At 44.7% G+C, this 144,179-nt stretch overlaps 1 protein-coding gene across 4 annotated transcripts; it reads left to right on the forward strand.

Annotated features, from left to right (window-relative positions):
- The first annotated feature begins 278 nt into the window (after window positions 1-278).
- Window positions 279-72,279, forward strand: Slc1a3 (solute carrier family 1 member 3). Of its 4 annotated transcripts, XM_038323042.1 has the most exons (9): window positions 279-459; window positions 23,456-23,593; window positions 56,499-56,703; window positions 59,467-59,509; window positions 62,683-62,975; window positions 65,621-65,854; window positions 66,783-66,977; window positions 69,636-69,770; window positions 72,072-72,279. In XM_038323042.1, exons 1-9 carry the CDS (start codon window positions 279-281, stop codon window positions 72,277-72,279), a joined length of 1,632 nt encoding a protein of 543 aa, XP_038178970.1. The 4 variants fall into 4 exon arrangements, with proteins under 4 accessions (XP_038178970.1, XP_038178972.1, XP_038178971.1 ...); XM_038323044.1 differs by lacking the exon at window positions 69,636-69,770; XM_038323043.1 differs by lacking the exon at window positions 23,456-23,593.
- Window positions 72,280-144,179: the final 71,900 nt, after the last annotated feature.

Here is a 144,179-nt window from a genome sequence, read left to right on the forward strand (position 1 = left end):
ACTCTAATTGTATGTCCATCTTGTATACATAGTCCAATAAAATAAACACAATCTAGCCTGATAGTGTAGCTCTCCAGCCTCCAATTTCTGGTTCAATTTACCCAGTGCCCATCTCGGCATGAGCCAACACTGATTTCTCAGCCCAGGAGGCTGTAACTCTTGTCTCCTTCTGTTCTGTTCTAGTTGTGTTCTCTAACACCGAAGAGGAGATTTCACTTTCTGGGGACAATTTCAAGACACTGCAATACAAGGCCACAGTATTCCTAGAAAGATAAAACATGACCAAAAACAACGGAGAAGAGCCCAGGATGGGGGGCAGGATGGAGAGATTCCAGCAAGGAGTCCGCAAGCGCACACTTTTGGCCAAGAAGAAAGTGCAGAACATCACGAAGGAGGATGTGAAAAGTTACCTCTTCAGGAACGCTTTTGTGCTGCTCACTGTCACCGCTGTCATTGTGGGTGAGTCATCCAACCAAAACCAAAATTACAAAAGCCTGTATCCTGTTTCTGCGGGACCTCTGAATGCCCAGGAGTGTTATCAGATAGACTGATTGTAGGTATTCAAATCGATAGTTCAGGATCTCCTCTGCATTTGAAGAGGTTTCCTGCCCTCCCTTCCCCCACCCCCACAAGAAAACACAGCAGCTGGTTGAGAGTCATATATGCTAATCAGAAAAAATTGTTGATAAGCGTTAAGTTCATCTATTGATTGTGTAGATAAGATAAATAAATGCTTTCCCAAGTTATGTGAGGACAGAGGCGTGATTATTGGATCATTAGGCACAAGTAGTTACATACTAACAAAACCAAATCTAAGCAGGTTAGATGTGGCCGAAGAAATATAATTCTTATACAATGTCACTTTTTATACAATTTATACAATTATATAATTTATACAATTAGTGTACCCAAGATGAATCGTGAACCTCTGGTATATCCTAGCTAGTGCCGACGTGAAGCTGAGTATCAGTGCTTAAAATTGGAAGTCAGGTCTGCCCTGTGTTTGCATGCTCTCGCTCAGTGACTTGGGAAGGTAAATTGGGAAAGTGTTAACACACGTCTCATTCATCCATTGCCTCATAGAGCCTGCCATAGCTGGCTACATCATTTTTTAAATATTCCAGTCCCTTACTAATTTAGCATTGGTTGACGGCAATCTGTATTAATAAAACTTCGGTTTATTTGGCTTAAAGCTATTTGAAGTTTTAGTTTATTACTTATAGACAACACAGTTCTTACCTTAAAATACAGACGAAAATAATAACTATCCGAAATTTTTTATGAAACCAGTTTAGGCATCCTTAGTCTGGAAACATAAAGCAATATACTAAGTCCTCAAATAAATTTCTACCAACTTGCCACCAAAAGGCATTCATGTAGAATTTTAATTGTTGCTTTGTAATTAGCCAAGAAATCCATAAATTTTAAAGAATGAATGACTTCATAAAAATAAGAAACTTGTATAACATATGGTTATAACCTTGTCAAGAGAGTTGACTTTATGAGAAATACTGCCAGAGAGAAAAGTTGGTCATAAACTTTAGATTTAGCCCAGTTTAGCACCTTTGTCTCTTTTCAGGGATTGCTAATTAGTGAGTTTCCGGTTCATTATAGAAATCCTCCAGGTGGCATGAACTGGTTGAGCCAGAGAAATACAGGCTTTCCTCAGTAGGTTCCTGGCTTTGATTCCGGTCCAGGAAGAAGAGTTTTAACACACACTGTGCCCTGGTCCCAGGAGTCAAGGCAAACTGCAATGTTCTTGTCTCCCTCATTTTATGCTCTGAATCACAGCTGTTGTCCAGCCAAGAGACAGTCTAATTCCCAGAGTGTTTACGTGAACTAGTCCAGCTACCTTCTGGGAAGGGGCCCTGTGCTCTCGGCTCTCGCTTGTGATGGCGGGTATGATACTACAGACATTCCTGGTTTAAGGATGCAAACTTGTCAGAGACCAGGCAGTTGTCCAAAGTCACTATGCTAGAGAAGAGAAATGAAGTCAGCCTAGTGCCAGACACCGTCCTCAGAAGTAAAGACTCATCTTACCTTTGCTCTGCTGACTACAGACTTGTATGAGAAATGCTGAGGTAAATGTCACGTGATGTGGAGGCCCGTGAGGGATACTGTTGCTAATGCTAATGCTGCATTAGCACTCTACCATTTGATTGGTTCAGTTAAACTCAAGGGAAAAATGATCATTCTACAATTAAGTCTCACCCCTCACACCCAATTAATAGATAACTACTTACGTCGCATGCTGTGATATGTATGGAGCTCGGTGTGTTTGGAAGAAAGACAAAATGAGCTATTCAAAATGGCGTTCTCAACAACAAGAGTTCAGTCAGTGTGACGAAAACATTTCCATTAAAGAGCAGAGGAATGGAAAGGAGTAGAACGTGAGCCTGGAAGTCGAATAATAGAGAAGGAAGTTGCTAAACACAGAGAAATAGCCTCGCTCCTAACAAGAAAATGCCAGGAATTAGGGTCTATTCTCTCTAGGGCTCTCACTTCCTAGCCCAGTGGGGCCTTTCCTCAGATTTGTGAGAACTGCAGTCCGACTTGGCGGAGCTGGAGTAGATGAGTTGGCTGGATGCCCTCATGGTTGGCTTTACTAGTGGAAACTGAGGGGTTAGAAGCAGTAAGGAGCACTAACAAAGAAACACAAAAAGAGCTCATTGATAGTCAGAGGGACCACCAAGTTCACACCAAAGGTCCTGAATAGCAAACAGACAACTTATAAGCAAACAGATTTAGGAAAAAAGGAAGAAGCCGTTGGTTATTTTTTTGGTAGGTCTTCCTCGGAGGGCCCAGTTGAAACAAGGCCTCCACTTGTCATTGGAGCCCGTGTCTATATTAGCTTTAAACAAGATAATGGGGAAGGAATATGTCTGGACATCAGTTCTTGTGGCGGAAGGAGTCAAGACAGATGCTAGCGAGTGAAAAGGAAGAAGTCTGACTGAGAACCATAGGGTTTAGTTTCCAAATTCTTAGGCATTGTCAGCTTTCAGGAAAAGATGTTTAGAAGTTTATCCATTTTGTTTTATCTTTTTTTTCTAATAAGTTGAATATGCATTTAATCTGAAATGAAAATTAGACAAAAATATTGTGAACTATGGATAGAGTCGTGTGAATTCATGACTTCGGGTTAAAGCAGAGAATTGTAGATATTTTATAAGTATGCAAGTATGAGCATGTGTAGTTGGGTGCCATTTCTAGGCAGGGGCCAGGTGTGACCCTGTTGTGCCATGACAAAGCCTCATAAAACCGGGGGAAATTGGCAGTGTGGCAGAAGACTGCAGCAAGCGCTGAGTCCCTTTGGAAGGGTTTGTGTGCAAAGCCTTAGACAACATTTATTTTTCTGGGCCACTGCAGACGTTTGACAAAAAGAACACACTAAGAAGGGTGGCTGTTTCCCTTCTTCTAGAAAGCACTTTGTCATTCCCCACTGTGGTTAATTATGTTAGAGAGACCTCGCATCTTGCTAGAAGAAAGGGAAAGTCCTTTGTCTTATGGAAGACACCGAATGTGACCATGTCAAGGGAATGTGCTTTCACAATAAAAATAACCATGAGATCCACTCACTGCTGGTCTTGCTGTGGACACGCACACACACACAGAGTAAGCTGGCACCAGCGCAGCCTTTACCTGAGTTTGAAAGAAAAGAAAATATATTGACTACATTTTTATAAATCATTTCCTCTCATTCTCTAACTTCTTTTGGCAATAAACCTAAGTAGACAAAAATTCAGTGTAATCCAATAACATCTCAAAACAGTGGCCATTGTGGATGCCTCTTGGGACAGGTGCCTCTTGGAATGGGTGTCTGGAGAGTTAGATGAAAGGTATATTATTTTTCTCTGATTAAGTGTATTGTTTGAATTTTGTATCTCACATATATATGTATGCTATAGAAATATATATACTACCGACTATTGCCTTCTCTCTATTAAAGTAATAAATTAAATTACTTAAATAAAAATTCATTGTTATTCACCAATTCAACAGTCACTGAAGGTTGCATATTTGGTCCTGTGCCTTGCAGTGGGTTTTCCAGATCTTGGGTTATTTACAGAGAGAGATGGATGAAAAGCAAGATGAAAAACAAAATACACGAGAGCCAAAGGTTGCAATAGAGAAGTTTGTACTCTGAACCTTTAAAACAAGATAGCATGCACATTTTGTTACAATAGATGGCCTCTTTGCTGGCGCCCTGGAGGTTCCGTTTTCTCACCACACCGCCCCTGGGAACCCTAAAGGCACCCACCATATTAATAGTAACAGAGTTTGAGCTTTTGATAAGAAATGTATCTGGCTGGGCGGTGGTGGCGCACGCCTTTAATCCCAGCACTCGGGAGGCAGAGGCAGGCGGATCTCTGTGAGTTCGAGACCAGCCTGGTCTACAAGAGCTAGTTCCAGGACAGGCTCCAAAGCCACAGAGAAACCCTGTCTCGAAAAACCAAAAAAAAAAAAAGAAATGTATCTGGACTCCTACAGTAGCTGTATTAGTCTATACCTGTGTGACCCTAAACAAAGTATTTACTCTCTCCAAGGCTTGGTGTCCCCAGCTTTCTTCACAGTCAGAGTCAGCTCACAATGTCAGCCACTTCGCATGCTGGTTGCCACACTCTCCTCTCAATTAATTTTGCTTAAACATCACACCAGGGAGGGAAGTACATTTACCCTTTCGTTTTATAGATGAAGAAACTAAAGCACAGACATTCAGTGTGGATGCATACTGAAGATTCTAGGCAGACATAGTGACACGCACCTGTGGTCACAGCATTGAAGATGCTGGGGCCAAAGGATCACTTGAATCCAATAATCGGAGAGCCCATCACACGCATGTGCGTACACACACCCTCTCTCTCTCTCTCTCTCTCTCTCTCTCTCTCTGTGTGTGTGTGTGTGTGTGTGTCCCCACTCTGGCTCCAGTTTCATCCTGGTACTCACACTGTTTTGTGTGTCTGTGTGCCGGTCCCAGCTCTCAGGGATGGTTCATCCTTGTTTTGTTGTTAGTTAACTAAAGACCTGTGCTAAGTTCTCCTCCATGTGAGAAATGAGAAGGAGAAGCTGAGATCTCTAGAAAGGTCGTTCATGAGACTCGATGACTAAATGAAAGAGGATGGTGGTGGCCTTATTCTTCTACGACCAAGTGATAGAATACGAGGGTTAGAAAACAGGAGAAAGGGCCAAGAACCAGAGTGTGTTTCAATAACAAGCTGGGCTTCCGTTGAGTTGAAGGCAGAACGCACCTACTGGGACTAGGCCGTGGAAGGGGTTCACTTTTGGAGGACATTCCTATCACATTGTGGAGGATAGAGATGGCTTTGGAGGACAAACTAGTAATGAGTAGTGAGTGCCTCAGGCCATCATCCCGCATAAGCGCGGTCCTTCGTGCCTGGAAAGCAGTCACCTTACAGAAAGGCTGCTATGTACTCTGCTCCTCAGACACCTGCACTGTTCAAGTTGGCTGGGTGAGCCAAGTAGATGAAGCTACATGAATACAAGATGGTTTACTACCAGCTAGAGGGCTGGGGAGACTGCTAGTGAGACCACACTGGTGACCTGCTTGAGTCATGGAATGGGCACAGCTGATGTCACTCTGCTTCTTGAAGCCCCTGACAGTAGGCATCTCCACACAGGTCGAACAACAAGAATCCAAAGAATAGTGAGCAGGTTTTAGGCTCCATGGTTTCTTCAACACTTCTGGAGAAAGCCGGGAAGAATGATTGTAGTGTGAAGCGGCGGGGCTGTGTTCTGTAGTGTGAGCTGTGGGCAGGGCTGCTTTTCGTCCTGCCCCGCTCCCGGCCACCGGCTAGCTTATGCCCCGAAATAACAACACACAAACTGTATTCTTTTAAATACTGCCTGGCCCATAGTTTCAGCCTCTTATTGGCTAATTCTCACATCTTCCTTTAACCCATATTTAGTAATCTGGGTAGCACCACGAGGTGTGGCTTACCAGGAGAGATCTTAACCTGCGTCCATCTCGGAGAGGAGCAGCATGGAGACTCACTATGGTCACTGCCTGAAGCGTCTCTCCAACTCTACTTCCTTGTTCCCACAATTCTGTTCTGTCTACGCCACCTACCTAATTTTCTGTTCTTAAAGGGCCAAGGCAGTTTTCTTTATTAATTAACCAATGAAAGAAACATAGACAGATAACTCTCCTCCATCAAATGATAGCCCTGGGAAGCCCTCCCATGGAATTACCATAGGCACCTATGCTGCTGTTTATCAGGGGCTGTTGGGGCTGAGGATTGGGGGAAAGGAAGCCATAGATTTACAATCCTTTCTCTAGAGAAGTAACACAGGGATTGGGAGGAAGAACTGAGTCTACACACACACACAGACACACACACACACACACACACACACACACACACACACACACACACATACACTCAGAAGCAGAACTCCAGAAAGATTATCGGGGTTGACAAGGCAACTATCTAACACACATGCCAACTGCACCCAGGACCTGTCGCTGTCTCCCACATTCTCCCAAAGCATTCTAGGACACCAGCTTTGCACTGATGGATGGTCCTGTGCAGAATAATGGAGATCAGAGCTCCGGCTTCTGGTGTCACACAACCTAGGTCTGTAGCCCAGTTTCTGGATCTGAGCCTCCATTTCTTCACATATCCAAATTCTCTGCCTGGTTCTATATCCATGATCATGTAAGCCATGAAACCATAGATAATTTTGCTATGTGCTTGACCTAAGTGAATCCATAGGAAACACAAAGCTTGTGTTCTGCTTGCTTGTTGCCATGGCAAGGATCCATTTTATCCACTGTGGGCTAGCAAAGCCAGACCCAAGGATTTAGAACGAACGTGGGGATGAGAGAAGACACTTAACCTGGTTTAGGGTGAAGGGATGTGGTTCAGACTTCCTGGCTAGAGAAGAGAGACCAGAGAGCAGAAAGAGACTTGATATCTGTAAAGGGCTTTGAGAGGCAGAAATGAAAGCCAGTGAGTGATACAGTCATGATCCGACCCTTTCCACCACGGCCTCTAGAGGAGAACCAAGGAGAATCCCCATGTAGTCATTATCAGAGCACAGATTGCCCAATGGCGGGAGTACCTGGCTAGAGGTGACTCTCTCAGGAGAGGAGGTCCTTGCTGGGTTTTTAATTTAGCAGTGTTTTTAATAAATGTGTCATACACAAGAGTTTTATTCATGCCATCTGAGGCCTACAGGAGGACGAGCTCACACACTCCCCACTCTTTTCTTTTCTCCAGTATTTTTGTCTCTTACTGCTCATCAGAGTTGGGGCTGGCAGGAGGAGCAGAGCTGGCAAGAGAAATGTTGCTGCTTCCCAAGAGAGTTGGTCAGGTTATTTTGAAGTGGAGGACGAAGACTTGATGTTCTTAGATTATCTCGGGGTTTTACTTTGCTATGTTTTTCTTGTTGTTAATTCAGATGTAGAGAAAACGGAGCAAGCAATTTCTAATTTTCCTTCTGAGTGGGAGATGATCTGATTGTTTAAGACAATTGCCTACAATAATAATGCCCTCCGTTTTCAGCTGGTTACAGTTTGTAAAGTGTGATTCTCTGTAGTAGTGTAAGCCACAGCCAGCCCACCCACCATCTGGTTCCTTTCGGCAGATCTCTAGGAGACAGCTGAGAAGCCCCGAGAACCTTGAGGCCCTGGTTACAATCTGTGCTCTCCACACACTTGCCTGATGATTGAATACCAAATCTCTTGGCCTCTTTTCTCCTCAACACTTAAGTCTGAACCAACGCCTGCTTCCAACACTTACGTTACAATATTTGAAGCATGCTTTTCCTTTCTCTAAATTATTAGGATGTATGGAAAAGTACGTATTTTCATGCCAGCATTGACCATAGCAAAACCCTTTTCCAAGGCCTGATGATCTTCTATTCCTTTGAGCTAGTTTCGCCAATGAAATGAGCCTAATCTCCTCTTGACTCCTGGACAGCCATCATGTGTCTGGCCACATGTCTGACGATAGATGCTTCCTATCCAGGGTTTAAGGATGCAGGGGAAGCATATTGCAAAAGCCACTTGTGCTCATCCATCAGGGATCAGCGATGGAACACAAGGAGTCTTTGTTTTGGGACTCATGTAAACAAGATTGTAAAGAGGTCACGTTGTGTAGGGGAGGCAACTAGAGTTTAAGCACCATCTTTTCCAAGTTGTGCATTCCAGGTGTGAGAGCACACTGTATTTATAGAGCTCGGGGATGCTATCATCCATCAGGTATTTGGTCTGGCAACTGCGATGCTGTATTATTGCCAGGAGATGAGGAAACACACGAAGCATTTCAGGGCACCAAGTTTAGCCATTATACTCATTAAGTATAAGAATTATGAGTTTTATGTCCAGGTTTAGGGCTATCAAAATTGTTCTCTAGGCCAGGAGTAGTTTTATGTCTATGACCAATCAAAAGGCATGCTCTTCAAACTGAATTGCTCAGGTCAAGGAAGTATATGGAGTCACTCGGTAGATTTACACAGCAAAACTGCCTTCCTGTCCTATATGTAAACCATTTCAGACCAGAAAGCCACATATGGTAAAAACTGAATTTAGTTCTTGCAGTTCTGAAAAAGTTAAATATCCTAAAGAACTATTCGCGTACCAAGGAATAAAAGAGAGATACTCAAGAAGTTCTGAAATAAAAAATAAAAAGCAGATAAAAGCACCAAATAGGGAGGCTTAGATGAGAAAGAAAAACCAGAGATAGGTTGGGCAGAGAGGGGAAGGCACTCCCTCTTTCCATTGTTTATCAAAGACCCAAAAAGAAAATTAGAAGCTGCAGACTGAGTGAGAAGCACAATCAAGTTTTGAATTTCAAGGCTGAGTTCTTGTCTCCAGAGAAGCCATTTCTTTCTTTCTCTCCCCAAGAGACTTCTTGGGTTCTCCTTCTAAGGCCTCTAGGACAGGGAGGGTCCAACTAAGGACAGGGCTTTGTTAGCAAGAGAACCTTGCAAGAGGAGGCACAATTACCCCTAATGAGAGTAGAGATGGGCAGCTCTCACCCTTCTCACTCTGAAAGGGTGGGCCATTCTGTTCACATTTTGCATCCCTTAAACCCACCATTACAGCAAGAAGAACAAACTTCAGGGATCCTGGGTTTGACAAGCTTGCTTGTGTTTCCAGCTTATTGATGAATGTGAATGGAAAAGCATCAAGACTGTCTGTTTGGAGACCAACGCTGCCTTTGTTCTTGTTAATGAATGGGAAACTAAAGGCATCAAGACAGAACATAAGTCTTTGAAGAGAGGCCTGTGGTCAAAGTTGCCATTTTTGTTTTGGTTTGTTTGTTTGTTTGTTTGTTTGTTTGTTTATTGTTGATTCATCTTTGCTTTCTTAGATTTTCCTTTTAAGTTGAAGGAAAATGAGACAATACTGCCAGAAAACTATGACTACCTTATTCAGTAAAACTCCTACTGTCTTGTCAGTTCCACCCTGTAGTGCTTTTCAAAAGTCCCTGGGTGGTGGTGGAGCATCCATTATGGCTGGCTGGGGTATTGTCATCTACGTGGGTGTGTGCGGTGCCTCTATCAGCAGGGCTAAGTGATTGAAGTAGTTCTTGAGCCAACAGCAACTAAGCTCAGAGTTGTTCTGGATTCAGTTCCTGATCTCTAGAAAAACAGAACTTGTTGGTCAGAGTGGCCCATTAACCAAGCACCAACTAGAGGCTTCTCTCTGCTGTTCAAAGTAAGGAAAGTCTTCACTGGCAATTTAAAGCAGAACTCAGGAGAAACCAACTCAGGATGAAAGAGCAGCTTCTTAGGAGAAGTAAAGAGGTAATGTAGAAACAGATTCAATAAGTGTTTTGATTTTTGTTTTTTTCATTGTTTGTTTTGTTTTTCTGTTTTGAGACAAGGTTTCTCTGTGCAACAGTCCCAGCTGTACTAAAACTAGCTCTTGTAGACCAGGCTGGCCTTGAACTCACAGAGATCTGCCTGCCTCTGCCTCCCAGAGGCTGGGATTAAAGGCATGCACCACCACTGCCCAACTTCAGTAAGTGTTTTTAAAGTTGAGAGTTTATGTAGTTAAGCCATTTCTCAGATGTCTTTAGAGTAATTTAGTGAATATAAAAATAAGAATATACGTAATCTTTTGTATAATTCTGGTGTGTTTTTTTCCCTCTTGTACACAAACAATAGCATGGTATAAAATTTTGCTTTCTGCCTTTTCATTTTCCCCTGTATCTTGGATGTTATTTCTTCCTGACACATAGAAGTTCCTCATTCTCTCTGAGCTACAGCTAAAGTGAGTACCATAAGTTCTTTAAGCATCCCTAGTTGATGGGACACTTGGATTGTTTTAACCTTTATATATATCATTATAAAAGCAATGTGGTAGATAATATTGTATTGGATAAATATTGTATTATTATTTCATGATGGTGAAATAGATCTGTGGACTGTATCCTTAGAAATAAACTTGCTGAGTCTGAAGGAGTTCTGTTGTTGCATGAGGAGGGAGCGGCCCCTTGTTTGTCCTGGCCGCCTGGTTAGCTTACACCCAAAATAACCACACAGAAACTGTATTCATTAAAACACTGCTTGGCCCATTAGCTCTAATTTCTTATTGGCTAATTCTTACATCTTAATTTAACCTATTTCTATTTCTATTAATTTGTGTATCGCTATGTGAATGTGGCTTAATGGCAAGAGTCTAACCCCAGCATCCATCCCAGGAAGAAGATCCCTGGCATCTCTCACTCTGCCCTCCTTCCCAGCATTCAGTTCTGTCTTCTCCGCCTACCTAAGTTCTGCCCTATCAGGCCCAAAGCAGTTTTTTTTTTAATTCATTTAACCAATGAAAGCAACACACGAACAGAAGAACCTCCTACACCAGTCTGTATAATTTCTGTCCCATAAAGCTTATAGCAATCTGCTTCTCTGAACTGCAGGTTTGTTTTTTATTTTGTCTTTAAGTTCCTTGCTGCTATCACTGAAAGATTTAAGAAAGGGTGAGCTTTAGGATATGGGCCTGCTGGCCAGACAAATTAAGAAAACTAAAGAAACCTGTATAAAGACAATTTGGGTGCTACAATTAAGCAAATTTGGGTCTTCTCTTTCCTTTCAAACCTTGGGTTTACCTCAAATGAAATGCCCAAAGCTTTTATTTGTATGAGTCATTCAACTTTTAAAGCACATTCTTATCCCAAACCATCTACAACCCACACATCAAACCAAAACACTTGAATCAAGGCTACAATTTTTAATCTCTCTGCCTCAAACCTCTTCATCAGTTTAGCAGAGGTCCAGCGGGTGACTTGTTTACTAATAAGGGCTTGAGAAGAGGCAGCTGGGATTCAGATTCTTTTTTTTTTTTTTTTTTTTTTTTTTGGTTTTTCGAGACAGGGTTTCTCTGTGGCTTTGGTGCCTGTCCTGGAACTAGCTCTTGTAGACCAGGCTGGCCTCGAACTCACAGAGATCCGCCTGCCTCTGCCTCCCGAGTGCTGGGATTAAAGGCGTGCGCCACCACCGCCCGGCGTTGGGATTCAGATTCTAAACAAACAAGAGCCTGGCTCTTAGAGGGGGCATCGGGCACGTGAACAAACTCCCAGAACCCTTGGGCCAATAGCCTGAGGATCAAGTATCAGAGGGTCTCAGTGGATGTCAAAGAAGATAAAATCCAGAAACAGTAGTATGCTATAATTTTTGTTTTGCACAGAGATGTGTACATGAGTGGGTAAGGGCTCTGAAGGGAGAGAAGTGGGCAGAAAAGCTTCACTGACTATACCAGCCTAGGGCATGGGTGCAAAAGGTCCAATGGGGAGCTGGAAATTTTGCCTGTATCTCATTTTGAGCTTCCTCTCACTCATAGTAATATCTTCTTCAAGGAAGGAAATCAACAGACTCTGATGATGCCGGCCGTGCTTTATAGAGAAAAAATTAGTTTTTGGTTTTTTTAAGACAAGGCATGTAAAACACCCTTCTGATTATTAGTGAATTAATTCTTTATTTCACACTGGATTTATCTGGGATGGGACAGGGGTGATGCTGGGACTTGAACCCAAGTATATGCTTCCATTCACAGACTGCTGCACCCCTAACATTCTCACATAGTGACGTTAGTACGCTTTTAGGAAGAGAGCTCCTGACTTTCCTCAGAACTGAAAGGTTTTGTGACTGCTCTCATTATGCCCAGATCCGTGAAGTCCCCCTAAAACAACAAGGAGACCAAGTCTCATATGTGAAAACAAAGCCTTTATTTTATGCAAGTTGGCAAACTCGGTCTCTCTGCATGTCCAACGTATTGGAATAGTCGGAGAGCCCCAAGCTCAGTTAGAGTTCGGTTTTTATGGTAGTGAAGGTGGGGGTGAGGGGTCTAAGGTTCAGAACCCCGACTGGCTGACATTTGTCTAGGGGTGTCCTGATGAGTGTGTGCTGGCAGGTGATCCTATCTATAACAGTTGGAACATTAGGCATTTCCTTTGGAAGGTCTGTTCTTGGGTGGTGCTCAGGTAATCTCACTTTGTGGTTCTTCCTGCAACCAGGTATTGCCTCAGGCTAAACTACTGAGACTCAGGCCTCCAAGAAACTCATCAATGGCTGAGTCCTACTCTGGCAGGTGATAATGGTTGGAAGTAAAGAACTTCCTTTGGTGCTCTGTTTCTATTTAGCTTATCATGGTTGGCTCCTACATTTCCTCCTTCCCAAGCACCCACAGGACCCAATCTTGGGTCCTGCTTGTCCATGGTTTTAAGGAGGTATTATTGGGACCTAAGAACAACTTAACAAATCTATTTATTGACAACTCTGGCCTATTTTCCTGGTATATCAACGAGCACTGTAGGTAGTTATCTTGTCCCTCATGCTAGGGAGTTCCCTCTTGTTTCACCCTGTTTTGGGCAGGCAGGGAGCATGGGATGACATATTCCTTTCCGCTACTTCAAGCAGACATTGGTGCATTGTTATCAGGGCCCAGACAGATTGGAAGGAATTTAGGCAATGGCACGCATTGGACTCCATTGAAGGGACAGGGAGCATTCATATCGGCTGGACTAGTCCACATCATCTTTCAGGAAGTTCAGGGCTCGCCGCCATTTAGAGCAGGTTATAGTCAGCAACTGATGCTTAGATGTGTCTGCCAGCCAAGTGGAAGCCTATTGAGATAAGTTTAAACTAGGAACAGAAGTTAAAATTTATGTACTTAAAGAAAAAAATACATTATTGAAATCCATATTGTAGAAAAAGAGCAGATAACAGGTATCTATAAACAGAAGGAATAGACTCATACCTTTTAGTCCTAGCAAAAACTACAGATTTTGCTTAGTATATTTTTCTGCTGTCCAGAGAACCATATATGGTTTGGGCCTGATGAGAAACACCTTTCAGTTCATATTTAAATGGCAACTAAAATAAATATAAAATCTTGAGCTTGTGACCCAAACAGTAAGTAGTCATTGCTCTATCAGCTTATTAGAACCATACTATAGAGGGTGGAAGAAATCATCTGTGCTTGTGAAGGAGGAAATGTAGGAGCCAGCCAATTGTAGGCACCAGCCATGATAAGCTAAATAGAAACAGACCACCAAAGGAAGTTCTTTACTTTCAACCATTATCACCTGCCAGAGTAGGACTCAGGCATCTATAAGTTTAATGGAGGCCTGAGTCTCTGTAGTTTACCCTGAGGCAATACCTGGTTGCAGGAAGAACCACAAAGTGAGATTACCTGAGCACCACCCAAGAACAGACCTTCCAAAGGAAATGCCTAATGTTCCAACTGTTATAGATAGGATCACCTGCCAGCACACACTCATCAGGACACCCCTAGACAAATGTCAGCCAATCAGGGTTCCTGAACCTTAGAAACCTCTCACCCTCACCTTTATTACTATAAAAACCCAACTCTAACTGTGCTTGGGGCTCTCCGACTATTCCAATACTCTGGACATGCAGAGAGACCGAGTTTGCCAATTTGCATAAAATAAAGGCTCTTTGCTTTTACATATGTGTCTTGGTCTCCTTGTTAGTTTCTGGGAGACTTCGCAGATCTGGACATAACAGGTTCAGTTCCCAGCACTCACAAGGCAGTTCATAACTATCTGTACCCCCAGTTCCAGAAGATCTGAGGTTCTCTTTTGCCCTCCATGAGCACCCGACAGTCAAGTGGGAAATAAATACAGGCAGGCAGAATACCTGTACATGTCAGATTAAAAAATAAAATACAGTGTGGTAGTAAAATTGATGAAACATGCATGTACTATAAAAGAGCTTAGAATTCACTAGAAAAAAAAATAAGCTGGGTTCAAGTAAAATATCTAACATTTATGTTTGGGTTTGCATGGTTCTTTTAAACTCAGAACATTTAGCTGAGACTCTTAAAGAACAAAAGGGTCTTATGTACTACCTGTTCTAATAATCTACCCACCCCTCTCCCATTTTGCAGGGTTAAAAAAAAACCCTCTGGTGAGATTGCATGATTTGAAGATTTCCAAAGAAACAGTTTGGAAACATACTTTGCAACTTTGCTTACTATAACACAAATGGACTATTCTTCCACATCCAATCTCCTCATCAAGGCAAAATGACAAACCCTGTAGATTTCATGGGGAGATTATCCTTAAAGGAAATACAGCCCTTAACTATCTGGGAACAATGTATTAGGAAATAGAGGGTCACAAAGACTGTCAACAGCAGAAGGCGCAATCTCCTCACTGTCACCTGTTGGAGCCCGTAGAGCTCACCTAATTTTGGAGCACATCAACTCAGGTTAAACCAAAGATTCAGCCTTCAATGATATTTTTGTACACTGTGAAGATGTATCTTTGCCAAAGCACCTTCTGATTGGTTTAATAAAAGAGCTGACTGGCCAATAGCTGGGCAGGATAAGGTTGGGTGGGAATATCAGACTAAGGACGAAGAGAAGAAAGGCAGAGCTGGGGAGATGCCAACAAGACACAGAGAGAAAGATTCTAGTGAGAGAGCTAGAAGACTGTAGGTTTATAACCTAGGAAAGGGGAGAGCCTTAAGTAAGAAAATACTATTTAAAATGTAAGAGTTAGCTAGTAACAAGCCTGAGCAATTGGTAAAGCATTTATAATTAATATTGAGTCTCTATGTTGGTTATTTGGAAACTGGTGGATGGGAAAGAGAAGTCTGCCTACAAGTCAGCCTGAAGCAGAGGTGGAGTTCATTTAAAATAGAAAGGAAGTTGCCAGGGAAAGAACACAGCACACTATATCATGGGGCTAGTTTCTCAAAGAAGAGTTGCCACTTATTAAAGATATTTTTGTAGTGATGGGAGCGGCGGGCTGCTTCCTGCCACCCTGCTAGCTTTACCTGAAATAATTACACGGAAACTGTATTCTTTTAAACACTGCCTGGCCCATTAGTTTCAGCCTCTTATTGGCTAATTCTCATATCTTGCTTTAACCCATATTTAGTAATCTGTGTAGCACCATAAGGTGTGGCTTACCAGGAAGGATCTTAGCCTGCATCCATCTTGGAGAGGAGAGCTATGGCGTCTACCTGAGGCGTCTGCCTGACTCTGCTTTCTCCCACAATTTTGTTCTGTCTACTCCACCTACCTAATTTTCTGTCCTATCAAAGGGCCAAGGCAGTTTCTTTATTAACCAATGAAAGTAACACATAGACAGATGACCCTCCTCCATCATATTTTAACATAGATTTGTAAACATATGTGAAAATGAGCTTCTTAAGGGAGAGTCACCATTGCACATGTTAATCCCAAAGATGGGAGGAAAAAGACCACTGACCCAAATCATCATAGATTAATTAAAGCAAGCAATTAATTGAAGCAAGCTTCATTTTTGTACTCAGGCTGCTTCCCCTAAGATGGGGTTCAAGAGATCATCACTGGATATGAGGAAGACAAGGCATTTTTTTATAGATCAGAGTTAGGATGTATCCAGATGGGGTATTTGGTGTGCAAAATAGGCCGGGTTACAGGAGCAGAACATAGGCATACCAATGAAACAAAGACAAAGGTTGCAAGGTGAGCAAAACAAGGCAGTCATAGGTGGTCACATAACCTTTTAAAACAAAGACAGGGTTGCAGGATGATTATAAACAACTTTTTGAAACAACGACAGGATTGCCGTTCCTGGAACAGGCAGTACAGAACCATTTGAAGTTAAGGTTAACCTTAAGTAAGGTTGCAGGTGGGACATAACCCAATCCTTGAGAAACAGAGGTTAATCATAAAGCGGAATGAACCTAGTTTATCTTTACTAGAAGATGACTTTTAAGCCTAAAATGGAGACAGGCTGCTTCGTTGCATGTTTTAGCATTAGCCATACATTCTGCTTTTGTGACTTTCAAGTTATACCTCAAAGGGTTACTAAGAACCTCTTCCTTTTCTCTGTTTGATGGGTGGGATCGTAGGGTGGCTCCAGTGGTATCTTGGGTGGGATTATAATCTGAGAAAGCTAGGAGCCACTAGATTTGTGCAAGGGGTTTAGGATATGTCTTTGCGAATGAAGTTTCTAGTGAGATAGCTAGAAGACTGTAGGTTTATGACCTAGGAAAGTGTAGGGCCTTAAGTAAGAAAATACAAATTATGCTGAAATTCTTGATTCTTAGCTTGATTCTTGGAAGCTTCAGCCAAACTCCAGGGTAAGGGAATCTTCACCCTTCCCATATTCCCATAATTTTCCTTCTTTCTAAGCTTCTTCACAAAGTGCATACGGTGGGATTAATCCAAAGTGATGGGAGGGCCATGAAGGGTCAAAGGTAGGAGCAGAATCAAGGGAAGGTGGAGTAGAAGGAAGCTTCCTGGTTCTACAGAGCCACCAACCAACAGGATCTGAGCCATCAGAGGGAGGTATCCATGACAACCTACTTTAGATGTTAAAGGGGTCCCTTTGGACATCAAGTAGGCTAAGTAGAAGCAGGAAAACCAGTTGGGAGGCTGCTTATTACTGAAATCCAGGCAAAGAGGAGTGTTCATAGCTGAAGGCTTCGGATAGATAGATAGATAGATAGATAGATAGATAGATAGATAGATAGATAGATAGGATACATAGATGGATGATTGGATGGATATAGATATGCGTATATGTTTATATGTATGTATGCATGCATGTTTGTGAGTGTTCACACATGTACACACACACACACATATTGTAATCAAAGCATAGGAGACTAAGGCATGACCAGGGTCATGGAGGAAGGTAAAGCCAGGGCTGGGCCTCATCCCAGGATCACCACTCACCATCAGTAGAGCATCATCATCTGTGAAGCATCCTCAGTGAGTACTCCTACACACTCGAAGCAGCGCAGCAAGGAGCCTCATAGACTTCTGCAGGTTTGAGAGACCCTGACTTCCGGGGCTGTAGACTTGTTTCTAAGCAACAGAACACAGCAAAGCAGAGTTCCTTTGTGCCTTTGAGCTCCACCTGTTCTCTCTAGCTCCTCGCCTTGGAGCATATTGCATTGTGAGGAATGAGTGACACGAGAAGGCTTTAGTCTACCAGTTCATTCGATGCAAGAGTTTATGGGTAAAAAAAAAGAACTTTAGCGAATGTTTCTATTCCAAACACCGACGTTCACCAAAAGCTACACACAGTGATTTGACCCAAATCTCACTTCAACTGTGTCTCGTCCTCTCACTCTCATTTTTTTGTCATTTTCAAGTTTTCCATGATTTGGACAGTTGACCTATTAGCAAGTTCTTACCGCTTTTAACGTGTTGTGCCTACTGAGCCTTAGAACACAAGCCCACCTCGTCTTGGTTTAGATCAGTGAGAGGGTGTCAGTCTTCTGAGGAAATGCTATGTGCCCTCTGCAGGGAGACACCAAATGCCTGCTGGAGTCTCTCCTTGAGCATTTCCTCAGCGAGAGCCCTCTTTAGACAGAAACGCACCAGTCTTCCCAGGATCCAACCACACAGAATTTTCACTACCTTGAACATCTCAGTTAGGGCGCTCCCTAGATTCTAGGCTTCTTTTTAAATTACTTAGGCCAAGAATCCTGGAAGATTGTGGACTGAGCGTAAGCAGCGTGACATCCCTGTTTATATGTCATCAAGGTACAAATTTGGCTAAGTGTGTTTTGGCTCTAACAGAATTATTCTGATTTTTGGGGTCATTTGTGCAACACAGATCTGTCTTTTTGCGCTGACATTCTGGTGACCACCATAGGCTTTGTGTTGGCTCTGGGCTCATCAGGCAGTGTCTAAAGTGTCCACTGATGGAGATCAGCTTCTCAGGGACCAAAGGGAAGCCAGCTTATTAGAGCTCGTCCGAAGACCTCACCTTGCTGCCCTCCACTGCTTGAAAGGGCAGAGCAATGAGGGCTCTCAGAAGTCTGCAGCACACTGGGTTTCAGAGAAGTTTTTTTGTGGGGTTGGTTTTTAGTTAGTTAGTTTGTTTTCATTGCTGGGGTAAAAGTAATGAGAAAACAGAAAACCTTAACTGCTCAAAAAAAAAAAAAAAAAGCAGTTTTCCCATTCAGAGCATTTTCTGTTAATTTGGTGCTGATTGCTAGCCAGCCTGCCACTGGCTTAGGGCAGAAAACTGAAGAAAGATGTCTTCTGTTTACTCAGCATCTAAGTGTAGCGTGAAAGCTTCATTGGGTAAATCTGACAGCACTTTCCTTCCGCGTAAGCACCAGAATTAGTTAACCTAAACAGCCTGTTTACTTGTAAGTTTTCTGCTTTGTAAGAGAACCCAAAAGGCAGGTCAAATATGATGTGATACCTTTGACTCCTTAAATCAGCACTGTGACTTTGAGAGGCCAAGGGCGGTACAGACTGTGAGAGGGTGAAGTTGTGCAGTGGACAGCCTGTGCCAAGGCCCCTTCAGCTGGTCCCTGAGGGCCCTAGGCAGACTGCTCCACCCTCCCTAATCCCACTGAAGCAGCACAGTTTACCAGCTGTGTGGTGCTGGGACTTGATCTGCCTTCTCAGTGGCTCTTGTCCCTTGAGATATGTAGAATAATAGTTCTGCCTCAACAAGATTTGGGAAGTAATTTGTTTGTGAGGCCTCATCACCCACCATCACCCAGAGGTGATTTGCTTTTGTTAAGACTGTGAATTCTAAAGGATGTCAGAGCCAGAGCAACTGAGCCAGGCTCACAGGAGCTCACAGAGACTGAAGCAGCAGGCAGCAGGGCCTCTGTGCATTTACTATAGCTTTCAGCTTAGTGTTTTTATGGGGCTCCTGAGAGTCTAAATGAATGGGTCTTTGTTCTTTTGGGGGATCTTTTCCTTTTGGGTTGCCTTGTTTTATCTCATTATATTGTAGTGTTATTTTGGTTGTCTCTTAGAGACCTGTTCCTTCCTTCCTTTCTTCCTTCCTTTTTGGTTTTTGTTATTTTGCGACAGGGTTTCTCTGTGTAGCCCTGGCTGTCCTGGAACTCACTCTGTAAACCAGGCTGGCCTGGAACTCAGAGATCTGCCTGCCTCTGCCTCCCAACTGCTGGGACTAAAAGTGTGCACCACCACCGCCTGTCTCCAGGGCTCCCGTGGCCTGTTCTTTTCTAATGAGAGACAAAAAGGAAATGTATCTGGAGAGGAGGGGAGGGGAGGTGGGGAGGAACTGGGAGTAGTGGAAAGAAGAGAAAATGTAACCAGGATATATGTATGAGAAAAGAACCTGTTTTCAACACAAGGGGGGGGGGGGAATTGGAAAGAAAGAAACAACGAAAAACACTGTAAACTCTGAAACATTTTATTCATTTAATGTCCCTCCCACCTTTGATGCTTCCCAGTGATTAAAAAGAGTACAATGGAGAGGGGAAAAAATAAAGACAGGCTACTGTATTTAATAAAATCATTTAGTTAATTAAACTATTTCTTAAGAGTCGATTTGATAAGGTCAGCATGGTGGCACATGCCTGACAGAGGAGGATTACAACTTCAGGCCAGCCTGGGCTACATTGTTAGTTCCAGACCAGCCTGAGCTACACAGCAATATTGGTCTTTTAAAAAAAAATGACAATAAAGCAGATGAAAAGATCTGCAGGGATTCCACAAAGGGACCGGGTGCCCCTGTGGCAGCTCTGGGCAATCCAACATTACCAAAGACTGTAAGCAACATGACACTTAAAGATGCTGAGAGCCCAGGAGCTGAGCTCACCCAGAAACCACCCTCTGGCCAAGGTGACAAAGTCCTGGCTTTCATTTGGAGCCTTTCCATTCAGCTACTTACCAGCTTTTAAAAAATTGTTATTATTATTGGTTTTCAAGACAGGGTTTCTCATCAGTAGCTATGGAGCCTGTCCTAGAACTCAGTCCATACACCAGGCTGGCCTTGAACTCACAGAGATCCACCTGCCTCGGCCTCCCCAAGTGCTGAGACTAAAGGCGTGCACCACTACCGCCCAGCCTCTTATCAGGCTTTTAAGCTTGAGCAAGCTATCTGTCTTCTTAGCATCAGTGTATCAATTTTTAAAACAGACATGATAATATCACCCTAATAAAGTAATGATGAGAGCTAAACACTGCCATTAGCACATAATAAGGGCTCAATAAATATTCCCCTTCCCAACATAAGCTTCTCTTTCCCAAGAGTACAAATGACTCACTTGGCAAAGACGAGAAAGTAAACACACCAAGACATAATGCAGGACAAAACTGATTCGCGGTGTACCGGCCATCTGCTTCAATCCTACACACCCTCGCTCTCCAAAGTGCTGGTCCCGAGCTAGCTACACCTAACGAATGAGCGCTGCTTCGTCTCTGCTGTTCCCGCCACAAAGGAGCTTGTAGACACAGGGTGCAGGGCTAGGGTTGCAGCCCACGGTGCACGCCTGAAGCCCTAGTTCAGTCCTCAGCACTAGAAGAGGAGGGTTTTTTAAATGAGATTTTAGAAAGACCTCATGTCATAGAGAAGATAGTACATCTACACTTACTGCTGAACCAGTCACAATAGCCAGGAATGGGATCCAGCCTAGTCTCCAGCAACAACAGACAAATAAAGAAAATACAGTACAGGAACGGGATTATATTCATCGGCAAAGAGAAATAAAACCGTATTTTAAGAAGAAATGGAATGAGACGAAATTAAATTAAGTGCAATAAGCCAGATTCAGAAAGACAAATTTAATGGAAACTTCATATTTCATGTGAAACTAAGGTGTGTGTGTGTGTGTGTGTGTGTGTGTGTGTGTTTACAATGTGGCTCTATAGGTCATGAAACTAGAAAAATGATCCAAAGAGGGAAGGAAGAGATCGATTTCTTTGTTTGTTTTTGTTTTCAAGACAGGGTTTCACTGTTTAGATCTGGCTGTCCTAGAACTCGCTCTTGTAGGCCAGGATGGCCTCAAACTCACAGAAAATCCGCCTGCCTCTCCCTCCCTAGTGCTGAGATTAAAGGGGTGCACTATCATCACCCGACAAAGAGATAGCTCTTAAGAGAGGGGAGGGAAGAAGAGAGGACAATGGAATACATGTATAAGAAAGCAGGAGGTCGGGACACCTCTGGGGACCGGGAAACGGGCCAGAGCAGGGTGAGTGGCGCAGAGCAGGTAGTGAGGGAGATAGTACCGTGAGAGTGCCAAACTGAACCAGTTGCTTTGTATGCTAACCCACAGAGAAACTGAGGCGCACGCTAGAGGAGCAGGTGCCCAGCAGGACCAGTTGACTGAAAAACTCACAGAATATTAGCACCTCCTGAGACGTTGCCTCCCTGATTGCCCTTCTTGTACACCGTTCAGTATCAATTTGATAGAACGAAGGGATTTTGACAGTTGCACACTGATGAAATTATGTGCTGGAACATTCTAGACATAACTAACTCTTTGCAGGAGAGGCGGGAAGGGTTAGAGATGGGGGCGGGGAAGGGAACCTGAGGTCTGAGTAGAAACGGCATGGGCCTAAATCCTAGCTCTGCCACCAGAGCATATTTGACTTTGGACACATTTTACATTCATTGTGATCAGGTTTCTCCACCACTAAGTTGCTGAAATAACATCTTCAGGGTTGTTGTGAGGATTAAATTGCTAACAGGAGTAAAAGTTCTGACAATGCCTGGCTTGTAGTAAGAACTCAGGGAGCGTCAATGAGTTTCTTTTTATTTAAGTTGTAGTAAGAACTCAGGGAGCGTCAATGAGTTTCTTTTTATTTAAGCTGTAGTAAGAACTCAGGGAGCGCCAATGACTTCCTTTTTATTTAAGTTGTAAAGCCAATGCAAGAGCTTTTGCTCCCAGCTCTCTGCATTTCTAAATCGGTTTTTCTCGCTTGTCTATTACTCCTACATTTCAGTAAACTGCTAAGTATTTTCCTGAAGTCCTGTGACCTGGGCCAACTGGATTTTCTAGTCGCATACGTGGAGATGCTTTTTATTACAAGGTCACAGTCTCCAGTTGGAGAATGGGTAGTTGGGCTTGCTGAGACCCAAGAACTGAAATTGGAGCAGCAGTGGAGGTTGGAGTGAACTTTGTGTTCCCTTTCATAAGGCAGAGAAGCCATTTCATAAGAAAGTGGGAAAGTTTAGTTTCTGTAAGAACTTCTTGCATTCCTAGGAAAACCTTGGGTTCACCCTTCCCCATAGACCCTGGCTTCCAGTTACCTCAATATTGGGTATTTTCTTTTCTTTATAATGTACTTGATCTTTTTAAAATGTGAAATTGCAACACAAGGCAGGTATTTGAAAAGTGTTTACGATATTGGAATGACTAAATTTTCTCAGGCAAGGAAAGTCAGTTGGAGAAAGAGAAGACGGAGTAAATGTGTTTGATAGTTGTATTAGCTTCTGAATGTCGGCAGGTGTCATGCATCATCTAGCTTATATATGCTTTTATTATTCTAAAAGAATATTTTACAATTTCAAGACCAGAAGGAAAGCTAAGGAGGAAGCTACTGTCTTTTCTTTGTACCCACCTCTCACTGGGTTTTCAACAGGAAATCTTAGGGAAAGTTTTGTTGTTGTTGTTAGTTTTGAAAGTCTTCTCGTGCCAGCAAATAGCAACTCAGTTGCCAAGGCAATGTCAAGATCGTGTAGCGAGAGAGAGAAAATGTGGTGTGTGCAGACAGAGAGATGGTGAGACAGATTAACAATGAGAGCGCCAGGGTTTTCTGCAATTGGGAAGTTTAATTGTTTTGTCTGAGTGGTTATGCTCGCAGCTGTACCATCTGCCCTGGTGGAACTTTCTCGTGAAGCCTTTTCTTCCCATAACACCTTGCTGGGGACTGTTTGACTTGTCCTCCAATTATACCCCAGTCTTCATCCCTACACCAAGCCCTGTCAAAACGGGTCCCACCGCATTTGAGTTAGATAACCATATTTTTCACTTGCTTGTTTTTTCTGCGAAAGCTACTTCAAGGCCTGGACTCAGCAAACCCTTCCACATAATGACTATGAAGACTGATACATCCCTTGCTCCCAACACTGTATAAATATTTGCTACTTAAATAAAATACTCTTGTCAGACTTGAGTAGCTGCCAGCTAGATATTTGCTCATTTTTTTTAGAGACTATTGCCTTAGTTTTAAAAGACTCAATTTTCCTCTATCTCTCTCTCTCTCTCTCTCTCTCTCTCTCTCTCTCTCTCTCTCTTTCTCTAGGTACAATCCTTGGATTTGCCCTCCGGCCTTATAAAATGAGCTACAGGGAAGTCAAATACTTCTCGTTTCCTGGGGAGCTTCTGATGCGGATGTTACAGATGTTGGTCTTACCCCTCATCATCTCCAGTCTTGTCACAGGTACTTGGCATCTACACTTTTTGCTGTGTGGCTTTTTGTTTCATTTTGTTTTGTTTCTTTTAAGTGTGTTTATTGCAAAAGAACGCTTAGAAAAGCCAACGCTTTAGGTTTCTGCTGGATGCATGCTCTGTTCTAGAGAAAAATAAAACAAGTCCCTTCGAAATGATGGAAAGGAGGACTTTAGTAATGCATGAATGATTATGACTCTCGTATTTTTACCAATCACAAAAGGAGATGGATTTAAACAGCCATGTAATCTGGTCTGCCTCCCCGTGAACGAGGTACCATGCTAAACACGACACAACCCGCCTTCTCTGACCACAGTGATGTAGTTGACGAAAGCATACAACAGGTCTGTTTTCTCACCCTCTTATCCCACCCAGAGAACATCTGGTTGGACAGCCTATTAGCTATTGATGCAAGAATGCTTGTTCTCAGAGCCACCAGGACATGAGCGGGAGCCTTCTTGGAAGCCTCATCAAGAGGTAATGCCCACAACACTCACCAACTCTGCTGCCACCAACACTTATCTCTTCCTGGTGTGCCTGCATGATTTCATTTCCTTCTCCCGTTTCCCCACCCACCCACCCCCATTACCTTTTATGCTGGTGGGAGAATGGGAGGGGGTGGGAGATGTCCCCGTTGGCTACGCCGTCCATGACACTTTGATTTTCAACCAGAGGAAGGTTGGCAGGATAGGATCTCTTTACTGTGACAGTTGAGGGTACGGCTTTCTCCTGCATGGGTAGAGTTTGAAGAGTCATTAGCTATGTGGTTGACAAATATTGATGGGGCAAGAAGTTGCAGAAAGAAGAAACAATTACTGTACATTCCTTCCTGCCCACTCTTCTCTTTCCCTACAGCCCATCTCTGACTTGGAGAAAGAATTTCCATAAACACTGCCCCAGCAGGATGGTGTCTGGGTTTGTAGATAAAGCCCCAGACCTCAGGTACTATTGACCCTGGCCTCTTTTTCCACTTGGGGTCACTGTCCTTCTTGGGCAGGCCAGTTTACCTCCATGTGAGCTGTGTCTTTCCCCCTCTTCCCATGAGTTTTCAAAGAGAATTATACTCTTCCAAGCTGTCTGTGTAACAAGAACTTTATAGAGCAACTCAAAGGTCACGGGGCAGCATTCTGACTACTACGTGCCTTAGAGGGCTGGCCATTACATGCACAGAAACTATGTCAGATTACTCCTCCGTGCCTTGCAGATCTGTGCTGGCTACCACTTGTCCAGGGCCTTAAACAAGTAATTGCATGTGCATGAGCTCAGAGTGGAGGATAATCTGGCCACAAACCAGTCCTGTCACCCTTTAGGGCACCTGTTTGTGAAAATGGACTGGTCAGTTGTTGACCAGGGGTAATTATAGATATAGAAGCTACAATTCCTATGACAGAAGCCGTATTAAATGTCGGCCTGGGGCACATTTTCATTTTGTTAGCTATTTTTCTCAAAAAAAAAAAATCTTTGTAGAAATCACTTATAGGTCAGAGCCCATCCAACATTTTATTGAGTGTGGCAGTGAATCCCCCTGCGTCATCTCTAGCAGCTAATTTCTAGGCTGAGAACCTGTAAGTCCTCTGGACACACTCTGATGTCTCCTGGATTCCTCTTATTGTCTCTTCTAGAGTGGAACCCATGGTTCTGCTTTCTCGCAATTAATTATGCAATTTTTATTTTGAGACACAGAAACCCCTTGTACAACACAGTTAGAAAAAGCATTGCTTCCTCTTAGAAGCAGTCCTCTCCCCTGAAGTGGAATTTCCTGGTGTTTGAAATACTAAATAATCAAGTTTATTATAGGCACAAGAGCTTTCGTTGAGTAACTTTTCAGGAAAAAAAAAAAAAGATTTACTCTGATCTAAAACCTTTCAGTGCTTCGAAAGAAAAATTTGGTTAAACATTAGGTAAATTAACAACCCATAATATGGCTGTTAAAAAAAAAACAGAACAGCAAATTGCAAACAACAAATATAAAATAAACTCATAATCTAGGTGCAAGTTGAGAATGCTGTCACATAAAATCATTAAGAGTCTTATCTCTTATCCAGGGTTAGGCCAAGGAAAGGGGTCTGTGGCAGAGTTTAGCCAAAGATGTTTTTACAGTGTTCTCCCCCAGGAGTAATCCCGAGCTCCACAGTAATCTAGATACTTGCCATCAATTAAAATGAATGATCGATTCAATGGAACTTTCCTTTGTGGTTTTAAACACAAAACATTCTAAAAGTGGGGATATAGAGAAGGAAATGTTTGCAAATTACCGGGACTCCCTAGAGGATCCCCTGGGCTTTACTGGACGATGTTACTGGCGAAATATGTTGCCCTGGGAGGTAACAAAGCCAGGCTCCATTATTCAAGAATGAAAAAGCAATCTCGAAAGCTCGCAGCCGTCAAGTGGGTGACGTGTACATATGAAGATGCCCTTTCAGGCTACTTCTTGTTTTCCTGCTTTGATAGTCATGGATACAGAGAAATATTTTCTTCAGCAGGAGAAAGAGCAAGGCTAAGTGTGGAGTGACCACACTGCAGAATAACGTGGACAAAAGCGGGGCAAGGAGGCTGCTGAGACCCCAGAAACATAAGATTAATTGGCTTCCACCAGCTGCTACTATATGTTCACAAGAGCAAAATGTGACTTTTTCTTTCCAAGAGAATTTAGTTGCACAAGGGTTTAAGAGCTCCTCCCAAGTTTTCGGGCTTGACACAGTTCACAAGACAGGACAGTACGGCCAAGCAAAGCATATCAGCTGGGTCAGTCAACCTTACTGATATCAAAACCCGTGTTTGCGTGTCGGTGCTACTGCTTGAGAAACATCCCACTATTTCAGGTCCTCTATCTGGCTTTTACTGGCTTCAGTGTTACCTGACTCACCCGAGGGCAATCCTAAAGTAAACAAAGCTTACCTCGTGTGGAATGAGCTGCAAAATGCCGTGCTCTTTGCTGTGAGGAAACGACCGACCTGGAAGGCTCTCCTCTCTGTCTTCCAGAGTAGGGACGCATTGCGTCATAGCTGCTCTGCTTTGTGTCAGACAGGAGCATCCTAGAAAGAAAGCAGAGCTCGCACTGCCTTACAAGAATTCTTCCTGTGAGAAAATACTTCACAGCTTTTGTGCTCTCTCATTCAAAAGCCTTGGGTCTGTGCGGACAGAAACGAACCTGAATAGATCATTATTGCATTAAGTTTCAGAAGGTTCTAAAGAATATACTCTATCAGTTAAAGCCACTATAGCCACATTTTTATTTCTTAAAATCTTATTGTTTGTTTGTTTATTGTGGTGCCAGGAAACAAAGCTCATGCCGTGGCCTTGCTAGGCAAGCCCTCTGCCACTCTGTTTACCACTAAGCTGCATTCCCAGACCAACCTAAAGAGCTCGGCAACAGAGTTGAAACACTACTGTTTGCGGGCTAAGGCATTAAAGCTCCGTAGGCCACATTCTTGTCCTGGAGTTGAAATCCATTCTTCCCAAACATCCCTGGTGTGGATTCACATTCCAGAAGCTGCAGGGAGAAACTGGGAGGAAGCCCAATGGCTGCATCGTACTCAAGTACCTTTTTCTTCTTTTCTTGAACAAGAAGACTATGCCTGTGCCAACACATCACACAATAAAACAAGGATTTGGCGCCAGTTTCTATTGATTTGGTCAGGATAAGCAGCCAAACTAGCTCTTTCATGCCAGAAATATGAGTTGGTTTGGCTGGCTCAGCCTGATTTAACGCACAGGATAATAATTAAACTCCATGTCTAGTTGTACCGAGTGGACATAGCCAGCCTTACCTCTGCATTTTTCTCAAACACTGGGGCTCACTTGTGTTTCCATTCTCGGTGTGCACTTTCCTGCACTCACTCACCACACGGGAAAACTTCACTGTCAACCCCAAGTTTCTGGAAGGGAAAAGCATTTGGCAGACGATCTCTTTGGAGTGGAGCATTTTGTAAGAGAAAGAGGTGAGAGAGGCGCATTAGGCACCATAATGAAAAGCAACAGTTTGAAGCCTATGTTGGGGCATACTGGATCTTAGATCACAGAACAGACAAAGTTCAACCATTCATTCATTCACTTGCTGTTCTATGTCAGATATCAGGCTAGGCACTGCAGTTACCTAGATACAAAGTCAAAGTCCCTCAGTAGTGCATTGGGTAGGAAGAGAGCGGCTCTCCAAATTCCTCAAGTCACAATATTGGTGAGCAAATTCCTGCTCCGATTTTACAGCTTCTCTATATGCCCAAAAAGAAAGAGGCAGTTTAGTTGATTTTTTAAAAAATGTTTTTTTGGTAATTTCATGTATGGATACAACATAATTAGATCATATCCACCCTCACCTTCCTCTTGGTTCACTTTTTAGAACTTGATTCCAAACCTGATTTTCTACTGTTGTTGCATCTCCTACCTGACGTCAGCTACCCTGAAGTTTACCAGCCTAGACGTCATCCACATTCCCCCATAAATATTTCTTCAAGTGAACACAGTTTTTACACAGCTTCAAATCACTCCTAACCATGGGCACCTCCCGTCCTTTGTCTTGTGACGGATGTAATGAGTCATGGTGTTACGGCATTCTGAACGGACACCATGGCCTGACTTAGACTCCAAGGGACCAAGTGTAGTGGATTAAATAAAAATGCTGTGGATCCCCAGCAGCTGCAGTGGCAGAAACGCTGCAGGTCCCCAAGCAGAGGCAGTGGGCAGCGGGTCCGAGAGCAGCCAGTCCTAGATAGGGACTGGCGCAGTTCCCCTTCTCCAAGTGGCTGCAGAAGGCCACAAGGAGAGACAGACAGATGGGCATGCCATGCAGAGTGAAGTTGGATATTTATTTAGTGGGTTATGGAAGGGAAGGGGGAGAAGGAGAAGAAGAGAGGGAGAAACAGAAGGGGGAAGGGAAGAAGGGGGAGAGGTAGAAAAGGAAGGAATTCACCTCAGGCTGGAAGCTGAAGATAAGCTTGCCTCAGTGGAGGGGAGTGGGGGAGTGGGCATGGCGTGTCTCTTAAAGAGTCAGGACAACCATTACACCAAGACCCTCACTGTCATATCTTAAGAAGAAAAAGAGAATGCCAGGCGGTGGTGGTGCACACCTTTAATCCCAGCACTTGGGAGGCAGAGGCAGGCAAATCTCTGTGAGTTCGAGGGCAACCTGGTCTACAAGAGCAGGACAGCCAGAGATACACAGAGAAATCCTGTCTCAAAAAAATAAATAAATAAAGGAAAAGAGAAACAATTAGCCAACATCTACAAGATGTTACATATACCTTATCTCTGAGGGTTTTTTCTTTTCTCTAACCCACAGAACAGAAAGGTAATAAAAAAAAAAAAAGCAGGTTTCTCATTTTCTGAGTGATTTCATATAAATGAAGAAATTGTTTCTCTCCCTCCAGAACTCTATATTTACCCCTGGTTGGGAAATACTGATGTTGTTCATCAGTGCCTACAGTTTCCTTTCCAAGTGACTGTCCAGCTTCTGCCCAGACATTTCCAGGAACAGGCGATCCTTGGAACTCACATATTCTTGTAAAATGAAGGGTGCTTTTTCTACCCAAAACAAAACAAGCCAAAAAATTTAAAGAAACAGGAGAAAAAAAATACCTGCTTGCCTGTAATTCCCTGTCCATGTGACAAGCTCTCTCATGGCCAAATGTCACTTAGACATTTTCCTTTCAAATACATAGGCCAGCGAATCCTTTGGGAGGTGAGACTTGGCGATACATAAAGCCAACACACTAGGACTACCAGCAAAGGATTCTTCTATCTGAGAAAATAATGAAAATAAAAGCAGTAAATGTGTCTCAGAGTGTGGCCCTTTGGCTGCAGAAAAATGGCAGTTACAACAACAGCAAACTAAAATTTTGTCATTTAACCCAAGCGACCAAAACCAAAAACCTGAGATAGACAATTTATAGTTCTTGGGCTTTTGAAGCGTATGTTAAGTGCTTGCAAAAATGAGAGCCGGGGTCAGCTGAGGGAAATTTAATATTCTGGACTACTAGTTGCCAAGTGTCTAATGTGTAGCTAAGGCCAATTTGAATACTCTGGGCACTTATGGGCAAGATCTCGAGGCAGGCGTCTCATTCCTATTAGAATAAAAGGCAGCTCTCCAAAGAGACGAGCGTCTTTAGGCTTCCCTCGCATTTTCAGTGACATGGTGGGGCATCTGCTCTATGCTTGGTGTCAGGGTTCAGTATCACCCCTAGAATGTCCTCAACTGGTGGTAGCCATTGACAGTAAGCACAGCAAGAGCTGTCCTCTCTCTGCACACATAAAAACTTAATAGCAAGAACAGAGAACTTGAGTTTGTAGGCTTGCCGTTAAGGCTGCTGCCTCTACAAGTCTCCTTTGTCTCTGAGCCTTGTGACCATTTTCCTATTAAAGTAAATTAAAGAACCCATAAAGTTAATCCAGAAACAGCGTGAAGCCAAAGAGAATTCCTCCCTCACCACTAGAGGTGATTGGTTTCTGCCCTGCAGCATGAGATTTGATTTCTTTGGTTGCAACTGCCTAATTTTAAATTTTATCATTGGTTATACAACTTCCCAGACTTCCCTGAGAAACTCAGCCTGTATAGGGCACCCTGGATTTCACTGGGAAGTGAACACCACCTCTAGGAGGAGTGTTGGGTCACCAGTCTTTGGGCAAACTCTGCATCTACCATAACATCCAAACCCAACTCATGGAGACCTGGAATAACTGTTCCTATGTTGACTACTGGTCACAGATGTGGGAAAGAAGGCTGAGCAATGCCTACCTGGAAAAGGAAGACCTAGGATATAGTAAGAAAAGTCCATCCAAGGGGCAAGTCAAACTCCTGACTTCTTGCATCATGTATAAAAGAAATAAGGGCAATGTTTATGCCCGTGAGTTTGGGTAGAGGTAAAGTATAGACAAAATCATTGAAATCTGGCCATCACAGAAATGGCATTTTTTCCAGTATGACAACTTCACTCAACAAGTAGTTACTGAGGCTTCATATATGCCTAGCATTGTAGTACCAGGGCCTAAGGATTCTTAAATGAAGAAGACAAGGTCCCTGTCATTCAAAAAATTAGAAGTCTGGTTTGTGGAGCTTAATCCACAGCTGGGAACGGAGGGTGATGGTGACAGTAGAATAACTCTGGTGGGGACATTGTGAGGAGGCGTAGTGCTGCCTTCTCACTTTCCTCTCCAGCATTCGGACTTCCACATGAGCCAGTGATTCTGAGCAGGGGAAAGGTCTTGTTTGGGTGGTTACCTGACTCATCCACTGTTAAATGCGATGTGAGCCAGGGGCGGGGCCCAGTGAGTCCTGGAAAACAAAGAGTTTGGAGCCCCACCGAAAGCCACCGTGGGAAATGTGACCTCACCGACAGAAAGTCAGGGAGGGAGAAAGGGGTGCCTGATGAGGTTTCAATGACAGAAACTGTCCCTTTCATAGGGGAGATAGCAGATGGGAGCCCCTGAGCGATAAAGGAAGCAGAGGCAACATTGTGTTATCAGAGAGGCATTTTGCCCACCCAGCGCCTTGGAAGGAAGCTACACCTGGCTGTCTAGTTGAAGCTTTCTCTCTCTTTCTTTCTTTCTTTCTTTCTTTCTTTCTTTCTTTCTTTCTTCTTCTTCTTCTTCTTCTTCTTCTTCTTCTTCTTCTTCTTCTTCTTCTTCTTCTTCTCCTCCTCCTCCTCTTCCTCCTCCTCCTTCTCCTTCTTCTTTTTTATTGGTGTGTGTGTGTATGTGATTTTTCGAGACAGGGTTTCTCTGTAGTTTGGGTGCTCATCCTGGAACCAGCTCTGTAGACCAGACTGGCCTTGAACTCAGAGACGTCCACCTTTCTCTGCCTCCCAAAGACTGGGATTAAAGGTGTGCACCGCCACCACCTGGCCCTGAAGCTTGCTTTCTTCCAGTGCTGCCTTGCTAGCCCTAATTGTGCCATGTGAAGAGAGGAGAGGATAGGGTTCACGTGGTGTCTTTTGAATACCTGAGCCCGCAAAAGGTGTCCCAGTGCTTCTGACAGGTCTACTCCCCAAGTCCTTGACCATCCTGACCACCTCCCAGACCCAGCCATGTGACCAGGACTGACCCTGGAACTCCAGTTGCTGGGTGACAGGGTGGGGACAGCAATCTGGCCCAGCTAGAACAGACCAATCAGTCCCTCAGAACGGGATGTTGTGGAAAGATTTTTACGATGAAAGCCAAACAGTTCATCACTCACGGTTCAGGGTGGGATGCTGTGTGAGGCCAAGATTCTTATCTGTGAATTTCAGAAACTTCAAGTTAGCCTGTACTTCAAGTCATTTCTGGCTCAGAAAACATTGTTTAAAATGTAAAAAGCCTCCTATTTTCCTCTAAGAGAAAGCAAATGTTTCTCACCTTAATTATCAATGGGATGGTCTCCTCGAGACCTGCAACCCACACAGGTCTCCAGGTGCCTTGGGAATGGACAACCCTGTGCTCTTGATACCATACAGGAAGATCAAGATGTATCCTGTCATGGAGGTCTGTGCTGGGGTACCACAGGCGCCTTAAGGGGGCAGGATGGTCCTGAAATGAGACATCATGTGTCAGTCAGGATTCTCTAGCAGAAACACCACTAGAATGAATATACATTAAAACAGGATTTATTAGATTGGCTTATACAATAGGATCCAAGTAGTCCAAAGATGGCCATCTCATAGTTGAGAGGCCAAGAAGCCAGCAGCTGGCCAGATCATGAGGCTGGGTGTTTCAGTCGTCCCAGTCTGCGTATTCCTGGAGAGCCAGTGGTCTTCAATGCATCCGAAACCATGATGAAGCTGATTCCGATCCCAGCAAAGGTATCGGGAGTGTCAGTAATAGCGTGGTTAAACCTGAACCGAGCCACAAGAATGGAAGCCAAACAAGGAAAAAGCAAAAGGCCATTCTTCCGTGCCTTTTTATCTGGGCAGCCACAAAGATACCACCCACATTTAGGGTGGGTCTTCTTGTAACAATTGTGGCAGTCAAGACAATCCCTACAGATGTGTCCACAAGACAACCTGTAGTACATGGTCCCTTGCTGAGGCTCTCTTACCAGTTAACAACTCCAGGTTGCATCAAGTTGTTGATTTAAACTAACCATCATAACTGCCTTAGGTCCAGAACTCAAGGTCTGAGAAGAATCGCTGACCCGTTCAGACACCATTTGGGGGCAGCACTCGGGCCCCAAATCACTAACCATAAGTGATCTTTAAGTGGTTCAAAATGGTGCCCAGAAATTGATGTCTTCTCAAGGTGGTTCCACTGTGGACTCAGGGTTGAGAGCTACCATGTTACAGTTTCTCTAGAATTGTCCTCTGGTTTCTAGTGCTAGGGTCCCCAGTGTGGACATTTAGTCCTGGTCCTAATTAGTTCAGCTGTTCCCTCTTCCAGGAAGCCTTGCTAGCTCCTACAGGCATGGGTTTCTTTCTGTTTCGTAGTTACTAGAACACCCTCTGTTCCCTCACTGAGACCTTGGGAGAATGCTGTGTCTTTGCCTCAGATCTTCTTTGCATCGCCTGAAGAATGAGTTCTTGGCAAGGCGAACAAGACCTTTGACAGAGTTCACGAGCCGCTGTGCCAGCTCTGTGCCCACTACTTCCCTGACACAGTTTCCTCTTTCGATGTTTTAGTACCCTCAGCACTTCATCCTTCCTCCTGGTGTGTTTTGTCTCTTGACACAACTTCTTGCACAGCCCCCCTGAGGCTCTTTGACTCCTCCGAGAGCCAGCTTAGCCTTCAGACCTTGCATTAAGTTGTTCTTGCCGGCTCCAGCTGAAAGCAAGGATCTTCTCCCTGGAATAGCTACTATGGTCACTTGCACATCACCAGGGCGCACTGTAGCCCTATTCCCCCAACTGCATTAAGATCTCCCTTGGGACCGTGTCTTCTGTAATTTTGTGACTCTTTGCTCATCCTACTTGATAGCATGTATTTTAATGGTTATCTTTAATGACAAAAGTCATATGTAGAGAACATTAAAAATGACACCAATAAATGTTGATGAGCAAAAAGGAAGGAGGGAAATGCTAGCTACCCTGTAGAGGTAGACACCACACAGTGCTCACAGTCATCTGGGAAGCAGTGTGTGCTGAGGTCAGAATGAACGTAGAACCCAGAGTGAACTCTTCCCACCTCAGTGACCTTAGACAAGTACAAACCCCTCCTTGTGACTTAGTTTGGAGTTTTCAGGTGGTAATACTGAATATCTTTTCACGTGCTATTGTCCATTAGTTCTCCCTTGGAGGGATGGCTCTTTACATCTTTCTGTTTAGTACTGAACTGTAATTGCTCCTTCTATATTAAAACTATACTTTAAAAAAAAACCCTCCATACACAAAGTAATAGCAGCAATGATTTTGTGTATAATTTGCCATAAGATGGTCATGATTATTCTTGAGAAGGATCCTTTAGTTAATGCTGTAGGTAAGCACTCGTAAATACCGAATACAAAACATAATGCAAAGAAGAAAACACTAGCGAAAGTTAGTAGTTCTGGACTGATAAGCACTTCTGGAATGAAACGTATCCCTTCCCTTAGAAAAGTAAGTACTGGATGACTTTGTCTAATACAGTGATATGTGATTTAAACTATGTCTTGTTCCTCTAATGCACAGGGAGACTCTTGCTTTTCTATGTATTGTGTTTTAGCTAAAACCCAGACACTCATAGGACAGCAGTCTTGGTACACGTACTCTTGGCTGAATTCCTTTAAAGTATAGATTCCAAATTGGCCAATTGGACATTTTTTATGCAACAGAATAGAATGCAGTAAAAAATTATTAACTTCTTTAGTTACAGTTAATGAAAATGAAGTTCATTAAAACATAGCAGTTTGAATGTATTCACTCTACTGAGCTAGCTCTATGCTTTAAAATGGCTAAGGTGGATAATTGTGTTATATGACTTTATACAATTAAAATTTAAAAGCCCCAACGCCAGACAACTGTGGCCAACTAAGAAATGCTGAGAGAAGGAAAACAGCCTTCCCCAGGGAAAGCCCCCTAACTGGTTATTCAATATCAAGCGGTCAGCCCCAAAATCATACATACACATGTAACATTCATTATACAGATGGAGCAGTATGTGTTTATTTATCAAGAAGTGTGTGTGTGTGTGTGTGTGTATGTGAACAAAGAAAAAAAAGGCCATGAATTTGAGAGAAAACAAGGAGGTGCACAGGAGGGGTTAGAGACAGGAAAGAAAAATGATGTAATTATATTTTAATTTCAAAAATAAAAACTTTAAAGACTGATATAATTTAAATATAAATTTCACTGGCATATATTTATTGTACATGGTGGTGGGTTTCATAAGCACATTTTTATGCAAATATATCATGTTCTTTGACCATAGCTCTCTACCCTCCCCTTACTCCCTCCTAGCTATGTGCATTGTGTCCCAGTCTTCCTCCTACCCCCATGTCATATGTATACATGGCCCTTTTAAATCTTTACTGGAAGGATGTCTGTTCAGATTTCATATCCATTTTTAGTCATATTGTCTTCCTATTATTGAACTCTCATCATTTCTATGTTAAAATTACTTTTTAAAAATGAAATACACACAACTACACAGCAATTGCTGTTTGCAGGTGTGTGTGTGTGCTATGCAGCTATAGGTACCCTAGGATCCAAAAATGAGAAAAAAAAAATGGTATTTGTCTTTCTGAGTGTGGCTTGTTTCACTTAATTTGATGATCTTCATCCAGTTAATCTGTTTCAAACAGAATAATTTAATTCTTTTTCATTTCTTTTTTTCCTTTTTTCCTTTCCCTTTCTTCTTTGTTAATGACAAGTTCTCACTATGTCATCCCAAGTGGCCTATAACTCACTATGTGGATAAGGCTGGCCTCAATACTCACAGACAACAGCCTGCTTCTGCCTCCCAAGTCCTGGGATTAAAGGCATGCATCATCGTACTTGGCAATTTTATTTGTTTGTTTGTTTGTTTATTGGCTGAGAAAAACTCCACAAACACTCTAAGTGTTTAATTCTAGCCTATCAATATAACCTACTACAGTTAACTCTGTTACTGCTGTTTTTGTGTTCTGTTTAGTTTTCAGTTTTTCAAAAAAGCTTTCAAAGCTTAACACTTGATACTTTGTGTTAGATAGTGTTCCCCCTGTCTGGTTTTACTTTGAGATGAGTCATCCAAATACTTGAGTTATTCAGAATAAGAAATGTTGGGGGCAGTGGTCAGCTAGCTGTCTCCTAGTTAAGACATTCTTCAGCTGCCCCTGTACTTGACTTCAGGAGGTGGTTGGGAGTCAGAGAAGGTGTCGGGAAAGGCACAAACTTCAGCATAAAACTTACTGGATTTTACAGGAGTTTCCACTAAGGAATGTGGATGCCAAGACCAGAATGCTGATACAAATCACATTGGTATGAAGTGGATTTTACAGGGTCCCTGGTCCCCATAACAGCTCGATTTACAGAATGACTTTGCTGCTGCAGGTTCTGTTTGGGTCTATTATAAGATAGTATGGTGTTTGCATGTAACCTACATAATTTTCCCCCTTGTAGATTACTTTTAATGCCTGTGATGGACTTTCTATTTAAGTATTGTTAAGGCCTAAAGGCTTTTTTTAAAAAAAGTTTGTGCATGTTCAGAAAAAAATGAAAGTGTTTCTCAAGTATTTTCTGTGAGGTTGGTTGACGCCACAGGTTTGACATTCATAGATATGGAAGCCTGGCTGTAATGCATGTGTAGATCACAGGTCATTCCATTATATTCATTCAAGAAAACACCCCCAGAAGAATCCCTAGTATAACCAAAATGTGAGCCACTAAACAATCTTTAAGGAATCAGAGCTATGCCAGTAAGGGGAAACGAAAGATGGTTAAGTCTTCCAAAGCTGATGTCAAAGAAGACCACACTGTCACCCTTAAATACTCTGCTGGTGCAACTGTTGGAAACAGGATGGATTATTAGTCAGACCAAAGGCACACTGGAATGCCAAGCACAGTGACTGTATCTTGCATGCTGCCCTTGATGACAAGGGATGTCTGTTTTCCACTAACAATTGGTTTCCTCTGTTTATTTTGCTTCTGCAGATTATCTTTTCTGTGTTGAAATCTACACGGGGCATAATAAAATACAAACCCTCAAAAAAAAAGTAAACAAACTATCCCAAACTTCTCAGAAATCTGAATGTTAGGCATTGTTTCACACTGTCCGCTTGCTGCGGTTGAATAAAACCACACTCTGGTATGTTGTATGGGCTTTATTCTTCCGTTTGGGGCTCAGTACCAGTTTCCTCTCCAAGAGCTAGCTACATGATGGCAGAGAAGTGGCAGCCTGGCCCTGCTACTTGCACTCCTGACTGGGCACTCTGCAAGCCTACGCAAAGGTTCATGAGGGTGCGTCACCAGCCTAGTGAAAAGTGGGAAATCCCTCACAGTTTCATAATGCGGTTTCTACAGGAGGAAATTCCACGTTACGTTATTTCAACAGTGCCTAAAAGTAATATTGAAAGGGATACTTCTGAGAGAACGAATACCTTGAACCCTGCCTCAATGAAGGACAGAGTGTGGTTAATGAGAGATAAGCAGGGGTACTGACAAGAATTTAAAAGCACATTAAACTCACCCACATTAACTGTGCTATTGGAGTACAAGGAGATAGATAGAACTGGTTTCATAGCATGTATCTGGTTGGAAAAAAAAAATCTTCATTCCCAAGCCTTCATGTCACTAGTCAAGTGCCCTTTACCTAACTATTCTAATAAAATACAGGGGCTGGGGACACTATCTATTGTGGAATACAACTTCATTTGTTTTTCTTTAATTAATCTGTTGGAAATGTGTTTCTCTCTCTCTCTTTCTCTTCCTCTCTCTCCCTCCCTCCCTCTCTCCTCTCATTTTAAATGAGTCAAATTTGATCATTTTCCTCTTAAAATACCCTCTGGGCCCGGCAAGTTTTCAGCAAACACTCCCTGTTGACCAGTTCCCATTTTCAGCCACATGACATTCACAATGAAACCTATTAAGATAAGTTAAACAAAATAAATTGCCTATTTTCTATTTACAAAGGGCAACATTATCTGCCATGAATTTCACTGGAACAAAGCATGCTTGATCCTTCCAAACAAATGTTTTCTCTTCTGACATTCCATCAAAGATATGCTCAGATTCAGATGGACTGTTCACTAAGGGAGTATTTCCTTTGGCATTCAAAATCACCCCCAAACACTGCCGAGAGGAAAGAAGGGGTAGAGAACAAATGCATCGGTGAAAGGAAATCTTCCTTGGCGAGCAATGTCTGCCTTTCTACTCTGTATACTTAGGACAGAGTCTGGTGTACTGGCCACACCTATAGTGCCAGTACTTGGGGGAGGAAGACAAGAAGATCAGGAGTTCAAGGCCAGCTTGGACGACTTGAAACCATCTTTAAAACAAACAAGCAAATTATAAAACAAACAAAATGGGGGGGGGGGGGAAAGGCAATGATCTTTCCAGTGATGGTGAATTTTGTTAGCTCCAAAAAAAAAAAAAAAAAAAAAAAGGAGATTTATATTCTACAGAAGGATGTTTTCTTAATGAGAATCCAGCCTTCAGAGATTTGTTTTATAGCTAAAATCAGTTTTTGAGAAAGGGAGCAGTTGCCACAATTATTATCATCTGGAGCATCTCAGTCTATCCAGTAACTCCATGGCTTTTTTGTTTATAGTTTTTCTTTCATCCCAACCTTGATTTAGAAAGGGCTACGAAGCCCTGTTATTTGGATCATCAATACTTCCCCACAGCCGTGGAGTTAGATTGCCCTGCGTGACCATTTAAATGTCTCATTTGATGACGGTGCCCACTGGCATTTTTTGACCAATGAGAGCAGTACATATTCATATTGTACAAAGTGTTTGTTCCACAGCACTTCGCGGTCTCCTGGGGGCTGGGAAAGTAGCTTGGTGGTAGCATGGCACTTGCATGGTGTGCACAGAGCCCTGGATTCTATCCCCACCATAAAGCCAGGCATGTGGGATTATATGTCTATGACCCCAACACTGTGTGATAGAGGCATTTGGGATCAAAAAGAGGCATGTAGAGCCGGGCTGCAGCCTTTCTGTAATTTGTTACCTGTTAAAAAGAAAGGTGTGTCTGTCTTCTTCAGGAGCTTCATTTCAACGGGTCTGTTCTAAAACAACCTCTAGCCATGTTGAAAGAGCAAGGTATAATCAATCCACTTTAAGAAAATGCCCTAAAGAAAAGTCCAGATCAGTGCATCTCAAAAATGTGCCAGTCCCAACAGGACAGAACAAAATCACCCTCTCCCTTCTTAGTAATGGATAGTAATGTAGCCACTTATTTTTACTGTTGGCGTGGAAGAAGCAAAGGGAAATGTGCAAACTTAGGTTTGTGGAGACTTTGAAAGTCCCTCTCATATCCTGAGAACTCGCTCCCTCCTCTCGGCACTTGAGGAAATCTGCCTTGGCAATTGGAGATCTCGGTGCTAGTTCCTTCGCAGATCACTGTAATGCACTCAGATTCAGGGGCATCCGTATTCTTCCTCGACGGATATATTGCTGAGCGACTGTGAAAGCTGAGCTTGGAGATGTCGGTCTATTTTACAGTTGGAAAGCCAATGGCGCCTTCATGTGAGGAAACAGGAAGCAATGTGGGCAAGTGCGTGCGCACTGAGTCCAGGGAGGGGCAGACGCCTTCTCTTCTGAGCATAGGTACTGCCAGAGTCTGGTGGCAAGATCGCCTTCTACTGGAATTGTTTATCTGCCTCTAAAACTAGAAGATGGCTTTTTTTTTTTTCTTTTTTGATTTTCGAGACGAGGTGTCTCTGTAGCTTTGGAGCCCGTCCTGAAACAAGCTCCTGCAGATCAGGCTGGCCTTAAACTCACAGAGGTCTGCCTGACATCTGTGCCTCTGCCTCCCGAGTGCTGGGATTAAAGGCGGCACCACCACCGCCTGGCTCCTAAATGTAATTATAATACCCATATTGCTCTTTAAAATTACCAAGACGCCTTTATTATTATCAGCCAGTCCAGTTTCAAAAATCTTCGTCACTAGGCCTGGCACACAATGAAATACACTGATAATCATCGGGAAGTACTTGAGTTTGGGGCCAGCCTGGTGTACATTGTGAATTTGAGGCTAGCTTGACCTATTTAGTGAAACCTCTAAAAACAAAAATATAAAAAGTAAGAACAAAATAACCCTCCATTTCCTTTTCTTTTTTTTTTTTTTTTTTTTTTTTTTTTTTTTTTTTTTTTTTTTTTTTTTTGATTTTTCGAGACAGGCGAAATGTTTGATTAAACAGGCTCTCACTTTATATTTCTGGTTGATCTGGAATTCACTATGTAGATCAGGCTGGCCTCGAACTCACAGAGGTATGCATGTCTACCTCTGCCTCCTGAGTGCCTGGATTAAAGGCGTGTGCCACCATACCCACATACCCACTCATATTCTCTCTTTCTCTCTCTCTCTCTCTCTCTCTCTCTCTCTCTCTCTCTCTCTCTCTCTCTCTCTCTCTCTCTCTCTCTCTCTCTCTCTCGTGTGTGTGTGGGGGGGGGGAGAACCTGAGTCTGGAGTGGAAGTCACCTGTTTTAGATTTTGAAAGGATAGAGAGGACAGAGATAATACAGAAGCTAAGGGTTGAGCCAGGAAGTAGGTCTATCCTTGGCTTGCTCCCCTATCGGCCACGCTGGCTAATGGCCCCTCTTGCACCCTCTGAACAACACCATGTCAATCCTGGTGCGTGGTGAACTTCTTTGGTCTCCCTGTTTTTTCTCCCAATCCCTCTCTCCAGGCTCTGACTCTTTTCCTGCCGACTTTCTCTGTATTATGAAGCCAGGACGAGCTTTCCCAAGCTCAACTCTGAGCTTATTTCCCACATGGCCGAATGAAGTCCCAACTTCTGAACACGTCTGGTGTGGGTCCTGTCTGTCTTTCCACCTCAGTTCCCATCCCAGCCAGCCACTCCCTGCACTCCTGCCAACATGTCTACCTGAACTCTTTCTCCCTGCTCCTTCACGTGATATCCCGCCTCACTCTCAGGTTTTACCTGGCAAGCCACTTGCTCCAGGAATCTCTTCTACCTTTGCTTTATAATTCAATGGTCCCACTGTCCGTCTTCACCTCCTCCATCCCACTGTGACCTGAAGGCAAGGACCCCTTTGTTCAACCTTCCATCCCTAAGAACTGGCAGCTGTGGTTTTTGAGATTCCTGAGGGTCCTCAGTTATTTTATGGTGTTGCAAATATCGCCACTTTTACTTCTGAAAAATTCTATACAGAAGTTTACAGAAGTTCTTCTGCTTGGAACTGCTTCCTTGAGCAGTATAAGACCCGGGGGGAGGCAGAGAGAGAGAGAAAAAGAGAGAGAGAGAGAGAGAGAGAGAGAGAGAGAGAGAGAGAGAGAGAGAGAGAGAGAGAGAGATTGGCCTAAGAGATATTTTATTTCCTAATGCCAATTTATGCAGTTGGATTTCCTTTCTTCCTTCCTTCCTTCCTTCCTTCCTTCCTTCCTTCCTTCCTTCCTCCTTCCTTCCTTCCTCCTGCCTGCCTTCTTTCCCTTCTTTCTCCCTCCCTCCTTCCTTTCTCCCTCTCTCCCACTCAGACAGCTTTGTCATGCTTTTCCTGGAAAGATTCACTGACTCGGTCTTTTAGTTACTACTGGTGGAATACCTGTTTAAAGCTGTGGCATGCCATCCGCCCTAGGATACGTGACTGTGTACTGTGTCAGCCTGCCGTGACAGCAGTAAGCATGACATGGGAGTTTTCTGCTTGCCAGCTAAGTCACTTCCCTGACAGGTATTTCTGGATGTGAAGAAAGATATGTTTTGGCATCCCAGCTCCAACTAGAGCAGGCATGTACACACACACACACACACACACACACACACACACTCTCACCCTTAGTACCCAGGACTACACATCCTCAAAGTTCAGAAGCTGCATTTACACTACAACATAATAGCTGGCTCTCAGTAACTTTTAAGGGGAGAAAGGACATCTCTCCCTCTCCCAGAGCTCAGTACAATCGCGTAAAAATAGAACAGTGTGTGATTAGTGTGCTCTTTTCATACTCTGCATCAATAACAGGTATACAGTTACTAACACAAAGCACTAGATTCACGTCTTCTGCAGGCCTCCGGAGAATTCCCATAGTTACCCACAGAGCAAGAACTGGGCCTAAATGCCCAGTGAAAAATGGAAGTAACCCAACCTAGCTGCATGTTACCTACACTGCTGTATCACACGCGGCTTCTTCCAGAGTCACTGTAGGATGGAGATGCAAAATGCAAGCTTTTACCAGGAACAGCTCTTAGGACATTGATACACACACATGGTTTCTAGACCAAGGATAAAGTTAACACCTCCCAAAGTTGAACTGGGGAAATTAATAGAGTTGTCATAAATCCTGTGACATGCTCTGGATTGGAGTGCAGAAAACCACAGTGCCTCTGCTGGAGAACACAGGGGCGGCTTCAAAACACTGTGTGAGAACTCAGACTGAAATCTCATTTGCTTCTTGATGCGTTTTCTAAGATGGACTCCTGAAGGATCCCCAAACCTCCTAGAGACCTGGATCCCGACTGATCACGCATGTCCAGGAGCGGTGTTCCCTAGTGTTCCCTCGCAGGTGTGCAGTAAGGAAGCAGCTTCCCCTAGCAGCACACTTCTCAGCAGCTGCGTTCGATTCCATTGTGTTTCTCCCCAAGGAGATGGCTTATATTAGACGAGAACAGGTGCTGGGCATCATGAGAGATGCTAGCCCTCAGGAGTTGGGGTATTTCTTGTCTCCTATTTAGAATCTCAGCAGCCTCTCAGCTTTCCATGTGTTCCCATGTTCTCACGTTCACAAAAACACTCAATTGCCGGTTCCATGTTTCTCCCCTTACCAGGTCTCGTAACTTCTTCATTGGTTCTGGCAGATCCCTGAAAATCCTTGGCTTCTGGTCAGATCTGGTAAACATGTATGAACAGATCCAACTGGGCAGTTGAATCACTCCTTCTCTTGCGATGATGAGCTTCTCTAGCTGACAGGAGGAGGTGTTGCCAGAACACCAACGTACGCATTATTAGTTCCCCGTCCCCTTCTCTGGGTCATCTCTTTTCTTCTGCAGCATGCAGCCCCTTCTTTCTCAATTTCACTTTCTGTGTGACAGATCTGGTAAGACACTGTGCTCCCCTGGGCGATCAGGCTTTGAGAGCCCAGGCTATGCCGCATTTCTGCCTATTGCTCCTACAACTAGCACAGTCAATGCTCCATAGGTGCATCCCAAATGAGATAGCCAAGCGGTTAGACGAGAACATGGAAAATGTTAACGCCTTCTTCTTTATCCACTTAACCTCAGAAGACTCAGAATCAGTCTCGGGGTGACTGTGAGGTCCCTCCAAGAGCTGCTGAGAAGTACACCCCAGATTTCGAAGCACTGAAAACGTAGTGCGTGTTGTCTGAGCCAGTGAAAATGTTCTTATGCTCCAAAATTCGCTTCAAGACAAAACTTCAGGCCTATCTGCCCGTCTTACTTTCTGATTAATATCTGATTCGTATTCTATTCATCTTTCTTTCTCTCACCTCCCGACTTAAAAATAGTTTGCACTTATCCTCTATTGGAAGATGCCCCAGAGTATCAGGAGGTGTTTTACAGAGACAGTCGGTGTTCATCTTGGAGGCATCGACCACAGCATTTCCTTCATTTTCCCGTCAAAGCCTTTACAGCTCTGGGCTGTCACTGAGCGTGCTGGGGACAGTCCCGACAGCAAGTGCTACCATGCTGCGTTCCTTTTTCCAGTCCTAGTTGCGTTTTGTGTACTCCGAGTTCTGTGCGGCAGCCTAGCTAAGGCTACGCATTCATCCGATACTGAATGCCTCTGGCAAAACACTGACAAGGGAAAGCACAGAGCAGCTAACCTTGGCCTCTAGTCCGTCCATCTCTCTCCTCTGCAGCAAGATGTTTACATCTGGAAAGTTAAACTGGGGCCCAAAGAAAGGGACAGAGAATACTCAGGCTACCGCGAGCTTATTTCTGGTAATTCCTGCTTGGTTTTTAAGAAAATAAACTTAAGGGCCACCAGACTAGTTTCTATACTACACTCAGCCCTGACTGGTTGTGAAAGCTGTCCTTATATTTGGAGCTCATTTGTGTCCTGGAAAACGTAGTAGCAGTGAGAATAACAAAAAGACCCTTTGCACTGGGAGGTGGGCTCGGTGGGGACCTTGGCTGTACACCATCTAACCTGAGTCTAGGCTAGCACCAGTCACAATCGCTATTCTTAGATTCTGTTTTAGCATCATGAGCATGAACTTCAGAAGCCCTTTGTCTTCCTTGGTGGAGAGGGTCAGGCATGAGGTCTTACAAGCAGAGGCAGCCTAGAGAGCAATATTTCTTTAGCGGTGGCCCAGGTTCTCCTGGTATCCCCACTGGCCATTGCTGGCCAGTTTCAGAGAGGACAATGAATGTGTTTCTCCACACTTTCAGTTGACATGCCTCCTGAGTCCTGCTCACTACTGCTGTGGATGTTGTTCCCTGGAAAACTACTACTTGTGACCCCCATGCCCCTGTAAGATAAGGAAAGAGAAAGAAAATGGAGTTTCCCAAGAAAGCACGTGACTTTGCAAGACTGGGAAGGTCTCAGGTTTGTTAGTGTACTGGTTTCACATTCGTGTTGAAGCACAGCCTTGAGCGATTTGTGTTAGCAAAAGCTGTGTCACTGTCATTCAGTCCTGGCTGCACCCGCGACAAATAATGTCATTTTTGTACATCAGGGAGCCTTTTGGGGTCATTGGTACCCTTGCCAAACCAAGAGAGCCTAGGCTCTAACTTAGCCTCAGGTTCAGACAGCTAATTTTGGCTTTCTGATGACAGACTTGGTTTCCAAGGGGGTTTGTGGATTCCCCGTGGATTTATGTTCTCTGTAACTCCGTTCCCTTTGCATGGAAATGAGGGCAGGGGTGGGAATGTGGCTCTAGGGGAGGCTTGCTGCGACTTGTCCTGGGCTCTGAGTTCGCCCAGCAGCAAATTAGTAAGTAAGTAAATAAATAAATAAATGCATTTTAAGCAAGTTAAAAAGCCATACTGTATGGTTTACTTAAGCTGGAGCCAACCTGAACACTGGTAGCTCTCAGTGATTCTGTGATACATAGCTTGCAGCTGAAGCTGTGAATGTTGAGCCCTGTGTTACTGTCACTCTGATCACTTAACTGTCCACCTTAATCTGGTTAAATTATTTTCTGATTGATGGTTAGCATTATTGAGTGTGAATGGCATATCAGCTACTGAACGTAAATACTTAGCATACACAGTGTGATATTTTTACAAAATTTATTTCCTAAAGTTACAAGCTCAGCCTTAACTTTTTTTTTTTCCGCAGAAGATCTTGCAATAGCTCCATGTACTAAGGATTCTTTCTATCTTTTAAAACGTGCTCCTTTGCTATGACTTCTTGGTTGTTAACTTTATGGTAACCTTGGTGACAAGATTTATTTCAGCTATTCTGAGAAATGTAAACTCTCCCCTAATATCTGCATCAGTAAGAGGGTTTGATAGAAACAGTGACGTGGCCAGATGTGATGGCACACACACGTGATCCCAGCACTCAGGCGGGAGACAGAAAGATGGAGGCATTTTCAAGGCCCGCCTAGGCTACACAGTGAGTTCAGGACAGCCAGGGCTATACAGTGAGACTCTGCCTCTAACAACAAAGAAACAAACACAAAAGATGATGAGCAAGACTGTAATCCAACTGAACATTTGTATCTCGAGTATTTAAGGTTCTATGTTAACCTGGGAAAACCCCTCGCAAAATACCCCGGTGTACTTTTCCCAGAAAAATCCATCCTGTTCTATATTTTATCAACAACTCAAAGACATGGAAACCACTTACTGGTGTTTTCAGATGGTATAAGACCCCCCCCGCCCCCCCCCCCCCGCCCGCCGACCATCACCACCAAAAAGAAAAAAAAAGAAAGAAAGAAAAAACAAAAGATGGCTTTCGCTGCAAATGCCTCCACTCGCAATGAAAATGACTTCAACAGTGCTGGATGGAACCCAACAAGATGAAGTGGAGTAGGCAAGAGATGTACACTTCTACTTTTAGATTCAAAAAGCAGTTGCGCAACGACAGGATGGGAGCAACTGAGCTTGGCAGCAATTCCTGTGGCTAAAAGCTTAATATGAACCCACAGTAGGAAGTGATGGCTAAAAGAGAATGAATGTAGCTGTGTGCTTCCACAGTAGAAATATTAATGTTCACTTTACTCTGCAGTGGTCACACTGAGTTGGAAGTAATGCGCTGTGTTCCAAGCGCATTCAGGAGGGACTTTGACAAAGCAGAGTGGCCATTAAGAGGGTGTTGAATCCAGTCCAAGATACATTTATGAGGCTCCTGTTTCGAGCAGGCGGTGTGCAAACCAGTGCCGGCAATAAAGCTAGGAAGAGGCATTGCTGGCCACTAGCGTCAGGGACTTGGACATATAAATGGAGAGCCAGACAGGTAGGCACATGACCGTAAAACAAAGCAGACCCGGAGAGCAAGAAGCACAAAGAATGTGCTGTGGGAATTTGGGGGTTGGGCTGGCTGTAGGATTTGTACAGGAAATGAGGAAGGCCTGAGAGCAAAGATGTAGAGACAGGAAAACTCCAGCATGGCCGAGGAACACTGAGCAGTCTAGGCTGGCTGGAAGAGCAGGGTGAGGCAGAGAGTAGGAAACCGACCTGTGAAAAGCTTGGGGACAGAGCGTGAGGACAGTGGTTGGGGTGGAAAAGACATTGCAGTTAATGAACCTTGGGAAATGATGAAAACCCTTGGAGTAGGGTATTTAGTAAGAGGAAGGATGGCCAAATTGCCCTGGTGGTTGTGGGTCAGATTTGCTCTAGATACTTACTTCCAGAAGAAAAAAAAAGTGTCTCGGAGAATAACCAGTGATCCTAAGCAAAGGTTTGATGCTGGTTTTATTTGTTGGTGTTGTTTTGAAATCGAAACTGCCCAGGTGAAGTACCACTTCCTCTCTTGTGAGTACCACCACAGATAGACTCAGGCCTCTAGCCTGAACACTGAGAAGAATCATCATCATGATTTAATCCACGAATGGATGAAAAAATGTTTCAACAATAAATACCCTTTTAGGAAAAGCAGGATATTGTTAATACAGCTTTGCCACTTCTCCAACTCTCATTGTAACGGGCCAGCCACAGCCTTGAATCATTCATTTAAAATCCATGCTTGAATCGTGTTGCCCTCTACTTTGCCTGTGAGCACCGTATTTTTCCTTAGCAGCATCCCCCGTGCATCCCCATTGGCTGCATCGCATTGATTACCTCCCCATAGGCTGCACCGCCATTGGTTGCCTCCCCATTGACTGCATCCCTATTGGTTGCTTCCCCATTGGTTGTATCCCCATTGGCTGCATCCCCATTGGTTGTATCCCAATTGGCTGCATCGCCATCCACCCTATTCCTGAATTCTGAGTTAAGTTAAATTTTTCTCTACCAACCAGCCCCATACATCATCACTCAACCAAAGGTCACCTCTGGGTCTTTTCTTCATGCTTTTGGATCTCTGGACTTTTGGTAATGTAGTTTATTGAGGAGCGTTTAAGGCCATCATAGCTACATAGTGAGCTCAGGACAGACCGGGCTACAGAGCCATCCTAGACCACTCCTAGGATTCCTGGTCCATTGGTAATAAATGTAGTTTGATGTAAGGAACTGTCCAATTTTCTTTGGAGAATTTTTTAAAGGTTCCTAATCACCCGCTGCAAAGCCTTTAAAATAAGGAAGTGATAGGCAAAAGAAACGAATGCCCTTGAGTACTGCAGAGCTCAAACAGCAGCCAGAGATCTAACGCTTCTCTAGAAAGCAGCAGGTAGGGAAAGTGTTGCTTGTAGAACCTCTCAGGAAACATTCAATCCATTGTTACCCCCTTGCCTGGGGCTACAACACAGCTTTTCCTGTTGGGGGGGAGGGGAACAGGTCATACTGTGCGGAGGCCAGAGATGGGAAAGGCTGACTGGCTCCAGACCTGAGGACTGTTTCACACGGGGGCTAATATTGCTTTATTGTTTGGCTCAGGTAGCTGAGAGAATATAATCTCTGACTCCCTGGGTGTGTCTATTCCTTTATAGATTAGATAAGAACAATCGATGAGCTGTTAAATGCTGAGAAAGCTAATCATAGCCAAAAGGGAGTCACGGGCCACAGCCAAGAAATAGCAGCGAGATAAAGGCGCCCACTGAACTTTTCTCCGCTATGGTCCTTGTTCCTCTGATTTTCGGCTTCCCGATCTCTGTGATTTGTCTTTTTTCTCTCATCCTGCCAATCAGTTCTCTTCTCTCTCCACACCCTTCTTCATTCCAGCCTTAATTCCATCGCCAGCACTGGGATTAAAGGTGTGCGCGCTATCACTGCCTGGCTAGAACGCTCTAACTGATCAGAAAGTGGACCTGAATTTGGCTTTTAAATATATTCTTTTAAAGAGTAAATGAGATTCATATTTAATTTAGGATATAGATGAGTAAGGTTTATTCTGATTGATTTAAAAAAAAAAAAACCATCTTTTTTAAAATTCCTAATTTCAGGCTTGGGCCTTGAACTTGAACTTCAGTTCTGTTCCAAATTAGGTTCTGCTTCCACCAGGATAGTGCCATGCCAAGGAATGGGGGTGGGGTGGGAGGTGAATGAATATCGGTTTGCATGGACGCATGTGGCTTTTTTGACCCCAGGAGGATGTACATTGGGCCTGAGCCATTGTCCTGCCTCAGCTGTTCTTTTGCAAAGCTGGACCAGGTTTGAATTGGTTTTCAGCATCCACGCTGCTTTCGACTTCTATGGGGCTTTCATTGCAGTTCCTTCTCTTCTGTGAGGGAGCAAGCCTTGTGTGGGAGGAAAGAAAAAGCAACCCCCCCTCAAAAAAACCTGACATGTTCTGCACTCAACTACAGACATCCTCTGCTTAACTTTGTACAAGTGGAGCCCAGTTGTAGGATCAGCTATGGCCATTCAGCATTCTGGCAGCTAGGAGACAAACTGTCGCGGGCATCTTCATTTTAAAAAGAGGTCTGCAGGAAGGTCTTCTCCACAGCGGGGAAACACAGCTTAACTGTAAATACACTTGGTTTGGAAATCCCATACTCCTCCTCCAGTGGTTGGTTGCTAGTTGTGATTTGGGAGTTGGGGGGAAGACAGAGGGAGTCCCTCAGCTGGGGCTCTGGCCCTCAAAAGACTTCCTTCCCCTCATTAACCCAGAGCCAATGACCGCCTCCGCATGCTCATTCCGCTAGCGAATTCCCCCGCTTTCCCACTATTAGGGCCCCTGGCGGTGCCGCTAGAGGCCTACCACGCAGAGGAAGGCACGTCTCCCCACTAGAAAGGGGAGTACTCTCAAAGTCCGCTAGCTCTACAGGTACGAAGGTGTGACCGAGCGTCTCTGATCACCCCACTGTCCCGTCTACCCGGCTCACGCTTGTCTTTTTCCTGCTCCTTTCCGTGGTCCCGGGGTTTCTAAATCTTGGCAGGGAGACAGTGCTTCCTTTGTGCTGGACCTGTTACAATGAGGTAACTAAAGAAAGGGTCTTGGTCTGAGGCTGTCAGCTGTTACTAATCACTCTTCCCCCTGCCTGTCGCGGGCCCGCTTGCCTCTCCCTCTTGCTCTGCTTAGCACACATAAAGAAGATGAATTACTCTCTGGTTCCTCTTCAAAAAAGCATATTGTGTGGCACATTCCAATACCGTGAGCAAAGGATGGGCTACTGTGAAGGGTAAATGGGTATCTAAACCACCTCACAGGGGGGCTCGCACCCACAGCTGGGAGCCTCTGAGACAAGAATTTCAGAGTTGCCCCCTGCGACCATTTCCGGTGACCTCGCTGAGAGTGACAGGAAGTCCCTGGGGTAGGGTCCAGAGTAAACAGCACCACCAGAATTCCAGGGCTGGATTAGGACCAGAACTGACAGAGGGAAAGCGTGGGCACTCAGGGATCTCATTGCCTGAATGGCTAAGGGATGGCGCGTCCAAGCTAAGGTTAAGCCAACAGATACTTCGGCTCTGATATTAGAGGTAGCCATGATGGGCCTCAGTTTCCCCTCTCTGCTTTATCTATGTAAAGCAAAAAACAAAACAAAACAGTCGCACCACAGCTATGGCCACAGAAAAAGAAAGAAGACTGCTTAGTCCTCGCAATCTGAGGAACAAAGTGGTTTATTTGGCTTTTTCTGCCACTAATAATATTGTCCACTCCACTGATTTCCCTCCCCCCCACTGGTCAATCTTTCAGAAAGAGCATTTCTTGTTTACCTTTCTACACTTTATTTTTCTAGGGAGCACTGTAACTCAAAGATGTGTTAACCAGCTTTAGAGGTCAAATTAAAAAATCAGTTTCCCCGATTTTTATGCTGCCACAAGCAGCCAAGTGTTAGCGCCCTTGTTGCTTTCACGTGCACACCCTTCCAAAGTGAAATGGCATTCCAGGATAACAAAATGACAGGTTCTTCCATATGCTCGGCCATCATTAGGACGGAAACTTTGGCTGCAGTGAAAAACAAACAAAAACAAACAAACACTGAACTGGCAGCGAAAGCTGCAAAATCTCCGTCAGCCTTTGTGGAGATGATTTAACGCTCAGGATAGCTCACGCTTGCAATCTCAGGAAGCTGAGAGAGAAGCGTTGTTGTGACTGCAGGGTTGCATGGTCTTTGCTGGGTTGGCTATAGCTACATAGTGAGACCCAGTCCCCAAAAAACAAAAAGAAGAGAAAAGAAAACTCCGGGGAAACGATGTACTAAGGCGCAAGTACGAGTCTAAGGGCCCACATTTGGACGCCCAGCACCCACTTCAAAAGCTGACTCTGGTGTCCGTTCTGTGTTGGCCAACTATGAGCATGAGACCTGTCCTGGACTGTGGTTGATATACTTAGTGATACTCCACTTGACAAAACTGATTTTCCCTGTCCCAGAAGTACCAATTGCAAATGGCTTCTTGGTTAAGCATGGGCTGTAGTGTCCTTCCTTTTCTCAGTGCTGAGATTCTGTCTGGGTTGAACCTATTCAGGTCTGGGGCACGCTGTCACTGTCTCTGTAAGCTCATAGGCGCATCAGTCCTGTTCTGTCTGGAAGACATCGTTTCCTCGGGATCATCTGTTCCCTCTAATCTTCCGATCTTTCTGCCCCCTCTTTCACATCAGTCTCTGTGCTCGGGAAGAAGCGCTGAGCGTTCCAAAGATTCTCCCTCCCTGCACACTGTCCAGTTGTGGGTCTCTGTATGAATTACCATCCACTGCCAAAAGAAACTTCTGCTATGAGGGCTGAGAAAGGCCCTGATTTATGACATATTTCATTTATCCAAGTCATACAAAGGCACTGATTTATGGTTTAGCAGCATGCCATTAGGACTCATCTTATTGCTATGCTCATCTAGCAAAGTAATCGTAGTTGGGTTTCCCTACGCCCATGGCCTTTCTAGCCTCAGGATCTCTGCCACTTTAATGTTGGTGGGTATGGATTCATTCTCGTTGGACTGGGCCTTAAATCCAATTGAAAAATGCATAGTTGTTTTGTTGTGTTGTGTTGTGTTATTGGTTTTGTGGGGGTTTTTTTGTTTTGTTTTTAGATAGTTTTGATTTAATTTTCAGGATTTTGCCTTTGCTTGGAAAGACAAAGTAAGAGACAGGAAGAATGAATGTGAAGTTGGGTGGGGAGAGAGGTGGAGGGAAGGATGTGGAGGAGTTGGGGAAGGGGAAGGAATAGGACCAAATATATTGTATGGAAATTAGATTTTGAATTAAAAGAAAAAAGCTACTCTTGTTATATGTTCTTGTAATCTAAGTGCCATGAGGGACAAAGACAAGAGGAGCTCTGGGGTTTTCCAGGATCAGCCTTGTCCAGAAAACCTCACAGCTCGGGGTTCAGTGAGAGACCCTGTCTCGAGGGACTAAGGCAACAAAAGAGGGCATTTGGGCACCTCCTTTGACTCCACACACTCGGGCGCCCCTCACACACACACATACATGCACACATACATGCACATGCACACATGCACACATACACACACACATCACACACATCACACACAGAGAAAGTTGCCTTCTTTGTAGACGACTCCATCAAATGCAGCTTTTCCTTTATTGTAATGCCTGAAAGGATTCTGTTCAGATGAATTGAGCAGACACTGGAAATCAACACCCTTACTCCTTTGACCTCTGATCATGAAAAAAAAAAAAAAAAAAAAAAAACCGCCAGTCCTGAGGTCAGAGGAGTAGCCCAGAGTCATGGGTAACAATAGTGAAGAAAAGGGAAGATGGAGCCCTTGCTGTCAGCTGAGTGGGGGTAGAGCCAGGGTTTATAAAGCTGAACCCAAAATGACAAATGAATCTTTCAGTGTGGCCTGGCACATTCATATCTGCAGGTCGGAAAGCTTAAAAACATCTCCACCAAACACTGCCCGTCTTTATCGCATGTGATATTCTCTAGTATTTTCTGTGCTGTTCTCTTCTGTTAATTGATTTTTAAAAACAAACAAAAAAAAAAACAAAACAAAAAACCACAGTCATGACCCACTAAACCACAACCTGAGAAAGTAAGCGCTCACCTTTGTCTCACCCTTTCCTGTCTACTTTTCTTTTGTCGTCTGTTGGTTCACTCTTCTGTCCAAGTCTGGAGAGACGGAACAACAGCAATTGCCCCTGTGTGCTCACCTGGAAGGATGAAGGAGACCAGCCAGCAGAGAAGCTAAGACAGGAGGCTGCCAATCCTCTACCGCAGAGCCACAGCCCCGGCCCGCACCATTAGCAAGCCCAGGCTGACCCTGGACTTACAATCCTGAGCTCCCGAGTAGCTGGAGTTGACAGGTCTATATACCACCTGGCCCAATATCATTCTTTACCAACAATTTGAAGCCTGACTTTTAAAGATTCACGCAAAGGCGAATAGAATCATAGAACTCTCGTTTTCTTTACTGCCTAATCTATAAAGAGCCCAGAAGAAAATACTGCAATACAAAAGATGTTTGCAGAGTTTTAGTCAGGGATTTACAATGACTTGCTGGGTGCTCATGCCCTAACTCCACTGCCCCTTCCTCTGTGACCTTTTGACCCTCTGGTTCCAACATCTTTGTAGGTGACCTTTTGCCCAATACTCAACAGCAGGCAGCTGCTCAAGATATCAGGACTCATTTCTCTACTATACAGGCATGAAATAAACAGTATTTTTAGAGTTTAATTTTCCTGTCTTTAAAAACCACATCACCTTGTATTCCCGTAAATACGGTACATGTTCATCCTTGAGTTCTTTGCTGTAAGTTTGCCCATCTTGAAATTCTAGGAGGGCTGGAAACAGGCGGCTTTCATTAGATGCATGCTTGAGAGTGCATTGTGAAGAAGAAACGCATCTAAAAAGAAACCCAAGCCAAAGCAGAGCAATCTTCTTGCATCGGGAACTGCCACTGCCCTCTCTATCCCTCCTGGGCCTGGTCCAGGGGCCTTGGAAGAACAATGAAGTGTCACAAGGATATGTGGAAAGACAATTCAAAACAGAAGGCTGCTTTGGATTTCTCATTCCAAAACTAGAGACAGGAATCGTGAGGGAAGCAGACTGAAACACGTTCGTTTGTAGGCATAGATTTTTTAGCAGATGGAAGAGTGGAATCCATGAAAATGACAGAACTTCGGGAGCCTGGTGTTATTTATGTGCCCCTTTAAAACTTGGCTGAAGACATATTTCATTTATCCAAGTCACACAAAACATTGTATCAAAAGAAATTTAATTTACAATTCAGAGTTCCACATAGTATACAGGAAATACGCCTCTCTTCCCACTCCAAAATATCCCATGAATTTTTTGGTGCATATTTGTTGTGCTAAACTGATTACCCAAGGACTTTCTTCATAGGTTAAAAAAAGTTATTCTATATTTGCTCCAAGAAGCACACAGGTATTTGTAGCAATTTGTTAGTCTTTAATAGTCTAGAAAGGACCCTGTTTAATCTCATTTTAGTGCTTAACTTCTTTGCAGATTGAAGGTTTTCAGGAATGGTTACTTGCACAATAATCACTTACTGAGGAACAGATTTTTCAGAAGCAAAACCTGCTCACAGTCAGAAAAATGAACGTCCCTCCTCCGTCTGTTCCCACATGCCAGCCTGCTCTGGACCACGTTTCAAGGAATGGAGGGAAGGTTTGCACTGCCAGGTCAGCTCCTAGCTAGTCCTTCCTATGACAGGAACTACTCAGCTTGGCCCTTGGGCAGATCTAAGACATGCAGAGGCTTTCTCCATAATTACATCCCTATAATAAATAGTGTCCTCCTCAAACCAAGTAGCTTGTCTCAAGTCAACACAGGAAAGCTAGGGAAAGTCAACAAGGGCAACAAGAAGTGTTATGTGGGCCACCCCTGGAAGGAGGGAAACAGTAAGTTGGTCTTTCAGCAATGTGGTTTGGATCCTGCCACCGTGGTTATTAGCTGTGATATCCTGGGCTCTTGTCTCTTTTCCCACAAAACAGTACCAATAACATCTGTATTTTGCCATGCCCTGGAGTTAAATGAATATACAGCATCAGGACTTTATGATCGAGCCTGCGGATGAACACAGCAGTTAATACAAAACATACAAACCATAAGGGCATATGGTCGTACCTGGGAGAGTCATCGTGGTCCTTTACAAGAACACAATATAGGATTTCTTTCAGAGTCCAGGAAGCTGGTGGCAGGCTTTGTCCTCATACAGATGTGGAGGTGAGCTGTCAAATGAGCAAAAAGAGACTGGTGAGATCATTATCTTCATGTCTCGCTCTGGAATGTGATCTCAGACATGTTAGATGACTACACGGCTGTCGTAACACGCTCCCATACCCAAGTGACTTCGCATCTCCCGTCGCCTCAATGCCCTTTCCTCCCCTATATTTTAAACTAAATGACAAGAATCTATGCAAACTTTCCCTCTCTAAACATTTGGGACGTTCCTGCCAAAGTTCTCTTTTCTACGAAAGTGATTTAGTACTCTAACCTTGCCCCAGACTCTCTTCGCGTGTGTGTTTAGTCTTTGCTGTAGAACTTGGTCTCTCATATTTCATCATGTGGGGGAGGGAGGATTGTTACAGAGTTCAGGTGTGGAAGAGGAAGAACAATGTCCTGCTTGCTTGCGGTTTGTCTTCCGAAATTCTCCGATCATTTCCCTGGCCCCAGTAGTTCCGAGGCCGTTGTGTGAGGCACACATTGCACACATGTGCCATGCTGTTTCCCTATTCATAGCAGTGTCTTTAGTTTTAGAAGCTGAAGTATTTCAGGAGCAGGGGGAGCGAGTTGTCCTGTGCGGGACACCAGACTCCCTTTAGGAGAAGGACTTTCATGGAGAATTGGTTAGTGACGGGATCCTCTTCAGCTGAAATAGCAGCTTGTTTTCTCTCACAACTAAAGGGCCAATATGCAGAAGTGGGCAAGGCCTCTTCTTTGACTAATCATTTTCATTTTGGGCTTATTGCTAAGAAAATGCCTTCTGGTGGTTGCCTTTGTTATTTCAGAATTAGTATGTGTGACAAGATACTTGGTTTTCATTCAAAGCATTAAAAAAAACCCTATAAACTGTTTCCTAAAGGTACTGTCACTATAGCCGTGGGTACTATGATCACATTCCCATGCCTTTGGACAGGGGGAGGGGGAGGGGCCCAGAAGCCTCCTCCTCTGTTGGCAACTTTGGACCCAATGCTGTCTTTACCACCAGTGTTCTCTCTAACTAGCCTGTAGGTTGGCAGTCATGGGCAGGAGCATCAGAGAAGACGTCTGAGAAGGACTGCAGGGTAGGAGGCAGAGGACAAGAAAGCCTCCTTTGAGAGGAAGAGAACGCTGCCACCTGGTACCTCCTGGCAGAGATATCAGCCCTTACCCTCACTCTCTAAGTAGACAGGGAAAGAGCCAGAAGGATGGGGTAGTAAAGTGGTGTCCAGTCGGGCAGTCCTGCCAGAGGGTGGCCCCTTTGTGGAAATAGCGTTACAATGACAGCAAAGTAAAGATATTTTGGCACATGAATCAGTCCTGAGAATGAAAATGGCGGGGGAGGGGGGGGAGGGGGTTGAACATGTCTACTGAGAACATACTAGCCCAGTTACAATGTAGCTGAAGAACTGAATGGAACCATCTCAGTAAATGGACACTTGGTCCTGGGTTTCCAGGATAAGAGGTCAAGGTCATTCCCTAAAGCTGGTCAGCCTCCTCATCTGTGAGAGATGAGACCGATTGTCTCAGGGGCAACACATTTACAAAATTTAGTCACATAAGATCTAAGTTTGAGTTCTCAGTACATTCTACTTGCTATTCACTAGAATCTTAGTCTTTAGGTGATTTTTAAGCAAAGGCTTATGAAAATTATAAATGATACAATACAATTCAAATATGATTGGAACTGGAATTGAAAGTTGTAACTTCAATCCCTCCTTCAGTACCTTTGTGGCAATATTTTAAGGCAAATTTACCCAGTTACTTAACAATCATGAAAACCCTTTTTTAAGGGCTTACCCTAAATATGTTTGTATAAATGTGGGCATTGATATATTATCATTGAATTACTCTAAAGGGTCTGGAGAGGTGGCTCACAAGTTACAAGCCATGACTGCCCTTCCAAAGGACCCAGGTTCAATTTCCAGCACCCCCATGACAGCTCACAACTGTGTAACTCCAGCTCTGGGGGATTCAACACCCTCACACAGACACACAGGCACACAAAACGCCAAAGCACACACAAAGCTCACATGTGTAGGTTCCCCAACTAATAATAACCAAGGCAAGAAGTGAATTGCACTTCGAGCCTTTAGGAAGCTGGTGTTCCTTGGCCCTCATGACTTCAATCTAGGGTAGAGCATGGGTGATCACATGTTCACTGGCAAATTCTCACAGAAGGTATTTCTGAGAGGGGTGAAGGAAAGCGGGTATAGAAGAAAATACTGTTCCCCCTTGTCTTCCACTGGAGAATCCCTTGGATTGACTTCCTGAAAACCTTCTGTTTGCCTTCCCCAGGAATGGCGGCCCTAGATAGTAAGGCGTCAGGGAAGATGGGCATGCGAGCTGTAGTCTATTACATGACTACCACCATCATTGCTGTGGTGATTGGCATAATTATTGTCATCATCATCCATCCCGGAAAGGGCACAAAAGAAAACATGTACAGAGAAGGTAAAATCGTCCAAGTGACTGCTGCTGATGCCTTCCTGGATTTAATCAGGTATGTCCTTGTAGCCCTTCCCTGGGGTATACACTGACCACTCAAACCCTCATATTTTGGGATGCCAAACTCATAGTTTGGGATACCAAACTCGCAGAGAGGTATCTGACTGAACCAGCCCTGTCAGTCTTGACATGGAAGTCACATCTCTCCTTTCCTCTAACGGAAGTTGATAATGAGGGTCTAGCTTCTGATCTCACATAGCAGATGTGAAATGAACAAGAAGTGAATGAGCCCTGCTGGGAGTTCCGAAAATCTCGTCCCTAAGCTATCTGCACTGCGCAGTTCGCCCTGGACTAACTGGGTGTTCATTCATGCGCTTTTCCCAAATCTTGCTCTGTAAGGTAGTTTTTAGCAGTGTATGACATGTTCCTTAGATTTCCGATTTAAAATGAGTAGTCTGCATCATCATCCACGGTAAACAACAGCGTGGCTCAGCCAGGACTTCCGTGTTCATCTGACCATTCCCTGAGATCCTTCTTCTATACTATTTGCAAAGAAAGGATTTGGCAGACAAGTAATAAAAAGTTGGAGGATGTTCTTTGGCCGTATTCTATAAACCAACTGGACCGCTGATTACAACTGAGTCTTCTCAGTTGAAGTGAAGAGGATGATCATCAAGCAAGCCAAAGTTTGAGACTTCTTTCTTTCTACACACTACATATTCCAAAGGAACTCTGAAAGTCAGCCCTGGGTGACTTTGGCAGGAGAATCAGGAGGTCGAGGCCTGCCTCACCTGGGCTGCAGAGCAAGATCCTGGCTCTAAACAGGTTCCAGGAGGCCCCAAGGAATAATGAGATAAGATATTTTGTCACCACCCTTGACTGTAAGGGGACACACGAAGAGAACGGACAGCAGAGCTCAGGAAGAACTGCCGCTGTAGGAGACAGGCCTCAGAGTAGGAACTCTAATAGAAGGAGATGGAAGAAACTTCAATCAAACTGAACAAGGCAAGGGCTGATGGGATATGTACACGGACCTTTTTTATCTTACTCTGTAAGCTGTCAGCAAACACCACTAAACAAAACCGAAAGGAGTCAGAAAAGAAGCAAATCCATATACTAATCCATACAGGTTAGGTCCTATGGCCCAGCACAGAATGCAGGATGGATCCCCAGGACAAATGGAGGATGTCCTAACCCAGGCCTTTCTAGATTCCTGTCTGCTTTGCATTCTCCCACTGTGTGGCACTAGTCTTTCTGGTCAAAGCCTAACTTTTTCTTCCTCTTTCCATCTTACCTGCAAAGTTTCCTGTGCTAGACAGCCACTCCCAAGGGTTCCCCATTGCTCGTCTGAAAGAAGCTTCCCAAAGGGACTAATTCCAAATGTCATTTCACGAGCGAGTCAAGAGACGTTTGGAGAAGAGGGTCTTCTTTATGGCAGCTCTCCATTCCCACCAGGACAAACCTGTGTCACCCAGCTGTTAGCCTCACCCAACCACAATGAGACCTTTCCTTGAAAGCCTCCTCATAGAGTAGATCCCAGGGCACTAAGGGTAACAGCTGCCTGATATCTCCTGCCCAGTGAGAGCAATAAGGGAAGGTAATGTGCAGGGGGGAGTTAGACAGAGGAAAGGGAAGGGGGAAATGATAGAACTGTATTATGATTTCAAAAAATAAAAAAGTAGGATGAAGATCCCTGCAGATTAGTAACTGATAGCTATGCTTTTATTAAGTTCATGAAGCTATTAAAACATTTACTATGTTTAGCTTGGGTTAGGAATATTATGTTGTCTGTCTTTGTAATTTTTACCTTTGGAAGCTGAAATCTTGTCATCCCCAGCCTGGTTGTCCCATCAGAGCACTGTAAGTTTCTATCTTTTGCCCCAGTAAAGAGTGTGTGGCTGTCCTGCCCTTCCCCTAGCTTGGGCGTTTATCTTAGAAGCTCTTTGAATGTACACTTGCATCATAGGGGGAACAAAAACCCCACAGAGCACAGATTGGAAGAAAAAGAAAACAGGAGGGTCCAGATAGCAGCAAGAAAGAAACAAAGCAAATATACCCTTAAAGTATGAGTTCAACGGCACACAGTCTCCAGAATCTCAAGTTCATGAGTCATGTCTCTTTCTCCCAGTCTTCAATCCTAGCACCCCACTGACAGTTTAATCCACTCCCCTCCTTAACAGATGAATCAACCGAGACAAAAGTGGTTGCCATTGTTTTGGCCAGTGTCACATTCCTGAGCAGGACAGTTTCATCCTTCTCAATCACCACTCTGACACAGTCTTGGAGGAAGTGACAAGCCTTGCCACAGAGGCCTCAAGTTCATATACTGGGTCAAGCTCGCCACTGACTCCCAAAGAGCCTCAGACTCTCCAGGATGCTGTCTCTAACTCCCTGAAAGCCCGCAGAGAAAAATATGCCATGATGCTGATAATCATGCCTTTTGATTCAGATCTTTTGATCCCTAGACCCATAGCACAACAGCAACATAACCACTTTGGGGTACGTCCAGAGGCAGCCACCTCTGAAGGCGAAAGCATCTCTGTTCTCACTGATTCTTCCAAGCAATGAGGTTTTAATAATTTACTGACTGGAGAATCTCATGAGCTGAGAAGAGGATGTGGGTGCTGAATTCGGGGCTTCCCTGAAAGATGTGAATCTCATGGACCATACCTGTATCCAGTTTCGAGTCACGTATCTCTGTTTCTCCTTTTGCTACTTGATTCAATACAGTCTTTACCTTAAACACAAGGAAGCAGTATTTAAGGGACAGAGTTACTATTGGGGAAGTTTTGCAAATGACTGCTGTTTTTCTCCTCAGGAACATGTTCCCTCCCAACCTGGTGGAAGCCTGCTTTAAACAGGTAAATGCTCTCCAGCTACCAAGTCACCTTTTAAATTCTTCTTGGGGGACTGGAAAGATGGCTCAGTGGTTACAAGCACTGACTGCTCTTTTAGGGGACCTAAGTTCTGTTCCCAGTACCTATGTCCAGTGGCTCACCACCACCAGTAACATCAGCTCCAGTAGATCCAACACCTCTAGCCTCTCCAGGCACCTGAATTCACATGCACACACTTACACTCACACACACACACACACACACACACACACAATTAAAAATAATAAAACTTAAATTCCTTTTGGACATATCAAGCCAGTGGGACTCCCTTCTCTTGCCTTTCCATTCTCTAAAGTACGAAATACTTCTCTGGCTAACCATATGGAAGGCACCAGGATTAATGGGAAACTTAGGTGACAAAGGTCCTTTACTCATATTAAAGGTGGCCTGGTTGCCAGGCACACACATATTGCACACAAACAGCATATTTAGCCTATGTTAATTTTAAGAGGACTAATGGGGGGGGGGGCCCTCTTTTCTACCCCTCCTTGGGCTCCCATGCAGAAACTCACCAAAGCAAGCAAATTCAATTGTAAATAAATGCACTAACAACTTGCTTTAACGATAGACAGATTATTCTAGTTTCTGGGTTTGATTTAAAAGCCCCTGGCCTACTTATTATGAAGAGCCTTGGGTAGTCTAGAGAGAGGAACCATATCGAAAAGGAATGGCGCCACCGCTTACGGAACGCCTGCTGTGCGCCAGGCACCAGTGTTATACTCAGTCTTCCCACGATCACCCACGCGGCCGCTCATTTATGAGGATGGGGATTATGTAATGAGCACAAGCTCTCGCAAGTCGTAAATGGCAGACCCAGAATTCGGATCCACGTCTTCTCTCCTCTTCCTACTGCTCCGTGTTGCTTCCTAGAAAGCAACCCAGAGATTCCACCTGGAGGCCAAGGTCAGGTCCAGCCCTCTCTGCCTCTTAGCTTAGCAGTTCTTGGCACTCTTCTTGGTAGATACAAATAACTCCCAGTGTTGGGAAATGCTAACCTCACTTGATTATAAATGCTCTACTGGCCAAGCTACACAATACATGGTGTCGGTTCACCTAACCTTTCTGCTTGGGACATACAAAATAAAACCAAACCCTTACCTCCTAGAGAACTTTACATATGTAAGACACCATCTTCTCCCCCTTTCTTAATGCACAAGCAGATTGCAAGATCAAAACACACTCCCTTCAAAAAAAAAAAAAAGAAAAAAAAAAGAAAAAGAAAGAAAGCAGTGGAACACAGGAGGACCCCAAACCCAAGGCTAGCTTAGGCTCCAGAGTGAGTTCAAGCCTACCCTGGGTGAGTTAATGAGGCATTGTCTCAAAGCATAAAGCAAAGGTCAGGCCAGATGGCCTAGCTGGTGAAGGCATTGTCACCAAGTCTGGTAATGTGAAGTCAATCCCTGGGAGCCACGTCCTGGAAGGAGAGAAATGACTTTCCAGATTGTTCTCTGATCTCCATATGTGCACCATGGCGTGTGTCCCTAACCCCACTAGATAAATAAATGCAACCAAATTTTAATTATTACAAAAAGAAGGATGTGGATACAGTCTAGGTATGGAGAGCTTATAGAGCACATTCAAGACCCTGAGTTTAGTTCCCAGGACCACAAAAGTAAAAAAATGCTCAGGCGGCCAAAATTCTAACCTCCTTTATTCAAGAACTACAGTAACAATAAAGAATAAATCTCTTTCAATCCAACAAACCCACCAGGCATCGTGAGTCTGTTCATGAGCTGGCAATGGATGACATCAAAAATGCTGATTTCTAGATCTGTTAGATGGGGAAAGTGATGACCTTTACAGACTTGCGTTTAGTTCGGATGCATTTGCAGGACTGTGAGGGGGAAGCAAATGTGTCATCCTAAGGTCTGTTTGCCTTAGACCAGAATGCAAATACAGTTTCTGAGGAGGCTCTAACTGTGCCCAAAGGTGAAGGGTAGAAGGCTTAAGACAGGATGACCAGGCTGAAAATGTGGAGAATCCCCAGAATTCACAATGCCGGAAGGAAGAGACTGAGAATTGTCTGTAAAAGGATTGTGTGTGTTTTGAAAGTGACCAGCAATCCCCAGCATTGACAGCTGACCACGTCCTTGTTTGGAGATAGTGGTTTTCCAATAGACTAGAAAGTCCCCTTCTCATTCTTGGTACAAAAACAGCCAAGTACTTCATGTGTAGCCATGCCTTCCTTCCTGGATTCTAAACCACACACTGCTGCTTTACTACCAACACTATCAAGGCCAGGGCAGCAATTTCACTTGTCTGGAGATCACAGGGGGACAGGCCTCACTGTGGCCATCCAGCAATGTTCTCAGCACTTGCTGACCGGAACTTCTCTGCAGGAGCTACAGGGAAAGAGCATGGCTTGGCTTAGGAGAGATAGAACAAGAAGGTTATCATCTCCAATTACTAAGCAAGGAGCTCTTAGAATAGGGACTTACAGCATCAGGAAAGTCTTGAAGACCAGGCGTTTAAGGACTTTTCTTTCCCGTTCTCTGAACTTTCTAACCCTGAAGGGCATTGCCACTGGACAGCTTTAGTCCACATTAATGTTGTACGTTATGTTTACAAAATGGTGTCCCTTGTGGTGCTTAATTTGGTCATTGCCACAAGCCTGTGAGGTAAAAATCAGTGATTATCTTGTTTCACAGCTGCGGGATATAAATTGAAGGATGGTAAGTTATTTGTGTATGGTCTCAAAAAAGAAAGAAAGAAAGAAAGAAAGAAAGAAAGAAAGAAAGAAAGAAAGAAAGAAAAAAGAAAGAAAGAAAACAAAAGGATTTATGAGTATTTGAGTCTGTGACTCTTAAAATTTTCATAATCATTTTACTAAGATTTCAGAAGAAAGCAAAGGTCCGTGTGTGTGTTGATTCTGACATCTTCAGCCAGGTATTCCCTCCTTACTGCAATTTGTTTGTATTCGAGTGTATATGTGTGTGTTATGATTCATATGTGTTTCAGTGTGCTTGTCTGTGTTGAGAAACAGCGATTTGTCACAAATGAAACAGGTGATACATAGGCAGGTACATATAACGCGGTTCTTTGAATACAAAATAACATATAATAGGACATCTGGACAGCAGGGGAGTATAAAAAGACAAACAAAAATCAGTTGATTCTGCTGTGCTTCTTATTTTAAGTTTAAAACCAGCTATGAGAAGAGGAGCTTCAAAGTGCCCCTCCAGGCCAACGAAACACTCCTGGGAGCTGTGATCAGCAACGTGTCGGAGGCCATGGAGACCCTGACCCGGATCCGGGAGGAGATGGTGCCTGTTCCCGGATCTGTGAATGGAGTCAATGCCCTGGGCCTCGTTGTCTTCTCCATGTGTTTCGGTTTCGTGATTGGAAACATGAAGGAGCAGGGACAAGCACTGAGGGATTTCTTTGATTCTCTGAACGAAGCCATCATGAGACTGGTGGCGGTGATAATGTGGTACGTATTTCTGTGTGCCCCCTAGCTGTGTACGAGATGCTTGTTGTCGTGGACGTGTCTTCTGAGGAAGATGCCACGAAGCCAGACGGCTGGTTGCAGGGATCTTTTTCTGGAAACCACAAGAGAGTTGGTGTTTTCCTGGCACTGCAGAGGCCCTGCACTTCCTTGTTTTGAAAATGCTCGGCTTCCTTACCCCATCCACCACTTTACATGTGCTTAGTGATTCATTCACAGTCATTGAGTTTGTAGTCTATGATAAGAAAAGGGCACCGAGCTTACTAGCTGCAGCAACAGAGAGCCGACGAGGGTACACTGGATGGATCTCACACACTTTTGGGTTTTCAAGATAGGGTTTCCCAGTACCTATAGAGCTAGTCCTGGAACTCACTCTGTAGACCAGGCTGGGCTCAAACTCACAGAGATCTGCCTGCCTGCCAAGTGCAGGGATTAAAGGTGCGCACCACCACCACCCGGCTAGCATGTCAGACACTTTTAAGGAAGACAAACAATGATCAAGCAAACAAATATCATATTCCTGAGTCATAGGTGCAACGAAAGAAGTGAAGGGTGAGAAGGCGTGCCATTTGCTTTGGGTGGTACAGAAAGGCCCAGGGTGGCTTTTTTGCTCAGATCAGAATGACTAGGCACATCCAGTTGTACAAAAAGATCATTCCCAGTAGGAGAAAAAGCAATCGCAGGGCCCTGGATCCTTGGGAAGGGGGCGATGAGTTTCTCCTTCTATTTGAACTCTAAGAAAGAAATATATGTGACAGAGCTATAGCAGTGTATCACAAATAATAAAAACCCAGAGAGATATATTCTTATTCATGCTACATAGCAGCCTACAGAAGAGCTCACAGGAAGTATTATGGGCTGCTAAGCCACAATTTATAACAGAACTACCTTTAATAAAATCCAGAGTAGAAGACAAAAGAAAGGCTAAGTCCAAAGGGGAGAGCATTGACTTTGGAAAGTAAACTGTCCCAGCAGGGACAGAGCCCCTTGCTGGCCTAGGCCTTGTGTGGGAGTTGGTTTTCATTCATTCTTTATTTTTAATAACTAGGGTCCTTCTTGGCACCTGGGGCAGGAAGGCATCCATCGCTACGAAAAGCATTCACTCACCAACATGATTAAAAATATCCTTTGTCTCCAATGCCCCCGAAGCCCATAGAAACCCACTTCTTAGGAGTTTGCACAAGATGAATATGAACTTGGCACAAAGACAGGTCAGAATGTGGTCCCCACAGGAGCCTTCACTTGGAAGGCCCCTTTGAAATCCTGGCTGGGCTGAAAGTGGACATTTATCTTCATATTATTAAAATGCCCCCACCTTTCACCCCTTCCATGAAAGGAGCTCATTCAAGGCCACTGAACGAACCTCACATGGAGCCTTTCTAGCTCCACGCTCGCCTACACACTCCACATTGAATTATTGCATTTCTGAGAACAGGTACTTCTGTGATTTCCTGGCCTTTGAAAGGAGCGTTGTATTTCTTGGGTTGCAGCAAGTCCTCCGCAGTTCCCAGCAGACCCTTCTCCTACAGGGTGATTGGCTTCTGTCTTTAGCACACATCACACAAAGGGAGTCGAAAGTAGACCTTTGAACAAGTAGGGTTAGTCCAGCATATAGGCGTCACTGCCGGGTCACTTGCCCATTCTTGCAAGGGACTGTGAGTAACAGCCTGTGGATAATTACTTAATCTGAATGCCTATAACCTGACTGCAGTCCATACATCCACACACTTTATTAAATTTAATAGCTCTGTCTTTATTTTATGGTCTTCTATTTATGGTAAGTGGTACTAGAATTTAGTTTGCATAGTAACATAAAATTTCCTGTGGAAGGAAATTGACTTAAGTATAAAAGGTGACTTGAAGAAAATCCACTAAGTAATATCTTAAGTGGGACGTAACTACAGAAGAAAGCAATAAAATGGCCCTAGAGCAGTCAGTGGTTCTCAACCTTCCTCACGCTGTGACCCTTTAATACAGTCCCTCATGGTGTGGTGACCTCCAACCAGAAAATTACTTTCGTTGCTACTTCATGCCTCTATTTTGCTATTGTTACGAATCGTCATGTGAATATCTGTTTTTTCTGATGGCCTTAGGTGACCTCTGTGAAGGGTTGTTCGACCCCCTAAGGGGGTTGTGAGCCACAGATTGAGAAACACGGCCTTAGAGTAAGAAAGCTGACCACATGGCCACTGGCACAGCGTAGCACAGCGTGGCTTAGCGTACCTCCTGCTTTAGCTTGGGAAGCAGGCTGTGGTGTGGAAAGTGTTCTGAAAAGTACCGGTATTCGTGTAGTGGTTTGTTTCAGGTGCCTGGCAGGAGTCAAGAGGGAGAGGGAATGGCAGGCATCTGAAGATCCAAGCAGGGACCCAACTGTGTCTGGGAAAATGGAGATGAGGAGCAAATATTCTTCTCCCTCCTAGGGTCTGAGGCCGGTGGGGATAGGGTGGGGTGTCCTACAGCGATTCAGAGTGATTTAGAAATCAGAGGAATTCTGTGTTTTAAACAGAAAAGAATGACAGCTGTAGTCTCTGCAGGGCTCAGTTTGGAAATTCCCCGTCTTTCCCTCTTTGGTTTTTTTTTCTCCCCTACTGGGTAATAACCTCTAATTGATCCCGTGCTGCTTCCCACAGGTATGCACCTCTGGGCATCCTCTTCCTGATCGCTGGGAAAATTGTTGAGATGGAGGACATGGGTGTGATTGGCGGGCAGCTGGCCATGTACACAGTGACAGTCATCGTCGGCCTCCTCATTCACGCCGTCATCGTCCTGCCCCTCCTCTACTTCCTGGTAACCCGGAAGAACCCCTGGGTTTTCATTGGAGGGTTGCTGCAAGCGCTCATCACAGCTCTGGGGACCTCCTCAAGGTGTGTGTGTGTGTGTGTGTGTGTGTGTGTGTGGCTTGCTCCTCTAAGAAAGAGTGTCTAGTCGGGCTGTGGTGGTGCACGCGTTTAATCCCAGCACTTGGGAGGCAGAGGCAGGTGGATCTCAAGGAGTTCAAGGCCAGCCTGGTCTACAAGAGCTAGTTCCAGGATAGGCTCCAAAGCTATAGAGAAACCCTGTCTTGAAAAACAAAGAGAGAGAGAGAGAGAGAGAGAGAGAGAGAGAGAGAGAGAGAGAGAGAGAGAGAGAGTCTAAACCTTTACCTTGCACCTGAGCCTCATGGTTAGGGTTAAGTAGAGGCATTTTATTCTGGGTTTTAAATTTCAGAAACATGGGTGGTGGTGGCGCACACCTTTAATCCCAGCACTCGGGAGGCAGAGGCAGGCGGATCTTTGAGTTCGAGGCCAGCCTGGTCTACAAGAGCTAGTTCCAGGACAGTCTCCATAGCTACAGAGAAACCCTGTCTCGAAGAACAAAAACAAACAAACAAAACAAAGAACAAACAAAAAAATTCAGGAACATTGAATTGACTTTTTTTCACCTCTGATACCTCCTTGGGATCCAAGGAAGGGCTATCTGTAAATCCTCTGTGGGGTGAAAGGGAAGGAAGAGCCCTTTTCTATCTACTATCTTCCCTTCTTCTGTTGACATCTGCCCAAGAGAAAAGGTAGAAAATGATGTGACCCAGGCATCCGTGGAATAGGAATAATCACGAGTAACTCCTCAGAGGAATCCAGGCGCAGAAGAGTAGCCAAGTGACCCTGGGACGATGCCACACTGCTCTTAACTCCCTAGTTAGACAAGTGGTGACTTAGGACACAAGAGAGGAAGGAACTGTCTGCGAAAGACCAAAGGCGAAACATAGAACTGTCGGGAACACACGGCTGACATGTCCTGTTTCGCTGTCCTCAGCTCTGCCACCCTCCCCATCACTTTCAAATGTCTCGAAGAGAACAACGGAGTGGACAAACGCATCACCAGATTTGTGCTCCCTGTGGGGGCCACCATCAACATGGATGGGACCGCCCTCTATGAGGCTTTGGCTGCCATTTTCATCGCTCAAGTTAACAACTTTGAACTGAACTTTGGACAGATTATTACGATAAGGTACAAGGGGAGATTTCTCTCCGACATTCTCTTCAGAACGCTTTTAACAGATGAGAGAATGGGCAAGGTTGGGCAAAGAAACTGATTGGGAAGGGACTCACACATAAAAAGGAGATTGCTGTTGGAGGGAGCAGTCTTGGGTTTAGATGAATGTATTTTTCAGCTTTTAACTTCAGGTGAGAATATTCATTCAAATAATACAGAAGTGTATCACATGCAAAGTATAACTTACCTGTTACCATATTGAATCTTTCTGTTAGATACCCATTGTCCATGACTGATTCCAAAGACCTTTTCCAATGTAAGGACACATACACACTTTCTAGTAATTAATCATATCACATATACCATGTACTCCTTGATTGGTTTGTTTGTCAATATAGAATTTACAGGTATACCTAGCTCATTTATTTATTTATTTTTATTTAATTATTTTGTATACAGTGTTCTGTATGCATATATGCCTGCACACCAAAAGAGGGCATCAGATCTCATTATGGTTCTGAGCCACCATGCAGTTACTAGGAATTAAACTCAGGACCTCTGGAAGAGCAGTCAATGCTCTTAACCTCTGAGGCATCTCTCCAGCCCTACCTAGCTCATTTTCTAATATCTATAAGATATATAGTATGAATTCTGTTTTAAAATATTAAGTTAGCCTCCAACTTTAAAACATTAAACTATGCCTGTAGGCAATATTGAATAATGAAAACACACTTAAAAACTGGATTAGTTTATTCTCTTTGGTTAGTTGTTTGACACTATAAGATAAATGACAGATCATACAAGGAAGGCAGAGAACCCAATCTTACAGAGACTCATTTAACCCATACCCAAGATGTCCAGGGAAAGGCAATTTCCACCTGGTGCTTTTCTCAGACCTCTTGGTTTCCTCCTGCAGAGGCAGCTACCATCCCTTGCAGTTTTCCTTGTACCTGCCAGAGACAACCCTGTGTCCCTGCAGATTTAACCCGTTGCCCTTCCTTGCCTGGTGGAGTCAGAAAGACTAAGGGCAGCTGGAGGCTTTAAGACTCCAAGTTCAGATCAGCTGTGCTCTTCATTGTTGTGGGCTTGAATTTAGCTAATTGTAACAGTGTTAGAAATAGGACTTTGGTTTTCACAGTTTCTTAGTGGTAAAGATCCCTGTGTATAGAAAAGGTAAAACAGTACTACAGGATCCTCTGCCTAGACCTACAGATTAGCACGTTGCGGTGCCTGTGCTCTCTTCCCCGCTCTCTCTGCCTTCTTCCCTCTGTATTCCTGCCATGCTACATCACTTCTGCATCACCCAGCATTCATCTCCTAAGAATAAGGGTATTCTTCTACAAACCCACAATAATATAATCTCAAAAGTACTTCCAAAATACCATCCTATCTTGATTTCCCCAGATGCCCCCCCAAATGTCCTTTGCAACTTTTTTTTCCTCTCAAATCTCGATTTTATGCCTTAAAATACGTTTTGGATCTCTTTTCATCTCTTAATCACTCACCCCACATTTTCCTTATGTGTATTTAGAAGTAGGTTATATCCTGCATGCGTGTGTATGTAGTTAGGGAGGGGTAATAGCTGGGGCATACGTTAGAGTAAAATGATGAAGTCAGGTTTCTATGGCCAGGGATCATAGGCTTACCAGGGATCAGGAGGCTCAGTCTGGAGGCTGGAGGTCAGTGTCTCGCTGCACTATAACCTCTTCCCAGTCACACCTTGGCATATCGACTGAAAAGCCCTGAGCTAAGACCAAGGCTCAGCTGCGTGTGAATTAATAATGAAAAGGGTATCAGTGACCTAAACAAGATACAGATGCAGTTCTCTGTAAGGTTTGCCCCACCAAGCCTTCAAGGCTGGGCGGTGTTCCACAATGTGAGGAATGACGGCTGCAGTTCCAGTTTCTAGGTGACCCCCTCACCCAGGTGCTCCGTGACGACTTCTCATCGCTTACCGGTTTTTGCCAGTGGGAAGAGGGGGAGTCAGAGGTTGGCCAGTCACTGCCATCTGTGTTTCGTGAGTTAGAATCTAGGAGGCTGGCAAGCGTCAGTGTCAAGGTGGCCTTACCACCTAGGCATTCTAGTGCCACAGCAGGGAAGGAGATGGGGGAAATCATGAGCAGTTTAGATCTTGGCAACGCTCTCAGGTCACCCTATCAAGTAAATCTTAGACACTTGACACACATGCAACTGGGTCCATACTGACCGCACACACACACACACACACACACACATGCATGCGTGCACACATGCACATTCACATTCACCTGTGAGTACCTTGGCAGTGCTGGGCTAAATCCAGGGCCTCACGCATGCTGGGCAAATGCTCTATCAGGTCATCCTCTTCTGCCCCCTTCAGACCTTACAAATGACTGGAAGAACATAGAAAAGGGCCCAGCCACCAGTTTCTTTACTTAAACATGGCCACAGTAACAAAGCCCACTCCACAAGGGTCGTTGTGAAGATCAAATGAGGCAAACCATGCTCAGCTTATCAGCTGACACATAATGAAAAGTGCATGGTTGATTTTAGTTAGTATGACTCGGTTTGGTGAATTGCTTTTACTTATTTATTTCCATTTTTATAAAGCAGGTCCTCCACTCAAGCATGGAGACCCGAGTTTTGCGAGGTACTCCTTGGTAAACCTTTCTGTTTGGGTTCTTTTGTCAACAGCATCACAGCCACGGCTGCAAGCATTGGGGCAGCTGGGATTCCTCAGGCTGGTCTGGTCACCATGGTCATCGTGCTGACATCTGTGGGCCTGCCCACAGATGACATCACACTCATCATTGCGGTGGATTGGTTTCTGTGAGTATTCGGGGACCACGTTCTGACTCACTCCATAGCTCCCACCCATAAGCCCATCCCCTATTTGCACCCCACAATTCTAGAATAGCAAACAGTCTAACGGGCTCGCAGAAGAACAGAGCAAAAGACACAGTGGTTTGTAATTAAATCTTCCTCATCACCTGCTCCCCAGTCCTTATGGGGTCCCAGCCTCACAGGCCATGCAGACTCCCTCCTCTCTCAGCCTGTAGGGCGCATCTGGTCACTCTCCCTCCCACTCCATAAAGCCACTCGGAGTTGGGAAACCTAGTGTCTGCAAAGCTGACATAAGTCAGCCAGTCTCTCTCTGGGTTGCACAACACATCCCCTCAGCAGCTGGAGCTACAGACCCCAAATGCCAGCTCAGGCTCTTCCTCCTTGTGCTTCCCATTACAGAGGGGTAATTCAGGGCAGATGTTGTGTCTGAGACCCATGAGTTGAGGGATAGCCATGCAGATAGAGCTCATATCATCAAGCGGAATTGATCTGACGCTCTGAGGAAAATCCCGAGAAATGTACCTACTACATCCTTAGACACCACCATGTAGGGCCTGCCTTCATGCCTTCTTCCCTTCCGGGGACATTATCTATTCCTAGTCTCTCATAAAGTCCATCTACTGGGGAAAACGTTGTTTAAGGGTGCCCAAAGAGAACACCTAGAAGGACACATTGGATCCTGGAGTCTTATGGGATGAATTCACTAGAGCTAGGAAGAGTCCAACAGTGTATGCCAAGGCCAGGGGACATAAGATGAGTTCCCGGGTTACTTGGCTCAGTCAGCCTAGCTAGCTACCATAGTTTCCACTAGAAATGCAGATACCCATGTCCTCTGCCTCCTATTGACACTCTAGGGCTGAAATTCAGTGACAGGTAAGAAAGAATTCAGTCCATGGTTTGGCTCTGAGGCATCTATTAACACCAGCGCTCTGGGGCTGGGCTGGGGCTGTAGCTCGGCTGGTAGAGGGTTTTCCTAATGGGCATGAGGCTCTGTGTTCATTTCCAGTCCCTCGTACTCCGGGAGGGAGAGGGGGGACGATTGTGCAAACCTGTCATCTCAGCGTGTGCTAAATGAAGTCAAGAGGATCAAAAGTTAAAGGCTGTCTTCTGAGGCCACATGACTTCAAAGGCAGCCTGGGCCAAGTGAAAACTTGTACAACTAAAAGCAAAAGGACTTTGGTAGAATACAAGCTTCCACTCTGAAGATTTTTTTTTCTTTTTGTCTTCATGCATAAAACTGATTGAACTGGGCAGCATGCTAAAGCTATATAGTTTACACCCATTACCATAGCATAAAAACTCACACATGTTTTCATTGCTCTTAGAAGGTAGAATAAGAATTCATTATGTGTTGACGTAAATAACAATTTTTGTGTGAAAAATAACCACTTCTAGACAAAAAGGTTATTGAAAAGAATGGCACAGAGTTAGGTTTTGTAAGTCCCAAAACATCCTGCTTAACGCCAGACAGCTGCAACTCTCCCGACGGCCTCTGCATCCCATGTGCTATGAGGTTACACATCATGTAGTCCATGCAAAATTTACCACAAATTCCTGAGAAAATAAGAGTAAAGGGAACAAACGAGACCATAGTATTGCTAAAAAAAAAAAAAAAAAAAAAAAAAAAGGTTTTTATCCTAGCACACCTCCCCAAGGAGTCTCTGTTCCACGCTTTAGAAACCATTAGTACAATGGTAGGCTAAGAGAGGAAGGAGAAAAAGTTAAATAAAAACAGAAGTGGCTAAGCTGGAACAAGAGCTTGCTGTGTAAACATGAAGGTCTGAGTTCCATCCTCACACGGTACCTGTTAAAAAGAAACAGGGCATAATGGCACCGCTAACACCAGCACTGGCACTGCATGGCATAGACAAGAGGACTTTGGGAAGGGCTGGCAAGCAACCCTTGCTAAGTTGGTGAGCCCCAGGTTCAACAAGAGACCCTATCTCAAAAAATAAGGTAGAAAATAATGAAAGACCACACTCTGGGCCTCCACGCATACGTGTACGCAGACGAGCTCACACACACACACACACACACACACACACACACACACACAGGCAGGGGAGTCAGCTCTCGCTGTTCACCTTCTGTTTATAGCCAGACTAATTACTGAAAACTAATCACCTACTTGCCCTTGTAGCTTTTGATAGTGACTTGTAGGTGTGTGTCAAGGATGAAATCATTCTGTTGGAGGAATACACACTGCAGCCAGCTCCCAATGGAAGCTGGGGTCTGCTGGTGCTCACAGGACCCTCTCTTTTTCCTCTCTTCCTGCCCCACCTGCAGGGACCGCCTCCGAACCACCACCAACGTGCTGGGTGACTCCCTCGGAGCAGGGATCGTTGAGCACTTGTCCCGGCAGGAACTAAAGAACCGAGACGTTGAAATGGGGAACTCCATGATTGAGGAGAATGAAATGAAGAAGCCCTATCAGCTGATTGCCCAGGACAATGAGCCTGAGAAACCCCTGACTGACAGTGAAACCAAGATGTAGACAAAGCCTGGGGGCTTCTCTTGAGCACCCGGTGTTGGAAGGCTCTTCTGCAGTGTGTCCATCTCAGTGAGCCCGCTCACGCAGTGAGCCCCTTCTCCTTTCCCTCCCTACTCTGATAAGATTGGAGAATGTCCAAAAACAAGGGAGGGCTTGGCAGCAGCCAAAACATATAGGTTTCAGACCACATTTGAAGTTTTTAATTCATTTCCTGTTATTCTTACCAAGTAAGTTACTGGAATCAAACATAGTTTTGATATCACCAATTTAGATGGCGAACATTCCTGTGTGATTGTTTTATAAGGAAAAGCATTAAATACGGGATAGGTTAAAAGCATTTCTAAATCAACTTTCAAAATCCAAAAGTCCTTCAGAACACAATTGAGTTTTAGTCTGAAGAACATAACAACTTGATGAGCAATTACGTCACCTTTGCGGAAGCAGAGATGGTCCCCCGTTTCTTCTGACTTCTGTCCTGACTTTATCAGTTCCAGGGCAATGCCCACATGCGCACAGCACAGCTGTGGGGAGGAGGAGCAGAAAGCACGGTCTCAAGTGAGATTCATCTCATGCCTTGGTTTCCGTTCTCATCCTGATAACGAGAAACTCTAGATACTCTGGTCCTCCCTAGCCGAGATTTCTGTGACATCAGGAAAGACCCTGCCCTGTATCACATGGAGATCTCAAAAATAACACCTCATACGGATGGGTGTTTCTCTCTAGGGGCAGGCTTTGTGTGGCTCACTAGATCCTGGGTCCAAAATGTTGGTTATAGAAGTAGAAATGCGGACGGCCATTCCAGGAGTGGGGTTATTTGTAGGGCCCCTTTGCCTGCTTTTTTTGGTTTTGTTTGTTTTGTTTTGTTTTGTTTTGTTTACCAATACTAGAAGCACTCCCATCTTGGGTATTCTTCCCAAACCCAAGGGATGGCTCTAAGAAAGCCTCCCACCATCAACTGACAAGTAGATGTTCAGGAAATCAACAGAAAACTAGCAACTAGCTCATGGTCTTACTAGGAACCACTAAAGAGCAGAGAAAGAAGAGAGTATAGCCAACATACTCTCTTTAGTAAGAGCAAGAATAGATAGTCTTCTTTAAAGATAAGCAAAAGGGGGAGGTACATCCCAGCCCTTTCTGTTAACCTGAACACTTTGTCTTCTGTTCCCAACCAGTCCCCAAAGAAATGACACATAATGCCACTTCTTTCGTACTTCATAGTCAAGCAAATGAAATTTCTGGGAGAGATCTATGTGCTAGGTGGATGATCTCATCTCGGAAAATGGTTTTTTTGTTTTGTTTTGTTTTGGTTTGGTTTTGTTTTTTTGTTTTGTTTTGTTTAGCAATTTAAACAGAAGTTCTTAGAATGAAAGAAACAAGATACTCCGTTGTACAGAAATGCCACTTGGCAAATCATTCAAAATTCTCATCTTGAGTGGGGTTTGCTTTAGTTCTGTTTGTGACTCTACAAAAAAAGAAAAATGGTAGATGAGTCAGCACAAAAATAACATCAATGAGAGTGGAAGAAAAGACCACAGGGGCATTGCTTTCAGGCAAGGCAGCTCCCGGGTTTAAAAGAGATTAATTATTTTTACCCCCTTAGGAATATTCAGTCAAAGACACTCAATGGGAGCCATCAGATAGTACCAGCTGCGTTAGTTTCTGACCGAAAATGACGAATGCTCACAATGACCCTAACAAACTGAGTATCTAGAAATGTGTCTCCCAATCTACAATTAGAGATATTTTTATAGAGATCTTGAGCATGACACGCATCTAAAGGTTAACACTAGGCTACGGTGGAATAATCGTTTAATAATGGCAAGCTGTATTTGGGAAGCACACTACAGAAGTTAATGCATGTGACAGTCATTTTATAACACTAGCAGAACAAAACTTAACCATGTCACATTAATGCTGTTACCCAGTGTGAGACTTTTTTTTTTTGTACTAACCATTTCATATGAAAACAGGTCCTCTAAGGTGGTCCGTTTGCCAGTCCCTCAGAGGCTCTGCATATGTGTGTACCCACTGCGTACTGGAAAACATTACTTTGTAGATGTATTTTCAATAAAGAAAAAATAGTTTTACATTAATGTATTTGCGTGTTGTTGTTATTGTTTTCCCCACTTATGGAGATACTGTACTGAACTCAAGGCATGCTGAAGAAAGATGCCGCTCTGGACAGTAAAGTTTTGGCAGAGCCAGTGGACAGGGAGTTAGCCATGAGGCAATATGTAATGACCTCCCGTGGCTTGGCTCCTAAAAAGGGAGCCCGAAGAGAAGAAGATGTGGGATGTGTGGTGCTGGGGCAGCTTGCACTTAGTTGCTCAGGTCGGATTCCGAATTCCCAGATAAAGGAATTTATTTCTGTGTGGGAATCTGAAAAGCGAACCGCTACCCTGGGATGCTTTCAATCTTGATTTCCTGTCTGACCTTCAAACTAAGTAGATTTATCTCTGTGATTACTGCTGCCATTTAGGAAAAGAGCAGAAAAAGAGCAGAGTTAGATCCCAAAAGGTATTTCAAAAGCAGCCCTAGTTACTAATAACCACTTATGGAGGGCTATTTTCCCTCTAGCTTCTTAATAAAGAATTGGTGGACAGACAATATCATGAAATCTCCAGCCAGATGTTCTAACTGTAGGTCCTTTCATCTCTCCGGCTACCAGCAGGGGGCAGTCACCTGCAGAAAAGTTTACTAGGCAGAGCGCTCAAGAGCCTAGGCCATTTTAGGAAGGCTTTAATGTGATTACAGCTCTTGAAATTAAATTTTCTTAATTTTCAACAGTTTCTCTATAGAATATTAGGGTGAGTTTTTTTAACCTCTTTTTTCAAGGCATAGACGATGGCCACTTAGCACATTTAGGAATAGGAAGGAAATTGCTTACATCCAAGAGAAGAGAACAAAACGTGGTCACCCCGAGCAATTATCTGCAAACCTGTGGAATATTCTGGACACTGGATTGCGTTCTGGGAAGCACCACCGCAGATCAACCCACTGCTGGAAAGAACTCCCCCTTTAACCACTTTCTCTTCGCTCTTCAGCCTCAGGTGGTGTCTGCTGCCACACAGAGCCGTCTTAAGCTCATCTGGGCGGTGAGGCTGTGGAGGGGGCATTGAGGCCGAGGATAGGGCGCCGCCGTCCCGTTTAACCAGAACGAGAAGGAAGGAGATAGAGACCCCCCCACACACGTGGGAGGTCATAAGTCTGCTCACAAACAGAACTATGAAAAAAAAATCAGGCTAGCTTTTTTCACTGTTTCTAAGAAAATATATTTAGTGTTTTGTTCGTTTGGGTTTTTCCCCCCTAACATTTTTTAAAATTTCTAGGTCTTCAGAAGATAGGGTCCATATCTTGCTTTTCCTATATTCAATCTGCCCAAAGCAACAGGACTCCTTCCTTCTAAGGGGCTGGGGGTTGGGGCTGGAGGATTCTGCACCGCTGTTTGAGTGAGTCTGTAGGGAGCTTGGAGAAAGGGTTTGTTTCCCGCTGGAGGGGAGCTTTGTGGGCAAGACCCCGCTGGGGTCCGGAACACAGGGCCTCTTTCCGGGCAGCCCGCTGGGCACTTGACCCGAAGCTGCTGTCAGTCATCAGGCCTCTGTGTTAGTGGGTTGTGTCTCCTCTGCTCACACCCGGGTGGTCCCAGATCTGGATCAACAATGCCGAGCTCTGTGTGGCCGCCTCTCCGGGCCAGGGCAGCTGAGAGGTGTCACGACTAGGGCACATTCTGAATAAATGAGCAGGGAGGGGGGAAGCGAAGAGAAATCCGGAGAACATCCACTAGCTATCACGGAAGCCCATCCAGGACCACCAAGGAGGAGGCTCTGCCCTGCTGCCTGAGAAGTCACCTGAGTAACAAACACCTAATTGTAAAGTCTGCAGTAACAAGCAGATTTTAATTTGCAAAAAAAGTCATCAAGTGCCGCAAAATTCCTGAAGGTCTCCATTTCTCGGTTCCCTCTGCCACCCTACCTATGCAAAATCTCTCCAAGGGACCCCATCTTCCTAAGCATCCTTGAGTTTTCCTTGAGTTAGTGGCGACTTTTCAAGCGCCACCACATCAGTGGTTCTCAACCTGTGGGTCACGACCCTTCCACAGGGTTGCCTAAGGCCATCAGAAGAAACTCAAGATGTTTACATTACTATGCATAACAGTAGCAAAATTACAGTTATGAAGTAGCAACGAAACACTCTTATGTTTGGGCTCAACACAACACGAGGAACTGTACTACGGGGTTGCAGCATTAGGAAGTTTGAGAAGCCCTGCTCTGGAGTCTGGAGGACTCTCATTCTGCCATGCTTTCTTTTCCTTTCTCAGCCAGACCAGCACACTCTGAAGGCAGCCTGGCAACATCTCCCACCACAGGGCAGTCGTCCTGCCTGCAACACTGCTTTGAGTTTTAAGATATTTGTATTTTACTAAATTCTACCCGTGTAAGTAGAATTGTCAGATAAAACACAACACACCCCATTAAACTTGAACTACAGATAAGCAACAAATATTGTTTAGTGTAAGTATTAAATAATATATGGAGTAAGCAAAATAGGGCACTGGGTAATCCATATTAATTGATAACTTGGGAGACCCACATACTAGTGAAATGGAAATTAGAGAATAATTTCTGTTTGCCTCAGTACAGTGGATGTCTCTGTGTTGGGGGAGGTGTATTCAGTATCCCCATCTCAATTTTTAATTGCTCCTTGAAAGGAAAAACACTCTTTAAAACTTCCACTTCTAGAATTCCCTACCGTTTGTTTCTCTTGGCAACATTAACACTGATTATGTCTTGTAAATCTTGTGGCCGCCATTTAAAAGTCTGATGGATCGCCTTTGGGGCTCTGCACAACTGTTTTAAATAGCTTATCCATGCTTGAAGTCTTTGAAGGATCATGTTTGCTTTGTGTTGCTTCCCTCTCATTTTTCTCTCTCCCTTCTCCCCCTCATCCCTCTCTGTCCTGACTCTAACACAGAGTATTTTCTGAAATCCATTAAAATACAGAAATGTCATTAGCATTGCTTTCATGAGATGGGCATTTTTCTTTTTACTTGGGGGTGACTTTTTGAGAAGTACCTGTGTGCCTGCCATATTGTCCTATTCTAACCTATTTTCCAGTGGTCATATGAAGGGAAATGGGTGAAATCTTTTTCCAGACTATGGAATGGCAGTTACACTGTAAAATCCCTACATTAGGCCAGGCCTGGTGGCCAGGACAAACACGGATCACCTGGGACTGCAGAAGGAACAAATAGAATCACGTTCTCCCCAGCGATGGCAGGCACACGGACACTTTCAAGATGGCAGTGAACATCAGGCGGCAACCTAGGAGTCCTTTTCTCTAACTCTGTAGGTTCAGTAAATTATATATATATAAAAAAAAAATCCCAAAAGTGCTCAGCCAGGAGTTTTGAGACATAGCCATTGGAAGAGAACATAAAGACCATTTAGGAATCAGCTCAGCTCAATGTGAGCCGATCAGATGGCCTGTGTTGGGGAGAATGTGGGCAGCAAAGATTTGACATCAATACTTAACTGGAAAATGGTCACCCAGATCCACTGTGTTGAAGCGCAAGAGCCCAAAGAGCCTGTCTTGCCTTTAAACCCTGAAGAACTATGAACCAAACAAATAGAAAACAGCTATCCCAAGGAAAACGTCACGCCAAGCATGTTAGCTTCTGACTCCTGTAACCTCGGTACTTGGGAGGATGAGGCCAAAATATCACAAGATGGAGGCTGGTCTGGACTACTCAATGGGAGATCATGTCTCAACCAGAGAGAAAACGGGATGGAGAGAAGAAAGAAAACTTCATGTCTCCTAAAATTTAAAGCTTCAGAGAGGTTGTTTAAACCCAAATCTGCACACAACAATGGGTTAATCTCCATAATACCTGAATTCTCAATCGGCAATGGGCTGGTCAAAGCTCCTGGACCACAGTGATCTCATGTGGGAGTCAGATAAAGGCCACCAACTCCAAATCAACTTTCACATGGATAAGGATGTGTTGGAAGGGATGTTCATAACGTGAGAGCCTTACCTAAGTTTAATGGTTACCTAAGATTGGCACATTATAGTTTAATGTCCCGTTTCTTCATCTTAAATGAATATAATCATTCCTTCTGCAGGAGTGGCAACGAAAAATAAATGGAGTACATGTACATCAGTTATATGCTTGTGTGTGTTTAAGAAATTCTCAGCTCAGTTCTTGGCGCTCACGACGATTCTTAAAATGTTTATAACAAAATGGACCAGTAAAGGCAGAAGAGGCCTCGGGTGACACGGAAGGTGGCGGGGAATGGGGGTTGTAGGGGGGTGGGGCGCTGTAGTGGTGTTAGGCTCCATCTGAGTCCACGGTGGGCTGGAAAGAACTTAAGGGGAAGGCTGTAAACTGGTGTCTTCTGGGAGGGAGGCTATGGGAGGAGTCCTGTCACCCCTGGAAACCATCATCTCCAGAATTTGCCAGTGCTCTTCAGGAGGGGCCCAGGCGCTGCACCGGGGGCAGACCAACAGTCCCTGCCAGGGTCTGCGAAGCTTTTTGTCAGATCTGGTTCTCCCAGCAGCCTGGCGCTGCATGGTGGTTTTGTGAAGCGCATAATTCGGCACTCTGAAGAGACCACCCAGCTTCCTGTCCCAGAGTCTCCCAGAGAACAAAACTGTCCCTCTGTGTGCCGGTGACCTCTCACGCTGCCGGCCCCCTCCCACTGCCGCCCTGGCCTCACAGCCAAGTGGAAATGGAAAAGCCAGTCAAGCCTCCCCTTGGTGGGAACCAGTGGAAGGGACTAAAACTGTCCGGAGAGGAAAGCCACTCTGAGCCTGGAACACTGCTGCCACCACGTGGCAAGGGCCTCCCTGCCCGGAGCAGCTCACCCCATATAGAAAGACCGAATGTTCTCTAGAAACCAATTATGGGTGGGCTCAAGGAGGGCTGTGAGTTGAGAAATAGCTCAGAAGTCCGAATGAAAACTGAACTTGAAGAAGTCTGTGCCTGCAGCGTGATTCTCAAAGTGTATGGATATTAACGGGATGGATATTAACATCCCTGGGGGAACTTGCTGGAAATGCTCATTCTCAGGCGCCGTCCTGGGCATGGTGGAACCCAGCAGTCGGCTTTCACGAGAACTGCTGCACACCAAGGCTTTAGAATCAGTGATACAGAGTCTGAGAAGACCCTGTGAAACTGAGCACCATATATGCGTGAAAAAAAGGATCTCGTCAGGGGCTTACTATACCAAACTAGCAAATTTGCTCATGAGAGAAAGAAAATTCAGGTCCTTCATTTATTTATTTAAAATAATTGATTTTTATTTAATGTCAATTAGTTTTTGTCTGCGTGCACATATGAAGCCCTGGGATTGGAGTTACTGACAGGTACGGACTGCCATGTGGGTGCTAGGAATTGAACCTGGATTCTCTGGAAGAGCAGTCAGAGCTCTTAACCATAGAGCCGTCTCTCCAGCCCCTCCTTCATTTATTTAATAGGTATTTATGGAGTGTCACTCATGTGCCAGGTACAGTAATGGGCACTATAGATAACCCCCCCCCCCCTCCTTTGTGGAGCTCTGTTCTATTCAGGCGTAAAATAGGTTACTGAGACTAAACTGAGTCTCGCCTCCAGCGTTTGCATATTGAAACTCAAGCCCATGGACAAGCATGCTCAGAGCAAAGGCCGTGTATCTGAAAGCCAGGAGAGGATTGCTCACCAGAAGTCAATCATCTCTCACTCCAAGGACTTTTGCTGGTGTTTCATTGCGGCAGCCTAAGCAGACTAAGTCGAGACATGGTTATAGTCACTGTTATGAAGAACAACAGTCCAGGGTGAGGCCTGGCGAGAGACTGGAGAAATGGAAGTACAGGGTAGTCAAGGAGGCTTCCTGGGAAGTCTTGTGTAAAAGATCTTAACGAAGGAAGGCACGGGCTTTGGACTCGGAGGGAAGAGAAAGCCGGCAGCCATGCGCCTTGGGTGTGCAGTGCGGTGCCTAGGAAGCAGAGTACCCTGAGACGCCAGAGGGGCTGGATGAAGGGGGTGGAGTCAGACAAGGACCAAGGCTCCGTCTGGGAGGGTCTTACAAACCACACGGAGGAGGAGGACTTTAGTCTACACAGGATGGATGCCTCTGGGAGTGAAGAGCTGAGACCCTTTTCTTAGATGTGAATGTGATGCCTCCAAACTTCACTTATCAATAGCATGGGGACAGCACGCCGTGGGCCTTGAAGATGTGAGCAGAACAAAGGCGCTGCTCCTTCATGAACGGTGACTAGGATAATAAAGGCTCTTATAAAAGGGGGCCCCTACAGCCTTGCTCACATTATAAAAGGGGGCTCCTACAGCCTTGCTCACATTTATAAAAGGGGGCTCCTACAGCCTTGCTCACATTATAAAAGGGGGCTCCTACAGCCTTGCTCACATTTATAAAAGGGGGCTCCTACAGCCTTGCTCACATTATAAAAGGGGGCCCCTACAGCCCTGCGCTGCTCATATTCTAGCCCTCCACCTGGGAGAACATTATTCTTAACTTCCAAAGGAAGAGTTCCTTGCCAGACAACTGAACCTTTATCCTCAGTTCTCTAGCCTCTAGCATCACAAGAAGGTAAACCCTTGCTCTGCATAAATTACCCAGTGCTTGACGATCCCAGTTTTTGCCCAAATCTTCGTTGTAAGTCAGCCACTTTCTCTTTTCTTCTCTTTTGTTTCTTTTCTTTCTTTCTTTCTTTTTTCAAATTTTCAAGACAGAGTTTCTCTGTATAACACCCCTAACTGTCGTTGAATGTGCTCTGTAGATCAGGCTGACTTTGAACTCACAGAGATCCTCCTTCCTCTGCCTCCCGAGGGCTGGGATTAAAGGCCTGCACTACCACTGCCCAGCAGTCAGCCACTTTCTATTGAGATGGCTGGCATCCTTCAGTGCCGTCTCCTGTTTTCCCTGTTCCCTCTTCTCTTCATTCTTCAATCATCCCTGGCTGGCCTATCAAGACAGCACCCCATGGGACCCCGTTTCTCAGCCTGTCACCCCCATTTCATAGGTATTAGAAAACCTCAGATATGGGAGTCACCCCCTGTTGACCAGGGCACAAAACACAGCATCCTCCTCAGAAACCTCCCATGTGGCAACCTTATTTTCCCAGCCATGCCCACAGCTGAAGGGGCTGGCTTTGCATTGTCCGCTCCTCCTCTGGCATAAGAACCCTGCAGTCTGGCTCGCAAAGAGCAAGGTGGGAAATGAGGGAATTCAGGAAATGGGATCCTTCCCTAATACCTGCTCTCAAGCCTATTGCCTTGAAACAAGATCCTATTTTCAGAACCAAAAGCTCAGTCCTGTTGACTTCCCTCGACTGTAATTATCCTAATTTCTCCAGGCAAGTGAGTGGCATTGGCCGGCTTGGCAGAAAGTATATTCTGAGAAGTAAAAGAGAAAATTACGTCAACTCTTCCTCAAATATTATGTCATTGCTATGGAGGTGGGGAAAAGGCCTGGCAGAAGAGAATTCTACTGCTCTTCCTGCCTTTTCATATAAATTTTTCAAACCCTCATCTCCTGCCCCCTAGGTCTCGCTTGGAGATTTATTCACTTCTTGATGTGAGAGAGTTCTTCTGTTTTAATAAAGAAACTGCCTTGGCCAGCCCTTAGGTGGGTGGAGTAGACAGAACAGGAAGAAGGAAGTGAGGTAGATGGCTCAGGCAGATGCCACGCCTCTCCTAAGTTAGACTGCCATGCCTCTCCTCAGGGAGAGATGCGATGGAGCCAGCCACCAGGACAGACATGCTGAATCTTTCCTGGTAAGACACCACTTTGTGGTGTTACACAGATTATTCGATATGGGTTAGTTAAGATGTGAGTAAAAGGCTGAAAATAATGGGCCAGGCAGTGTTTAAAAGAATACAATTTGTGTGATGTTATTTTGGGGCATAAGCTAGCCGGTGGCCTGGAGCAGGGGCGGCGGGAAGTGGCCCACATCCCATCACTACAACTTCTGAAACTCAAACCAGTTGGGCCTTTTATGTCAGGCTGAGTTTTTCCTTTGTAATTTATTCCACACATCCCTCCCTTGAAATTGCAGGTCGCTTCAGGTCAGGCCAGCAGGTCACATTGGACTTCCTGTACTTTGGAGGTCCCATGAAATAAAGGACTAAGAGCCCTCCCCTGAAGAAGGAGATGGCACACCCTGAAGTGGTGTCAGATGCTGAAGGAACTTGGCCCCAACTTCATGGCCTGGCACACAGTGTGTCTGAATCCTTTCTGGGTCTTTTCTTAGAAAAGAGCCCTAGTAAGGAGAGGTAGCTTCACATAAAGTTAACAGGCATCTTCTCAAAGCCTTCCCAAAAACGGATGGAGGAAAACTTCAATATAGAAAAGAAGCCAACAGCCACTGGCTTCTTGTCCCAACAGGAAGCAGCGATGGGGCGGCGGCAGCAGCTCCTCTCCAACCCAATTCCCATTGTGCGGAAGGAAATCAAGGGCCCATCTTATTGGAATAAATAAACTCCCTCCTCCATTGCCTTCTCTCATGTTGTCCTGCTCCACCCAGTGCTCGCTCTGAGTTCCTGAGACTGGGAGTCACTCCTGGTTAAGGCTGTGTACTGGCTTTGTAGCCTGAAGTTCCAGGTAACATCAGAATCTTTATCATCATCATTGTTATTATTATTATTATTATTAGTTTGTTTATTCATTATTGGAAAAGACGTGTGTGGAGGTCGGAGGACAACTTGTGAGAGTCAGTTCTCTCCTCCCACTGTTAGCTTGCAGGGTTTCAGCTCAAGTCATCAGGCTTGGCAGCAAATATCTTAACCCACGGAGCCAGCCCCAGCCTCCTCTTCTGACACAATCCACTGCCTGCACTAGTAACTTCACACCTCCTTTTCTGGGGAAGCAACATTAGCATCAAAGAAGTTTATGGAAATTGAATCAAGAACTCGTGGCTCATGTCCAGCACCTATGGTACTCAAAAAATTGTATCTTTATTATGGCTGAAATTAAGCGGAACATCAGGGTGCCACTCTGGCTGCAAGGACTCTGTGTGGTCACACCACTTCTAAAAAAAATCAGCAGCCCTTCCCCCCCCCCCCACACACACACACTTGTTAATACCACTAAGTGCTGCTTTCCTGTGTCTAGTCTCCTGTGACTGAGTCCGCACAGGGAACAGTGCTGCCACAGGATGGCAGCAAATCGCCACCATTGTGCTTCCCAGCTCTAAAGTCTGTTAGTCGCTGAAGTGAGTTATTTAGCTGGAATAAGACAGGTCCAGGGATGAGTGCCCCAGCGAGGAGGGCTATGTATCAACACATCACAAGGAAACAGTAACACAGATTAAGGCTCAGAGGAGCTGGAGTACAACAAATCCCTTGCTTCCTCGGGGAACTATAAAGCTCTCAAAACACACACACACACACACACACACACACACACAACTTACAGAAACTCCTATAAAACAAATCCTATGTTCCTAGTGTTATTCCTTCCAGATCTTCCCTACCACCCAAGCCTCCCTCACTATAATTCTCTGAGAAAGGCATCTGGTCTACCTGTTCCAGGCTCATGATAATTATGCATTAATTCATCTATTTGTGGAGTGCCTACTATTTTCTATAGTAATGTAATGGTATTTCATTCATATTTTAATAACTACCTGAAGATCAGAGACTAAACAGCCCCATGGGTTAGCCTTACAGATCAGGCAGTGGTGACACACACCTTTAATCCCAGTAGCCACACTAGTTGCCATAGAAATCAGGCAGTGCTTGCCTTCAATCCCATTGATGCATGCCTTTAATCCAAGCCCTAGTGAGGATTATAAAACGGGAGGAGACAGCTCTCAGACACAGTCTCATTCTGAGATTCCTGGAAGCGGGGTCACCATTTTGGACTGAGGGAGAGGTAAGAGCCAGTGGCTGACTTCTTTGCTTTTCTGACTTTCAGGTTGAACCCTGGTTCCTCTCTTTGAGTTTTATTAATCGTGTATTGGTTAGACAAGCACAGACCCTACCAAGGAAAACAGACAAGCAATGGTATTCATGCAATGAGAACAAGAAGAGGGTGAGACAGGACATTCCAGGGAACAACCCTACAAACCAGGTCCATCTTCGACCTTCCAAATCTCAATGGGGGTAGTTAGCCAGGTGTTGGGTCCCAAGCATCATGACTCTTGGACCACAGGGAGGCGAGTCCATGCCTTCAAGTCTCTGGCCTCTGGTTTAAGTAGTCAATCTCCCTCGCATATCAGAAATGCTCCTATTTCATTTGCAGTCTTGTGATATATAGTATATAATGTGATATATAGTATAAAAATCTTCACATACAGAAGTGGGAAGCATGTGCTGAAAGCCCGCTACATGTCAACACCTCACAACAACTCTGTAAATAGGCCTTAATTTATTTACTTGACCAAAAAAGTGGAAGCTCTGAGGATGTGTATTTTATTCAATGTAAAGTTGCAACTTAAACAATGTCTACATCCAAAGCAGGTATTCCCCTGCCGTTGTCTGCTCTAACCCCAGAAGTTAACTCCAGGTAAGTACTGAACATCCGGGACTTCATCTAAAACCTTCTGTAGGTTTTGAGGTTTGTGGCCCCAGACATATATTTTTCTAAATGAAAAAATATAGTCATACATGTGAAAGCCCTGTTTTGAGAAATTTTCAGTTACTTACATGTATAGACTTTTATTCTTTTATATTTCATGAATCACGAGCTTAAAACTTTAGTTCTAAGCTTTTCCTGATCAATAACTAATAGCTGATCAATAATATTTCATGTTATGAACTACGAGAGTTTGAGGACCTTTTAGCTTCCAGAACTCCCAGCTTTCAAAGGTTCGTCTCTTAGAGACAGGGTCTACTTTAGGAAGTAATTTTGTGGCTTTTAAAAAGGCAAATGCTTTCCTACCACACATTTTGCAAATTCACTTCTGAGTTCTGTTGGTGTGGTCCTCTGTGAGAAGAAAGAAAACTCAGCTCAGGACCCCCAGTTCTGAGACCAAGTTCTTAGACCAAGTTCTTGGCACAAAGGAGATTTATTTGCCCCAGAAGGACAGAGGGCAGGGAATAAGATACAAAGACAAGAGACAGAAGAAGAGGGAGAAGGGGAAGGGAACAAGGGAAAGGGGACAGGGGTATTTGTCCCAGAGGACAAAGGACTGAGGGGAGACAGACATGGCAGATAGACAAATGGCAGTTTATAAAGGTACAAGGGGGAAACCCGTGTTAGGATGAGATGTTTAATTTTAACTCAGTACGTCATTAGGTGAGTCAAAGGGGACTTTTGATTGCTGGACTTCAACACTTTGGTAACTGGACCTTGTTAGTCAGCTCCAGGAGGAGGGATTGGGAAAATAAGAGAATAAACCTTGGTGGCTAGCTTCAGAAATGTAATCTAACAGTTTTTAGCAAGGCAGAGGAACTGGGGAGAAGGACAAAGGCTGCCAGAGCCACGTGCACTAGTGGGCGAGTGTCCCTTTACTCTGGTCCACTTCCCTGAAAGCATCCCACAGCCCAGTAAATTTGAAGATGGTCACCAGCAGGAGGTTTGCGTTATTTGCTCAATGAAGACCCCAGTACACTCTGGAACTGACTCTTAAGGCAGAACTCGAGAGCAACCCTTCATCAGCACTGACATCTGGTGGCTGTGGAGAGGCCAGCATGTCAGTGCCCGGCACAGATTCAGGGAAAAGGTACCAACCCCAACTCCAGCAGAATTTCCCTTCTCCTCTTGTTCCACCTTGCTTCTCCATGCAACTGAAATCCACAGGTCAGTTAGAATCATACAGGGTCAGGGTTTCTGCGTAAGCTGCTCAAACTGAGTCCCTGTGACAGCATAAGAAGAAAGTCATCTTATAATCTTATAATGAGAATTCAGTATCTTGTTATATTTACCTCCAATAGCCCCTTCAATGCCAAACTCCATATGTCTTTCAACCCTCCTAGAGAACTTACTAAGCATTGGGCTCTTCACATGTATTTTCCCATGTAATCTTTATGAGGCCCTGGGAGATGGTTCTATTACTGCTCCTCTCATCTACAGGTGAGAAAGCTGAAGCTAACTGGTTTGCTGTCTCCGTTGAAGAGTGAACAGATGGTGAACTTGGAACTCCAACCAGAAAAGTCTGATGTTACGGTCTTTGGCCTTGGCAAGTCTTCTCCCCTTGCCTTTCCTGTGATTTCAGCTTCCCGGTTGTGATGAGGAAAACTGAGCACTCTGTCCACAGAAATGTCACCTGGCAGTTGGTGACATTGGCTGTGATCAGGCCAGCCTGGCAAGGGAGACTCACCAGATCTTATGAACATACCATAACCCCACATTAAGGAGTAATAAACAAAGAAGGGCCTTGTCCCAGGTGACTCTCAGCTTATTACCTGCCCAGTAGGTAAACACGGTGACAATACTGATTTTAGTCAAGTTCTAAGTGCTGCGGCACTGTTGCTGACACAGGCTTCTGTCACCATTGACTTAAAGCCTGCATTGGCTTCTCCCAGCTCCAGATAAAGCCCACATTCTTACAGAGTTTTGTGGCCTTCATTCTGGACCCATCCCTCTTCATCCTTATCTCCAACCTTTGCCCTTGACAGGTTAAAAGGGACAACATGATGAACTTAGTATCCCATTCCAGTGGTACTGGGCTCTCTGAATCCCCGGCCCATGTGTCTTACCCATGCTTGCATCACCTCCCACTCCAGTTAAGCCTCCCACTCCCAAACACTACCCACCCTTTCCCTGATCTTCCACTCAACAGGGACAGCAGGTCCCTCAAAAGGCTTCCGAAATTGTTCCTTTTCATTTCTTGGCCTCCCAGACTACTACTATTGTAGTAAAACATTGTAGCCCTCACTCCCAGCTGAGATTTTTCTTTGGGGGCCAAAAAGTATTTCATTTCATATTGTACTCTAGTGTACAGCATAAAATTTAGATAGATGGGTAGATAGATGATAGATAGATAGATAGATAGATGATAGAAAGAGATGATAAATAGAAAGATAGATAGATAGATAGATGATAGATAGATAGATAGATAGATAGATAGATAGATAGATAGATAGATAGACAGATAGATAATATATACACACATACTTACAACAAATGGCCAGTGTTAGTACCTATTTTGGTAAGCTCTTCTTCTTCCAGTGTAGGCATATATATTATTGGAATTTGGGATGATGTAACTCATTGGAATTTTGAGTGAAGCTGTCCTTCTGAGAAGGAAAAAATTTTGCTCCCAGGTCAAGAACCATGATAGCTAAAAGCTGGCTCCAGTTCTGATAGAATTTACTTACTTTTGAGTCAGGCATTCTCAAGGTGTTTTGCTGTTTTGTTTTTAATACCCTCTCTCTAACACTACCTCTTTCTCAGTCATGCCTCATCTGGAGCCTCTCTTGGGTGTCAGTGAGCTTGACATGCAGCCATAGCCTTGTCATGAAAAGCCTGTGCACCACAGGGACAGGGTGGGATCATAGGAGAACTCTACGCAGGCATGTTGGGCAGATTGCCAGAGCAGGGAGGACTCACCCTGTCCCTCCTAACCAACCTTGTGAAAACAGCAACAATCTTTTTCTAAGATTTTCCATTCTCCTCTGTGAACATTAGACACACAAGCTATAGACATCAGGTTTGGGATGGGAATAAGTGGCCAGCCTGAAGTGTTGCTTATATGCTGGGATTTGAAAGCTTAGAAGTTAGGACAACTATTCAACATTACTGACACACAGTCATGGTGAGAAAGTAAAAAGTCTTGAATTGTGGGTGGTCCCAGCATCCTTCTTTGCAAATGGAGGCTTTTATTTAATAGCTGTTTTCCAACTGAGTCGAAGAAATTTCTGTAACGAGCGTATCATTCAGCTTCCCACGATGAAGAACAACCTTTACGTATGCAAGGCCTTGCGTCACCATTATCCATGTCAGAACACGAAAGGGTTAACTGCCAAAGAGAAGATATAAAATAGTGTCTTTAGGTCATGTATGCTCATAGGCACTGGTCACTTTGAATATAAAAACACCCATCACTTAGAACAATTAGCTTCAGCAACCCACGTATAAGCAGAACATTTATGTTGTAAATGTGTTCACTTTCTTCTCCACTACACGTGCAAGATAATAGAGACGAGAAAAGTAGGTAGAAGATGGCTCTAAGTAATTTTGAGGCATTATTACCAAGTGAGGCTGCCGAGGTTTTTGTCTTTTTGACAAATTGAGGGAAGGCAGCAGAATAAATCTTGTTTCCGGAGATCGCTTTCACTTAGCTGCCCTCTAAGTGGAGACACATCACTCCTAGAAAGAAAAATCAAAGTTCTCCAACCACTGGAGATAAAAATGACAAATTTGGCTTCCAGCAATACATTCTTGACAGCTACTACAGTTTCAGAAAAAGAAAATAGGAAAATTAAATTTGACAGAAGTGAAGGAAAAGAAAAAGAGAAGGATTTTTTTCCAGTTAGCATCTCAATGTCTTTGGAGAGATTTTAGGACAATTCGGTAACAGCCCACTTCAGGGTCTCCCCACATTCCCTTATAGATGTGAATGTCATTTTAATAGCGCTGCAAGAGACAGTGCCTACATGTTAGTCCCCAGATTTATTGAATGATGTCTTGCTCAAAACAATTTGAGAGCAAGCCCCGAACCACTGCTCGCCTAGAAATGAATTGCACACCTTTCCATCAGACAGAGTTCATATAAACTCAACAATGCGCTTCTGTGGGATTGCCACAAGCATGTGGCTTCATACTGGAAGACTAGCTTGTCCCCTGTTTAGATAATTGCACTGTCCAATAGGCAGTAGTTATGAACAATTGATGTTATTTCAAAGAAAATTAAATTTAAAGTTGATTCTTTTTATCCTTTTTTTCCCCTTAGGAAAGAGCAAGAGAGAAAAACCCCAGGCTGACCTTGAACTCCCTGTATAACTGAGGACAGTCTTGAGTGCTGAGGTCATAGAGAAGAACCACCATTCCCAGCTTACCACTTCTGGTTTAGGCAACACGAAGAAGCAACCCCAAAACTTCACGCATGATGAGCAAGCATTTTATGAACTACGTCCCCAGTCGTCGTCTTCTTTCTTTCTCTTCTCCTTTTTTTTGGTTTTTAGAGACAGGGTTCCTCTGGGTAACAGCCCTGGATGCCCTGAAACTCACTCTGTAGACCAGGTTGGCCTTGAACTCATAGAGATCCACCTGCCTCTGCCTCCAGAGTTCTGGCATTAAAGGCCGTGCGCCACCACCTCCCAGCCATCCCAGTCTTCTCACATCTGATTCTTAATTCTGAATCAACCCCCGACATCAAAACAGCAAGTTGATTCTTCAATTGCCCACACATGGCCAGTGGCTGCAGCGCTGGAGGAGGCAAACACTATCTAGGACGCAGGCATCGTGGCAGAAAGTCTTATTTGTCGAGTTTCCCTGAACGTGTGGACAGAGGAGAGCTGGGGTTTGGTGGTGAAATGCTACAAAAGCAACACGGCTGGAGAAGAGAAGCTGCGGAGGACAGTGGGCACTAGAGAGCAGCCAAACGGGAACTCAGGCGGAGAAATCCCTGCAGATAATCTGCTCCGGGAACACTGGACCAAACTTCAGGGGAAGGAAGATGAGGAGCGATGAAGTCAGAATACGATGGAAGAAACAGAGACTCTCTTTACAAGCCAGAAACACACACGGCACTTGACTACACATGCCAGAGGGAGAAACGACCTGTCAGGAGAAAGCTACGGACGAGGTCATGGCATTATTAATGGGAACTAAAGAGGTCACTGAGGAGCTGAAGGTTGGGAGGAGGAGGTCAGTGGCTAGAATGAACCCCAGGAGAGACGTGGCAGGGATTGGAGGAATCTATGAGAATAGGAATACTGACAATGGGGGCCCAATGGGGAGCAAGGCGGGCAAGGGTAGAGAGTTCCAAGACCCTTCTTTCGCTGCCTTCCTTTTAATTATTTTCTAGTACTATGCTGTGAAATTCATTTATCTTTATTCCCTAAAATTATGAAACCTGATAAACTTCAGAGCCAGGATTGGGGTCTGAGTCCTAGCTTCATTGCCATGCACCAGCTGTACGTCTTGCCTAACTTCCCTAAGCGTCCGAGTTCATCCTCAGCCACAGGACCGCAGGATGTAATAGCTGCTCTGGAGTCCTGACATGAGGCCCCAGTGAAGTGATTTTAACTGTGCCTGGCGGCGGGGAATAGATACTCCACAGGTGTTGGGTCTCTCCCTTTCCCGTCGGCAGTGGAGCCTTCTGCTCGGTTTAGTTCCCATTCAGCTCCGACTGTCGCTGGCAAGGTGAGGATGCATGCATATGTGGGATTCTCCGGTGACAAGAGGCGTGTGGATGCATCGCAGCTCGAGCTGAGCATAGCAGTGTTGCAGCTGGAGTGAAAACCACAATCGTTTGGGAGGCCGCCATTCCCACTTCTTAGGCTGAGGATAAACATTTGCCAGCTGATTTTACAGTAACGGTTTGGAAGCGGTAGAAACGGTAGGCAGTAACCACTCAGGAGCCTGCGTGGGGGAGTAACGGTGGATCTTTTCTGTTTACACTCGCTGGTCAGCTGTGTAAACCACATCCATAGGAGGCCTCGCTTCCTGCGCTTGACACTTTCACAACTTAATCACATATGTGTTAGGTTTATGGAGTTATCTTCCTATAACACATCATCTGTTGCCTTTTCATTCGTCCTTAGCTCCCGAGCCAATGTATAATTTTCTTGAAAGCACGAGGTGGGTAAGTGTCTATATACTCACACGGGATTAAGAAAAGTCTTTCGCTAGTTGCAAGAGGAGGAAAGAATTTGTTTCTGTGTATCGGAAATCTAAAGTTTACCCAGAAAAATGGTCAGATCGGGCAAGACGCAAAGCCCCTTACAGACTACCGTTTGGTGTCAGATGGTAACGTTACAACATTTAGTGCTGCTGTAGAAGAGTCTGCCCTTGCTTTGCAGCCGTCTCCATCAAGACTGCACCCTGGGGCTGGCGAGAAGACTCAGTCAGTAACATGCTTGCCTTGCAAGCACAGAATCTGAGTTTGCTCCCCAGAACCCACATAAAGCACTGGGCACGAAGGTGCATACATGCTAGGCTAGTGGTGGGGAAGTGGAGGCAGGCTAGTCCCTAGTCCTTACGGCCTGCCAGCCCAGGCCAATCAGTGCGTTTCCAGGCCAGAGAGGAACTCGCTCTCAATAAAGAAAGGAATGCCAACCAAGACCGACTTTTCACCTTCGTTGGCAATCACACCTGCTTATATGAGAACACCCACATGGGTGTGTACACACACACATATACATGCATACACATAATACTGCATCCTGGAAACATGCTAGAAAAATCCCTTAAGGTTCTGCAGCTATTACCTGTTGTAGGCTATCTTAAAGGGATACAGTAAAGAGTGTGTCATATTTTTTTTCAGTAGTAAATTAATTTTCCTTTTGTAAAGAATTGAATGTTTGGAAGACATACAGAGTAGATCACAGAAGTATCTTCCCTGGCTAACTTGATTGTCCAGCCTACACAAGAGGTCTATTAACTGTTTACTGTTTTCTCTGAGGTGGGTGATCACACTCACCAGGTTCAAGTTATTTAAGTGATTAATTTCTTGTGGCCGCTGTAACAAATCAAACTTAATGGCTGGAGACAACAGAAATTTATTCTCTTGCTGTACCAGAGGACAGTTCAAAATCAGTGTCACCGAACTCCAGTCAAGGTGGGAGCAGAACCTTGGTCCTTCTAAAAGCCCTGCTGGAGACTTTGTTGCTTGCCTGTTCCAGCTTCTGGTGGTTGCAGCATTCCTTGGCTGGTGGCCACAACACTCCAATATTTGCTTCTGGGGTCTCATGGCCTTTACTTTTGTTTACCAAATCTCACTCTTTCCTTCTAATAGGAATCACATTGTTGACTACAGCTGAGCCCACTTGGGAAGGTAGGGTGGTGTCTGATGTGAGATGCCCTTCTGTGTGCTGCGAATGTGTGTTGCTTTTATTGGTTGATGAATAAAGCTAGACAGGAAAGCCAAACTTAATACAGGGAGAAAAGGAGGTGGAGTCAGGGAGACGCAAGCAGGCTCTGGAGAAGCAAGATGTGAGGTAACAAGCCACGAGCCTCGTGGTAAAATATAAAACAACAGAAATGGGTTACTTTAAAAGTAAGAGCTAGTTAGTTATAAGCCTAAGCTAATAAGCCAAACAGTTTGTAATTAATATTAAGCCTCAGAATGGTTATTTGGGAGCTGGTGGGTGTGAGAGAAACTCCAGTCACAGATGTTTCCATCTCAAGATACTTAATTTAATCACATCTGCAAAGATGCTTTTCCAGCTGGGAATGAGAACTCCCAGAAAGAAACTACAACGGGGCCTTCTGGAAGGCCGATTGGCTGGGTAGAATGTCAATGATTGTAGGAGGCAGGAATGCTGCAGGTTTAGAGCCTAGTTATATTTTATTATGGGCTATCATTAGCCCCCTAAGTGGCATTCCTTGCCCACCTGTGTTTCAGACTGAACACCTGTGACTATTGCTTTAACTGCCAATATACCTGAAAATATAGTTTAAAGACTCCTTAATTAATAATTATTTTGTTAGTGTGAAAATTCCATGAAACTGCTTCCATACTGGAGCAAGGAATTATGGGTAACCCAAATCTAATCCATGGTCACTCATATTTGACTCCAGACTAAAGTTTCTCAGACCCATCTAAGTTGGGGGTTGTGGTTTTGCATCAACACAACAAATGACATTTATAGGTTCCAAGGTTTAAAACTTGGTTTCTTGGGCTGGAGAGATGGCTCAGAGGTTAAGAGCACTGCTTGCTCTTCCAAAGGTCCTGAGTTCAATTCCCAGCAACCGCATGGTGGCTCACAACCATCTGTAATGGGGTCTGGTACCCTCTTCTGGCGTGCAGGCATACACACAGAGAGAATATTGCATACATAATAAACAAATAAAAAAAAAACTTGGTTTCTTAAAGAACTATAATTCAGCCCACTACAGCAAGTTTCAAAAAACAATGAAGTTTTTCATTTTACAATTTGGTCGCTAGCTCGCACAAGCGAGAGCGCGCGCGCGCGCACACACACACACACACACACACACACACTAACAGAAGTGCTGGCCACACTTTATTTATGGTGACAAAACTAAGAGGTAAGAATTCTGACAATTCTCTGTTCTCTAAAAGCCCCTGAAAGCTTTTCTCCAAGAGACTTTATCTGGTTCCCTTTAAGGTCGTCTGGGAAGATGTGGGATGCTCTCAGGTATATGAACTGGCTGGTTAAATCCTGTGCCTCAAGATACTGCTTCTCATTTTCCCACGGGCAAGGGTTGCCTGAGTCCCAGTCTGCCTGCCCGTTCTGTCCTGTTGCATCAGGGATTCCAACCTCCTTAGCAGGGCAACTGACGAAAGCCTCACAAAAGCTGATGCAAGGTCAGGCTCCCGGGGCTTCCGTGCCTAAGCAAGTTGGCTCCGTGTCCCTGTGTGACAACTGGGCTGCCTGACTGGAACATTCACCAGTCCCCAGAGCCCTGGCTTTGCATGCAGCCGCCAGAGCTTTCTTTACCAGTGAAGCAGAGCTCTGGAGACTCCTATCTACAAAGCACAGGGAAAAACCAAGGTGAGAGGCAGACCAGGAGGGCAGAAAAGACGCCATTCCCAAACTTTGTCGGTGGCGTCTTCTCCAGATTCAGTTGTGTCCATCCAAAGGCTGAATCTGCCAGACACAGCCTAGAGGGTCTCCTCTGGGGAATTCAGAGCAGAGCCGTAGTAGTTTTGCTTTCTCGGGTGATCGGGCATTGAAAAGGATGACTAATATCAAACCTTCCGGGAGAAGCGGAGTTCACAGCTCAGCGCCTCATGGCCTCCCGTGCTCTTACTCACCGGTATCTGTTTTACTGCAGGGAAGGAATGGGCTACATTTCAATGAGAAACAACTGCTTCCAGAACCTTCATTTGCCACCAGCAATTGTCACTCAAGGACAAAAAACTCAAAACAATACTGAAACATAACCCCAATTCCCCGTAGCCTGCTACTTTTAATTTTCTCAGTGGCCAGCATCCTGTTTACCAATATATTTTAAGTCAAGCTTGAAAACATTAAGAAGACCAATAATTTTATTATTTGCAGTGCTGACAAAAGACATAATGGGGCAATTAAACACCACACCAGATTGGTCTTATTACACAAATAAGGCCATACTCCAGGAAGGCTGAGCTGATGGAGTCAGGGTGTCCACGAAGCACCTGGCAAGTAGGACTGGCTTGATAAATAGTAGCTGGTGCTATTATTAGCCCAACAGCGGGGCCACATGGAAACTCCATGCAGAATTAGGAAAAGGAGAATAAGAAGCAGACATGCACAGCAAGTGTGTGGGGGGGGGAAGGAGAGGTGACAGAAAAGAGACCAGCGTGGGGAGGGGGGTTGCCCAAGCTTCCCCAGTATACACGTACATCCAGGATGCACCATCCGGAATGCGCACTTTTATCTGACTTTTAGATGCCACCAATCGAGGTCTCAAAATAGTCATACTTTTCATTCGTGTCAGAAAAGATAGTCTCCGGCTGGAAATGCAATTAGCCCTGTTTATTCTCTTCTCTTAATAAAAACGAAAGCCCCAGGTGGCAATTTTCTTTCACCTACTCGCCCCTAAGATTCAATTCTGGTGCTGTGGTTTCGTGGGTCATTTACCTATCTGTAATATTTGGAAAGTGAGGTTGATCAGGTAAAGCTTCTCCCTTCTCACCAGGCAACAAAGGGCCTCTTGATCTCCATACTGAAATGGGTGACATTTAAGTCAACCCCCCTCCGGTCTGCTGGTGTGCTGGAGTGAGATAAGTAGCTGGTGTTTGTGTCCACTTCTTCTCTGGGGGTGGGGCTGGGTATTAACCATTGATGTCCTAGAACTCATTATGGCGTGTGAGGGTCCAAGGAAGATTTGAAGAGTTTCTCAGCAAAAGTATATGCCCTAGTATAATAGCATGTAGATAGTGATAAAGAACTACAACATATAAAAATAGGAAGTCAAGACTGAAGAAAACCCATGCATTGCAAGTGTGCTTCAATCTAAGTGGAGAAAGACGTTTCTAGACAGGCAGCATGCCAATCTAGGAACTGAACCCAAGAGCTTCACCTCAGCCCGGAGAGCAAGGGCCACCAGCATCGCCAGAATGTAGCAAGTATGCCCACACACTAGGATGGAAGGCCTGGAATCTGTATCAGGATAACCCGTGTGGCCTAGGGCTAGTCTGCTCCTGACCTTGCTGAATAACCCACCCCTCCTCTTCCTGCCAATATGTGGCTCCAGACACATATTGGGGACTAATCTGTAACAATTTAGTGTGTGGATAGAGATGCTGGTGGAGAGTGGGCCCAGATGCTTTTGACATCAGGTGAGCAAAAGAACAAAACGAACCACTGTAGGCAATCTGTGGGCAAAGCCAGGGATTTCCTGGAGAAGCACTCAGCTTCTGACAGGTCAGCAATGAAGGGCGAACTTCCTGGCGTCCTTATCGGGGTCGTAACTCTAACATAACACTCCTGCCACAGAAAATACTCAATCATGTGTTCCCAGTCATGCATCAAGGTAAAGAGCAAAACCAAAAAGTCTCGGAAATGCCCTCCTGAGTACTAGCTTCCCAGGGAACCTGTTTGGGTGGATTAGCTGTACAACAGTGCCCATGGGAGCTAGGGGAGTTAGCCTGCAGCAGAGAGCAGCAAGCTGTGGAGTAAGGAGTTTGGGAGGACAGCTGCCGAAACTGTTAATGAAAACTGTCATTTTCAAACGGTTAACCTAGGTGTGGTGGTGCAAAGCTGTTATCCTAGTACTGCAGGCTGGGGCAGACGAAAGAGAGAGTTCAAGGCCAGCCTGGGCGACGTGCTGAGACCTACTTGCACTGGAGGTGTGAATACTAAATGGCTCATTTTTTGTTTTGCTTTTTTTTAAGTGTGGAAAAGGGGTCCCTGTTGTCTATTCCTCACAGTAAATAAAACAGTGTCATAGCCTAGTCCCCGGAACCTAAAAATATGTTAGGCTAAGTGGCTAAGAGAAATTTTTGGGCTGTTTGGACCAATTAAACCAAAAAATCCCTGACCGTACAGCTCAGGGCTGAGTGTTTTGAAGCCTGCCGGATGATTTCAAGGATGATCCTTCTGAGTGCACACTTCCTCCATGCTATCAATACAGTGGGCAGGTCTGTTATGTCAGATCTTAAGTTTTCTCCATCTGTGACCTCTGCTCACCCAAGAAATCCTTGCATGTATATCAGCCTGAAAAGTAGATGTACAAGTCAAACACCCATGAACAATAAATCCTAAAGAAGTTTATTTTGAAAACAATTCTTTGACATACAAACAACTTATTAAAGATAAAGGCAAATTTGACCACTAGTGAGTGGGTGTGCTGTATTTCTATGTAGAAATCATGACTTAATATTTTGTTCTGCAGTATGTTTCCTTCAGAGTTGGTTGATATTTTTATTTCATGGTCACCTCTCACCAGTCTAAACCTACAGTGAATCCTGGGAGGTTGGGGCCAATGAAAGAGGCAGCCTGAAGCCCTGTGCAGTAGCCAGCTTCAATCGGAGCATCAAACAGTTCATACCCAGAGGGTTAAGAAGAATCACACCAGCAAAGTACACAATTACAGGACTAGCTGCACATGGGAAAACATGCTTTTTTTTCATAGAGGCATATAAAGGATAGTTTAAACATTTAATTGAGTAGCATCAGCAAGCAATAATGAAAAATCTGAAGTAAACTCAGTCCTGTTTGCTACACTTGGGCGAAACATGAAACACATTGCAAGAATAATTCCATGTTTTGGCGAAACCGAGGTCACAAGACTCTTGTCTGTTTTCTTGGCGTTTTCACACAGGCACTCAGAATTCTCCTCACACAACTCCGTTCTCTGGCCGTGTTCTGACGAACACCAAGGCTGAGAACAAACCTTATCAGAAATATAGTATAAAATGGAAGAGGTTAAAAAAAATGGAAGAGGTATGGCTAGGACTATTTTAAAAATTGTTGAAAAAAATCTGTCCCATTCCCAAGCCAAACTTCAATTGATGATTTGTTATGAAACTCAAGCCAGCCACTCAAACAACAAATGTTAAAGTCAAACCCTCTAACACAATACATCACACAAGCAGCAGAATAGCCTTTGTTTGTTTGCTTTTCATAATCTAACCATTATGTCTCTCCGAGTACAGAAAAGCCTGTTAAGTACAGTTAAAAACACTGCGTGTGACTGTCTCTGACCACAGTGCTGCAGGCATATTCTTTGGCATCCTGTGTCTTGACAGCGTGCACAGTGCAAAGTGCTCACGTTGTACACTCAGAACCAAGGCTACCAGGAAGGCAGGTGAGCACCACGGGTGAAGGACTGCCAGAAACAGTTAGAAATGCATGCTTGGTTTTGAATTGGTATTTGTTCATGGTAAGTACAGAAATATTTTACTATTGCCCATTTGCTTGCAACTCCTCCTTCAGTTCCAGCGTTCCTCAACCTTCCCAATGCTGCGACCCTTTAATATGGTCTTCATGTTGTGGTGACCCCCAGCCATAAAATTATTTTTGTTGCTATTTCATAACTGTAATTTTGCTACTGTTATGAATTGTAACGTAAATGTCTGTATTTTCCAATGCTCTTAGGCAACCCCTGAGAAAGAGCCATTCAACCCCCAAAGGGATTGCTACCCACAGGTTGAGAACAATGGTCCCGAGGGATGGCAGCCCACAATTCAGGAAGGTGTACTCTGTGGCACAATGTGATGATGATGTCCTTTCAAGCTGAAAATCAAACTGATCATTCTCGGCAGGTAAAGGCATCCACCCTCAAGCCCAGCAACCTAAACTGGATTCCCTGGGCTCCGCATAGTGGAAGCAAAGAACCACGCTCACATAGTAGTATGTGACCCCCATCAGTCAGTCAATATAAAAGTAAATAAGCAAAATAAAATCGCCTTGAGAACCTGATGCTTGGCACAACCCCGAGATGATGAGATGAACTGCTGTCTCCGTGAGGTGACAAACAACCAGTTCTACTATTCTGTACCCACTGAAACAGGAAAGAAAAAGAGTACGGAACTTTGAAAGAAAATTACCCCCAAAGGGACTTGCACTATTAGGAGGTGTGGCCTTGTTGGAATAGGTGTGGTCTTATTGGAGGAAGTGTATCACTGTGGAGGTGGGCTTTGAAGTCTAATACATGCTCAAGTCATGCCCAGACAAACAGACCATTTCCTGTCGCCTGCAAGATGTAGGACTCTCAGCTACTTCTCCAGTACCGTGCCTGCCTGCATGCCGCTGTGCCCCACCATGATGATAATGGACTGAACCTCTGAACTGTAAGTCGCCACCGCAATTAAATGTTTTCCTTTATAAGAGCTACTGTGCTCACAGGATCTCTTCACAGCAACAGAAACCCTAACCAAAACAAAGAGTGTTTTTCCAGTTCAACAGCTGCCTATCGGGAACAGAGATCACACTAATCTGACAAGGGGAACAGTGAGTACAATTGTGGTCACCACCTGACGACATCTGAAGGGATTCACTGTCAGTATCTAAAACCCCCCCAACTTTCCTGTAAAGCCCAACTAGAGGAGCTAAAGACAAATTCGAAACGACTAACCCCTTCACTTTTTAAAAGCCTTCTGTGAGGCACTGATCTCTGATTTCCTTGGGTTGTAGTGTTTTTGTTTGTTTTCCTATCACGGCAGGTGACAGTGGTTTTAGAGCCACTGTCCCTTAATGGTTAAGTCTACTACGCCACAAAGCCAGTATGCCCATACTCCTGCTGCTGATACGTCTGCTCTATTCTGGAGTTGAGAAAAGATGGCGTCACAAGATGGCGTCACAAACATACAGAGATGCATCGTCACCCACATCTCATTTGCCACTTCTAGAGAACCTCGGTGGTGTTGTGGGTCTTCTGACAGTGATATACCAATATACCCTCCCAAGTCTTGATTTCTCCCTCTCTACAGGGTGGAGTTCAGTTATCAAATAGCTTTGACTTTATTTGAGAAAGTTACCTGAGCTCCTCTCATCAGGCCCTCAAGACCTTGACTTCCCCTGCATTCCATGGCTCTAGGCCTATAAACTTCTTAGGTCTGAAAATTAAAGCCTTTTCAATTTCATCCTTGCAATTCAACTTGTGACAATGGTCTCCAGATCTATGGTATTTTTAAAAATCATTTATGTATACACACACACATACACGCATATAAATTTAAATATATGAACTTCAAGTATGCCCACCCGGTAAACTGGATATCTATTAATTTCTAAAGCTTCAATAATCAATTAACTACGATCAAAGATAAAATGACAATCCGCCCTGCTGCCTGAGCCGTCTGCCTCACTGGAAATAAGACCCACTGGGGTTATGCTTAGAAGGAAATTGAAGTGTCAGAAAAGCCATCACCCAGGGAGTAGAATTCAGTTTCCTAAATGCGTTCTTCTGCCATTAAGGATCTCCTGCTTTCCTCCTTGCTCCAGTGTCTCAACAGACCCGCTTTCAGTAGCAACTCCTACCATGTAGCGCTCTGCTGCAATGCTGCCCCCAGTGAGCTTCTCACCACCTCATTCACGAGGCTTTGGTTAAAGGACCATTTTGGTGGGTTAGTGCTTCACGTGTCCCGTGCATGTAGTGCTCTTAAGTTTGGAATTCCCCCGTATAGCACAATTCCCTTCCAAGTATGCCATCATTTGGTTCTGTGTCCAGCCAGGAAGGCAGGCTCATTCACAACTATTTTTTGAGGTATACCGACTAGAAAAATGAATTGAGTTTCTTTTAATGCCTTCACAAGAGTGAATCAAATTAGATAAACAGTTTTGTTTGTTTCTCTATAGCTTATATTCTTATAATCTAGGCTCATGGCAGTTTGCTGATGCCCACCTGGTAAACTGGATATCTATTAATTTCTAAAGCTTCAATAATCAATTAACTACTATCAAAGATAAAATGACAATCCGCCCTGCTGCCTGAGCCGTCTGCCTCACTGGAAATAAGACCTACTGGGGTTATGCTTAGAAGGAAATTGAAGTGTCAGAAGTGGGCAGAATCTTGTAGTTCCTTGGGTATGAAAGCCTGCGCCTGAAGCTCTTTGGGCCTCTCCTTCTGGGGCTGGGTGGGATCTTACTCCAGCTACAAAGTCTAGAGTGCTAAGAGTCTCCAAGCAACTGATGGAGCAGGCTCATCAGACAAAGAAGACACTTCTTCTGGCAAGGGAGAGTCGATGGGCTTTTGTTGATTTAAGAACTCAAGTTTGACTGAACCCACGCAAAGGACCCTCCTGCAGCTCTCTGGGTCCTGCTCTTTCCCAATCAACGCCTAAACTTTTGCATGGTAAACCTAGAGACACTGTGGGTCCTATTGTCCTTCAGTCATCAACCCACAGAATCAAACTGCATTTGGTGTTAGTCTTAGAGAGACACCGAAGGAACGATTCGTCTGGGGAGTTCTCCTAATTATGCCTCAAAACAGTAAATTTACAATCCTTAGCACATTTATTCATAAGTTCTCTCAATGTAGGGATAAACAGAACTTCAGCTCCACAGTCTTTGGATACCTCATTCTTACCGCCAGGTACTCGGCCCACCAGGGCTTTGCCTTCTCTGGAGACTTCATTCCAAGTGACCAATGGATGATAACTATTTTCCCTGGCCTACCAGGCACTGCCAGTGTTTCATGCTTTCACACCAACCTGATCAATGATTCCTTCAGACCAAACTGCGTCAGAAAAAAACAAATTTGGAGTTCTAATTTCTTTAGTCTATGCCCCCAACTGTCAAGGTACAAAGGGAAGTATAATCACGGCTCCACTGAAGAGGACACGAGCCATTCTAGCAAGTTTGAGAGTGATGGGATTTGCTGTAAGACATTAAAAAGCTCACTTAACAACTGGAAGAGCCGAGTAAATGCGCTAAGGTCGAGAGTCCAGAAATAGCTCCCACAGCTGCACGGTAGAAGTGGGTCACCAAGGGAGGTCTAAGCTCTCCCAAGACTAGGAATCTGCCACCTCTTAAGCCATAGCCTCACTGTCAACGTCAGAAAGTCACACAGAGTGGAAGCTCTCATGTACAGGAAGTTGGCTTCACACCAGGCCAGGCAAAACCTGATCTCTGTGGCCTACCTCTTGACATCCATAATGCAAACACCTCTATGACTGATTTTTTTTAAGTAAAAGAATATTAGAAGCAGCAAAAGTGAAGTGAAATACTTCAGTCTGTCACAGCCTTGTACCCATTCATCATCATGGTTAGACTTTAGCCCAATCCAGAACCCTGAGAGCAAGGAGTCTGGGAACTGTGGCATGACGACTCCGGGCTCTTCAGGGCAGAGAGGCATGCTGGACGGCAGGTAAGGTGGACATTGGGGGCAGATCGACTAAACTCGTCACTAACCCCAAATACTGGCCTCTTTCCTGGCACAATGACAAAAGCTCCAATGTAAGGTGGCAGTTGGCAAACCCTTCTTTACACTCCCCACCTGTCTAGCATGATTCTTTGACAGCTGTGGGTCAGGGAAAGGTAATGGTTTGTTTCTGCTTGCTTGATGTCATTGAGAAATGGCTCCTCTACTCTGCTGCAACACAGAACATTTTCTGTTTATCTTGAGATTCCCCAAGGAGCTTCTAAACCAGTCAGGTACCAGTAAGGGATATTTGGTAGCATTGTCGTTTGAAACACATTGTACAACTTACTCATTTTTGAAAACTGATACAGGGAGCCTAAACACTCCCTTTTTCCCCATTCACTTCCAAAAACAGAGAGTTTACTGTCTTGAAGAAAAGCACTTTCATGGCCTCTTGCCTTGAAGTCAATAACGTGCCCTACAGAAGAGTCCCAGCGGGGATGACCAGTCTACCTTTTTCAAGATATCCTCTTTCTTATCTTCCATTCAGTTGTCTTGAAACTCCCAAGGTCTCTGGAGTAATCCTTCTGCCTGAAACAGAGAAGATCTTTGTGAGTGTCTCTCAAAGGAACAGCAGTCCCTCCTTCAAAGTCTACGCTCAACACCAAGACCTATTTTGGAGTACAGACATATTCATTTTACACGGGGCACCCAGTGTTGGGCAGAACCTTCCCATTGCGTCACCCAGCCACCTGTGCACTTAGAATATGGAAGGTGGAGTCATCCTATTCTTCTCTCTGCCTTCAGCCGAGACTATAAAATCACTCTTCATCGCGCAGAAGCTGATGGTGAATTGCAATGACAAGAGACACTAAATAGCCATTTTCTTTTCAAACCAGTCCCACCCCCACTGCCTATCAAGACACTGGTTGAAAGGGAAAGGCAGCCAAGAAGGGTAAAAGGGATCGGATTCAGAAGCACCATCTCGCCAAGGTCTATACAGACCCAGAAAAATATTTACTCAAAAAGTTCTCTCTTAACTCTCTCTCCCCTCTCCATTCCCTCCCTCCCCCCTCTCTCCCTCTCCAAAAAAAGGAAATAAAATGGAGATAATTATCCCAGTAATTCAATAGTTCCCTCTCCACCTGAGTTATTGGAATAATTGCCTCTCACTGGTGGAGACTGGATTACAGGTTTAGTGGCTGTTCTGGGCTTGGATCCTAAGAGTCATCACAGTACAGTTAACTTCTCTTTCTACGCTCCTGCTGTGAACTCCATGCTCCCCCACAGTATGTGTAGACCCCCCCTCCTCCTTATGTCTTTAAATGCACTCTGATCCCAGCTTCCCTGTCTAATCCTAAATCCACTACTTGTCTATCAAATCGAGGCAGGCCCCAGCTGGTACTAGCTGGTGTGACTCCAAAAAAAGGTATTGAATGTGAAGAGAAAAAAAAAAGATCAGACCATTGATAATTATATGCCGTTCCTACTGCTTTTTAAGAAGTCAAGGAAGGAATAAGAGGACACACACACACACACACACACACACACACACACACACACACACACCAGGGATTTCTTGCTGGAATGCTGCCTAGTTTGCTGCTTAAGGGCGTCTTTCAACTCCCTCCCCCAATACTCTCCAGTGGAGGATTTCTGAGCATTCTTGCCTTTCTGACCTAATTTCTGTCTTGTATTCTCCCTCTTAACATCATTCTCTCTCTCCTCTCTCTCTCTCTCTCTCTCTCTCTCTCTCTCTCTCTCTCTCTCTCTCACGCACGCACACACACACACTCACGCACACACTCATACTATATTTCTAGCATGACCCAGCAGTCATATATCACAGCAGTTCAGTTCTAAGGCTCCTTTCCTGTGTGGCTTCCATTCATAGCGTCATCTGTGAACTAACTGCAAGGCAAGTTCTAGCCCTCAGCTGGTTAATCTGTAAAATGAGAAGAGTAATACACTTACAGCAGATCACTGTTTTGAAGGGTTAAATGCTAATGAAGTGCTTAGAAAAGAATGTCTAAAGTGAGGTATGGTCATCTACATCAGCTCTTACTGTTCTGGACATGCCTCCGGGTGGTGTGTCATGTTATTAAATCTTAATACTAAGTGCTAGCCTGTTCATGTCCAATGTGGATCACTCTTCAGCACTACCACAAACCATCAAGAGGAAACGCTTGGGAGGAAAGATTACTTCCGGCTCATAGGTTCAGAGTGTTTTCAGTCCATGGTCAGTCAGTCAACACCAGTGCTTTTAGGGCCATGTGAAGACAGAAACGTCACAACCCAAAGACGTGGCAAAGGAACACTGCTTGCCTCATGACAGCTAAGGAGCAAAGAGACATAGAGAAAATCAGAGGGTAGGCATAAGGCACACCCTTGAAAGACTTGCCCTCAATAACCTACTTCCTCCAACCAGGCCTCATCTAATAATCCATTCAGCTATGAAATCACCAATAGCTTAATTCATTATTAAGATAAAGCCCTCATGGGCCAGTCACCTTTGAAAAGCCCACTACCCTGCAACCAAGCCTTCTGGGGACAATTTTGGATTCAAATCATAACACATCTCTTTAATAGAGAAATTCTTTCTTTGTTAAAAGACCAGAGTTGAGCAGGGAAGACGGTCCTGTGGGGAAAGCAGAGGATCTGAATTTGCATCCCAAGAATCTACATGACAAACTGAATGAGGTAGCTCATGCTGGTCATCCTGGCACTCCTGTGGTTAGAGAAACTGTGGGACAGCAAAGTCCCCAGTGCTCACATGCCAGTCCTCCTGGTGTGTGCAGCAGGGAACAAGAGGCGTTTCTCAAGCAAGATATAAGGTAAAGAGCAACACCTGAGGTTGTCCACTGACGTGTGTACATGCACGCCATGGCACACGTTGTGCCCCCCACACACACACACAAGACACCTGACCAAGTCAGTTAGATGGTCCTTTCCTTCAATGTCCCTTAATTGTAAATAGAGATAGCCTGGAATCATCTGAGGAGAGTTGCTATCATCAAGGAATTGACTAGATCGGAATGGCCCATAGAGATTGTGGGGAATTGTTTTGATGGCTGACTGATGTAGAAGGGCCCAGTCCGTTGTAAACAGTACCATCCCTGGGCAGGTGGTTCTGAGATATATAAGAAAGCTACTGTGTAAGTAGCTGGGTACGTACCTTTGAGTGAGCCCAAAGCAAGGCAGCAAACAGCATTCTTCTGTGGTTCCTGCTTCCAGGTTCCTGCCCTGAGTTCCCTCACTGATGGACCACGACTTGGAAGCAGAAGCCAATAAACCCTTTCCTTTTTACATTGTTTTCTGCCGTCGTTTTTGCCACAGGTAAAGAAGGAAGCTAGAACATTCATTGCACCAACGATGAGTACCCTAGACAAAGGCAGATGCATCTAAGGAAGCTTGGAACATGAGTGTTGCCAAGGAAACAACATGCTTGAGATACTACCCAGTTAAAGAGAGCAAGAGAGCCCTGCTTAGAAGGATGGACCACTAATGAGGCGAATGTATTCTGATTGGCAATAACCCACAGTTATCCATGAAGTCAGGAAACAGAAGATCTATGGATAGCATGGACACTTCCTTCTGGCATAGTTTTCTCTTAAAATTAATCTCCTAGGCAGTGATTTACAAACTTTAGCAATTATAAGAACCTGAGAAATTGTTAAAATGCAGCGTTTCCTCCTTAGAGATTCTGACTTAGAACAGGGTGAACTTTCATTCATTGCATCTTTTTTACTACAATGTGGATGTTTCTTGATAGTTGTGTAATGCACAAGCTGCCTACCTGCATATGGCACGATGGGAAAGTCTCACGTAGGTGGCTCCAGATTCCTACGGAAATTAGGAATCTGAGAAGGAACCCAGCTAGCAGTCCCCTACTGAACCGTTCCACCCTAGCCACTGCTTACAGCAGTATCTACTGCAGGCAGAGGCTGCGCTAGAGAGGGGGGAAAGTTAGGCAGAGAAAAATCCCAGAACATTTGTGTTTCATTATCTACAGAAAGCTTTAATAACAGGCTGGATGCTTATTCTAAATATATGTCCCTTCTGAGTGCTACTGGCTGTGAAGCGATCCAAATGCAACTGAATACAAAGAGTGCAGAATGAATTGCTGATGGAAAAGTTACAGCACCCCAAGGCACTGGCACTGTGCTCCCAGCTCCCTGACCCTCATTAAAAATGCGACTTTCCAAGCTCCATTAATTGGGAGGTCTCAATATAGTTGGAGAGTTGAGGAAGACTCCACAGGCCTCTGAAAGCAATCATGCCTGTAGAGAGATTTATCATACTCCCAGCAAGCTCAATTCAACAAGTTTTCGCTGAGCACAGTTAAGTACAAAAGGGGCATAAAGGAAGAAGAAGATACCATCAAAAGCTGCCAAGGAGACCGGTGTCTGTCCTGGCCAAAGAGGCACAATCAGGACGTAGACATTAAAGGACAGGGAAGAAAGGGGGTGGCATCAAAGGTGACATTGTTGACGCTGAGTGTGCAATCAGAGCGCAGAAATCCACACAGAAGCAATCAAGGGACAGCTTGGGGCCACTTTTGCACAAAGATTCGAAAGGAGAAGCACATGTCTTTTTCCCTGCCCACTGAGTCTTGTATTTGACTTGACTTTTGTCATCTTCAAAAAATCTCCAAACCTGGCATGGTACTCCATTTTTCCCAGAGGGCATTTCATTGCCAGAGATGAGGAAGGTTCTTGAGATAATTGGCAGGTTGAATCCATTAATGAATTCTATTTTTTAACAGACTATTAGGAGGTGGTGAAACTATAGAAGGTGGAGCCTGGTTGAAAGTAGTAAATCTCTGGGAACTATATCCTGCCCTGGCCTCTTCCTGTTAGTTCTCTGCTCTGCATCCTGCCCACCGTGATGTGGGCTTCTTTGCCATCTCCTCCCAACCATAGGACACTGAAACCATGAGCTGGAAACTATCTTCCTCCCTGAAGTTGCTTCTGTCGGTTACTGAGTCACAGCAGCAATGAAATGAGCACCCTAACGCTCTTCCCGATCTGTAATCGAACTCGTGGAGGTGGGCACCTCTCTCCAGTGGTTTGGTTTTTTGTTTTGTTTTGTTTCAGGTTTTCAGGTTTTCACCTAGAATCCAGCGACTTGCAGCAATGAGTTAGCATTTTAATCTTTCTGAGTTGAGAGATACAGTTGGCCCCTTCACAAGAATGAAAATCCACATCATTAAAAAGTGTGTATCCCATGTATTCCTGTGTGTTACACCCAGAAGTTTAAAGTCAGACTCAGTTTGGTTCTAAAAAACACAAAATAAAGCCCTTTGACTGATAGTCAGCATAGAATATGAGCCAGGTTATCATATCCCCAGTTCTTTGCTAGCATATAATAGGTACACAGAATTTATTGTCCAACTTACCTAGAAGTTCTGTGAGACAAAATTCCATTTTATTCTAAGTGCCTACCGTAGCAAACTATTGTCATCTACACAACGCACATCTATACCACCTATACTGGGCTCCTCTTGTACCTTTAACACAACTCACAAGTGACCTCTCGCAGAAATACTAATGATCTACGAATGTTTATTAAAGCCACTGTACTGGCAGGTTTTATATCTTCTTGTCACAAGCTAAAGTCATTAGAGAGGAGGGAGCCTCAATTGAAAATAAAATGCCTTCATAAGATCCGATTGTAGAGCACTTTCTTAATTAGTGATTGAGAGGAAAGGGCTCAGCCCATTGTGGGTGGTGCTGTGGTGCCCTGGGCTGGTGGTCCCAAGTTCTATAAGAAAGCAGGCTGAGCAAGCCATGCAGAGCAAGCCAGTAAGCTTCATCCCTTCGTGGCTTTTGCATCAGGTCCCTGTCCTGCTTGAGTTCCTGTCCTGACTTCCTTTGTAGATGAACTATGATGTGGAAGGGTAAGCTGAATAAACCCTTTCCTCCCCTAATTACTTTTTAGGTCATAGTGTTTTATTGTAACAATAGAAACCTGAATTCAGCCACACAACAGCATAATGCCAGGTTCGGTGGCACATGCTTGAAATCTCAGATCTAGGGACACAGAGACAGGAGGATCCTTGGGGCTCTCTGGCTAGCTAGCTAGTCTAGCTTAATTGGTGAGCCTCAGGACAATGAGGAATTCTTTGTCAAAAGATGGGTTCCTGAGGATGAGACTCAAGGTTGTTCTCTCTCTCTCTCTCTCTCTCTCTCTCTCTCTCTCTCTCTCTCTCTCTCTCTCCCTCCCTCTCTCTCTCTCTCACACACACACACACTTGTACCAGTATATACAACATGCATGTGCACCGTACTCCACATGAACATACATATATACACAAGCACACACGCATCACAAAAATCATTTTGAGTGACAGACTGACCTCCTTGCATTCCTGAAGTATCCTCACTCTCAGCTCTCTGAGCTGTCACTCTTTATCTTGCTCTAGGTCTCTGCTGCTTCCTGTCACCATTCTCTGTTCATTTCCTGTTTTTCTGTGTATTGACTTATAAGCTGACTCTAGTAGTTTATTGCTGATTTAAAGTCCAATGCAGAAATTGAAAATTTAGGTATTCATTCTTGCACTACTTTCTATGTTCTCTTTGAGCAAATTACATCTCAATATCTGCTCTCCCCTTGTGTTTCCAATCATGGTAAAGAAGGAACCAGAAGCGTTAAATCCTCAGAGAGAAACATGTCATTCTCACTGATTCATTTGTATTTTTTGAGGCAGACCGCATTGCTTCTGTACAAGAAAAAGTAATTACTTTAGTCTCTGTAATTAAAACTTTTAACTGTGACGGAACAATGGAGTTAGGACTCCCCGTGTGGTATTTCTTAAAATGCCACCCTTCAACCAGCTGCATCAATAGCATGGAATGACTGGGAGAATTCTTGAGTTCCAGCCTAGATTATTGGATCAGAACCTGGTTTTGTTTGTGTGTGTCTGTGTGTTCTTTGCTTTCTGGAAATGATGGTTAACCACAAGAGTCTCATTGCAATGAAACTGGAGCCTGGTAGGTCAATGGAGACCTGGGTAACTTTAAGTGGCCAGAAGATGATGTCACTGGTATATATCACCTCTGCTGTGTTTAACTCAAGGCACAGAGCCCAGGTGACTGTGTCACCCAATCCCCTGCACTCTGCAGATTCAGGCAATGGACTTCGTGGTGCAGGCAGGGGGAAAAAAAGACAAGAAGAAAATTGAGAAATTATAATCCAAGAAGTTCACCAAAGAAAGAAAATTGACCCTAGCATAGACCACAACAGTGAGCCATTGCCAGTACACGATGCTTTTCTGCTATCTTCTACTTGTGTGTATTCTTTAGACCAGTAGTTCTCAACCATCCTAACACTGCAACCCTTTAATACAGTTCCCCATGTTGTGGTGACCCCCAATCTTAAAATTATTTTTATTGCTACTTCATAACTGTAATTTTGCTACTGTTATGAATCATAATGTAAATATCTGTGTTTTCTGATGGCCGTAGGCGACCTCTGTGAAAGGGTCATTCAAGCCCCAGCTTGAGAGCCACTGTCCTATTTGGATATTTGGGTTCTAAAGCCAGTTTAACGCTAGAAGAATGACGATGCAAACTTGTTGCTTAAATACATTGAGAATACAGGAGAATTTTGGTTATATGTTATAAAAATAATAGTACTTTCTTAACAATTGCAAAGCAAATTGAGATTTCAAACATTCTTTAATTATTTCTCTTATTTTTGAGATTATACTATAATTTCATCATTGTTTAAGGGCAATATACCATTGAAATTTTACAACATTAGAAATACTAAAATCACCGTTTTGAGACTTATAAGGTAAACAGCAAACCAAGATTTACTTACTTCCTCTGCAAACGATTCTTCTCAAATACACTGAAGTCTGAAAACGCAGGTCAGGAGACTCTCTTCTCTTAGGATGTAGAAAACTTACAAAATCATATTCTCAGGCTGAGAATAAGTTAATCTTAATTCCCACATACATAGTCATTGGCCAAGTTTAAAAAAAAGAAAAATCATGATTTTCCAGAATGAAAATTAGCTCCCCTGAGTCACTGTATTTGAGTGTATAAATGCTGTTAATAAAAGTAACTGTCAATAGATTAGGTCCTGGGAGGCATGTCATGTCTTAAACCACTTCCTGGATTTGTGCAAATCTGCGTGCCAAGAAAGGTTTGTTCTCAGACATAGTGCCTTTGACCGCAAATAAAGTCTCTGCTATCTGCTTTCACACCAGGAAAATACTATTTGGATTCAGTGATGAAATAAAAAAAAAATCTTATTCACATAAATCCAGGTCTTGTTCTCTTACCCTGAGACATCTCCCGCTGAAGCCACAAGAAAAAGAACTTCATTAATTAAGATGATGAAGTGTGAACATATGTTGTTCAAGAATATTGATACCGCCACCTACATCTCCAAACTATTAATACTCACATAGCTTTGGTTTTTATGTGTTTATTGGCAATGAAAGCATCTTATAATCAGGGCTTCAATGCCCTGTTTCTTCAGGCACTGAATTCCTGGGAGCTTGGGGGGAAAGGTGCCTTTATTTTGATAATGCCTATCAGCTCTTCAACGGTATTCCTCGCCATTTAATTCCTCTTACGGAAATGAGAAAATGTGGACGATCAGAATACTGACAAGCTAGACAAAGGCATTGAGGTCTGAATAGACAAAACAAACTTTATAATCGTGGGTGGATACAGGTGAATTCTGAATCTCTAAATTCTACCCCATTGATGACTTCTGCTTTGAATACAGACGAGGACATTGCTCAAAGGACAATTCATAGTCTTCAACATAGACCTGGGTTTTAGTCTCAGGCTCCTAGCTCTCTCCTGAGGAGCTGAGTTCTGAGACCCCCTTCCCCTTAGACCCAGATCTAGAGGGAAAACTGGTGGGGTACCCTGTTCACTGCCTTACTTCTCAGCTCCCACCATCTCCCTAAGGCCAGTCTTACCATTCTCCATCCCGCAGAGGGAAATATGAGCATATTCTTCCCCTAAACCATTTCTTCCTACTTCTTTTATGCTGACTCCACCCATCAGGACTTTAAGGGCATTAGGGGATTCTAAGGTCTCTTGAACTTAGACACTGTGGGCCAGGCTTTCCATCACCTTCTCATTGCAACAACACAGGCCCTGAAGAAAGCTATCTGGAGAAGATGAAGGACATAGGACAGGTCTCTAACTTCTTGCCTTCTCCGAGCAAGAGCCCCTCCTTTGAAAGACAGAATATTTGACACTAAAGAAGCCTATGTCCCCGCGTCTTTGAAATTTTCTCAGCCCAATACCTCAAGGGCATACACACACATTAGGGGTACTTTTCTGTCACCCCTGCTTCTGGCAATCACACCACCATTCTTTCAGGGTGAACATTCCAGGGTCTCATATCAGGTCAAATAGATGCTTGCCATCCTTTCCAACAGCCAGGTCTCTCCTGACGACACTGATGTTCACAGACGAGGATTCTACGAGACTCTGTTGCTGGGTTCTTTGATCTACTCATGCTCTGCTCCATCTTTATTTCCAGAAGCCTCCAGGTAAGCGTCACTATCCTTGTGTCCTGCTTCTTTACCAACTCTCCACACCCTCGGTGCAGGGAAGACTTAAAAGTGTAGTTTCTGGAGCTAGTCTGCTTCTATTCTGACTTGATCCCACCACCTAATAACTCTACTACTTGAGGCAAGTTCCTGAACCCACCTGTGCCTCTGTAATCTCATCCTAGAATCAGATAATATAGTATACGCCCTACCAAATTGATCTGAGGATTAAGCAGGTTAATACAGACCCATCGGGCACTTACTTGGTGTGAGGTAAGCAATGGCTCTTATTACAGTACTGAATGTGGTCCAAACATCTAAGTCCAACATCCAACAGTGTATACCCCAGAACGGCACCTTCGAGACTGGAGATGCTATCCTGGGGCTAACAGCTTCTGAAACTAATTAGAGCCACACTCAAAGTGGTAAGCGCAGGGGCCAATGAGTCAGTCATTCTTTGCTCTAACAGAAAGAAGATTTAATTTGAGACACGAGCCTAACAGAAATACAGAAAGCTGAGAGGAAAGGTAGCATTCGCCCCTCGGCTGCTCCCTGGGACGCGCGCTATGCTCTAAGAAGCCAGAAGGGGAGATTTGAACTGATTATAATCTAATGAGGCTGCCAAATTGGTTTTACTTTCCAAATACAACATAATGACTGGTGAGTGTCAATGGGCCCCGAGCCAAAATTATTTGAACTGGTAGTGCTATCTGGGTGGGTCGGGTCAGCCTCTGTAGGCACTAGGGGAACAATCATCTTTCAAGCCTGGGTGGAAGCCTCCCTTCCACTGAAAAGACAGTCATGTAGAGGGTGTGTGGGGGATAGACCTGATTGCTGTCATCGCAGAGGGCGACAGAACGGAAACCGTGAAAGGGGAGAAGAGAAGAAAGAAGGCAAAGGAGCAGGAAAATAGTGCCGGCGCTGAGAAGGATTAAGATGAAGGTGGAAGACGGGTTTTCTAAGAGCAATGAAGAATGGAAGTGAAAGTGGCTGCCAGCGACAGAAGTAGCCAGGGCTGGTAGCCAAGTGTCGGGGCAAGACTCTAAACAAATAAGGTTTTAAAATAAAACCACGAGAACAACCTGTCTATTCCCAGCAATACAATTTGTAAACATTTGCTAAAGCGCTTAGTGAAGGACGGAAAATGGACGGAGCTGGCATATAAGAGGCGTGAGCACCATCCGTACAGGTTTCAGAAACTCTGGAGTCCTGAGTCTTCAGCCATAGCAGGTGGCTGGGGATCAGAGTTCCTTGGGACTTCCCCAATCTTCTAGTTCTTTCTGCTTCTTGGGAACAAGAAAGGTTCAGTGTGTGTGCGTGGTAGCCCCAGACAAACTCCTCCTGGTTCCAGGCGAAAGTTGGGTTCTTCACCAATTGGCTGGTCCCGAGGTTAGCCAGAGGGGTGGAGCCTCCAGCGAAGTCGACTCTGTGTGACTAGAGAAAGCTTTGGGGGCATCTGATACACTTTACAGCTATGATACTCCAAAAATTATCAAGCGTCCGGCAAGTAGTCACACTGTAAAACAAGTGGCCACTCTCAGCCCCAGTACAATGCAGAGAGATGGGGAAAGAACTTCTGTTTCTGGGCTATTTTTACTCATATGTAGAAAATACACATGGAAGTGGCTTCTCCTCACCCAGGTACGGGGTCACAGGTCCGATTACTGTGTTGGTTTCACACACACACACACACACACACACACACACACACACACACCACCACACCGAAATAATCATAGGGGAAATACCAGAGCGAGCATTTGTTTTAGGCAATAGTTTGCAAAAGCTGAGAAAAAGGAGAAAAAAAAGCCCTCAAGTAATTGAGACTTTTAAATAGTTGTGGACTTCAGGGGCTGGAGAGATGGCTCAGAGGTTAAGAGCATTGCCTGCTCTTCCAAAGGTCCTAAGTTCAATTCCCAGCAACCACATGGTGGCTCACAGCCATCTGTAATGGGGTCTGGTACCCTCTTCTGGCCTGCAGGCATACACACAGACAGAATATTGTATACATAATAAATAAATAAATATTTTAAAAAAATAGTTGTGGACTTCAAACGGATGCGTGGATTTTAAAATGAAGATGAATTTAAAATGAATGGATGGCGTTACCTAGATGCATTTGTTGTCCTTTGTTCCTCCAAAAGCTTTTGCTTTAGTTGCTTTTGGGGTTGTGATTGTTGACAGTGAACGCTTGGGTTTCGTGGCTTGTGTGTTTAAATACCTGACAAGCGGCAACTCAAATGGGGAGGGATTTATTTCGGCTGGCAGTTTGAGGAAACGGTCTATCACCACGGGAAAGGCACGCATGGAATTTTTGGTGGTGGAAATATGTGTCTGGATCTCCTCGGATCTCCATGGATTAGGAAGCAGAGAAGACCAGCGCTCATACAGCCTTCCTCTTTTATAGCCCAAGCCCATAGAATGCTGCATCTCCCACGCAAGGTGAAGCTCGGTGGATCACCTCTAGAAGAGTCCTCGTTCACTCCGCGGCCAGAGAGGCATGTCTGCCAGGTGATCCCAGATCCAGTCAAGACGACAGTGAAGACTGACAGTCACCAATTTCACAGGGTGGGGGCTCTCACCGTGAGGCTACAGAGCCATCTGCTCCGCACAGCTCCCTAGAGTAGGAAACTAATTGTGAGGTAGGTTTGTTTTAGAGTGCTTGAGCAGTAACAGAGACCTTACGCAAACATCAGTGTAGCGGGTGTTCACACCGCCCGGTGACCTTGGCTATTTGGGGCAACAGGCTCTCGTGGTTTCACATATTTCCACCTACACACCAAGTCTCTCTCCTAACTCCTCGCTCCCCATTGCCACAAGCTCTGGATAGAAGGCTGCTGACACCTGCTTGAATTCGAGTGCTGGTCCACTTCCCATAGGCCTTCTCAGACTCTCTGCCTTGGCTCCCCTCTGCTGAACCCACAGAATTTGCTTTTTGCTATTTTCCATCAGTCCTACCGGGGAACCTGGCTCCAGATGTGGAGGCTGCAAATGCAGAAACGTCTGCACATAGAAAAACCACAAAAATTTCAACGGGGTCCGTCCAGACACAAGGTGCCTCCTAGGGTTCTGTGGTCTCTTCTGGGAGGAAGACCTAAGGTCCAAAACCATTGTCCACCTCCAATTGGGGATTATTTAATAACTCTTCTTAATGAAGAGTTATTAAAAATATATATATATATATATATATATATATAAATCTGGGAGATTTCTTCCCCCCATATTTTCACTGAATGTAGTTCAAATAGCCATTAGATGAAGCTGCACTTCTCAGATTCTTTGCTTCTTTTGTCCACTTGCCTCCATAAAGGATAATACGAGCTGCGTCTACACGCCAGGTTTTAGGCGTATTCCAGCCTCAGATTAGAGATGCCTTCCCCCAAACCACACAACTGGGAAGGAAAACAGGCAGAGACATGTGCCTGACTGTGGCTCCAAACCTGACTCTTCCTCCACTTAAACCAGGAACCACATCTCATGCTCCGAAGGCCAAAATCTAAACCCAGAGGGATTTGGGGGCGGCCAGAGGAAAAGGGAAGGTAGTCTCCTGAACTCCTCCCCAACAGTGTCTATGTGATCAAAGGAGTCCATTCGGTCTCTCTAATAAACACAGACCACCTCTTGTGTTGGGCCCAGTTATAAGCGCTGTGTATCAGAGGACAAAACAGAAAGAAAAAAAAAAAACAACCCTTTATCTTCAGAACCAACAATAAGGGATGCAGGGAGAAAAGAGGAACAGAAGGAGGCAATTAATATAATTTTCAAAACAATATTAAGCAGTAACCGCCACTATAAGTGGGGGAGGGAGGACATAACATAATGGTAATATAATGGCCAAATATAGGCTCTCTGGATAGGTGACTTCTGAGCCAACTTGAAGGAACAGGCTTGTTCTTTCATCAAATTATGTCTTGAGGAAGAGTGGTCCACCTGGGGAGAAGAGCTGGCTCAAAGTCCCTGCAGTACATCCAAGGTACAGTACTGAGCCTAGTGTGAGCAGAAACGACAGTGGTCAGAAGTGTTAGCAGACAGTAGCTGTAACAAAAAGGCCAGATGTTAGGGGCTGTGGTATATATATCAGTGTTTTGAAGGATCCATTCTATGGTGAATTTCCCAGCACCTGCTAGGACCTCAAAGTCTTTCATCCACTGTTTTCAGGACTCAAAAGAAAAAAAACAAAGGTAATGTAATCAATGTGACATTTTATCAAGCTATTCTCATGTCCACCACAAGACCTGCTCCCAGCTCCGTTTTTCAAGAAAGCAGCGACTAGGAACGAGAAAGGTCTCGTGCCATCTGCAGCTGCAGCATCTGCATGCTTCTTTCTCCACAGAACTGCGTCTCTTATGTTTTCCTGTCTATTCCAGGAAGCATCGAGCCCAGATGTCTCAGATGCTGACCTTCAGGGAGACCTTAGGGCTTCTGTACAGTTCCTAAGACCCATTCTCTCCGTGTAGCTCTGTCTGGGTATTTTTATTCCTTGCATCTGAACTTTGTCTATTGTCCAGGTACCCAGGTCCTCTAAAAATTAGATGCTGCCTTGATGTTGTTGAGCGGTACCCTAAACCCCTTGCCACATCCCTTGAGAGCCAGAGTGGCCTGTCCACCTATAGTTATTAGTCAGTCTCCAGGACTTGGATTCCCTCTCGAGGCATGGAGAATCTTCCAAATTGTTCCTGGTTTGCTGGGCTGGCTGTTCTAAAGTATTGCTTAACTACTCCACATCAGCTTATACGCAGTGAATTTCTATCCGTGATGCTTTCCCCTGGAAACCTATGGCACAGGTTCAGGGAGAGATATGAAGAGCAGCAGGTGAGGAGGTGCTTGTCCACACCGATGCTGTCTAGAGTCTACCTGAGAACGGGAGGGCCGTGGCCCAAGGTGGATCTGAGCCATGTGGTTGGACTAGGGAGTCCTGGAGCATTGGTAAATAGACCTGAAATGCAATATATTATCTTTACTCCTTACAGAATGCTTCAAATATCTTTACAGAAGCTAATACATAGAATAGTTTTCTTTTTTATAACAAAATCATGCATGCTTATAATTTTTAAAATTCAAATAATTCTGAGTCTTATAAGTAGGAGATAGACCTCCCTCACTTTTCCCTTCTCCTGATCCACCCTTTCCTCCTGCCCAGCCACCTGGCCAGCGGGTCACCCACTCTTACAGTTTGCTAGATACGGTTTTTCTCTCTTTTTCCTTTTCGAGATCATAGTACAATTACAACATTTCTCCCTTCCCTTTCCTCCCTCCAAACCCTCCCATCAACTCATTCCCACTCCTTCACATTCTTGGTCTGCTCCCTCACTAATTGTATTGTTATGAATAAATGTATATGCATTTATAGTATTCCTAAATATAATCTCTTCAGTCAACAGCTATTTTCCCTATGAATATACAAATTCATTTAATGTCTACTACATACGCTGCTCTGCAACTTGTTTTTGGTTTTGAAATTGAACAGTGTAACACAGCCCCACATTATGAGAACAGTGACACCTATGACCATCTCAATGCTTCTTGACAACTGTTTTGATTGCATGAACATGTTCTGTTCCTAATCAATTTAATCATGATCCTATTGATGAGTAAATACTAGACAGGGTGGTCTCATTTTTAAGCTATTACAATCGTGTGATTAACACTCAGGTACATGCATCTTTGAACATAAATATAACTAAACAGAACATATTCCAGGTTGCGAGCTTTCAGGATAGCCAGTGTGGAAATGCCCTCACAAGCTTCTGTTTACTGGTCAATTAAGAGGTTCATTTTGTGAATCTTTTCACAAATTATGTTGTCCAAGAGAAGGAAACAAAGTCACCACTAGGAGTTAATGTCATTAGTCAATGCACAGCTGAAGTGGATCAAGTCTTGACCAGGCTATTGAGTAATGAGCGAATTTGTAGCTAACTCAAGCGGAGAGTGATCCCAGATGACTCAGAAGCCTTCGTTGCTTCTAGTGACTTTAGGACAACCCCACTTTAGGAATGCTGGTTTAGGTGGGGAAAGGGAGACCCCTCTGGTGTAGAAGATCCGTGTCAGGCTATGTAGCATGGCTGTGTAAATCTCAGTGGCCTGAGTACATGCCACTAGTATCCCCTGTATCGTTCACTCTTTGCAGCAAGCAAAGAAGAGACTCCCCCATCCTGTGTGCCGTAGTGGTGACATAGGCACATGTCCGTGGGTCCTGTTTGTTTAGACAGACACTGGCTTCATTGCCACACTCTCAGGTGAGAATGTAGCTAATGCGTGGAACACTCACACAGCCACGGTCAGCTTCTGTGAAAGCTGAACATTTGTGTAAAAATCAACTCTTTCTCATAATTTTAGACTTTTATAAAGATATTTCATGTGAAACAAAGATAAGATGCCAGATTTTACTATTAATATCTTAGCAAGAAAAGCTGGACGGTGGTGGTTCATGCCTTTAATTCCGGTACTCGGGAGGCAGAGGCAGGCGGATCTCTGTGAGTTCAAGGCCCGCTTGGTCTACAAAGTGAGTTCCAGGACAGCTAGGGCTGTTACACAGAGAAACCCTGTCTCAAAATACAAAAAGTAACAACAACAAAAATATCTTAGTAAGAAGTGAAAGAAAGATCTTGGATAAGTTAATTTTTTTTTCTTTAATTCCACTTGGATTTTGTAACAAGTGAATAGAAGTGGTCATTCCAGAATATACCACCAGAGGGCAGTGATGCAAAATCCAGTCGTCTCACAATGCAAGTGACTTTTTAAAACTTACTGAAATGCTCCTCCTTGAAAAATGTCCTCCCCTCCGTTACTTGTGCAAAACTTTGAACACAAACATGTCACATTAGAATTAACTAGAAGCATAAAGTATGTTACATAAATCATGATATAGATGCTTATATTCTTATTAGAGCATGTAAATATTTTCTTCTTAAAAATAACCATGTATAAGTCAGACCTTGTGGTGCAAACCACTAAAAACAGCACCCAGAAGACTCCAGCAGGCATATCTCTGTGAGTTCAAGACCTTCCTGGCCTACCTAGCGAGTTTCAGGACAGTCAAGGCTAAGAGACCCTGTCTCAGATATATATATACATATATGGAAATATATTTTATATTATATATGTAATATATATATACTATACATGGAAAAATATGTATGAAAATAGAAAGGAACCCAGAGTATTTGCAGAATTACATGCCTTAATCTCTTGAACTCATTTCTCTGGATTTTCTAGTTCCCACCATTTTTATCACCCCTCTGGGTCTGACTTTTAACAAACTTCAGCTAGGCTATACTGCAAACGGGGTGCCTGGACATAACCTGGCTTCCAACCTCAGCTTCTTTTTCTTTTTCTTTAACTTTCTTTTATTTATCCTCTGTGTCCTTCACAGCATGCATCTTAATCCCATTCATTTCCCGTTCCTCTGTACCTGCTCTCTACCTTTGCAGCCTCTCCACCCCAGGGAAAATTTAAGAGAAAAAAAAATAAACAAAAACAGGGGGGGGGGGGTCTTCATGGAAGCTGTAGTGCGACACAATGAACCAACGAGTCACACAGGAAACCCTTTTGTTCGTGTATCTTTACCTGCAAGTGTTCCTTGCAGAGAGTCGTTGGTCTGTTTCAAGTTTTGATTTCTGCTACACCGTCAATGCTGGGCCCTCACTGGGACTCCTCTTGGATATTCTGCTGCTACCCTGTGTTGTGGAAATCCTGCAGCTTTGAGTCTGCAGGACTGGTCCCTTCACATGCTCCCGCAGATCACAGATGGACGGGATATTGGGTCTGCAGGACTGGTCCCTTCACATGCTCCCGCAGATCACAGATGGAGGGGATATTGGGATGAGCCGACACATATAACCCTGGTTCTAGGCCTGGGTGCTTTCCCTTGTCCTCACCACCAGGGTGCGCTCTCCTGTATTGCCTTGGCTTCTTCAGACTTCCAACATGGATTGAAGACTTGTGAGCCTCCAGGAACTATCCAGGCCTTCAGGACCAGATCAGGACTGCCGAGACACCCATTTCTGCGAACTGAACAACCCCCTGGGTCTCAGTTTCTCCAGGGAGAAGACAGCAAGTGTTGGACTACCCTGCCTGTATTGAGCAAGCCATCCCAATCAACCTGCAGTTAGCGAGCCTTCTTCTGTTGGATCTGCTCTTCTAGAACAGCCTCACGGTTGCAGCTCCCAAGAGCTGCATGGCAGAACTGAGGACTGCTCAGGCAAAGCAGTTTCTGGGGGGAAATGAAATGCAGTTTGCTTTGAAAGATCAAAAGAACCTTACAAAGCAAAAAATTGTCACCATCGTTATTACTGTCAACCCCACTATGATTAGATGCAGCCGAGGTTTGCCAGGTTGCACGGTAGTGATACTAGCAGACTGTGATTCAGCCTACAAGAAAGAAAGAAAGAAAGAAAGAAAGAAAGAAAGAAAGAAAGAAAGAAAGAAAGAAAGAAAGAAAGAAAGAAAGAAAGAAAGGAAGGAAGGAAGGAGAGAGAGAAAGAAAGAAAAATATAAAAGGAAAAAAGATAAACAAATAGAAAGAAAAAGTAGCCAAGTTGAAGAGCAGGCACTTCAGAGAGTCAGAGCTGGGACAAGGACCAGTAAAGGACACTGAAACACATTTGCAGGTGTGCTGGCCCCAGACTCAGAAGAAAGCCACAGTGCAGCAGGAACAGACTCTGCTACCAACGTAATATTTCAGAAGGGAGACACCTAGCCCAGAAAGCACCCTTGGGAAGTGTGAAGCCCAGGCGGTGTTAGCTCTGGAACCAAAGAGAAAGAGGGTTTCTGTTTCCTTCCGATCTCAATGTCATCCCTGTGCTGGCCCCATCACAGCTCCCTGAAATCAGGGATTGTCTGTGTATTTCCAGGACCGGTAGCCCGCGCAGTAACGCTCCACAGCCTGACAACGAGAAAGCTCCCCCTGCTTCCCTCCACTAGCACAGGAAGAGGCCTTGCCAGCAACTGTCCTAAAGCATCAATGTCAAATGCTCAGGGCGGCAGCAGCCCCAGATCCCTGGGCTGGGTGTTTTCTTGTTGCACGGGCAGTGGGAAGCAGAAGCCTGCTGCTGCTCCAGCAGGCCAGACAGATGCTAATTACAGCAACCTGAACCTGCCGTGACTAACATGCTTATTTAATTTCAAATGTTTGTTTGTTGACCTACAGAAATCAAATATAGCGGCCTCGAGGGCCAGGCCTCTACTGGGGCCCAGAGAGCGATGTCTGTGTGCAGAGCAATTACCCAGGCCTGAGTCTAGGCAGGGGCTGGGTTGCGTGGCAATACCTGGAACGGAATCCCCTTGGAACGATGTCGGTTCTGTGGGGACTGTGGTTCAGCCTGGGCATGACATGAAAGGCAGGAAGCAGGCCACTGGAAGGCCATGGCCAGCAACGTCTCTCCAGCGTGGTTAGTTTGTGGTAATAATGTTCACTTTCTTCACCAAGAGCCTACTCTGTTTCACGTCCGCTCTGCACATTATCACATCCATTCCGCCTGGCTTTGCAGACAAGTGAGCTTGGTTTTGTTTCCAATTTCAGGTTAAAAATAAAAATGCAAGCCTGTAAACATTTAAATAGCAGGTCATGCTGTAATAATAACACAGGTTCAGTGTCTCTTCCTCAAAAACCCAAGATCTGAAAAGCACCCAAAATTGAAACTTTTTGAGCCCTGACATGTTACTACAGCTGGAAAATTCCACACCTGATTTCACGCGATCACTGTAAAAATGCAGGCACATTAAAAGTGTTCTGCAAAACGTCCGAGCTATGCAGACAATGTTTATAGAAAACATAAGGGGATTTTATATTTAGACTTCAGTCTCGTCCCCAGGATATTTCATCATGCATGTGAAAATACCCCCAGCCACTAATTTTTAATAGGAAATAATTTTGATCCCATGTATTTTGAGTGAAGAACACTCGATGTGCATTTGTGGGAAACCCTTCAGTGCACATCCCATAGCTTCTAACTGAGCTCTTACTACAGAGTCCTTTGGTTTTACGTCAGTTCATGCTAACTCTATGAGGTGAGGGTTGTCATTAACCCCATTTCTAGATGAGGGACTGAAGCTCAGGGATACTAAGTCATCTATCTAAGAATGAGAGATTCCTGCAGCCAAGCCTGGACTCACTGTGTAAAGCTGGCTCTGTGGACAAGATCTTATGAAATCACACAATGTCAAACCAATATGCAAATGTAGCCTGTCTGGCTTCAAATCCGGTACTCAATCTCCAGCTCGAGGTTACTCACTTCTCCAAATGCTCCTGTTTTCGGAGAGGCAGCAAGAGCTTTGGAGGCCACAGCACATCAGAGGAGGCTGCTCTAATCCAAGTGCCATCCTGAGCAAACTTAGAGCAGAGCTAGAAGGAAGCAGGCATGAGAGATGAGAGAGCCGGGGCTAAGGCTAAGCTAACATCACTGCCACCACCCAAGCATCCTGGTGCTCCAGTGAGAGTCAAACAAAGCCCAGGAGCCTGGAGCAGCCTTCAGTTATTAAAAATAATGTTAATGACCACTGATGTGTACAGTTTGGCACAAGACATTGTTCAAAGCCCCAACCCGTCTTCTCTGTCTTACGTTCCCACTCTATGTACAAGACAACTGGGGCTCAGAGAACTCCTAGAAGCCCCAACAAAGTTACTCAAAGAAGAAGGATCAGCGTCTGACACTGGAGCAGATCTCACCCTAGAGCGCCAAGCTAGACATTGTCTGCCCCTAAACAACATGCCAGGGTGAAGGGAGCACATTTAAAGCCCAGTTCATTAGGCTTATCCACCTGCTAAATGAACACAATCATATTTTTTTCCTTATAATAGGTGTGAAATGTACTAAGAGAGTTCCTTTTTATAAAGGTTAAAGAGATGGGGCTGGAGAGATAACTGAGAAGTTAAGAGGACTGACTCTTCTTTCAGAGGACCCGGGTTCAATTCCCAGCACCCACAACTGTCTATAACTCCAGTTCCAAGGGATGCAACACCCTCACACAGACATAACATGCAGGCAAAACACCAATGCACATAAAAAATAAAGACTAAAGAGCCAAAAAAGGTGACACAGGTTTTTGATCCCAGCACTTGGGAGGCAGAGGCAGGAGGATCTCTGAGAGTCTGTGAGCTTGAGACCAGCCTGGTCTACATATAGACCCTGTCTTTAAAAGAAGAAAAGTATTTAAAGTTTTCTAAGTTGTTAACTAAACAAATAGCAAACCTTTTTTTCAAAGACACATTGTTTTGCTATTTATTATAATCAGTTTAACCCACAAAATGTAAAGTGGAAGTACGATTTTTACACACACACCACACACACACACACACACACACACACACACACACACACACCGCACACAAATATACTCATGTACACTCCTTCACCCACCTATCATTAAAAGAAGATTCTCTCTGTGAGGAAGTGTGCAGGTGTGTTTCCTGAATGGATGAAATTCCAAGGCACACGTCACACATTCTGACAACGCTGCTCTCTGCAAGCCTCCTTCCCCTCTCCCCCAGTATTGTGGAACTCCTAAAAGAATCCCCACAGACTTCACTGTACCAGAAACGGATCTTGACAACTCATCAGGTGTTTTCTCAGCACTAATCACGAGTCACAGGGCGATTTAGAAGTGGTAGCGGGGGTCTTCATCACCAGAGAGAAATGGGTCTGGATCCTGTCAACAGCCTCAAGTCCAATAGGAAAAAAAAAATTCACATGGCCCTAACAGCTTTGAACAAAACACATTTAACCCACATTTGTTTAGATCAGAGTTACAATTTGAAGAGAAAATAGGTGCTAGGAATATTTCTCCACAAACAGCCACTTCGGAATGTGTCTACGTAGCTAGCTTCTTGTTATGGATAAAATGGATGTGGGCTAAAGTGCATATATTTAGCCATTTCGTGTGATGGGTTTATTACTCCATACACTGCTAAGCCTCCAGAGACTGGCATTTAATTAAATGCAGAGAAGTATTCATGGATAGATTTCAAATTTACCGTTTCTATGCCAAGAGTCTCCGAGGTCTCATTTCCGTTTAGAAAATTCTACTGCCACAAAAAGAGGGATTAATGAAATTAAATGGCTTCTATCTTCCTTAGGACTGAAACCTACTCCTACATGAACTCTGGGTTTGGGGCACAGGTCAAAAGTGCACCCTGTCTACAGGGAAAGCCTCTTCCTCCATGGCCCTGAACACACACACACACGCGCGCGCGCGCACACTTTAATTTGAAAATTCCATACAGAGTTATTGCAGGGCTGTTGGAACTGCAGCACTCAAGCCTCTTTGGACCACGCGTCTCCATCCTCTCTGCACAGAGTCCTCTATTGATAGACAAGGCCCACGTTCAGATCTGGAAAAAGCACCCGGTCCTGCCATGGAGGACTATGACAGCGTTGTCAGCTCCAGGAGACGTTTCAACTTCTAGTCCTCCTGCGAACTTCTTTTTTTTTTTTTTTTTTTTCTAAAAAAGTCAAAAAGAGTGTCTAGGTTCAGGGACACGGTGTTAAACAACTCAAAACAGAGCAGAGACCAGGGCCCCATCTTGCCACATCCATCCTGGTCCCAACACAGCCTCCCTCTTAGCCCGAGAGACTAAAGTCTTAGGGGTTTTTTGTTTGTTTGTGAAGCATTTTTGTTTTGTTTTGAGAAAGGGTCTCACTATGTAGCTCCTGACTGGCCTGGAACTTCTTACGTAGACCAGACTGGTCTCAGACTCATAGAGATCCTCCTTCCTCTGCCTCCTGAGTGTGAACATACTTTTCTGAAATCAAACACATTTGTTCATTCATTATTTTGTCAACCAGAGTGCTTTGTGTAACAGGCCTGCAAACACCGAGTTATTTCAGATGATCGTCTTTGAGGTCTTCTGATCCTGTTGCCTCACCAAGTGGCCTCAGTATCACGTGATTTCTGTTTTGGGGGTCATCCCACCTGTACCCCACCCCTGCTTCCCACTGTCTTTCCTCAGGCGAAAACTTTATCACTTCTTGCCCAGTCTGCCATTATCTCCCCAGAACGATTTTCTCCCCGACACACAGAGAGATCTGCACGCTTCCACAAGGCTCACCCTGAAGGACAGATTCTTCCACTCAGAAGACTGCAGAAACCCGTGACTGCCCTCAACACCCCTTGATCGGCCATAGAATCCCAAGCCCCAACTGGTGACCGCCATCTGCGTCTCCAAAGTCATCCCCCAGTGCACTCATGCACCTCCCTGTGCTTCCCAACATCCCAGGCCCGAGTCCAGAGGTGCCAAGCCACCTTGCTGACTCAGCCTGTCAGACTCCTACTCCCATCTGTTCCAACGCTGCCTCCTTTCTGAAGGTGATTCTGACCCCAGCCTGACCATCCCTTCCAACAAACATACCCCCGTAGGCATGAGCCAACGTTTCGCATATCCACATTGCCGTTGACGCCTTCCACAAGATGCCACTTCTTGCCTGGCCATGAACTAGCTATGAATTTGCCCTGAATGTGATCTTCCTGGACCACATTCAAATGCATATTCGTATAACATGTAGGACAATGTCCTGAGCATTCATATGTGTGAGTGTAGCCGCATGGGTAAAAAAAAATACATTTGTTCTGCTTTTGATAAAATTTGGAAGGTTTTTAAATTTTCGTATTTATTAAGAAAAGTTTAAGACAAAGCAGTATGCTAAATGGTTAATAATACCTGATAATATCCCAAAGAAAATCCTTAATCAGCTGAGCCACCTTGTTCATAAATGAACCAGATTTGACATTTGTAATGTATAGCATTGTCAGTGGGAGTGTTGCCATATAGTATAGCCCACCCCTCTGAAGCCAGGTTTAGAGTCTCCATCCTCAATCCTTTGTCCTCCTCTGGGATGTTTCTTTATGGGCCTTCTCTTTTCCCTTCTAAATGCAAGTTGGTACTGAATTTTTGGCACTTACAAATCCATCACTTTAAAAAGAGAGGACAAAAGTAATAAGCAGGTCCAGATTTGTGTTAAGTACCCCCAAAATATGCAGTTTCTCCATTTTAATCTGATCCAGCCAAATGGCCAGTCCAATGTGCAGCATATGTCCAGCCAACTGGTTGGAGTCCATGCATTTAGTTCCTTCTGTAGATTAATGAGATTATGGCATTGTTAAAAAGAAGCAGAAAAATGCTAATTTGACATCTACTATGATATACTTTACAGTTTGGGGGCTTTCTGCATTTTAAGACATTTTTAATTACTTTGTTATGCTGTGCCAATGAGGACCATATGCCCATTTTTGTCCCTCTACGGCTGTCTTCCAAGTCACCTGCGCATTCCCAGACTATGCAGATGACAGAGACCTTGCTTACCGTAGCCTCTGTTAAAAGAAAGCAGTCCTCCTCTCTCTGTGCAGGAGCCCTCTGGCTGGAGTTGTTTCTGAAGCAAAAACCTTGTGTGTTGGAAGCTAAAAGATGAACTGACCAGGAAAAGACTACTTTAAAATAGCCACAGTTTGACTGCTTCTAAAAAGAAAGCCACACCACAATACTCAGCACCAGGACCTTCTCCTGTGACTTAGGACAAACTGGAATGTTACCCACACAGTGCGCACAATCTACATTTAAAATATTCTCAGTGGTTCTGCAGTTTGTGCTGAGTTGTGTGCTGCTGCTCTGCCCTGAAGGGTGTTGGGATGACTGACGTGACATGTGCTAACACGCAGGATATTATTCTGTCCTCTGCGAACGCGCTGAGCAACCCCTAAACTTAGCAGGGCAGCGGCAAAGCTGTGCCTTCCTGCTTTGATCCTGCAGAGAGCCTTATCTCATTGTGGTCTGTTTTTGTGGCGGCAGGTTTAACGATGCTCGGGATAAAGGGCAGCATACCTTTATCCCGCCCAACCTTTTCCTGAGCATCTATCTGGAACCGACAGCTAGACTCTCAAAAAGGAAAATTAAGCTGGGGACCCGGCTCAGTGGGTGAAGAGCTGGCCCAGCGAGTAGGAGGTCCTGAGTTTGGATCTCCAGCACTTGTCTGGAAGCCATGCATCTATAATCCTAGCACTAGGAGCAGAGACAGGCTGTGCCCCAAAGCCCATTGGCCAATCTATCTAGACCAATCGATGAGTTCCACTGTCAGTGAGTGACCCTGTCTCAAAAACTAAGGTGGAGAGTGTTGTTCTTCTTTTGGCGTGGGGTGTATCGCGGAGCCGGAGGAAGGGAGACCCAGGACGCGACCACGTGCGTGGGAGAATTATTTATTAAGGGAAGGGTGTGCTCGACAGTGCGGGTCAAGGGAGGGAGGGACAAGAAAGAGAGGGATAGAGAGAAAGAGAGAGAGAGAGAGAGAGAGAGAGAGAGAGAGAGAGAGAGAGAGAGAGGGCGCGTGTGCACACGCAAAAGGGGGCAGTGAGAAGAGAGAGAGGGAGGAGATTCAGGATGACTCCAAGAGACCAGGGGTCGCTGGGAGTGGGCGTGGAAAGGGGCGGGGACCAAAAGAATAACATTCCCGGGTATTTCTTACAATAAAAAGCAAAAAATTAGACATCACAGTTTGAAGGAATTGGGGCGGCGAATTCTCAAGACTGCTTCCGGCTGATTGTGGGCGTCGTCTTTGGGGGGGGAACCCGAGAGAAGGCTGGGTGCTGGTCACATCCTGGCATAGCTGGTCTCTTTGCTTCTGACTGGTGTCTGTGGCATGGAAATGTCTGGTGTCTCTAAGGTATTGGCAGAACAAAGAACAAAGTTAAATGAAGGAAAAAAAATTTTTTTGGACCAGGGAATTGAGTGGGTATCTGACCTGTTTATGATGGATTTCTTAATTTGACTCCCTGGAACTCACAAGAACTCCTTGGGTTTGTGAAAACAGAAGTTTTAAGAGATAAATTTGTTTTGAAATTTGTTTGGTGAGGTGACCTGGTAAAACCTCAACCTGGTAAAACCTCTCAGCTGTCAAACTGTCAGAGATCTTTGAGAAGGATAAGATTTTACTTGAGTTACCGATTAAAAATGAAAGAGAACTTACTTGGTTGGCACCCAGAGCTACTCTTTTTAGGTCCTCCATGGTCGCTGAAGGTTGTGCTTGACCTTTTTTATTTAGCGCAGTCCTGCCAGGTTCCAGAAGACTCTGTGGGCTAAGAAATCTGTAGGAAGACAGGCCTACCTTGACCTGAGCAGCTAGGCTGTCAATTCCAGTGATTCTGTCCACGTCTGGAGGTCTTTGGATGAAAGGCAGTTTTGCCTAATGGTCAGCGCTTGGCAGTTGAAGCAAACTGTAGGACGTTGTTTCGTGCGCGTCTGTCTTCTTTGGAGGGAGCAGAGAGCTGCTGCTAGGAGCCAACCTGTCTCTTTTTGCTATGAAAAGTTTTTAATAATTAAATATTTAAATATCACATTTCCCAGATCTCTGAACAGTTGAAGGCTGGATTAAATATATAGCTGCAGTATACTGGCTCTTAACAGGTAAGATCCAGACTTGTAAAAAGGCAGAAAGAAACTGTTGGCAATGGAAGGTTAATGTCAGAATTGACAATGTTAGAGAACAGCTTAAGGCATTTTTGTAAGAGACTTGAAAGTACATACCAGTTTAAAATATGAGATTTAGGATTTTGTAATCTGAAATGAGATGTAATGAACAATTATTATACATAGAGTGAACAGGAATTGAGCAACGTGGATGACTCTGATGGGCCCTATCAGAGACATACCATTTGCACAAAACACATGTAGCAGAGTTAACAGGAGAATTTTAGTGAAGACCTGGTGAAGAGGCAGGGTGAAATTGGGAGAGCTTGGTCACCTGACCTGGCTCTCAGCCAAGATGGCGACGAGTCACCTGATCCACCTGGCCCTCAGCCAAGATGGCGACGAGTCACCAGATCCACCTGGCCCTCAGCCAAGATGGCGGCAGCCACGTGTTGCGGGAAAAAAGTTACAATTTTTGAGCTGTAAGGACTTTAAGTTTACTGCTTGGCTCCCATAGCTAGACCATGAACACGCCCGCAAAGAAAAACCGTAGCACTTCAAACCTGAAGGACCGTTCCTGGCAGGTGAAATGCATGCAGATGGAACGAACATTCAGGCGCGTGACCCAGCGTCCCGGTGACACGCGCGGAATGTTATGCTTGGCTGGCTGAACCCCAAGTGTACGAGGACCGTTCCTCCGACAGGAGAGGTGCAGCAAGACCAAGCCTCCGTCCTGGACGGGAGATCACACCGTAGTGATCACGTGGAGAGTCAGAAGCAGGGAAGGAAGAAAAGAAAAGAAAAGAGAGCCGGAGCCCCGGGCCCCGGGTGCGAGCGGAGTGAGAGGCTTTCTTGCCGTCTCAATCACGGTCAGAGCTGGGAACGCAAGCCGGATTGAAGGCCGGAGAAGGGGTTCAGAGAAGTCCCCCCCGACCCTAGGAATAGCCCACGGGCCGCCGAGCGCTCAATGGAGACCGGTGGGTAGACCAGGGTCGTTTGACCAGCTAGAAGGGAACTCACAGTTGAAGCCGGTGTTGGATGAAGAGCCGCGCACAGGCAGGTGTTGAGATGTGAAGCAGGTGGTTTAGTCCATAGGGCCTCCGGTCCTCAGGTCTCAGGTCTCCAGTTCTTCAGCCGGTCCGGCACGGTCCGGGGGAACCAGGCTGGCGCCAAGCCTGGAGCCCCAGTCCCGAAATCCGGGGGACACAGCCGTCGGGTTTCGGCACCAATGTTGTTCTTCTTTTCTTTCTTAAAGACTTAGTAGCTGGATAGCTGCGCGTAGCTGCGCGGAGTCCTGAGGAACACGTGTGACCAGGGCGGCGGGTGAACAGGCGGTGCAGCGGCGGGTTAATGGCACAGACACAGAAAATAGACATAAAGCTTTATTAAGAGAGAGAGAGAGAGAGAGAGAGAGAGAGAGAGAGAGAGAGAGAGAGAGAGAGAGAGAGAGAGAGAGAGAGAGAGAGAGAGAGAGAGAGAGAGAGAGAGAGAGAGAGAGACGAGAGAGGGAGAGAGTAGATAGAGAGTGAAGGGGAAGAGAGAGAGAGGGGCGCGTGTGCATACACGCAAAAGGGGGCAGTGAGAAGAGAGAGAGGGAGGAGATTCAGGATGACTCCAAGAGACCAGGGGTCGCTGGGAGTGGGCGTGGAAAGGGGCGGGGACCAAAAGAATAACAGAGAGCACTTGAGGAAGGACACCCGATGTCAACCTCTGACCTCCACAGATTTGTTCATACAGTTCAGTACTGTACAAACCCACAGAAAGGATGGAAAGGGAGGGAGGGAGGGAGGAAGGGAGGGGGGGGAGGAAGGAAGGAAGGAAGGAAGGAAGGAAGGAAGGAAGAAGGAAGGAAGGAAGGAAGGAGGAAGGAAGGAAGGCCACTCATGCTAAATGAAAAAGTGGCAGTAGTGTGACTTTTACGAGGCACCTACTGAAGGCCAGCCACCATTCTAAGTACATTGCCAAATGAATTAATTAACACCTCCACTGTGAGACCTGTACTATTACTGGCAACTCTTTCTTACAGAGAAGACCGTGGAGGTTCAGGAATGGTGAGCAGCACCCAGCTGGACACTGTCAGAACTACCCTTTGAACTGAGGGAGTCTGAGACAGACGGTGCCCTTCTCTGCTATACAGTGTGGAAAGAAAACTATGGGTAAAAGCAGCCATTTCCACTGAAAAATATAAAGAGAATAAGTTCTATCACGACTTCTTTTGAGCGATTGTTGAAGACATTTGTTTACTACAAAGACATTTGAGCATTTTAAGGTTCCAAAATATAAAGTAATGGAGCATTCATTCAGTTGTGTATTGGTGTTGCCAGCAACCGTTCAGCAAGGTGGTATTCAGGAAAACAGTGTGAAACAAACCATGCATATGCACCCCCACCCACACAGGAAGAACACACAGGGAGCCAGGCAGTGTTACTGCCTGGCTTTAATGGGCTTTAATCCCAGCACTCAGGAGGCAGAGGTAGGTGGATCTCTGTGAGTTCGAGGCAGCCTGGTCTACAAGAGCTAGTTCCAGGTCAGGCTCCAAAGCTACAGATAGACCCTGTCTCGAAAAATGAAGAAGAAGAAGGGGGAGGAGGAGGAGGAGGAGGAGGAGGAGGAGGAGGAGGAGGAGGAGGAGGAGGAGGAGGAGAAGAAGAAGAAGAAGAAGAAGAAGAAGAAGAAGAAGAAGAAGAAGAAGAAGAAGAAGAAGAAGAAGAAGAAGAAGAAGAAGAAGAAGAAGAAGAAGAAGACGACGACGTCAATGACACAGGGAAGAGAAGGTAACTCTTCTCTTAGTCACCCTGTACCTGCACCTGGTCTTTGCCCATGCAGGAAGCTTCTGCTTTTGCCTGCCTGGTTTCTGGAAGGCAAAGAAGGCTCCCATGTGTGGTGGAGCAGGCAGTCCCTGCACATGGGCAGGCCTGGCACAGACTTAAAAGAGACGATGTCAACCCTGGGAGAAAGGGGAGCAGTGACCCCAGGACTGGAGAGCTGCTGCCAGATGGAGCCGAAGGACAAGCACCTCCCCATCCCAGGCAAGGGGAAGAGGAGGAACAGGACTTCTTCCTCCCTGGCCCTGCTGCAGCCCCAGGAGATCCTAAAAGGCAAAGTTCTGAGGAGGTAAGGGGGGAACTACCACTTTTCCTCTTGCCCACAGGTTGTTTCCTGATATGGTGGGCGCTGACCGCAGGTGAGCCTTGGTGTCGGACTGGACATGGCCACACATTCCGATTCTCCTCTTCCCACTCGTGTCCACTCGTGGATCAGACACTACACCTGCTTTGGCTTTCTTCACGCCAGTTTCCTTGGTCTTTCCCTGCCACCTCAACCCTGGATTTGAATTCTGTATGACAACCCATAGGACCTACCCCGTTGCCTTCCCCTTCTCCTTTCTCCTTCAAAATCTCTGTTCCAGACAGAGCTAATTCTTAAGGAGTATATCAATTCTCACTTCCAGACCTTTGCACTTTCTGTTCCCTCTGTCAGGAATACTTTTCTTTCTCCTCCCTTCTGAATTAACCCAAAGACCTCCTACTTAACCTTTGGGTTCCAGGTAACATCGCTTGCTGTGAGGAGCCTTCCTGGCCTCCCTGATTGTTTCCAGTGTGCTCCCAGGAACCACGTGTTACTCTCAGGGAGCAATTATAACCTTACATCTTACTGCAGCACTGAGAACCAACCCTGGTGCCGTGTGTGTGTGTTTGTTCCTCAGTACATCACTGCGCAGCAAGCGTCTCCTGGGCATGGCTGTATTTTCCATCTTCCCTGCCTCTTGTTTTTCGCATTCCAGCTAGATGGTCAGGCTCATGAGGGCAAAATTTCTGTGCTTTGTGGTCCCTGTACCCCAGCCTAGTGTCTAGCAGATACAATGAGCTGAATAAACATGGATGGGCATCTCTGCACCTCAGTTTCCCATTCTACAAAATGAGGGGACAATATTCATATCAAGAAGTGTGTGTGTGTGTGTGTGTGTGCATGTACTAATGAGATAGCATCACAGAATACCTGCTATGAGAGAAAAAAAATCAATGAACAGAGTTGTAATGTGAGATCAACCTGTGCTTTTGACCATCTTGCAAATTCTAAGGAAGACTTGTGCTCCTCGGGCTGCCTACACCTCATTTTAGAAATGCCACTGCCTCCCTACTTAGAGTACTTCAGGTGAGTATGTGTTCCCAGACCTTTACTAGCCAATCAGTCAATAACTGCATTAATCATAATCACTAATCATAGGCTAGATATTCAAATACACTATTCACACACCTCTTGATATCCAAAATAATGAAATCTAGCTGGGCATAGTGGCACATACCTGCCACCCCTGTATTTGGGAGGCAGAGAAGTAGGAGGATTGTCCCAAGTATGAGACCAGTCTGGTTTTTTATGAACCAGCCAGGGCTTTCAGGGTGAAGCCCTGTCACAAAAATTAATAAATAAAATCTTGTATACAGCCATAGCCATTTTCAATAGTAGCTTATTCACAGTTCTCTCTCCCCTCCCCCCTCTTTTTCACATGGGGGGGAGAGGAAGAGGGAGGGAGAGAGAGAGAGGGAGGAAAAGAGAGAGAGGGAGGGAGGGAGGGAGGGAGGGAGGGAGGGAGGGAGGGTGAGAGAGAGAGAGAGAGAGAGAGAGAGGAGGAGGAGGAGGAAAGGGAGGGGGAAAGAGGGGGAGGGAGAGAGTCAGAGAGTCTCTGGGAAACACTGAAACATTTTTAAAGGACAAAGGGTTAGTCAGCTAATCTATTTAGCCACTGAGGGATACCTGGTGCCAGCTAGAAGCTGAATCAGAGACAAAGACAGATGAGACACGAGATGTGTCTTTGGGGAAGTCCCATCTATTGATAGGACTGGGCACAAGAACAATCATTCCTCAAGTGGAGATAAAAACTCGGGGTAGTACCACAGCCTCCCAGAAGAGGGAGGTAGAGAACAAGCTAGTCAGAAATGGCTTTTGCCGGTAAGGTAAACTCTTTCCAAGGAGTCCGTTTCCCTGTCTCACTCTGTCCTCTGAGGAGATGGGGGACAGCTCATCAGCGTCCTTGTCGCAATCACTGCCTCACTACATCATAAAGGCCAGCTCTACTGAACAAAGAAGTCTCTGAGGGCATGGTTCTCATCTGAATATCTTGCTGTCACCAAAGTCTGCAAGGCAGGGCTTGGAAACTGTCCAGCTTTGCTGACCGGATTCCTAAGCACTGGTCTTTCTATTCGGCTCTCGTGGGTGGCCCTGTCACTGCGTTTGTTTCCTCCACAGGCTACTTTAAGTGCTGACTTGGCCTTCGCCTCTCATACTTTGTTTTGTATCCTGAAAAACAAGACCCAGATGAGATTCAGAGCAGTCATTAAGCTGGAAAGAGAAGAAGCACAAGTTAATTAAGTGCAACCAAGTGTCCAGTCGGAAGCTGCCCGTCTCGTTCTGTTCCAAGCATGGTTTCAGAGGAAAGCACATGGAGCAATCTCTTGCCAGAGCCTTAGGAACAGGTGGCATGGCTGTCAACTAACAGCTGTAAGCCTCGCGTTCAAAAGGCTGCTCTGACCAACACCTTCTCCCATGGGCCAGCTTTGGACACCACGGTTTCCCAAGATAAAGAACACTATTCTTCCATTCACCGAAAACAAGATGTCTGAAAACTATTAAAGACAACCCAGGCCATTCTAGACACTCAGGGCCACAGACCTGGGGAAATATAAGTCTTGGAACAAGTGAGTACTTCGGAGTGCCCTCAGCTCCCATGGGTGGGAGCCCAAAGGCATGGCTCCCTGGAGAAGCGCGTTGATTTTCCAGGGCCACCGCAACAAAGTACACAAATGGAGTGGCTTCAACAATCGAATTTTTCTCATCACCCTGGAGTCTTGGTTTCATACAGATGTTCCTCTGTGTGTATCTTTGTCCTAATCCCTTCCAACAAGAACGCAAGGCATAGTGGATCGGGGTTCACCTCATTTGACCTTTAGTTACTTCCACAGAGACCCTATTTCTAAGTACAGCTATATTCTAAGGCAGTGGGGGATAAGATTTCAACATTCGAACTGGGGAAGGACAGAGTTCAGCTCGGAACAAGAAATGGGAGGAAGTGTGAAGTGAGGAAAGGAGGGGCTCCACCAAGAGTCCACCGTTGTAGGTGATAAAGTGCACTTGTTCATAAAAGGATGGAAAGGGAGGTAAAGGACTGTAGCCACCACAGCCCTGTTGATGGCTTTCTGTTCTAACTACGCAGCGTACCTTCCCCTCCCATTCCACCTCCACATTCCCAGTAGACTGCTGGACACATGCCACCGGGACAACCTGCCAACACCGTGCACAAACAGGAAGAGACAAGCTGGGCTCATGTCTTATTTCTATTATTGCTATCACCAACCTTCCAGGTATTTGAAATCCTCCCCCCTCCCCATGATCTAAAATATCACCAAGGCACTTCGCTCTTAATTTCTCATGTGTCTGTCATCCATTCCCCCTTTCTCGCCATCGCCTCCCCGTCTGGGGACCACTGGAGATACCCCACAACAGAGTTCCGGCTCCCTTTTCTGTTCACTTCATCTTCCTAAGCATCAATTTTATGAACCCCCTACCTCTGCTCTAAAACTTTCCAGGGCTCCCCACTATGACAGGAAAATGTCTGGACTCTGCAGCCTAGCATCTGAAGCCTTCCACAGTCGGGCCCCAGTGTCTGACAACCCACTCTTCCCCAAACATCCCTAGGAAACGTGGACACAAATGAATGGATGCCCTGGCCAAACTCCCCATCCCATGAGATGACACAGAAGTCAGCCTATTTCCTGCCACCTTGTTGGCATAACAGGGATGCTCTGGTATCTAACATCTCCTTCTCCACATCTCTAGATCTGGCCACCTCCCCGAACTGCCCAGCCATTCCTGACACTGCCTGTTTGTTGGGAATATCTTATATCTGCTAAACAAGTTAGCAACTAAGTGTAGCATTTTTTTATATTTTCACTATTTATTCCTATATGTTATCTTATTTTACATGCACATGTGTGAGTACGTCTTACTCGGCAAACTCCATGAGAGCAGACACCCCATAATCCTCGTGGTACATAATAACAGCCCCAAACTTATGAGAGCTCGTCACATGCCAGGCACTGTGCTACTTTCCAGCACATTATTGTTTTATTTAATTAAAACAGTAATCTGATAAGGTAGGTACTATCATTACCCTCCCTTCGCAGCTGTGACCATTGCAGGCTAAAATGGTTAAATAGCTTGTCAGAATTAACCTAACTAGTAAGTGGCAGAGCTGGGGGACCTGTAAGTCTCTGCTAGTAGTACGTTTACAGAGGAAACAGTAAGCATAAGCTTATGAACTAAGGCTGTGCATGCTATCCAAATGAACAGAATGTGTGGCCCCATAGATTTCCATATCCTAATCCTAGGAACCTGTAGATTAAATTGCAAAGAGGCGTTAGGGATGCAAATGACTCTAGGTTTGCTAATCAGGGCACCTTAAAATAGGGAAACAATCCTACACTACCTGGATGGGCCCAATGTGATCATATGGGTCCTTAAAAGAGGATTGGGGTGGGGAGGGACAACAGAAATAGCTCTCAGGATGATGCAATGTACGAATTTGAGATGTCATTGCTGATTCTCAAGAAGGAGGGAGGTGTCTGAACTGGAAACCCTAGAAGACAAAGGAATGGGTTTGTCCCTGAAGCCTCACCCAAAAAGATGGACTGTGTCAGATTTCTAAGCTACAGAAGTGTAAGATTTGATTGTTTTAAGCCACCAAACTTGTGGTCTTTTATGACAGCAGCTAACTCAGGGTACAGATCCCCAGCCTGATCAAAACTAGCCCAAGAACCGGCATTGACTGCCTTGGTGAAACCAGAGCGCAATGTTCTCTTTGGAACCTAAACACCTGCCCCTACCTCACAACAGCAGAGATTATGTCGCGTCCTGTATAACCTGTCTCCTGGGCTGTGCCTTTCCCATCCTCTCCCTATGACTATTCAGAAAACGACTTTACCAAGAATGATACGAAACTCTGAGAGGCACACATTAACAACAAATTTCCTCAGGTAGGATTATTAGGACAACCAAAGCGTGTATGGTATCCTTTTAAAATTTCATTACTAGTGCTTTTACTCCAAAGCATTGCCCATGTATAAGTTTCAAGTGCACACCATGGTGTTTGAATTGCAGCTTCTGAGTCAATTCCAAGGACTTTATTCCTAAGCTGCCCAAATAGTACCATGATGGGGGGGGGGGGACTGCATTTTTCTGAAATGGGGGAAACCCGCTAGGTCAGTATTGCAGTCAGTGATATGGAGCAGGTAGCTGACAGCTCTCAGCTCCGCGCCCCTACTTGCTGAGCCAATACTGATCCAGTGGCTTTGCCTAAGTAACTTTCAGTGTATTTAATGATGTGTAGGCTGTAATAGATCGGCGAGGCTGATGCTGGCACTCACAGCCTATTTCCTGTTACTTATCCAACTGCCGTCGCTGGATGTAGCAAATCACCAAGACCTCTCTGTCCTTTCATTCTTCTATGAATAAAGGACACATTGCTCTCAGCTAGTGTCGGTTTATGTTCCTATAGTCACGAAAACAAGAACAGCTGCCACCCTGCTATTTTTAGGTACTTCATATTTGCATAATCATTTACATACAGGTTACAGCTGTGGTTAAAACATGAACTTTGTAATTAGACCATGTTTCTTACCCTGACTTCACCCCTTGACCTCAGGTATATATATACATTAACACTTCTAGGACCTGGTTTGCTCGTAGGTGAAATGGCTTTTGCTTTTGCTGGCCTCAGAGCAGCTAAGGATGGCCTTGAATTCTTGACCTCCCGCTGCGATTACTGGGGGGGGGGGTGATTTTATGTGACAGCTAGAATCACATCGTATGCATAGTCCTTGCTAAGGAAGCAGTCTACCCAACTGAACTACATGCCCAGCCCCTGGGTACTTTTGTGTTCAGACAAGTCCTGGTAATAGAGTCAATAGCGCTGTCAATAGCACCGCCTCTTGTGAAGTTACACTGGAGTCTTTCAGAAAAAAAAAAAAAGTGAAACAACTTTGCCCAAGGTCACATATTTGGAGAAGGGCAGCGAGTTTGGAGCCAGCTCATTTGTATCTGGAAGGCCGTGTTGTCCTTTCCACCCAGCCGCGCTATCTTGCGTTCGTCCCCAATTCCTTCGGAGCCACCTGTTCCCATCCTCGTCCCACCCACGTGAAGATAAAACAGGACCAAGACTCCCCAGAAACTCCAGAGGAAAAAAAAAAAAGGAGGGAGAAACAGTAAAAAAAAAAAAAAAAAGCGCACGTTCCCTGGCTCCCCGCCCCCTTCCACGGGAGTCGGGGGAGCCAATGCTCGACTGCACTTCCTCGGCTCCGCTGCACCCGAGCGCCGCCGGAGCGGGTCCGAAGTGCGCTGCCAGCCCCCAGCAGGTGCGCTCAGCCCCGCAGGACGCCTGCGCAGAGCCCCGCGGGACGCGCCCGCAGCCCCGCCCTCCGCTGCGGGGTGGAATCCCTCCCAGCTGGGCAGGAAGGCAGTTGTTTGCTTCCTGGTGGAACGTTCCACTTGAAACGGTTCCACGAGGGCTGTTCTCGCCTCCGACTCCGGGAAGAACTGTAATTAACACAGCAACAAACGCCCACGACGCTAACTGGCAACGGGAGTGTAACACGAGCCCGCTGCTCCAACCGAATTGGGCCAATTGCTTTCCCTTCTCTGCCTCCCCATTTGGTCTGTTTTGGTTCCGCACTCATCCAACTGGAGCGTTTCTTAAAACATGTCAGTGGCTGGTATTTGTGTTTTGAGCTGAACAGTTTCACACCCGTCGCTGGAGATGGGGCTCGGCGGGCTGCTGGGCTGGGGACTTGCTTTCTGCGAGCGTCGCGAGCATCAGGTAGAAAAGTTCTGGGGGAGGCTAGAAGGATGCCAGGGAGGAGGCAGCGGGGCCTCGCCGCTTCCAATTGTCTGTAGTTGCTCTACCGTCTCCTTTTCCGACCAAGACAAGTAGAACCGGTTTGTCCGCTCTCCAACCGGAGAGTGGGGCGTCGCAGCGCACCTGGCAGCAACCTTGGGCCTCTGCGAAGTCGCACTGGGGCGGAAGAAGGGATCTCAAAGGGCTCTCGAGGGGAGGGGATTCTGCAAACTGCACTCAGGTCTGCAGGCGTGCCCTGAAGGGTTTGCGGTGGCCAGATTCAGGGACTGTTCGGACTCTTTGATCTGTGTGTAAGGGTCTGGGTTGTGACGCTTTGATTATAGTTAAACTCGCATCTGCCAAGTATGGTCCATTGCCCAACAGCTTCTTGAGAACTGGTTTGGGATAGAATCCCCAGGCTGGTTATAGACATCTTTTCCTGGCTTCAGACTCTTTCCTTTAACAAGGTTCTTTGATCAGCGACCTCTTCTGCCAGCTTACTTGCTTCAACGATCGCCAAAAAGCATCTGGAGGTGGGTGCAGTTCATAGAGTGCCTAGCATGCATGAAGCCTACAGTTTGACGTTTAAACCCGGTGTGGTATTTTAGGTACACTCCCGTAATCCTAGCACACCAGACGGAGTTGGCGCTGGAAGATCCGAAATTCAATGTCTCTGACCATACTGTGAGTTTGAAACCAGCCCAGCCTGCGTAAGACCCCCTCCCTCATCAAAAAATAAAATGAAATTGTATGATAGGCGGTTGCTTCAGAGATACTGCAGCCTTGCTAAGTGCCTGCTTCTGTATGATGCTCAGGAGTAGCTCTCTGCTACTCTGCTAATTCTAGGGGACAATTGGAAAGAAAAAGAAAAGTGTTTTCTATACATTTCAGCCTAGAAGTTCGGAGGCTAGGTGTGGAGCCAAAACCCAAACAAGAAGATTGAATAATCATGAAGTAATGATACAAAAGTCACCCAACGCAGAAATGATCAGATGAGCCGCTTAAACAGCATGTGCTACATATTTAATACATCACTGTTGTGAGCAGCTTCTACCAAGTGTTTGCATGTCTATAAGGTCATATGTGCCTATATATACGCATAGCAACAAGGAACAGAGAATAAATAGTGCCTCACACGTAGTAGGGGACTACCGTGTACTGAGTCAGCATCAGGATCCTCATATTCTCCTAGGGTGGAAAAAAACAAAAAACAAAAAACTTTGCTTTAGACCAAGTCACATGTATCTGTTCCAAATGTAAAGATTTACCAATAACCAAGAGCCCATTTTATCTGTCGTTTAAACCAGTAATTATGTATGTTAGTCGTCATAGGTATATGCTCCCATTTGAACATGATGAATATTGGGCTCAGAGGCCATCATAGTGACTTCAGGAATTCTGCTGGTTATTCCTCCCGGCCAGAGTAACCTGTGAGCCTATTAAGGCCCCCAGGACTCTTACAGATCACAGACTGTGACTTTTATAAAGCCGTTTTGCTCTCATCAGTTATTGATCTGTAAGCCAGGTATTTTCAAGCTAGGCTTCACTGGGTGGGCTGGAATAGCTTTATTTTACTTTATTCTGTCAAGCGCTCAGAGTTCCCTAACTAGGCACTTAGTCATGTGGATGGTGCAGGCTGAGTACCGGAGAGCGGTGAGGTGGAGAGCCCTCATCACTTGGTGATCAAGAAGAGCATTATGATTTTAAAAATGCATTTATTTTCCATCTACTCTCTCCCACCTATTCATATTTTTTTCCATTTACTTTGATGGTGAATGCCACCAGAACAGAGGGTTTTTTTCCCCTCGCTGCTTTGCGACTGCACCTCAAGTGCTTAGGAAAGACCCTGGGAAACAGCAAGTGCTCAGTAAGTATTTTTACTCAATCTGAATTGGATCGGATTGAGTTGGTGCTTACCTCAGCAAAGATTACCACTGAATATCCAACATGGACACACATACCTGCATATGTCTGATGACAATCATCTTTAACAGGCAATCTGCGTATGCTTTATCCTTACTATTAAAGTCAGAACTGTCGGGATGATGTGGTCAGAGCAAACCATGACTGTAAGGAGAGGAGTTGAGAGTGGGGAAGGGGTCCGTCCAGTAGCAGATGGTAAAGGCGTGATGAACGGAGACTAGCCTGCAGGCAAGTACCGAGAGGACCCAGCCTCGTTAGTTAAAAGTTTCTAAATGGCAAGAAGCTCCGGTTCTCTAGCCACTATGGTAACCACGGCTTATGCTCGCTGGGTCCATACTACAAGCCAGGCACTAGTCCAGTTGTTTACGGTGACCTGATTCTCACACTGACTTCAAGGGAGGCACTACTGTTGTGTGTGTCTCCATCACACAAATGAAAACCCGCGGCCCACAGAGCCCGTAGTTAGAGCGCCAGGACTCAGAGGGTCCATTATAAGTGGGGGCAGGACAGAAGGGAAAATTAAAAGAGACAGAGAGAGAGAGAGACTCAACATGTGAATTTGAAAGCAAAAAGATCTAACAGAGGAGCCTGCCAAGATCTCCTTTGTTCTGCTGGACATGTGGACATGCGATCGGTTCACAGCCAGGGTCCCATCAGCTTGTCCTGTGGGTCACTAGCAGGCGATACTCATCAGTAGCCAGCTGAGTGTCTGCGCAAGGAAGCCAGGATGGAAATGCCAGGGAGCTAGTGCCCAAGCCCTGAGTCAGCAGAGAATGACAGCATTGGCTCTGCTGCTTCCCATGCATTGCAGTCTCTGTGGGGACTTCCGACTGCACCTGTGGTGACCCTTCCCTGACACACTCTTTATTAGCTCTGCTTTCCTCTTTGCCTCATTTATCTCTTTTCTGAAATCACCTTCCAAATTAACTTCTTGTCTTAGGGTCTGTTTTTTAGGAATCCCAGATCAAATACAGTGTAGCCAGGATTTATCAACAAGGTACCCAGGCTCATGATGTTAGAGACCTACAAACTAAGGAGAGCTGAATACAACCAGAGGTGAGCAAGTTCGCAGTGTTTATTGAGGGTCTATATAGCATTTCTGTACGCACACACACACACACACACACACACACACACACACACCACTCCAGTCTTCCATTCTCCCGCTTTCCCCATCCATATTAGCAAACAATAAGAGGGAGGGGAGAACTGGAAGAAGTGGCTGAAATTCCTGAGTCCCTTCTACAGCTTCCCCTTCCCTTCCCATGGGAGCTTTCTCTAGCCATGACAAGCCAAACTGCACTGGAGCAGGACATTCCAATCATACTGTGTCTACTCTGTGGGTCCAAAACCAAACACATTCTCTCCCCAGCCCACAAAGAGAGGTCTCTGGATACTGGCCACACAGTGGCCTCCGGCTTCCGACAGAACATCATCGTCACATGCCCAGCTTCCCACATAGAGTGTCCTTCCCTCTCTCCAACACCACCATCAGGAGAACTGGGCAGAGATGGGGCGGGTCTCAGAGCCTGCCATCCTGTGGGTCAAAGGGAGAGGTATGCTAAATCACGTGAGAATTGAAAGTTTGAGCAGCACTGAATTATTTCTATACTGTTTTGTCTCGTAGACTGAATACAAATCTGTGGGCTCTTCTCGAGATACAGGTAGATACAGGAATGGAAGAGTCTATGCAATACAGCAGCAGCTGGAGACAGGAAAGCAGTAACATTTAGATACAACCAAACTGAAGTTTTCAGTTTTATAAGTTATTCTTGTTTCAAAAGGAGATTTCAATGGAGCCGATCTGGACACATTATCTAGCAAATAAGATGCGTTGTCAAGTGCTAATGAAAATCGTTAGGGGGAAGCTACAGGCTTCCTTTGCTGGCTATGGACAGATAAAAGGCAAATCCAAATTTTCTTTCTTCTCAGATCTTCAAGAAGAGCTGAGCAGGAAACACCCAAACTGGAGAAAGAGTCAGTTCCCAGTGTAGTCCACATGACGACTTTATCTGGTACATTTGTTCAGCATCAGGCAAAAGAGTCAATTCCCAGTGTAGTCCACATGACGACTATCTGGTACATTTGCTCAGCGTCAGGCATCTTTACATAGAAAGAAGTCAAGATCTATTTCAAATGAGAGCTCAGCAAACCAAGATCTGATGAAATTCCCCCAGGAAAATTGTTGGTAAATTTTACAAATAGTATTATTGGTTTGCAAAATACACCAGCCCGCTGTCATGGTTCTGGTAGAGCCAGGTCCTCTACTCAGGCAAAGAAGGAAAGAGAAACTGTCTAATCATCAGGGATGTTGAGAACTATAAAACTGCTGATTAGCTCTGTATCAAAGGCCAGCAGCAGTTAAAACCACTGTGATGCAACACTAATCTGGAGCGGGTTAAAATCCTGCAGTAGCCTCGGCACCAATGGCTGTCTTTGGCTGATAGAAACTACGGAATAAAAGACCAGCAAGCTACAATGGAGATAGATAATAATAAAGGAATCTCTTGTTCTTCTTCACCGGCCTTTCTGATAATTTTTTCCAATAATATAATGAAAAGATTTGAATGCTACATTAAATGGAAATACCCTATAGAAAATGTATAGGGGAAATATGAATAAATTCATTAAAGAACATCAATTGATAATGGACTTTTTTTTCTACGTCAAGCAGAATTAAGTTTTCCCAAGCAGAAATAAAATACACTTTTAACACTAAACATGTTAAATGTTTACTCCAAGAAAATCAAATAAATTTACAGATTCCAGTTCTATTAACGTCATGGTCGAGCACTCACCATTCCTTTAGGTCTCCTAGTGTCTCAACCTCTTTCCAAGGCTGGAGGAACATGATCTGCTAGGCCCACCTCTCACCACTAAACAGACAGTGCGAAGCCCCGGCCTTCTCACCGTGGATAGACTCAAACATCCAAGCAGTCTCCATTCATCAGACGCACCTTGGAGATGAGTGGAGCTGGTAGTAACAATACCTGCAGCTGGTGCATCGAGGTCAGGGTCTCAGCAGTGCCAACTGCAGCATCTGATGTCCAGAGTTAGCATCTTTGCAGCACGCTGTGGGCATTGGTCTCAGCTTGGAGTTTCTTCCATGGGTTTGTGAGCTGTCCAATATCTTACAAATAAGTTTTTCAGCTTTCAAAAGTTCTCTAGGTTTCTTTGAATGGTATAATTACTAATCAGGATATATTAAGAACTGCAAAATGAATTTCACCAATTATATCCATTATAATGAAATGAAAATGAAGTTGTATCAAATCCCCTTTGGGATGAACATGCTTGATAGGCAGTCCATTTGCCACCAAGAAAATTAAGAGACGTACCAGGAGTCTACAACCTGTGTTTTCTGCAAATCTAATTATGGGAAATAGAAGTGACAACTTCCACTTATAAGCACTTCCTCATGCTCCATAATATTTTTAAAAAGCTTCTTAAGATTTTGTATTTAATTATTTTGCAATTGGTGGAAAAATATTGGAGAGATAGAGGACTCTAAATCCTTCTCAGAGGGTAGAACTTGTGTAAAAAATATTTATGCCTCTCTCTCTCTCTCTCTCTCTCTCTCTCTCTCTCTCTCTCTCTCTCTCTCTCTCTCTGTGTGTGTGTGTGTGTGTGTGTGTGTGTGTGTGTGTGTGTCTACAGACCCAGAAGAGAATGCGAGGTCTCCTGTAGCTAGAGTTACAGGTTGTTGTGAGCCGTCTGAGGTGGGTGCTGGGAACCAAACTTGGGTCCTCTAGAAGAGCAGCAAATACTCTGAGTCACTGTACCATCTGAGGATAGTATTTCAAGCAGAATATATGAGAGGGTCAAGTGGAAACTCCAGGAAGGTGTGCAGGACAATATAAAATGAGCAAAGGTCAATTTCGTTGGATCTGTTTTTACTTTATCTATTACACTATAATTCATAAGATCCCTATAGGAAAAATTACCAAAATTCTGTCTGGAAACAGTTTTGAAGTAAAGCAGTTTTCATCATCATCTTCATCATCATCACCATGACCATCATCATCACCACCATCATCATCCAACCAAATGCAGCACTTAACCAGTGAGTTATAGTGCAAGGCAGTAGTTAAAACAGAAAATGCAGCAGAAGAAACGCTTTGCACTGGAGGCCCAAGGTTCCCAGCACACATTACTAAGTAATTCTTTCAACAGCAGTGGCGAATTATGGTTTTGCATTTTGTAGCCAGCTCTCAATGCTTTTAGAGTGTTTTGTCAACAACAATCAGAAGTCCTTCTCATCAACCACGTAGACCAGTATCACCCCATTTTAAAGAAAACACAGCAGTGAATAGAGATGCAGAGTGAAGGCCACTAATATAAGCCTCTTCGACACCACTTTCCATTTCCCTAATTATCATATTCAAAATACAAATTTTTAAAAATAAATTGCCTCATTTTGCCATCCCTCAAAAACAAAACAAAATAAAAACAAAAAGAAATAAAATAAAAAAAACAAAACAGCACAGAGTTGCTTCTACCTGAGATTACACACACACACACACACACACACACACACATGTTAGCACACTTAACAGAAGTGGTTGCCTGTTTTGTCTTCTTGGATGTCCTACCTCAACCATGGATTTGGAGTCCAAAAATAATAAATCATAGAGATGGGGCAGTAGCTCAGGAGCTAAAGTGGGGGGTCATACAAGTGTGAGGACAGGTATTTAACCCCCATCACCCACATAAATGCCAGAGGGAGCAGCCCCCTGCCACTCCTACAAACACTGCTACAAACCCTAGCGTTTGAAAGGAAGACACAGAGGGTCCCTGGGGCAAGATGGCTAGCTGGACTAGCTGAATTGGTAAGCTGTGAGTTCTCTCAGAGACCATACCTCAGTAGTGAGGTGGAGA

The sequence above is a fragment of the Arvicola amphibius genome, chromosome 3, assembly GCF_903992535.2.
Source record: "Arvicola amphibius chromosome 3, mArvAmp1.2, whole genome shotgun sequence".
NCBI lineage: Eukaryota > Metazoa > Chordata > Mammalia > Rodentia > Cricetidae > Arvicola > Arvicola amphibius.

Excerpts from the sequence above, each read along its gene's own strand:
- Slc1a3 (XM_038323042.1), top strand. The coding sequence starts at position 279 with ATGACCAAAAACAACGGAGAAGAGCCCAGGATGGGGGGCAGGATGGAG. Across the intron at positions 23,594-56,498 it reads CATCTCCAGTCTTGTCACAG|GAATGGCGGCCCTAGATAGT; the intron begins GTACTTGGCATC and ends TGCCTTCCCCAG. Across the intron at positions 62,976-65,620 it reads CTGGTGGCGGTGATAATGTG|GTATGCACCTCTGGGCATCC; the intron begins GTACGTATTTCT and ends TGCTTCCCACAG.